Source organism: Manihot esculenta, chromosome 1, assembly GCF_001659605.2.
Source record: "Manihot esculenta cultivar AM560-2 chromosome 1, M.esculenta_v8, whole genome shotgun sequence".
NCBI lineage: Eukaryota > Viridiplantae > Streptophyta > Magnoliopsida > Malpighiales > Euphorbiaceae > Manihot > Manihot esculenta.
The window spans coordinates 29107808-29219056 of record NC_035161.2 but is presented as its reverse complement, the minus strand read 5'-3'; the positions used below and the strand labels follow the sequence as shown (position 1 = coordinate 29219056).

The window sequence follows — 111249 nt, the reverse complement described above, 5'->3', positions numbered from 1 at the left end:
ATTCATTATTTGCTTTGAAACATAAAGAGTCATTCTACTCACCTTAGGCTAGCTCTGACAAGACACTGAAGCAGCTGCCTCACTTCTGGGGTCCTCGATTCCTCGGGTCCGAACTTACACGGGTGGACTCAAATGAGGAACCAAACATACATGAACATGACTCTAAAATACTCCCCAAAAACTCCATAAAACACCTTAAAACAATCATAGAAAACATGCAAAGGAAGGCTGAACAGGGCACTTTCGGCGGCAGGTTCGGCGGCCCCTCCAGAGCCGAAACTCAGCCACTTTCGGCGGCACTGTAACGATCCGGAAACCGGACCGCTACCGGCGCTAGGATCCAGATCGACATAAGGTCGCCGGGACCTGTAGCAAGCCAAACATACATCCTAAATACCTGTCAAATCCCATACATGATCACACATATACATAAGCATGAGAACTTTTTCTTTTCTTTTACCAAGCTCAACTTGTGCATGCACATAAACATAAACATAAACCACACACTGGAGTCTCATCACATGCTCCAATGGGGTATCTCATCAAACATCAAGCTTGGTTGAACATAAACATCATAAAACATAGATCATGTATATACATGGGATTATTCAAACATACTATGGTCAAGCATAATTCTAATCCTCAATATCAATATTACATAACATGACTGATCATAACCTTACATCATTTTACAAATCATCATGTCCACATCTAACTATTACAAATCACAAGACTTTACTCTTCTTGACTCCCTGAACTAGCTTGCACCTGCAAACCTGGGGGATATAGGGAAAGGGGTGAGCTACTAGAGCCCAGTGAGCAGAATACTAAAACATTTAAAACATATGCCATCGTGTAATGCATCATATCACAGACAAATCACATCAAGGGTGAACCTGTCACCAAATAGTCCCAGCATCATATCCGTGCCAGGCCGTAGAATGGGGTCCTGGTCTTCCTGTCATATCATAGCATTACTTACCATTGCCCCAGGGCCTCATCTGGGCACCTGGTCTTCGCGTTCCATACCGTGCCAGGCCGTAGAATGGGGTCCTGGTCTTTCATATCGTGCCAGGCCGTAGAATGGGGTCCTGGTCTTTCCTCAGGGACTAATTGGATCATACAGCATTCACCCACATCCATAATAAAGAATGCAGTGCAACATATTCGTGGATTCTAATGCAACAACCTATTATATCACATGGCATTCGTGATACATGATTCATGCTAAAACTTGCATTAATTTAAAATATAAGGTTTATTCTACTCACCTCAGGCTAACTCTGACAATGAACTGAAGCAGCTGACTCACTGCTGGGGTCCTCGGTTCCTTGGGTCCGAACCTACACAGGTGGACTCAAATAAGGAACCAAACATACTAGAACATGACTCTAAAAATATCCCCCAAAAACACCTCAAAATAATCAAGGAATTCATGCAAAGGAGGGCTGAACAGGGCACTTTCGGCGGCAGGTTCGACGGCCGAAAGTCCCTCCAGAGCCGAAAGTCATGCACCTTCGGCGGCACTTTCGGCGGCCGAAGGTTCTCTCCAGAGGCGAAATTCATGCATGTTTGGCGGCACCTTCGGCGGCCGAAAGTCCCCTCCAGAGACGAAAGTCCACTTTCGGGGGCAGGCTTCGGCAGCCGAAAGCTTGCCTCCACAGGCAGGTTCGGCGGCCGAAAGTCCCTTCAGCTGCCGAACCTGAGTTTCTCCCAAAGTGGCAGAAACTCGGCTCTTAAGCACATTTGCCTCCCAAAAACCTTCAATCATGCATACAACTCAACCAAAACATGCATAAACACATACATAAGCTCCTAGGGGCTTCAAACTATCCTAAACCCCAACTACAACACATCAAAAGCAACTCAGCAACCTACATTATCCATAAACACAACACAAAACCTAACAAAGCTCAACTAACCTAAGCATGCATTTTTACCCCAAGAATCAACTTGAAACTTGTTTAAAACATATAATGAGCTCAAGATCGGCTCTTACCTCTTGAAGATCGAGAGGAAAAACAATCCTAGCTCGGAGATGGGAGAGATCGAGTTCCTTGAACCTCCAAGCTCCAAAACTTGCTATTTGCTTAAAAATCTTCAAAACAAAGGTGAAAACTCATAAAAATCATGGAAGATTTGAAGGAAGAACTCAAGATCGGCATGAGAGCGGCGGAGACTCACCTTGGCCAAAAATGGGGAGAAAAAGCTCACTCGTTCGGACATGGGGACCCCTTTATAGGTGGCTAGCCAGGCCACTTTCGGGGGCCTAACGTGCCTCCGCATGCATGCCATGTTCGGCAGCCGAACATAAGGTTCGGCGGCCGAACCTGGACTTCCCTCACTTATACCTTCGGGAGCCTAAAGCACTCCCGAAGCGCATGCATGTTCGGCGGCCGAACTTGAGGTTCGGCGGCCGAACCTGAGTTTTCCTCCAATGTTATTTTCATGCAAAAACTCATTTTCTTTCTTGCTTAAAAACATAAATTACATTAAAACATTTTATAAAAACATGATTTTACCCTTCTAGAAGTCTCCGACTCCCGAGCACTACAAAAATCTGTCAGAATAGTAACGGATATTAGTAACGGATTTAAATCCGTTACAAATTTGTAACGGATTAGTAACGGATTTTATATTCTGTTACTAATTTTTATTATTTAGTAACGGATTAACAATCCGTTACTAAATCTGTTACTTAATAAAATTATTTATAAATTTAATAACGGATTTTGAGATCCGTTATAAATCCGTTACTAAATTAGCTAAAAAATAGTAACGGATCTCAATCCGTTAATAAATTTGTTACTAAATCGGTTACCAAATAAATAAATTAAATAAATAAAATAGTAACGGATTTAATAACGGAATGCAATCTATTATATAATTAGTAACAGATTTAGTAACGGATTAAATCCGTTACTATTTTTTTAATAAAAAAAATAGATTTTTTATTTTTTAAAATTCCAAATTTTCTTTTTAAGTTAGTAACGGATTTAATCCGTTACTAAATCCGTTACTAATCTAAAAATTAGTAACGGATTAAGAAATCCGTTACTAAAATTTGGAGAATAATACCGCCCTTTTTTTTTAGTTCGCCCGTGTTTTTTTTTTTTTTAAATTTAGTAACGGATTTAATCCGTTACTAATCTAAAAATTAGTAACGGATTAAGAAATCCGTTACTAAAATTTAGAGAATAATACCGCCTTTTTATTTTAGTTCGCCCGCGTTTTTTTTTTAAATTTAGTAACGGATTTAATCCGTTACTAAATCCGTTACTAATTCGCGTATTTATACATTCACCAATTTTATCTCCCTTCACTTCATTCATTTTCTTTCTCCCCATTTTATTTCCCTTCATTTCATTCATTTTCTTTCTCCTCTTCTCTCCTCATTTCTTCATTTCTCCCTTATCTTATTTTTTTTCTTAATTATTAACTCCATTTTTTTCATTTTCTTTCATTTCCTTCAATTTTTTCTTCAATTTTCTTTCATTTCCTTCAATTTTCTCTTCAATTTTATTTCATTATTGATCTTTCTTTTATCACTTGATTTTTGTTTTATTTTCTCTCATATTTTTTTGTTTCATTTTCTTCTATTTTCTTTCATTTTCTCTTCCACTTTCTATCATTTTCCCTTCCTTTCCCTTTCATTATTCATTCATTCCCTTCCTTTTTCTTTCATTATTCATTCATTTACTTTCTTTTCTCTCATATATATACTCTAACCTTGTTTTTTACATTCTTTTGTATATCTTCATTTTCTCTTTATTTTTCTTATTTTTTCTTCATCTTTCTCTCATTTTCTTTCTTTTTTCTATTTTTTCTTCCTTTTTTCTCATTTCCTTTAATTTTCCCTTTTTTCTTATTTGCTCTTCATTTTTATCATTATTTTCTTTTATTTTCTTTCTTTTGTTATTTTCTCTTTTATATCTCATTTTTTTCTATTCTCTCACATTTTTTCTTTTTTTAAATTTTCTCATGTAATTTTATAATAATTTTATCATAAAATTAATAAAATTTAAAATATTAAAGTTAATATTTAATATAAAATACAATGAAAAAATTAATAGTTTACCATAACTAAATTATTATCTAATGTAAAATTTAATGAAATAAATTAATTACATTTCAAAAAAATGAAATAAATTAATAATTTAATATAATTTTTTAAATATTTTTTAAAATTAACAATAGATTTAATAACGGAATAAATTTAATATTTTTTTTCTTTTATCAAATTAGTAACGGATTAGTAACGGATTTCTATCCGTTACTAAATTTAGTAATGGATGCAATTTATTTATATATTTTTAATTTTTATTAAATTAGTAACGGATTTCAAATCCGTTACTAAATTTTATTACAAATCCGTTACTAAATCCGTTACTAAATCAGTAACGGATTGCTAATCGGTTACTATTGCATTAGCAACGAGGTTCATAGTAACGGATGTAAATCCGTTACTAATCCGTTACTAAACTGGTTAGTAACGGATTTTTCATTGATTAGTAACGGAAAAATCCGTTACTAATTCGGAAAAATCTTGTAGTGGAGATTCCACCGGACGGTAGGAATTCCGATACCGGAATCTAGCCGGGTATTACATTCTCCCCCCCTTAAGAACATTCATCCCCGAATGTTCCTCAACTAGCACATGCAAGGCATATAACACACCATACACATAAAACACATGAAACATACAAGAAACTAACCTTAGAAAAGATAAGGGTATTGCTAGAGCATGGACTCCCGTGTCTCCCAGGTGCATTCTTCCATATTGTGGTTGTTCCAAAGGACTTTCACCAACGGGATTTCCTTGTTTCTCAGTTTCCTGATCTGGGTATCAAGAATCCGCACTGGCTGTTCAACATAGGTGAGATCTTCTTGGATCTCCACATCAGGCTCACTAAGAACCTTGCTCGGATCTGACACGAACTTCCTCAACATGGAAACATGGAAAACCGGATGGATTCTTTCCATTGAAGCAGGTAAATCCAGCTTGTACGACACATTTCCAATCTTCTGCAAGATTTCAAAGGGTCCGATGTATCGTGGGGCTAGCTTACCTTTCTTCCCAAAACGAACCACTCCTTTCATAGGAGGCACTTTGAGCAATACCAGATCTCCCTCCTGAAACTCTACCTGCCTCCTGCGGATGTCTGCATAGCTTTTCTGTCTACTCACAGTAATTCTGATCCTTTCTCTGATAATGGGCACCACCCTGCTGGTGATCTCAACAAGCTCAGGGCCTGCCAAGGCCTTTTCCCCCACTTCTTCCCAGCAAACAGGTGACCTGCACTTCCTCCCATATAAAGCTTCATATGGAGCCATCCCTATGCTAGCATGATAGCTGTTATTGTAGGCAAACTCTACCAAGGGTAGATGCTGCCTCCAAGAACCGCCAAAATCTAGCACACACATTCTGAGCATATCTTCTATCGTCTGGATGGTCCTCTCTGACTGTCCGTCCGTCTGTGGATGGAAGGCAGTATTGAAATCTAACCTGGTACCCATAGCATTCTGCAGACTCCGCCAAAATCTAGAGGTGAACTTGGGCCCTCTATCAAGCACTATCGAAACAGGAATCCCATGCAGCCTTAACACTTCATTCACATACACCTGCGCTAACTTATCCACTGAGTAGTTGCTCCTGGCAGGGATGAAGTGAACAGATTTGGTCAGTCTGTCCACAATCACCCATATGGAGTCTAACCTGTTGGATGCTGCCGGTAACCCCACTACGAAGTCCATAGCTATATTCTCCCATTTCCACTCTGGAATAGGTAGTGGGTTAAGCATTCCTGCCGGCTTCTGATGTTCCGGCTTCACCCTCTGACATACTTCGCAGGCTGACACAAACTGTGCCACTTCTCTCTTCATAGCTGGCCACCAATACACTCTCTTCAGATCTTGATACATCTTGGTGGCTCCAGGGTGAACACTGTACTTGGTATTATGAGCTTCCCTCATAATGTCTCCCTTTAAACTGATGTCATCTGGTACACATAGTCTATTCCCATAGTGGAGGATTCCCTTGCTGTCGAATCTGAACTCTTCATTCTTGCCTGACTGAACCGTCCTGGCAATCTTTACTAACTCTGGGTCCTCATGTTGTTTTTGAGCCACCTGCTCCAGGAACACAGGTGAAACTTTCATCTGGGCTATCAAAGTACCTATACCAGACAACTCTAGCTGTAGACCTTCCTCAATGAGCTTGTAAAACTCTTTCACCACCGGTCTCCTCTCAGCCGTGATGTGGGATAAGCTGCCTAGTGATTTCCGGCTTAGGGCGTCTGCCACCACATTCGCCTTATCCGGATGGTACTGAATCTTGCAATCGTAATCACTCAGCAGCTCTACCAATCTTCTCTGTCTCAAGTTCAAATCTCTTTGACTCAGGATGTACTGCAGGCTTTTATGATTGGTGAAGATCTCACATTTTACCCCATAAAGGTAATGCCTCCACATCTTGAGTGCAAAGATTACGGCTGCCATTTCCAGGTCATGTGTAGGGTAATTCAACTCATGCTTCTTCAGCTGCCTGGAGAATAAAAGGAAACGAGAAGGAAAAACAAACCAAGGTTACAAAAATATATTCTGAGTCTAAACTCATCCTTGGATCTCAGACATCAAGCACCATGAATATCACACCAGCTGACAATTGTGGACTTAATGGTTAATTTAGGGATTGTAGCAGTAAAATCTAGATCAGGGTCATCATCAAGGCGAGGAGCGTGGCAAACCTGGACAGAAACGCGGTCGAAGGTCTGGCCGAAGGAAGATTGAATGAATAAAAAAGAAAAAGTAATTGACAATGTAACGACCCGAAAATCGGACCGCTACCGGCGCTAGGATCCGGGTCGACTTAAGGCCGCCGGGACCCGTAGCAAGCCTAACATACATCTTGTGAACCTGATTAATCCCATACATGATCAACAACATACATAAAAAAAAAAAATCTAAAACTTTTCCTTTTCAACATACACCAAACTCAACCTGTGCATGCACTATACGTAAACATAACTTGAACATTAATCCCTCAGTGGGATCTCATCAAAGCCCCCAATGGGTGGCATAACAAGAGTTGAGTTGGCTAAACATGGACATCAATAACATTAAGATCATGTTTCAAAAGGGATTACATTAAACTATGGTTAAGCACACTTCTAACCTCAATATCATTACATTACATATCTATACATCATTATACAATCTGTCATGTCCACTATCTAACTATTACATACATAAGACTTCATTACTCTTCTTGACTTCTCTGTCTAACCCGTACCTGCAAACCTGGGGAATTTGGGAGAGGGGTGAGCTACTAGAGCCCAGTGAGCAGAATAGTAAAGCATTTAAAACATATGATAACATGAAATGCATCACATCACAAATAATCATATCAAGGATGAACTTGTCACCATTTAGCCCTCTACATAATCCAATCATGCCAGGGGCGTAGTGCAGGCCACACCTGAACAAAGTTAAAACAAGTGAAAAACTTGAAGGATCTAGAGGAAAAGCATCAAAGATTGGTGAGGGGCGGCGAAAAGCTCACCTTGGCCTAAAATGGGGAAAAGCTCGCCCGTTTTCGGCTAAGGGACCCTTTTATAGTGGCTGGTCAGGCCACGTTCGGGGGCCGAATGTGCCTCCGCATGCATGCCATGTTCGGCGGCCGAACTTGAGGTTCGGCGGCCGAACCTGGACTTCCCTCACTTATGCCTTCGGGGGCCTAAGACTCACCCGAAACACATGCATGTTCGGCGGCCGAACTTGAGTTTCGGCGGCCGAACCTGAGCTTTCCTCCAAGACTATTTTTATTCAAAAACTCATTTCCTTTTTATCCAAAATCATCAAAAACATTAAAACATCTCATGAAAACATAGTTTTACCCTTCTAGAGGTCTCCGACATCCGAGATTCTATCGGACGGTAGGAATTTCGATACCGAAGTCTAGCCGGGTATTACAGACAACCTCTAATGTGACAAATGATTTTTTTTTTATTCACGTATATATTTTATAAAAAAATTTACTGGAAATTCACTTGAGTGACTATTTCAAGTAAGTATTTAAACGTTAATAATTTTTATAAAACAAATTAAAGTTCAGTAACTGTAATAAAATAATAATTTAAGTTCAGTGATGTGAGCGAAATTATCTTTCAAAAAATAAAAAATCCTACATCATTGCAGCTACTTGTTAGGAAAGAATATAAAATCATATATAATGTAGGATTTCTAATTCACTTCCACTAAAACAGTTTAAAGCTGAGATGGATTTTCTGAAGAATCCTACCCGTAAAAAATTTGGTCAAATATATGGCTATAAAATGGGCATCCCTAGTGTGACTCATTATTGACTTAAAGCAGCATCCATCAGGGAGGTTATTGAAAACCAACCACTCAATATTATTTGTCATCTTGCAGATTCAAAATCAACCACAACATTAGTAATTAATTTAGAACTAATAACATATCCATATTTTATAATCACATTCATTAATTATACGAGTCTCTTATTTTATTATGTTGAAAAAAACAATAGCACAAACTACTTTATATCCCAAATTTTTTATTTTATTATATTATTTTTTATATCCATTTTAAGTTTGTAAAAGATTTTTATTTTAGTTAAGTCTACCTCTCAATTACATATTCTTTAAAACGTAAACTTATATATAAGATAATTATTGGGTGGATTCTCACGGGTATTTCACTAGCCAGAATCTTAATAAAATAAATTTAAATAATTTTTAAATGGTTTTAAGCGAATTCAAATATATATTTTTATATCTATTACAGATTTGAATATTATTTAGATTTGATATTTGAATCCTGTTATCTGAACCCATTTAGGATGGTGTAACTTCAATGGTATTATGGCTTTCGCGGTAATACTCATAGTTTTTAATTTGTGATTTGTGAAGATAAGAAATATTTTTTTATTGTGTTGATTTATTAATTTTTTTTTCTTTGTGAAGATGAGATTTGTAATGTTGAATTGATGCATTAAACACATTCTGCTGCTTTTGGAGTGATGAATCACCGCATTGATTATAATGGATGAATTACCGTATTGATTGTAATGGACAGTGTTTTTGGTGTATGAATATATTGAGGAATGTATTTGTGGTTTAAAAACTTTGAATGTGTTAGTTGAAATTTTCAATTGTTTTTTAAGTGAACTTGTGGTTTGAATGTATGTGTAAATTTAGTGAGTAAAATTTTAATAAAAAAGAGTTACAGTTAATTAGTTCAGTTGGATTCGAATAATATTCGGATAATAATATATGAGTTTAAAATAAATATTGATAATTAACTTTAATTTTTAAATAAATTTAAAATGAATTTAAGTATTATATATATATAAATGAATTCAAGTTTAAATATTTAAAATTTTATGAATATCATAGCGAATACCTATCTATTTATATATTATTTTTAGACTGACAGATAGCATTTAAAGTTTATATCAAATAAATTATATTATATTGAGAAAAAGAAAATTTCAAATCTGAAATAATCAAAATTAAATATCATACTCTTGGCCATAAAATTACAAGACTGTTCACAAGTGATAATCTTATTAAATCTTACCGTACATCCAACATTTATTAGTCAGTCAAATTTTAATGTCATTTAAGTGTAGGGATGGTCCCACACAAAAATCACCAGGTACTTAAAATGCATTTTAAATTTAATTAAAATTTTAAAAAAATTACTATTTAATTAGTTTATTTTTTAATTTTAAAAATATATTAAAATATTTTTAAAATTTTAAAAAATTTATTAATTAACTTTTATATTAATTTTAACAGTTAAATATTATAAAAAAATTAAAATATCTTTGATATTAATTAATAATTTTTTAAAAATATAAAACATTAATTAATAATTTTTTTTAAAATTAAACATATTAAATAGTAAAATATTTAATAATAAAATTAATTGAAATATTAATTAGTAGATTTTTTAAAATATCATGCATATTTTAATGTATTTTTAAAAATTAAAAATTTAATTAATAAATTTTTTTATATCATAATTTTTTTTTTAAATTTATCAAACATTATTTAAATTTATGCGAAATTCGATTTAGTAGCATTTAAAAATATATGAACTCATTTAGTTTGATATATTTTAATTATTAATCTATAAAAATATTTTAATTGACAACTTTTTATTTTATAAATTAAATATTTTTATAAAATATTTAAATTCTAGTTTTGAAATGATAGTATATAAAAATATAAAAATATTATCATAAACATAAATTAGATATTTAATTATTTATTTATATAAATAAATTTGAATAATAACATCCACAATTTAGTCAATAGTTATGAATTATGATGACTTATTGTGTATGGCACTAAAACATCAAGTAATAAAAATAAGTTTGGTAGTTTTGACATTTATTTTGAGATTTAATTACCATGGCACGCGTGTCCTCTAAATTACTTATTTGTCCTTTTAATTTCGGAGGTAATTTTATATCTATCCTCCAATTTTCTTTTATTACCATAAAATTTTTTAATTCTGTTAGACAAGAAATTCTTTTAATTATGTGTCTAAATAAAAAATCATTATTTTCCTCTGACCCTAAACTAATTAAATGATTCGTATTTTAAATTGATAAAAATTCGATTCGATTCGATTTATTTTTAAAATAAGTAAAATTTAAATTTAATTTTTAAATTTATCGCTTTATTTTATTAAAACTTATTAAATCGATTTATTTTTAAATTTATAAGTAGGTTTGGGATCTGATCCATCAGGAAATTTAAATTTGTATTGATTTTTATGAGTCGAGTTTAAACCTTCTATATATAATTTCAATCCACTTAATTTGATCATATCGTTAGAACTTATAAAAGATTAACTTATTAAAATTGAGAGCTCATTTATCTAGAGGTTTATGAATTAACTTGTATATTTATTTATTTACAATGATTAAACTTGACTATTAATTGCAATAAAATCTTCATGAAATTCAATATATTTAATGGCTATAATAAAATTATTATACATGCAACCCTTGCATTATAAAATATATCTTCTAAGTTAGATGGATAAACCAAACTGAAACAAGAAACCTTTTAACATAGAATGAGTAGTGCCATTGCACCTCTCCATCATTCAAGTCATCCATCTGTAGAAAAGAAAACAAGCATTCATAAAAAAAACCTCAAATTCATATCAAGATGTCACAACTTAGAACTACGACTAGCCTTAAAAACCCTAAAGCTCATTAAGTCAATGAAACTAAATTTGAAGAGAGACAGCAATAGCTCAAAATATTGACATTAAAGAGGTGGTAGGATTCATCTGCCGACTCATTCTCGCTTCTTAGAACGGCAAAGACCTAGCAAGATACTACTATTAACAAATTTACACTGCAATCTCGATAGGAGAAAAAGATAGATGATTAGGTAAGAAGAAGGAGATGCCTTCTCTTATTAGGAGAAAGGACACCCTCTGGCTTCTAACGCAGAGTTTAATGAAATAATATTTTAAATTTTTAAATATTTCTAAAATGAAGTACAAAAAAATTTGTCATCCAACCATTAATTCAAATTTTCTAACGCAGAGTTTAATGAAATAATATTTTAAATTTTTAAATATTTCTAAAATAAAGTACAAAAAAAAATTGTCATCCAACCATTAATTCAAATTTTATTTTTCTATTTTTTTTATAAAAAAAATAGCGTAGTTAAATGAATCGGAAATGTACAAAGAAACGAGTAAATGCACATGGTAGTCTTAAATGCAAAGTGAGGTGGGCTACTGGGCTTAGAAGATCCACCACAATGGGGCACATGATTTTGTCTCTGTTTGAGGTTCTTTAATTTATGTCTAATTTACCCTTAATCAACCTTCAATTACTAGAATAAACAAGAAAAGTCGGCTTATATACTAATTTCTTTTTTAAAATGGAAATTGGTATTGGCAAAGTAAAATAAAGTAAAATATTATTCAGATATACTTATTATTAGACTAAATTTGCGAGTGCAATTTAAATGTACTAATTAATAAATAAATTAGGAGGGAATATAAAGAGAATACAAAGAGAATGGATGAATTTTATAACTTTATTAATTTTCTATTGAAAATATAATAAAATAAGGTGATGGAATTAAATAAAAAGTAAGAAAAAGGAGTGGACCTGAATTATAATAATTATGTTGAATCGAAGTAGATGTTCCATTGAAGTGCAATAAATAAGCATAGCAAGAGTCATTTCACTGCACGTAATTTGCAATGAAATGATGATGTGTGGTGATAAAAGGGATGGCTCTTAACTCTCTTGGCTGCCATTTTCCATATATCCAAACCCACTATTTTTTTTTTTTTTTTATGATCATATCCACATTCAGCACCCAAGTGTTTAATACATTCTCATGAGTAGGATATTGGGATATTGCTTTTTCCCTCTCCTTTTTCTTTTCGTTGCTATTTCATAATTATTCATGTGTGGCTTATGCTCCTTCCATTCCTTTACAGTTTGTCTTTTTTTTAATAAATTATATAATATCTAAAATTTATTAGTCGATTAATTTAAATTTATTTTGAATAAATTTAAAAAAATAAAACTTTTTTATCCAGTTTTAAAATGGTATGCATATTCAAATTCAAAACTCAAAATTATTAAGTGAGAAAATGAATATATAAAATTCAAAATTATTAGTTACGTGAGAACTAATATGAACTTTTTCACCCATATGGCCATTATTAAATTAGCGGTAGGCCAGGTGAGTAGTATTCGGTTCAAATCGAAAAATTAATCGAACCGAATCGAATTAAAAATTTGATTTGATTTTTTATATATTTCGATTCGGTTTGATTTTTAATTTTAGAAATTTTAATTATTTCGGTTCAATTCGATTTTGATCAGAAAAAAATCAAAACAATCAAACCGAACCGATTAGTGATAATAATATATTTTTTCAATAATATAGAGAAATTAAATTATATTAAAATTAAAATATTTTAATTAAATTTTAAAATACTCAAAATAAAGTGTAAAAAATAAAAAAAAATTATTAAAATTGAAACTGATCAAATCGAACCGAATTGAATCGAATCAGACCGATTCGGTTCGGTTTCTAATCAAAATCGGTTCGATTTGATTTTTATAAATACTAAAATTTTAATTTTTGATTTATTCGGTTCGATTTAATTTTAAACCGAACCAACCAAATGGTGAGCCGAGTAGCTACTTGTTCAATGGGAGAAAAAAAAGGTATTTTAGCAAATGCCTTCACATGGGCATTAAATACCAAGCCTGCAAGTTTGAAGGTAATAATTCTTCGCTCTGAAATTCTTTTATAAACTACTCCCTTCGTTTAATTTTTTTAATTATTCTAAAATTATTATTTATTTATTTTATTTTAATTATAATAATATATAAATAAACTATTATAATTTTATTTCTCTTAATATTTAATAAACTTAAGGTATTTAGGTTGAAAATAATCGAAAAATTAATAAAACCTTTAAAAGACATATAAAAATGGATGAAAAAAAATTATATTTTATGAAATTTTATTGTAAAAATTTATCATAAAAATAATACTTAATTTAATTTTATCAATGAATTTCGTACAATTTTATTTATGTATATAGAATACCTCTCAGTTTTTCATTAATTAAAGGATAGTTTCTTTTTTTTTTTTTTAAATTTTAGTTTTTTGTTAGGTAATTATGTCTCGTTAACTTGAATTGAAAAGCCTCTCTGCTGCAAATTATTGCAGCAGCATTGCGAGCTCTATTAGTTAGAGCAATTATGCAAGGGTTTATGGTGGTTGACTCTCTCCCTTTAATTTATTGGCAATTGCAAGTTGGCATGCACAACTTCACAATAAAGGAAATCGTCCTTTACTTCTTCATCACACCCATAAATAAAAAGCTAGTGCATGTCTTCTAATATTTTATTATCTAAGAGCTGCAAGTGTATCGACTTAAGGATTTAATTTTTTTATAATTCTAAACACAAGCGTAAATACAAAATTGAAATAAATAAATTTATTTTTAATAGAAAATACATGTGAATCAGTAACAGAATTGAAATAAACGAATTTATTCTTAATAGAAAAAACATATTGATGATAACATAATAAAATTAGATTTACATTCTCTGTGTTCTAGCACTGAAGGGGTGACAAATTCTCACTGGTAAGGCCACTGAAGTTGTATCACTTTAAAGTTGAACTAGAGCACAATAGAACTCACTGCCAAGAAGGTTTTTAAAATATACCCAAAAACAAATTTAGGACCCCCTTCAGAAAAAAAAAAAAAAAAAAAAAAAAAATTAGTGGCATAATTAGTGTAACCCAAAAGCTAATTAGCCCCAAAGGCAAGATTTCCTCTAGAAAATATTGTTTTCATCTACTGAGACTTCACTAAGATAGTCCTTCCCTTGAAGAGTTCCTTCATCCAAGAGCCATTTCTCAAGCAATGAGAGTGGAGGCAATATTTGGGCACTAGAATTAGGTTTGGTTTCAACTTGGAAAAGATTAGCCTCATCAGTATGAGAAAAATCTGAATTTGGATAATCAAAAGACTCAAAACCAAAGAGTAATTCAAATGCTTGTGCTAATTCAGTCCCATTTTTGTCAGCTTTACTTGGAATCCCTTCACTGCAAATAGAATCAGTAGTTCTGGCTATGCTGTTGAAAGAATTCTTAGTAGTTGCTGATGACTTTGTTTGAGCTTGCTTATTAGGTCCATTTCTCATCCACCCTTTAAGCAACTTAGCGATATTTTCAGTGCTTGATGCGTAAGTTGATGCTGGTTTTGCACAAGAATGGCCTCCATTAGAGCGTTTAAACTCAGGTAATAATAAGCTGCTTTTTTTCTCTGGGGAAAGTGCCTCATAAAGAGCTTGTCTTGCTGTGTGGATATCAGTTTGAAGCCTTCTCTCCCATTGACCTCTAGTTATTGGCTGTGAAACTGTTGATGATGATAATATATCATTTTTAGAGTCACCTTCATGGCCTGTAGTTTGAAGCTTTTTGAGCTTCTTCTTCAAATGGGTATTCCAATAGTTTTTAATATCATTATCTGTTCTCTCTGGAAGGTATGAAGCTATGGCTGCCCATCTGCAACATAATCAATTCAATGGTCACTGTAATAATCGTTTAATTACATATATTCTACTATTAGGATTTGGGTAATAAAGAAGTTAATACATATGATTAAATCTACAAAAATAGATAAAAAGGTGCATTGGTACTTTGAAATATACCTGTTGCCTAAAAGAGCTTGGAGGTGGATTATCATCTTCTCCTCATGGTCGGTAAAATTACCACGTTTGATCCCTGGCCTCAGGTAATTAGTCCATCTAAGTCTGCAACTCTTACTGCATCTAAGCAATCCTGAAAAGCCCCACCAGAGGAAGACACAGCTAATTAGAGATAATCAAACCCTAGCTAATAGCCCATTTCAACAGATACTAACAAAACAAAAAGGGTGTAATTAGGAATAAAGGGAAGATAAATTAGCCACAAAAAATGAACCTGTGTTATTGGGCACAGCTCTCCAATTCCCAGGACCATGTTCTTGAATGTATGAGACCAACATGATATCTTCTTCAGGAGTCCATGGACCTTTCTTCACTCCAAGCTTGTCACAGCAAGGTGGTCTACCCATAATCACTCTCTTTTTCTCTCTACTAATGAGCTAGATTTCCTTCAAGGCCCTTCAAATTAGAGGGTTTTTTTTTTTTTTTTCCTCTCTCTCTCTTTCTCTATCTTCCCCTAAACTGGTTTATCTTTTTCTAAAGATAGGACACTCTTCTTAGGCCAAGATAGCTACTCTTAGCGTGCATATATAGAAAAAAACACCCTAAATAGAGAGAGAGAGAGAGAGAGGAGGTGACATACAAGAAGCAATAAGGGTTAAGGGATACCGAAATGAGTCAAAAGATGACAGCAAATGCATTTATTCATGGGACAACCTAAACCGCGAGGAATTCAATGTGGGTTTGCACAGGAAATGAAAAAAAAAAACATTTATCAGGAAATGAAAAAAACCCAACAAAAAAAATCCAATAATTATCTGTATTTGACTTATTTTTCCAGATTTTTATGTGGAAAATGTAAAATATAAGATGGGTTATTGAGCTGAGCTGAGCTACTTTGTCAAAAAGCAAATAGAACCGCCCTAACTATGGAAGTAGTCTCTGTGTGATGAAAGAGATAGAAGTCATGGCTTGTCCTGACCAGAGTGACTCCTGCTGGACGCGTAAATGAATGCTAGATATGATTCTATGTGTTGTGGATTTTCTGTCCACGCATTAATGTCTGTATATGAATAGTTTTAGGCTAAGCATAAAGGAAAAATTATAGGTAAAACTTTACATTTATTACTACGATTATAATCAAAATTTTTAATTTCATATAATAAAATTTTAATTTTTAAATTTATTATATTAAAATATTTTATTATTTTTCATAAATTAAAATTAAAACGAATTTAAATTTAAAAAATAATAGACATCAGTATATAATAAGCCTATGATATTTTAATTTGTTTAAATAAATCATTAAATATAATATATATTTGTAATTTTAAATATTAAATTATATTCTTTTTCAAAAATGATTCACCTTTTTCATAATCAACTAATACAAGGAAAAGTATTAGGCTGAAAATATGCATATTTGTAGCCAATAAAATAAATAAATAAATAAATCAGCGTGTGGGTTAGATTATTGTCATATATAAATTAATTAATAAATATCATGAATATCATTATTGGCAGAAATTAAGGCTCTTCCCAGTGATAGTGTGATGTTTGGTGATGGTCATAGTCATGCTGGTCCAAGATCGATGTATTAATTAATAATGCTGCTGCTTCTGATTTAAGGTAATTACCCGAGTTAGCTCAATTGCCAACTTTTAATTTTTATTTTTCTTTATAAAATTGAAAAGAAAAATAATCAAAATAAACTAAAAGTTATTATTTCAATGTGTCACTTCAATGAGTTGTTTTTTTTTTTTTTTTCCATTTAAAAAAATTATCTTCGATTATTGTTGCTCGAATTGTTGCTCGAATTATATAAAAATAAAATAATATTGAGGCGTATATATAAAAGGCCTAATTATAAAAATAAATTAAATTAAATAGACTATTTTACTTCTATCTCTCTCTACCTGAGTTTGGTATACTATGCTTCTTCTATATGATTTCTTTAAGATACTAGTTGATTTTTTTTTTCTGTTAACCTTTTATTTTCAAGTTGCATTTTATTTTCAAAAATTAATGTATATCAAGTTGAATTTTCTTTTCAAAAATTAATGTATATCAAGTTGAATTTTCTTACAAAATTCGTGCAAATTAAAAAAAAAAAAAAAGGTAAATTTTTATATAAACATCTGTTTAAATTTTGATACATGAAAGTAACGGTTTTTTTTTTTCAAAAAAAAAAGTGCTTTTGTTTTCAAACAACGATTTTAGTTTTTTAATAAATTATTTTGAATAATAAAAAAATAATAAATTCATATAAGTTGAATTTAAGTAGATTAACGTTTATCTTAGTTATATAAAAATGATCAAAATTGTTCTAGAACTTCAGTTTTTTTTATTATTTTTTTTCTTAAAAATATTAATTTCAAAAAATCCAACAATCATAAAAATTAAGACTTAAAATAAAATAAAAATAATAAACCCAAAGAAATCTTAACGCAACAGCTCAAAAACTTAATCCGGTTATAAATTTAAAAAAATATAAATTATCGTAGCTTCTATTTTGAAATCGCGGATAGCCAAAAAAGAAGAAAGATTCAGCACGAAAATGGATAAAAACACCAATAAAAATATGCTAAGGCACCATTGGAGATTCAAAATGGAACCTTTGATCATCAGAAATTTCAAACGCCGGAAGAAATAAGAACAAGTATCATATCTAATCAACATTAGAGTTGTACTATATAAAAGAAACAAGCGTTCAATCTTAGAAACGAGAAGCGGCGGCACCTAAAGTCAAGGAAGGCAACATGCAACCGAAAGAATGATAGAGAAGAAATTAAATAATAAACTCTGAAACGAATTAGATTGAACTTTAATGAAAAAGAAGCTAACCAAAAGAAACTAAAAATTTATTTTTTAGATGGGGGTGACTACCTTACTCAAGAAAATGAGGTGTGACATACAACTCAAAATAAAAAAACAGAATTACCGCCTCTCCACTCACAGGATGGAAAAACTATTGTAGCGCCGTGGTTGAGCTGCCTCCAATCTGCAAAGGATAAAAAAAACTAAATAACAGAAGAAAAAAGAACAACAGAAAACTGACAGCCCAACAGAAGCCCTCCACCAATATTTTCACTGTCCAACAACACCAAAACAAGAGATTCTTTACATCCCAGTAAGAAGGAACAACTCATAGTGCTCCCCACTCGAAGAGACAACCAAAGCACAATCACCGATAAACCCGGAAAAAAAAAAAAAAACTAAAACCAAAAAAGAGAGAAAACTCTCTCAACCGGTTGATAGAGAGTACCACTTTTCTTCTTCATTAATTTTTATTTTTTTATAAAAATCAATGTGAATGTTTAGAAAAGAAACGTATCCTTTTCAAAGTTTTCTTTATAATTTTTTAATGACTATGTTAATTATTATATCATAGAATTTTCTTTAAAAAATTATAGCAAAAATAAAATTTAAGTACAAATATTACAAAAAATTTAAAATTATTTTAAATTAATATAAATTAAATTTTAATGAGTAATAAAATTTAATTTGCAATAAAATAATGTTAAAAAATTATGGATAGTCACCTTCACTATAAGAAAAATAACAGTGAAATGCAATAAAATATCATAATTTATTTATAGAATATTTCTTTATAAGTTAATCAATAAATTTTATTTTTATTTTTTATTTTTTTATATTATTCCATTAATATATATAGGTTAAAGATTAGCTAATTCCTTGGAGATGTGTTCATTCTGCGAAGTAGTTATTTAATTCTAAAGCAGAAGCTATGCAAATTATGTATCATATTGATCATGCAAGACAAAGAAACCTTTAGGGAGAAAACTAGTTATTATGTGTTTTCGAAATTGCAATGACAATATCAGTTTTGGATCCTTATTCGAGATTTATCTCGTAAAAACTCTCTTCCGTAACTTTGTTCGGGAGACTTTAATGATTTATGCTCGAAAAATGAGAAATAAAAAATATATTTGTCAAATTATGTTATGCAGATATTTAGACAGACACTTGAAAAGTATTTTTGCTAAATTATTTTATGCAAGGATTTGATTTTGAATGATTATAAATATTTGTTAAACTTTAAAACTGATATTTTTGTTAGATGGATTCGTCGTAATTTTAGCGGCTTATATTTTAATTAGAGAATTTATCAGACATAATTGTCTCTATTTGGATGATATTATAATTAATAGGTTAACTTAAAAAAAAAGCATTTGGTGAGTGCATTTAATAATAATAATATTATTATTATTATAATTATGAGAAGCTGGTGAGTGGCGTATTAATAAGTAGCAAATATATTAATGGTAAGAAGAAGGCACGTGCATGAAAAATGACTTGGATTATTGAAGGAGCATGACGCTAGAGAAAGAGAGGGGCCTTCTTTAATGGGCTTGGACCCAACCTTTTTAAAAGGATCCCACTTTCACAACACATTACATCCAAAATCACAAATTAATTACTCAATAAACGAATTTTCCAAGTTAAGCGAGCAAGGACGGGGTTAATTTTGCTCAAAAGCTGAGTCAATCTTGCCTGTTTTTTCTAGAAATGTACAAGAACAAACAAGGGCCAAGGTCACAATTGATGTGTTGGTGGGTCAGCCAGATCCCTCTTCTTCCACTATCAAACATAACCATGTACTGATCCATCAACGCAACATTTATATTAAACGGTTAAAAATAAAATTAAAAATAAATAAAAAAAGGAAAATAATAATTATAGCTTTGTTTATTGTGTGGAAAAAAAACATTTTTTAAAATATATTTAAAATAATCAGTTAATAGAAATATTTCATAGTTTAAAAAATATTTTTGTATACAAATTATTTGATGAAATACTTTCGTAAATAAAACTGAGGCTTAGCCTATAGAATTTGATATTTGTTGGTGTGATTATCAATTGTGTGGTTGTCAAATGTGGAGATAATGATATGAACAAAGAAAATATCGTAACATGATTTCTTGCGGTATAAGGTTTTCAAATCCAACGTCTCTATCAATAATCTAAATGATATTTTTCCAAACACATCAGTTTCATTAATAGAATGGAAACTTAGAAGTTTATGTAATTAATTTATTTATTTTATTCATTGCCATCTTTTAATTTTTAATAAAAAAACATATGCTCCAAAAATACTATTTGAGTTAAAAATCTTTTATAAAATAATGATAAAAGTTTGTGATATTGGGATTTCACTTTCACTAGAATGCTTAAAGAAAAATGAAATTTCAAAGGATCAAGTAAGCTAATATGTATTATTAAGCAAATTGTATGAGAAACAAACACATCTCTTGCAATTATTTGCCTTACAGCTTTGTCCTCATTTGTAATAATTGCGACTCGAGAATTTAGCTTTCCCCATTTTTATAAACCAAAACAAAAAGAAGTTTTGATTGAAAATGACATCGTCTTTCTTTTTTTTTTTGAAATAGGGGGTGGGGGAGTCGAACCTTTGATCTCACAAGACTACAAGATGCACTTTCCACCAGGCTAAGCCTCGGAGTGCTGACATCGTTTTTCTTGCTTTTTAATTTATAATATATGAACATTCTTAGTTTATATTTTATTTTTAAAAATATAAATAAAAATTAGTCCTTTCATAGATAACTTGGCATGCTGGCTTTTGTTTCTCCCTCCTCTTACAATTTTTTTTTTTTTTTTTACAAAAAAAATGGTTTAATTAACCTACGAGAGGCCGAAGAGGCGTCTTTGATGGGTTCACACTAATCGGCAAAGATCCCAGAAGTGCACCACTCAACTTTAGAGCAGCAATTGCACTCTCAGCCTCTCTGAACTCAACGAAAGCAATGCAAGTCTTAGCATGATCATAGCCTTGGAGGACTCTCAACCGTTCAACCTCTCCACAACAACATTCAAAGAACAATCTCACATTCTCCTGCTTCACCTGCTTGTCTATATTTGTACAATACACTGTCCTCGTACACATATCGTATTCTTCTTCAGACCTTGGCAACAATGTCGAGTTCACAGGCACTATTCCAGTTCTTGAAGGCTCTAATCTTAGAGGGTAAGATCCAAGACTTATCCCCGACAGCTTCAAAGCAGTATTTGCAGCTTCTTCATCGGAAAACTCCACGAAGGCAAAGTAGTGACCGGAGATATTAGGGTTGCTACATATGCGACAATCTACAACGTGTCCGACGTGAACAAAGAGATTTGCTAGCTGCACTTCAGTAACCTGATGATCAATCACTGGAATATACAAAGTCTTCCTGATTTTATCCACTCTTTGAGCCATACTTGTCCTTGTGTTTCTTCTTTGATTTCCATAGTAGCTGTTCTTCTTTTTCTTTCTTATAGTTTTAGCTGGCACGAACTCTTGAGCCATGGGATTCAACTTGGAAAAAATCTCTACCGTTGGATTCTGCTGCATATTAGAAGTGGCTGCTGCTTCAGTTGATTTCTCTTGGTGATCATCACACTTGCCATTGATGAAACTGTGGTCATTGGTTTGGGTTTCGATTGCCGGTTCCTTGTAACTTTCGATGGCTGCTGGTTTAGAATCTTGGCAGAAAATTGAATTTTCGTCTCCAACACTTTCAATCGCCATGATCAAAACGTGATTCTGTATTAAACATCAGGGAAAAAAAAAGGTTAAAGGGGAAGAATTTTTCTTGGGCATGGGCGAAGGATCTCAAGAAAATCAAATAATGCCGGCTTTAAAGCAGCAGAACGCAACCACAAAACAGGAAGAAAAACATATATAATGTCCAAAATAAGAAAAAAATCCTATCTTTCCTAAACAAGAAAATCTAGAATAAGAAACTTATTGGTAAGAGAAACCAACATTAATTATATAAATTTAAGTTTTGGTAATTTCATTAATTATAAATTTACATAACTTGCCATGGTGGCTTCAAATCTGCCGGAAAATTACTGCTTAGTATTAAGCCAAAGTGGTAATCTTCTCAATGAATTTTTGCTCTAGAAATTTGAAATTTCTATAGAATAAATATATACTTACCTCTATTACTTCATTGTTTTTCAGAATTATTCAAATATACAGATGAATATTTTATTTTGAGTGGTATTTTAAAAATAAAATAAAATAAAATTTTATCCACAACTTTTGCTTTATAATCTTTAAAATGTCAATTAATCTAGTATTTTTTAACAATTTAACTGCTTTAAAAATGTTATTTTGGCCATTGTTTTAATAATATTATGATGACTTATTCAATTAATGTTGTATGTTGAACTAAAACTAAAAAAAGAGTACTTCTTACATTGGCATTAATTTTCTTAAATAAATATTAATTTTATAAATAATTTCAAAACTACCTTACTTTTGTAAATTTTTTAATTTATACTATTCAAATAATAAACCAAGTGAGCACTTATAATAGTAAGGACATCTAAATAAATATGAGAGATTTCATGTTCTACTCCTCCAATTTCTAGTTAAAAAAAATAATAAACCCTATAAAACAGGAAAAAAAAATTGAAGATTCTGTGAGTAGAATCGAAAATCTCTCATAGATCTCTCATATTTATTTAAATATACTTACTACCAAACTAAGTATGTGAGTGTGATTTTTCTCTTTATTTTTTTAAAATTATTCTCTTTAAAATATTTATCCAATCTAAATCCATGTAATAAATATGAGATGTCATTCCAAACTTTATAATTATTATTATAAAATATTTGAACCTATTAAATTTTATAAACTTTAGTTAAATAATCCACATAAAATATATATTTTTAAATTTAATTTATTAAATTATAATAAATAAAACTATATATTAAAATAATTATTTATATAAAATGATTCGCGAACCATAGACCCAGGTAAAAATCCAAATTTGTATTTCAAATTCAAATCCATCTTATTCTCCTTTTCTTTATTTAAAATTATACTTTAATTTTTCAAAAATTATACCTAATCGTTCAAATTTTTATTAACCCATTAATAAAAATGCCACGTCATTATAACGTCACCATCTTACTATCATTGTATCATCACAATATAATATAAAATGAATATAAAAGATTTTTTTTTTCAATCACGAATATAAAAGATTTTATATTTTACTTACAATTTTACCAATATTTTAAAAATAATAAAATTAATTTTATACTTTCAAAATTTTCACCAATTGCATTGAACTATTTAAAAAAACTAATAATTTTTTATTATGTCATTAACAAAAATACAATGTAATCATGTCATATACTATAGAATCCACTAAAATATGAAATTTAACTTCAAATTATATAGCACGCTAAAATATTAAATTTTATTTTTTAATTTAAATATACTTTTAAATTACTATTTTTTTGAAATTGATTCTTAAATTATTTTTTTTTGAATCGAATTTTTTAAATTATTATTAAAAAATCAAATAAGACTATTATATATATTTTTTTATTTTTATCTATTTAGTTTTATTTAATTTTTTAATAATAATTTATAGATAAATTTAAATCAAAAAATAAAATTTGATATTTTTATAATAATTTCATAAATGTAAACACTATATATTTATAAATACCTTACATTATATTTTTATTTTTATCTATTTAGTTTTATTTAATTTTTTAATAATAATTTATAAATAAATTTAAATCAAAAAATAAAATTTAATATTTTTATAATAATTTCAAAAATGTAAACGCTATATATTTATAAATAGCATTATATTGTAATGATGTGACGATAATATGAATAACGTGACAATTATATAATATTTTTAAAACATGTAATTTGTATTAATGAGTTAATTATTATTTTATAATTTCAGTATAATTAATAAAAATTTTAAAAGTATAGAAATAATTTTTTATTTTTAAACTATATGATAGAATTGTAATAAAAATATAAATTTTTTTTGATAATTATATTGTTTTATATTACGAAGATGTGATAATAATGTGTTGATGATGTAATTTTTTTTAATAAAAATTTAATGATGAGTTAAATTTTAAAAAGTTAAAAATATAGATTTAAATTTATTTATTTTTAAAATATAAGGTATCATTATTGATGATTTGAGATCCAGAAAATGAGATTTTACAAGGGTTCTGTAAAACTGGAAAAAGTTTAGATCTAGAGGATAATATTTCTCCTTTTATATGTTTACTCTTGTCCGCTAGTGACGTGTAATAGAATGTGTGTCATTGGGCCACCTAATCCTGCTACGTTGATACGGACGTACGAGGGGATTAGATCTCTGTTCCATGCGTAACGGCTCTTGATTCTCCCGGACGCGCATGCGGGTGGTCCCACAAGGCGGATGGGCTGAATTCCTTCCTGATTCCGAGCTAAGCCGGAAGATAAGGTTAAAACTAGGCCCAGAAGAAGTCTGTTTATTGGGTCGGAAGAGTTGGGCCGGCCTATTTGAAGAAAAAGACTGGAACCTGGTTTTTGAGTCGGGCGGGCTGGACCTAGTTTTTGAAGAAGGCTTAGAAGTTTTCAGATTATGGGCTGCCCTAATGGATTTCGCCTTAGTCGAGGGCGAACAAACCCAGCGGTCATCAATTATAAAAATTATAAAATATAAATTTTTTTTAACAATGAACTCTTTTTAATACGAGGTAGTTTGTAATCTGCCAACGACTCCCATGCTTTATTTGTCGTATATCTCAATTTCAAACTTTAAGAAAGATTGATTAATTATCAAGTTTCAATTTGGCCTGGTAATTAATTCTGTATTTAATTGGATCTTGATACTAAAGGCCAGACTAACATTTTATTTTATTTAAAAAAAAAAAAGAGTTTAAAAAAAAAAAATAAAATCAAAATTCAAACGGATAACACAGCTACAGATAAAAATATAACGAAGCAACCTTTGAAATCTGTTAAAAGCATGAAAATAATGATACCTAGGCTTCAAAGGTTAATTAAACTGGCAAAAAAATGCAATGTGCCTCCGAATGTGCATGATGTTTGCATATACGTATATCTACACCTGATTGAACATTTGAGAAGTAACAATTTTTTATACTATGTCCAGTAAAATAGACTCTATCAAATTTCATTCTAAATTGAAAATAAAATAATTTAACTATATTTTTTTATGAAAAATTAAAGAATTTTATTTTATAAGATATAGAAATAATTTATTGAGTAATTTAAAAATAAAAATTAAATAGCTAATTTAATAAAATATAGAAAACTTAATAGTAATCCACTCGGCCATGAAAAAGAATTTTGTAAATTATTGTATTTTTAGTTTAGTTAAATTAAATTTAGTTTGATCAATTGATCAGACCTTTTTTATTTTGATTTAATTTTTTAAGTAAATTAAATTGGATGATATGAGTTTTTTAAATTTATTTAGCCGATGGATGTTTAAAAAAATATATATATATAAAAAATTTTAGAAAGCAAGTACGAAGGATGGTCCCACAATAAACGAGTCTCATGTATACATGCGTAACACGGCGATGTTCAATAAAAGAGAGTATGAAAAGGGCAAAAAAAAAAAAAAAATACAAAAGATTTTAAGGTCTTAAAATTCCATGGGGCATTCAAGTATTCTTTTGTTTCTTTTTGTGTGTGTACACTTCCCTTTCTTGTCTACACTTAGCCTGACTTATTTTAATAATTGAAATTCCGCCATCAGATAAATTCATATTCGAATTTTTAGGCTCAAATTTTTTCTTTAAAAAAAACTTATTTTTACCACAAATTGGCCGCAAGTTTCACACATTGATTCTGCCAAAGTTCCCTTCCCACCCACCCATTGTATCACACAAGCCAAGCCCTTCTTCATGCGTTTCTTCACTTCGCTCCCCGCCGTGTTGAAAAATTGCTCTTAAACCGACCTAAAATTTCAACCTCTTCAAGCAATATTTAAAAAAAAAAAAAAAAAAAAGAACCCAACAATTCTATTTTGAGACGTAAACTTTCAATTTAACCCAATTCTCCTCTCTCACACACACCTAGACCTGGCATACGCAGCGCAAGACAGAACAGACCCTTCAACTAAAGAAAATCTTTCTCTGAATCCGACTCATATAACGGTCTCGAGAATTCCATGGCTCTAAGCAAGCTCTAAAACCCTAGTTGCTGACATGTTCTTTTCTCTCCTTAACTCTTGCCTAACTATCCCCCCTGTTTAATCTCACATTTTAGGTCAGATTTCAACTTCCTCCTGAATTTATTTACATGCATATGCCCTGATTTTGACCTTTTTTCTTATTTTTCTACTGGTGATAAGTCCATTCTTCTTCCTAGATTTCAAACTTGATATTAGAGTTTCCATGACTGCTCTGTTTCTTTCTTCTGTTTTTGCTTCGAGATGAAAAAGCAGGTTAATGGGTTAAATTGATGGGTACCCATGAGGACTTTTTGCACAATTCCCGTTTTAGATTGTTAAGCATGGGCTACGTTTATGGGTTTCTCCATCAAAAATTGATCCTCTTTGCCCACTCTTTCTGGTTCTCTGTTTCTGCTCTGTTTGGTTCCTTCAACAGAGCCATTTTCAGGTATTAAACTATTTCCTCTATTTTCCCCTCTTCTAAAACTTCTTATACTAGTCTTTTCAAAATAAATTTCAATTGTTTTATTTTATTTACAGGATGAAAGGGAATGATAGCAAACAAACAAACAATTCGAATCGGTTAGAACTCAATTCAGAGCAACAAGCTGAAGCAAAGGGACCAGAATTTGAATCGAATTGTATGGAGCAGGCAGCTAAAGAGCCTGAAGTTGATCTTAATGAATTTAGAGGTACAAAAGAAAATGCTGATTCAGAGGAAGAAGAGACACCGAGGTTCTTATTCAAATTTCGATTTCAGAGTTACAGAGAGAATTATGAGCCTGTGGTCTCAGATTTTATATCCTCTTCAAGCACCAATAAGTATGAATTCTTGCCTGGGAAAGACTCTAGTCTCTACTTGGAGAAGCCAGACGTTTTCAGTGTTACAGTGAAAGAATTATATGCTGATTCTATTGATGGTTCTATTGGCGATGGTGAGAACTTTGAGGAACAGAAATCAGAAGCAGAATCTATTCACGAGAAGAGAAAGGAGAATTCTGCAGAAAGTGCACATAAAGAAGAGGTGATAGAGAAGCTTCAGGCAGAAAAACGCGTTGAAGGGTCTATTTCCGCGAAGGGACTAGCAGTTGATGCGGAGAAAGAGCATAATGTGTGGTGTGATCAACACGTTTCAGGAGATGATGGTCAGTTCCTATCAGAGAAGGACTTCATTGATCCAGATTCTCATTCTGATTCTGATTCGATTACTTCTAGCCACGAGATAATAAGTCGTTTTGTAGCTTCAACCAGCGAAGGCTTCTTGTCAGATAAAGATTTCGAAGATGCATTTGAGCTTGATATTTTTGGCGACATTGAAGGGGAGAATGCAGAATTAGCTGAAGAAGATTTGGAGAACATAAATTTGCAGAATTTAAGTGCTGGCTATGAAGCTGATGATTTTGAGGACGAAGACGGTGACATATTGGAAGGGCTTAAAAATCTACAGGAGTCAAATATGCAGAATTCAGACAGCCTAGAGCCAGAAAAGTTATCCGATAAAAAGGATGTCGAAGAACTTGCAGAGCTCGGTTGCAATGACAAGGAAAGTTCAGATAATTGTGAGGATTCAAATGGATTGGAAACTTTATGGGAACATCAAGAGTTGATAGAACAGCTAAAAATGGAGCTGAAAAAGGTTAAAGCTACGGGTCTGCCAACAATCTTAGAAGAAGACGAGTCACCTAAAATAATGGAAGATTTAAAGCCATGGAAGATTGATGAGAAGTTCCAGCGCCAAGATAGAATGGGGGAGCTTCACAAATTCTACAAAAGTTACAGAGAACGGATGCGGAAATTCGATATCTTGAATTACCAGAAGATGTACGCATTGGGTAAGTTTCAGCAGCTTTTCTGATCCAATATTAATTCCTGCATATGCTTGTTAATTCATTTTCTTTTTTTATTATTGTCGCTGATATTACAAAAAATTATTGGTTAGTCTCTATTATTTAGAAAAACTCACGGGTTAATTTTATAATTTTAAAAAAATTATTAATTGATCTCAAATTTTTTAAAAATTTACTAATAATTTTTTTGATATCAGAAATATTTTAAATATTTTTATAATATTTAATTTTTTTACTGTCCGTTAATAAAAAAGACTGATTGATAAACTTTTTAAAATATTAAAAATATTTTAATATATTTTTTTATATCAAAAAATTATCTAATAAATTTTTTCATACTCTAAAAATTAAATAGTAATTTTTTCTTTTCATAACAGTCACAACTTCATCAAATTCTTTGAATAAAAATGAACAGACAGAACTCCTAGTGATAAAATCCTTACAGTCAAAATACATCATAACTCAACCTACCTTTTGTAGTCTTTTAGAAGTTAGAGGTAAGGGCCCACTAAATCTAGTTAGGTTGGTTAAACAGAAGCACGAACCTGCAAAGGGTAATTATTACACAAAAGTTGTAGGTAGAAGGAAACTTTGTGTCCGTCTGCTATTCGCAGATGCAGAAGAAAACCTCTAACTTACCTTGATCGGGTCAACATTGACCATAGCGTAAAATGATAGTGAACCCATATGCATTTATAGTACAGATTCATGTAAACACAGTAGACAAGAATTGACTTCGGGCTAATGGCTTGATGGTCGAGTGCTTCCTTGCATTCTCCGATAGTTAAGTGATCATTTGTTTGATTGTAATTAAATTTCTGTATCAATTGTCTTATCCTTTGCGTTTAATGGCAATCTGTAGGCTTTCTTCAATCAAAGGATCCACTTAAATCAATATCAAGCCATAAAGCCTCACGACCAGCATTGGCATCTCTTGTTTCACAGAAATTCCTGCTAGGAAAGCAAAAGAAGTCGAATTCTGATCCAATAATGAGTTTCATTAGAGAATTACATAGTGATTTAGAAATGGTTTATGTTAGTCAAATGTGCCTTTCATGGGAAATCCTTCATTGGCAGTATGAGAAGGCACTGGAGATATGGGATTCGGACCCTTTTGGGACGCGCAGATACAATGAAGTTGCTGGTGAATTTCAACAGTTTCAAGTGCTTATGCAGAGATTTATAGAGAATGAACCTTTTGAAGGTCCAAGGGTGCAAAATTATGTCAAAAATCGATGCGTTTTGCGTAATCTGCTTCAGGTTCCAGTCATTAGAGGTAAGCGACACTAAAAGATTACGTACACGAATATTGACATACTATTTTTGGTGGTTGAAATCGATGTGCCTGCCTGTGTATCTTGCATACCAATAAACAAGTCCATGCTTGTTTCTTGATTTAGCAGCAAAAATAACAAATCATTGACTAACAGAAAAACTGATAATTGTTCTGCAGAGGACAGTATAAAGGATGTGAAGACAAGAAGAAAAGCCAAGGATGATGAAGCAATTACAAGTGATACACTAGTAGAGATCATGGAAGAATCAATAAGAATTTTCTGGCGATTTGTTCGAGCAGATAAAGATGCCAACAGTGTGATCCTAAAGAGTCGAAGGGGAACTCAAATCGAACCATTAGACCCCGCTGAACTAGAGCTCTTGACAGAAGTCAGAACAAGTCTGCAAAAGGTTGATTAGCCTCCATTCTCTTCTTAATTTTTCTTCTGTCTGTTGCTTTAAGACGATTAATTTTCTTCGTTTTGTCTTGAAATGCAGAAGGAGAAGAAGCTTAAGGACATATTGAGGAGTGGAAACTGCATACTGAGGAAGTTCAGAAAACATAAAGAAGACGGTTGTTCCGACCAAGTTCTTTACTTCTTCTCACAAGTAGATATGAAGTTAGTGTCAAGGGTGCTCAACATGTCGAAAATAACGACAGATCAACTAATATGGTGTCGGAATAAATTGAACAAGATCAATTTTGTTAGCAGGAAGATACATGTAGAGCCATCTTTTTTGCTTTTTCCTTGCTGATAGAGTTATGCAGCATCTCTCTGCCACGATGAAATTGTATTTTACTTCATGTTTATACATCCAAAAGAGGAGTTTTAGAATATTTTTAGCCTGTAAGAATCACCATATGCTTCAAACAGATCAGAAATATAATGGATAATACAAAAGAATTTTTTCATTTGCTAACCTTTCATATGCAAGTATTAAGAAACCTTGGACTGAGTTTCTGCTATTTTTCATTTTTGTAGAATTCTGATTCTAATCTTCTATGTTACCGTTTATTGACCTCGAATCTCTAATTTAAGCTGAAATGTTCGTATAAATTTAAGGAAATTGTGTCTCTGTCTTGGCATCCTAAATCCTCTTACGTCTTAACGGATTTATCTTAGGCCTGAGCTAGTAGGAGAGCATTCTATTAGCTCCATTTGATGGTGGACTTTCCAAATCTAGTATGTTTTTTGATATATAAATATAATATATATTTTTGTAAATAATAGAATAAAAATATTATTTTAATTAGTAATAATGATGTCACTATTTTTATTAATAAAATTTAAATAATTTAATTAAATCTATATTTATGTATCTTGGAAAATCATTTTCTATTAATTTAACATATATTTTTGAGAAATTAATTTAATATATTTTTCATAAATTATTTTTAAAAAAATATATCATTTTACTTAAATTTATATATAAAATAATAAAGTTTTGGTGAAATTATTTTAAATTATAAAAACTCACTCAAGCTGAACTTCTCACAAGCAAAAATCCACTTTAGAATTATAGAAAAATTTGGAGCCAATTAACAAATTCTTTTGAAAAAAAAAAACAAATTCTTAAACTCGATCTGAAGAAACGCGTTCCTGTAATCCTAACCGTAGATCAGTAACACCTCGCAACAACAGCCCTTAGATCTAGGGTTCCACAAACACAAAAACCCTATTTATATTCTTTCTCTACACAGATCCTTTGGTCTCGGCCTCCCTGTCTCTCGTGTGAGCATACGAAGACCAGAGTCTAAGAAGAGATCAGAGAAGGAAAAAAATGGTTCAGCGACTAACTTACCGGAAAAGGCACAGCTATGCCACCAAATCTAATCAGCACCGCATCGTCAAGACCCCTGGTATTCTTCTGCTCCGCTCAAATGCTGTTGAATTTGTTTCCTTTATAGTTGGCAAGTAATTGGGTTAATGGTTGTTTGAAATGCAGGCGGGAAGTTGGTGTATCAGACCACCAAGAAGAGAGCAAGTGGGCCTAAGTGTCCCGTCACTGGCAAGAGAATTCAAGGGGTATGTGTTTTCATCATCTGCTCTGAGCTTAGTTGCTTCATTTTTTTGGTTGTCTGCTGGAGGCCTCTTATGGGTTAATTGTTTTGCTTCTTTCGTTCTTTAGATTACCATCTAATGTGAAATTTGTCTTCGAGGATTTAAGCGGTGTGCTGCTGTTGCGTTGTCTTGGTTTGATCACATTCACGCCTCTTTTTGATTTGTCTTAGGCATTGATTGAGGAAGACTTGGGTTTAAATCAACTGTTGTCCGCTATATTTAATCCTTTTTCTGGCAGTCAAAATTCGCAAGTGCATCTTTGTTTTGTTCCAGTTGTTAAATGCTGGATCACTATTGCAGTCTTCTGCGAAGTGGAAATCTTTTGCAGTAGCACATATGTTGAAGATGGAATTCTGATAATAAATGCTTAGGCACATGCTAATTCTATCATTTCTGTGAAGGAATCATTTTGGATGGGTGTCAAAATTAAACAGTTTATACCCCTTTTGGAATAGTTTTACAATTATAAAACTCAAAATTTAATTGTTAAGATGGCACTTAAGGCTGTGATGCGGGGGTTTTAATTGTTAAAACATGAAAGGATGATATTTCAACTGTTACCTAAAATATTCCAGTTAATTTTAGCCCATGCATTATTTCTATTATACTTCTTCTAGTAATCTAAAGTGCATTGTTCTTTATGGGATAAATCGTTATCACCTCTACCCATTTTTTGATCTCTCATATGGTGTTTTGGTTTTATTTTGTTAGTCAATGTGCTTCTGTAGAGTTATCAATTTTGGACCCTTGGATTTTTCTGGAATTTGTGAGCTTTTCTTGCAGTCATTTCTGTTATTTTGTTCTTGTTTTATGCCCTTTCCACTTTTTGAGTAGACTATTATGTGCAGTCAATAAGTTACAAACACTATGAAATCTTTCCAGATTCCTCACCTGAGACCTGCTGAGTACAAGAGATCCAGATTGGCCAGGAACCGACGCACTGTCAATCGCGCCTATGGAGGTGTATTGTCCGGAGGTGCTGTTAGGGAAAGGTAGATGTCTGGATTCAATATTGCTGGTTTGCTTTCTAATTTCCAAGGTGATGACAAATGGTTTAAGCAGTTCTTTTTCTATATTTTTGTAGGATCATCCGAGCCTTCTTGGTGGAAGAGCAGAAGATTGTGAAGAAGGTTTTGAAGATTCAGAAGGCAAAGGAGAAGCAAGCCTCAAGGAGCTAAGATGGGAGGATGATAAAGCAAAGACTTGTGAGTTAGAAGATATGTTAGAGAGAAATTTTGGGCAAAGATGGAATTTGAATTTGGAGGTTGTCAATTTTAGCTTGTTTGGTGTCTGATTACTGCATACTTTTTTTGTTCACTTAGACAAGAGATCATTGCCAGCTAGTTGTTTAATGTGATTATTTGTTCTGTTGATCCTCTGGAATATCACCTCATGATAATTCTAGCATAAGTAGCTTCTTCTTGTTTATCTTTATTTGCTTTTATAACATGCTAGTATGCTTCAAAGTGGAGCCAGAATTGCTTTGTTCAGGGCTTTGAAGCTGTCTGCAATCCTCAAAATGTTTCCCTAAGGGTGGCGGCCAGGCCGGAACGGGCTTTTCTGATTCAAGGTTCAGGGAGACCAAAATTGAACTGCAATACTCCAATTCTGTTTTGATTTATCACGTTGAAACTTTTAATTTTTAAAATATTTTTTCTTAAAAAGGGAAAAGTTTTGATTTTGACAATGTAGTTAATGATCAATTTGAGTTCTGGATTGGATTAATTTAGTTCTCCTTCCTAAATGTATTCCAACTGCAAATGGCGTTGCACAATGCCTGGCGTTATGCTTCTATGTACAGGGGTTTCATTTTTAAAATATTCGGTTTTTTTTCTTTTAATGCAGGTCGGAGCAATTTGGAAGGTTACTATTGATATAACTTTTTTTATGTGTGGTTGAGTCTTTTGGCTCAGATTTTATTTGTTTTGACAAAGCTTCTGGTGTCATGATTTTAGAGAAGGAAGTTGTCTCGGGAATGCTAATGAAACCTCTCGATTTCGCCTTTGTTGTTGTTTATTGTAGATTGTTGCTATGGTCAACTGTTGGGCTTGGTCTTTTCACGAGTGCACTTCTTCTCGTTCTCTTCTTGATATTGTTAGTTGTTCTCGTTCTCTTCGTGACGTTGTTAGTTGTTCTCGTTCTCTTCGTGACGTTGTTAGTTGTTCTCGTTCTCTTCTTGACGTTGTTAGTTGTAGTCTCTTGCTCCTTAGCATGGTGATTCTTAGTTGAGTTCTTGTTTTTAGCTGGGGGATCGGAACTATGGTTGTTGTCTGTAGCTTCTCCTTGAAGTCGAACCTTTTTTTCTCAACCCCTTGAGACTGGACTTTTCTTCCACTGTCTCTAGAGGTTCCCTTTGAATTCGGGTCGGGTTGACTACCAGGTTATGTATAGATTGACTCTTGGTATGGGCTGGGCTTTTAGTGGGGCATATTGTAATCTTTTATATCTTTGTAGGTAGCAATTTGACTATTACCTTCTAAGAAAAAAAAAAAAGTTGTGCTCTTAATATGCCAAATTGACATGACGCAGGATCATTGCCATTCGACAAGGTTAACTATTTTTTTTATGCTTTTAATTATTTGTATTTACTAATTCTAACCCAGTTATTGATTAAATAATAGTCATTATTTTTTAAAAGATCAAAATAATAAATAATATTTTAATTTCAAGGTTACAATAAATTATTGCTTAATTTATTTATTAGGAGGCTTTAAAGATATAAAATTTAAAGAAGAAAAAAAAGCAAAGTATGTATAATTAAATTAAGTGGCATAATTTATGATAAATTTATTAAAAAAATAGTTTGAAATAGATTCGTTAAAAGGAGAAAATTTTAGATTTTTGTTTTTACCATTATCTCTTTTTATTTGAATTAAAAATATATTGAATTCTTCGACCAAAAAATATATAGAGAACATAACTAGCAATGTATATAAGATATTTACTTTTTTTTCCTCTATTAATTTTTTATTTGATGTGTATAAAACTAATAATTATTTATGATATCAATATAATAAGAATGAAAAAAAAATTACAAACTAATAATAATAATAAATAGTAAATTATATTTATTATGTTATTAATATTATTAAAAATAAAAATACTATTTAAAAATAAAATATAACATATTAAAGTTTTAAATGTATCACTGCGCATAAATTCTATTTTAACACAAGTATCTATGAATCTTATATATTTGCATTACAAATTCATATGAATTTCATTTAGATTACAAGTACATATGAAGCGTTTTTAGCAGGGACCAGAGATCATCATCACTACTTATGATTTGCATTGCCAAGGGAAACATATTGACTCTAAAGCCATTGTTGAAACATTCTTCCATAAAATGGTATTATGGGTAAAACGTTTTCCCTTGTGTCCAAAAGAGAAAGAGACAAGAAGGAAGGTGAAGAGAAGAATGAAGAATGAAGACGAAGAAAGTGAATAAATAAGAGAAATATTTAGCCCAATGTGTGTGATTGGAACATACAAAAACTGTACAATAACATAGCAAACAGGACATAATTTAGAGTCTTAGCCCCAACTATTCACCCAAAGCAGAATATAAAACAATATCCTATACCTAAATCCCATTTCTTCCTTAGTTAATGGGATTTAAGTATAGCATTTGTTTGTGGAATAAGTGGAGGACATCTCACTAGGACAGGGTGGTGAATCCCATGGCAGATTAGACTTCCATGCATCTGGCAGATTTGAGGTCAAACTGAAGGGGAATCCAATTGATCGCATAGTCTCCCACTGGCTATTTTCATGTACTCCACTAGGATTCTTCCTCAGACATGCTTCATCTTCGTCTGCAGCCATATGATCTTGTGTAACTTGGGGCAAACTGATTGAGAATCCATTGAACTGATGCTGTGACCCTTCATAGTCTATACTTTCAGAAGTTTTACTAACATTACCAATTAAAGCAGAGTTCAATAGCATAGAACTATCATCAACTGGACACTTTGTGGGAGCTGACATTTCAATTGATGAAAACAAGAAGCTGTTGGTCAGGTCTCCATTTGAACTAGGGAACAGAGATGGCTTGTCAACTGTAGTAGTAATAGATTTGTAAGATGATATATCTAAAGCACGAAAGTTCCCAGAAGAAGCTTGTTGTAAGTTATTAGAGCATATTTGGAAAACTGATTCTGTGGTGCAAGAAATGTTCTCTGAACTGAACTGAGTGCAGTGTGTTCCTTGGTTGACTACATCAGATGCTGTAGCTTCTGGTAATTGGGAAATCCATGAGTAGTTAAGAGCTCTTTGGGCCATAGAGTTGGTTTTCTTGAATATCCTGCAAATAGCCCATGCATCCTGTTGTCCAAACAAAAAATTTTGATGATTTCAGTATATCAAACAACAGGGTGAACAGTAATTGAAGACGCTGCAACTTAGAATGTAGAAACATTACATTTGGAGGAAGGCTTCTCTCTAGGAGCTTCTTTGGAGGTGATGGTTCTGCTAAAGAAGGCAGCCGAAACTCATGCATCATCCAATCAGTCTTGATCCCTTTGGCAGCTCTACCTCTGTAGAAGACCAGGGACTTCTTCAAGCCTATGCACTTGGAACCATCAGAGGAGTAAATGGGACGGTCTGTTCCGGTCGCCTTCCAAAACCCAGCTCTTGTGACTCGATTTGGCCTTGCACTGTTCCTGTATTTACGGTCTCTCGGACAGTAGAAATACCACTCTTTTTCCCCAGTAGTGGCCAGCTCTTCTTGCAAGAAAAGGAGACAATGAAAAATTGATAAAAAAAAAAAGAAGGGCGGAACTGTATGCTATGAGTAACAGAAACATTTTCAAAGGCAGTTTTCTTATGTTGCTGCAAGTGTGCTAATACAGAAAGAGGGAAAGAGAAGCTTTTTCATGCCTTCTGGGAACTAAAAGCAAACAGATGATAATCATACAGCAGATATAAAAACTCTCTTACTTGGAAGATCCCAGGGATCATATTTGTAGATATCCACTTGCTTAATCAACTCAATAGGCAGAGATCGCTGTTGTATCTTTCTCTTGAGGTAAAAACCAACAAGTTCCTCATCAGTTGGATGAAACCGAAATCCAGGCAACATCACATCATCAATCTTGTCAACATCATTCTTTTCTTCCATCATCCTCTTCAAATCTCTCTCTCCCAGAAAGAAATGGAATTGAGGAAAGGTGTTCTTATGTTCAGAAACTTGAAAGGCTGAAACTCCAACTACAGTTTCTTCTAAAAACTAGAAACTGCTGGGGAAACTAAACCATACCCATTAACGATAATCTCAAGACTATTGAATGTAAACAGTAGAGACCACCATCTGTGAAGCAGGTATTCAACAGGAAACTCAAAAAGAGAATTAATTTACAGTACAGTTTGAGTTAATGCAAAACCAAGAATCTGCTTCCTGAGAAGGAGTCTGCCCCCGAAGCTTGGGGCGCCGTTTCAGGGAAATAGTAATGGAGAGTGTGTTTATGCGCAAATCAAGATGACTTGGTGAGAAACTAAGGACACCATGGGAGTAGCAATTTAGCAATGAAAGCAAGAGTATATATAGAGAGAGAGGTATTGAAATCCATTTTAAGTATCTCAAGAGACCAAAAAATTAGCAGAATTTTGGGATATGTGAACCCAATTGTTTTCACACTTTCCCAGATTTAATTTTCATGGGAAAACTATTTCTTTCATCATCAAACAAATCAAATGCAAGATGACAAACCAAGCTTCCAACGTCAAACTAGTTTTTAATTTCTCTTACATAATTAGTCTTTTGCTTGAATTGTTTTTTGTAGACTACTATATGGGGAGGCTGTCTGGATCAACTTCCAACAAATACAAATAAGATTCTGTAATAAATTTTGGTTTCCTTTTATCTAAAAATGCTCTTTCTATTCCATTCTTTTTTGCTTCTATTCCATTCTCTTTGCCACAAATCAAACACGTGACCTGCCAGAAATGCTTCTTTTTTTTTTTTTTTCTCTGAGTTCATGGAGATTCCTCAGAAGCTTAATTACTTACTGTTCATATACGAAATTATTAATTTAACAAAGTGAAAATAAAATTAAATGGAATGATATTACAGTGAGCACCAGAAAGGTGACCGGTAACCGAACAGTAAGAAAGGAGCAGGTCAACTAGTTTGGTGTTGCTGGTTTGACTAGTGATGCCTATTATTACATCATCAGTATATGCTCTTAATCATAAATTTACAGGACCAGGACACTTGTTTATATGAGAAGATCATTTGCTGAACAAAGAAACAAAGACCTGTAATTTTTTTTTTTTTTTTTTTTTATGTATTAAGGAAATTTCTGTGGAAGTATCTGAAAAACCAACTATGAGAATAACAAAGAAAAAGAAACAAACTTCTTTCAAACTCCGTCTTATATAGTGTCATCATCACCACGCGGTTTGCTATATTATTATTACTTTTTTAATTTTCTATATCATTTTTTCCTTTTGAGTTTATGAACATTGGAGCATTGGATTTTTTCCATAATTAAAAATATCATATACCCAATTTCGAGAAAGCTACAGTAATGTATTTCTCATCTATTTCAATATTTTTTAAAGAAAGTATTGGAAAATAAAAGAAATTTTAAACTTTTAATCTCTCAAACTATAAAACATAAATAAATAATCAGAGAGTTCGTCACTATATTATTGCAATTAATATTGATTAGATTTAAGCTATTTGTCCCATGCCAACTTGCCAATTAATTTATAATCAAAACTTGGGGAAAATATATATATATAATTTTTAATATCATCTATCAAAATTTTATTTAATTATATTATAATAATTTTTATTTTATAAAATTATCTCTAATTTAAATTTTAGTCAGAATCAAATTAAAATTAAAAATAAAATACTGAAATTAAGGTTGTTTGGACAATAAGTTAACAATCAAAATACCAATTAGCATGATTCAGAAGAGACAGAAATTGAAGATCATGTTGTCAAGGGAGGTGTCAACAATAGCAACTCTCTTAATAAATTAATTACTTCTATAATTAATTTGCAATTAATTGACATATATCAAACAATTATATAATAAAATATTATCACACTCATTCAATATAATATAATTTAATATATATAATCCATATTTGCCTACATGATAATTTACTATTCAAAGCTTATGATTTTGTAAAAGCCATGGAAGGTGAGTAGAGGGTTCAAGGTAGCCATCTCAAGCATATAAATAATCTTATGACTCAATCATGGTTGGCAATTCATCTTAAATTCCAACATTATTTTTTTAATAAATAATTACGAAAACATATCTTTTTATATGTAAATGTATTTTTATTTTTTAAAATGAGGATCGAAAATTGAAGAATAAAATATAAGATCACTCAAATGCACTTACTATCAAACTAAATCTGTAAATGTAACGCTATCTCTTATAATTAATGGATTAGATTTAAACCTATAATATTACATAACTTTAATCTCAACGTCAAATCTTTTTTTTTTTTTTAAATGGAAATAAAATTTATTGTAGTGAAATGAGAAGCAACAGCAAAGAAAAGCAAAAGTCCAGACCAGACCATCAACGAAAAATCCTTGTTCATACTCATTCTTCCTTGCAAAATCTAAAAAACAGTACTTCTATAATCCCTTTTGCTTTTTTTTTTTTCAAAAAATTTCTGATATTGCCGCTGCTAAATGAAATAAATTAGAAATTATGTTCAGATTCATATATAAATTTAAATTTAAAGTTTATAAATTCCTATCTAATTTAATAATTAAATATAAATAGCCGTGTTAGTATATAATAATAAATATTATAATTAGGCATCTGCTGCAAAAGCTATATGGATGCTGGAGGTTTTGGGTTGTGGTTCTTATGGCTTTTGGATGTTTGACGTTGTGGTACAGACTGAATCATTTGCTTTGTTTCTTGGGGTTGGCTGGTATGGGTTGCATTTCTGGTCCTTGGTTTTGTTGTCAGTGATTGCACAGCGGTTGATCTGTAGCGAGATCTGCAGTAGTTTGGTTGTGCGCCTGCAGCTTTAGTTTTCTGCTGCAGGATTGTATGATTGCATGATTGCTGCAGATCTTGTGGGTTGTGGTATCTGTTGTGTCTTTGGCTGCCAACGAGTGCCCTCCAGGCCTTTGGTTGCTTGGCGTTGTGGTCTGCGCTGGAATGAGTCTATAGTTTTGGAGTTGTTGGTGGTAAGCTTGGTTCTTTTGGGGCTGGATTGTTCAAGTTGTGGGGTTGGTCTGTTGTTTGCACTTTGCAGTCATTATTCTGGAGCTGTATTGATTTGGGGCTGGAGTTGGCTGATGGTTTGAAGGCTTGGATTTCATTTATTGTCGCTTTGCTGTTTATTTTTTATTATTTTAAAATTATTATTTTTTTATATTATAATAATATATAAATTAATTATTATAATTTTATTTAATTTTTAAAATTTAATTATTATTATTTTATTTTATTTTTAATTTTTTTTTAAAATATAATTTATATATTATTATAGTTTAAAAAACGTGGATAACGATTTTGAAGAAAAAAAAGAAATAAAAATTATGAAAAGCAAAAATTATAAATTTACAATGAACATTATAGTTCAATCTCTTATTAGAGTCTAATAAATAGAAAATGTATATAAATAGAATTTAGAGAAAAATAAAATTAGAAAATTCCCAAAGAGAATGGTCGGGAAACAGGGAGAAAGAAAATGCAAGAGTCGTGGATGGCCCAATTGTAATTGAAAGCTCTTATCCTCTTGCCTTGCACTTCTACTTCAAAACCCTTATCCTGTAGCTAAAACCCACTTCATTAATTTCTCTGATTTTTTTCTCCTTTGCAATGCAAATGTTAGCATGCAATTCTTGGTCTCTGCAAAATACTATACCGCATGGAATCATCATTGTTCCAAAACGCTTCTTCATGGGTCGCCGACAGCTCTTGTCCTCTGTCTCTCTTTGCTCTGATGGTGTCCAACACGACATCGTTTCTACCCACTCCATCTTCATTTCCAGGTCATTGCATTCCCTTCTCTTTCTTCTTTCCAAAACATGTTTCGACTTCGCCAATTAGATTTTTAGCCGTTTATTCAAGTGTAGTATGTGTTTTTTTTTTTTCTTTAATTAAATGGGCCTCAGGGTCTGTGATTACAGACCCAGTAGCATGCATTCTGGGTTTTTGTCCAATGTTGATATGGATCCTTCAAACTTTATTTCCTTTGCTGATCTTACTGAAATTTGTTATCTTTTCTATGGTTTACGTTTGTGTAAGCTATCTTAATGTTTATGCTTCTTATTTAGCTTACGAGTGAATTGTTTATTTATTTATTTATTTTTTTCTTGTCAAAGAGCTTATGAGTGAATTTAGACAATGTAGTTAACTACCTTCTCAGTAACTATGGTTTCAAGCTTTAAGAGAGCAAAAGACGGTATACAGATGTTGGTTCTAATTATGCACCATACAAGGTTCCTTTATGATTATATGCTACAAGACAGACCAATGTTTGTCTTAAGTGGTCGACTTTTAACAAAATTGAGGCAATGAATCATTCCTAGGCAACGGAGTCAGTTTTTGCAGTTGACATTGTTTAATGTACCTCCCAGAATGCTTTCTAACCTTGTAGCCTTTGAGTCATTGGTACAAGCACAGCCCTAGATGCCCACTAATCACGACAGGATATCAAAACAAGAAGCACTCTGCTTCTTTTCATTACATGCTTTCGGGCAATACTCAATTCTTTCTCTTTCTGCGGATCATATTGAGATAAATCTAAGTTGTAACTCCCGTGCACTTTTGTTGTGGCCTAGAGCTTTTATTGTGCAGTGTTTTAGAAGATATTTGTTATTGGTGCTGTGATGCTATTCAATTAACTGTTGCAACTTTTGGCTTTTTTAGAGCTGTTAGAGATGGTACAAAGCATGTGTACGAAGAAATATGCAAAAATAGTCCAATCACAACACGACGAATGTTGCTGACAAGTTTGTTCATGTATCTGTTCTATTATCCTACAAGGTACTTACCAGGTCCGCTCAATTCAGCTTTATATTGCAGCTTAATATTTGCTTGAGGCTTTAAATTGTATATTATGATTGCAACGTTGTCTTATCAATTTCTTCTAGGTAGTTTGGCTTACTGAAATCACGATGCAATAAATCAGATTGGTTGTTCATTACTTGAAATTTATTCACATAACAACCTGCAATTTTCTTGCAATTGGAATTTATCAATGTTGTTTCACAAACAAATATAAAATAAGGAAGACTAATAAATCAATATGACTAACAAAGAAGTAATTAGCAGGTAGGAAATAAATTATAAGTGAACTTTGGTGGCAGGTTCAGCTGAAATGCATTAAGATTTATCTGGAACTGTTAAAGCATATATCCATGTACTCAGTTGCGATGTTCAGGATTGGGTTCACCATAGAATAGCTGTCAGCTGAGTTGTTTATCCTTTGCAACATGCTAAGAAGACAGGATAATTAATTGCGCTCTAATTGGTGAGGGCAGACATTTAATCTACTACAATCTATCTGCTGCTTGATAAGGGAGCTCTATATGATATGAGCTTATTAAAATGACTAGCTAGTTTGCTCCCCTGTTTGTTTCCAACTGAATTCAAGCTGAACGGCGTGAATTCCATTCATTGAATTAATAGTTTGTCATCTGATTTTTCCAACATCTTTATTGATCTTCCACTTAATCATATATTGGTCAATTTTTTCATGTACTTTGTATTGGTTTGTTATTGTATTGGTACTTATCTGTACCTTGCTGCTATGCATGTGATAAATTGTTGACAACTAGCCCAAGCATTAGGGGATCCATCTGTGACAATTGAAGAAGTGACTCCACCTGTTTTTCCTTCTGGAGCACTTTTCCCTACTGAGGTTCATTTGCAACTATATCAGCTAGTTCTTATTTTTTAAGGTTTCATGTAAGTTTTGTTATTGAGTTTCACATGCCTGCATGTTCATGCTACTATGTGCCTATTGGCAGGAAAGAATTGTTCAACTCTTTGAGAAGAATACATACTCTGTTGTCAATATTTTTGATGTTACATTGCGGCCACAACTAAATGTAACTGGTGTAGTTGAGGTACTTTCACACTCAAATGTTGTCTTTGTATTCTGTTGATTCTCATGAATGTAACCAAACTTGCATAGAAAGCTAGAAGTCTGACAAGGTCGTGATATTTTCTGCCAAATTGAATGGGGCAAGATTTGACTGTTTTGTGCCTGTAAATGATCTTTTAAATGCAAATTCATTCCTGGTGTACCCATTTGCAGATTCCTGAAGGAAATGGTTCTGGAGTAGTTTGGGATGCACAGGGACACATTGTGACTAATTATCATGGTAAGAGCGACATAAGGAGCTCAGCAAACCAAATACCGCCATATGAGTTATTTTGCTTTAAGTCCTGCTACAGTAGATAGGTGCCTTTTTGCTGTGATCTATTCTTTCAAATAAAAAAACATCACATAAGGTGTTTTACTTTTTCTTTTTGGATAACTGCTTGTCTATGGAATTCTTCATCTTTTGTCTTTCCAGTTTATTGTATCTTTTCTTTTTCCCTTTTCCTTTCTTCTTCTTTTTGTTCATGATACTTCACCTTTTGGGCATGAAAAATTATGCTTGTTTGGTATAAAGCATATGTACTAAATATTTTGATTTGATTAGATGCTGGTCACTGGTAACTCCTTTTAAGATCAATGGATGGACTAAATTTCAAAGCTAATATTCTTTCTTCCTAACATCTAGTGATAGGCAATGCCCTTTCAAGAAATCCAAGCCCTGGGCAAGTTGTTGCACGAGTTAATATTCTTGCATCTGAAGGGTGAGATTACTGATGCCTTTGAATTTGTGTGTAAATTGGATTGTGTAACTTAGTCAAAATGGTTTCACATGTGGGAGAACTATTTATGATTATTGCTGCTTTGCTCATATTCTACCTTTCTTCAAAAGGGTACAGAAGAACTTTGAGGGTAAATTGGTAGGTGCTGATCGTGCTAAGGATCTTGCTGTCTTGAAGGTATTTCTCTTCCCCTACATGGCTCCATCTATTTTCAGAATTATACTCTTAAGTGTGATAATTGCCTAGTTTTGTAATATACTTTGGATAATAAATGATTGTGCACCAGTTCCAGTCATTAGCATTGGAGCATGACATAACCAGATGATGTAAAACCAGGAAGACTAGAGGTCAAGAGAAACAAATTTTCAAGAAAATTGAGAAACTTTTCATTGATCAAATCAATAATAAAAATCATAACATGTTTATGTAAAATGAGCAAAGAACTATGCCCTAGTTATGGTGTTTTATGACCCTAACTAGTTAGGATTTTATGAACCATAATTCAATTCTAATTAGGACCACACCAATAAACTCTCCCTATATATTTTTCCTAAAATAATAAGTCCTAAAATCTCTAGGATTTCCCACATCTCCAGGCATCATGCAGATTTTATGGTGTTTCTACTCTGTTTTTTCATACCTGTCACAGCACATCCTATGACCAATTGTTGCTCTTTATGTGTGGTTTAATATACAACCTTAAGTTCATTCTAAAACATGCACAAATTTCACTGGAGGCTGCTGGAATGTGTATATATTTTCAGCATCAACACAACATACGCTCATGAATAGGCTAAGATCCATCAGATGTTTTTCCCCGCACAAAAGGATGGTTTATGTGAAGTTGCCATCAAGTTGCCTGAGCTTTTCTGCACATATTTTAGCCCTATATTTCAATATTGACTGACTGCCAAATTGCCAATGCAATAGGATATTGACAGAAAGGAAAAATGTTGCTAGTTCAAAAATTTTAATAAGGCAGTTTATAGGTATATAAGAACCCAAATATATGGCAGACTTAGTGATTCCAATTGCCTTTATTTCCCCTCATTAAATCTTCCCTACTGCATTCTTGTCTTGCATTAACCAAAAATTGCTATGTCATTGTGATGTGTCTGGAACATCAGTTTTAATTGTATATTTACTTTCTAGCAGAGCATTTTGTCTGGATTGTGGGTCTCAATAGTCTTTGATATGCTAGGTAGAAGCATCTAAAGATTTGTTGAGGCCAATTAAGGTGGGACAATCTTCTTCTCTGAGAGTTGGGCAGCAGTGTCTTGCGATTGGAAATCCATTTGGCTTTGATCATACTCTTACCGTAGGGGTAATCAGTGGATTAAATCGTGACATTTTTAGTCAAACTGGAGTCACAATTGGTGGTGGAATCCAGACAGATGCAGCCATCAATCCAGGGAATAGGTTAGTTTTTAGATTCTTTCTCATTAAAACTTTTGGAGCACAGTACTAAATGTCTAATTTATTTTTTGGTGAATTACAAAAAGGTACTTAGGAGGCATTATTCAAAGATCCCTGTATTTACAAAACTCATTTCCTAAATTTTGATCCATTAAAGAATTTCTTTTCACCATCTTTAGCTATTAATATATAAGGAAAAGATCAAAATGTTCTTGTAGAAGAGGGATGTTTTTCACTATTTTTCAAAAATAGATGGATGAAAGTGTTAGTAATTGTAAAACCTAGGAACTAAATAGCTATATGTTTGAAATTTGACTAATTGAATATGCTGAAATGAATTTCAAAATAAATAGAATAACTAAAGTGTCTAATTGAATCAAAACTTAGGTATATTTAAATAAGTTTCTCAAACTACAAGTGATTTACTTGTTAATAATGGCAATACTCATGAAATCTTTTATAAATAACCCTTTATGATCCTACACTTGCATATATCTTTTAATATTGGAAACATGGGCTTCTTTTTTGTGGAGGGGGCAAGTAGACTAGGGCTGGCAATGTGTCATGTTGTGTTGTGCCTCATTTTAACATGACATGATTACACTTTATCCAAACACGACATAATTATTTATCATGTCACAAATTCTCAACATGAACATGACCTATTTGTTAGAGGTAGCTTTATCGAGATCAGAAGCGAATTGCAGGTTACACAACACAATCTCATATAGCTTATTTAATAAATAAATTTTAACAAATCATATGAACGCATTGACCTGTTTAATAACCTATTCAACCATGCTCTGACTGAAAAGACATTGTTACTCAAGGGGCTTTCTCCTTTTATAGAGAAACTCGCTCCCTTTTCATTTCCATTATATCTGATGTGGCACAAATTGCACATCCTTAACCCTTCATTTTTCTTTTTTCCTTATTGAAATACAATTTTTGCTAAATAATAACTTCAAATGAAATCTCTGTTTTATATAAATGACCTATCATTATAAAGACTTTACATCAAACTATAATGTAGAATTAAAATTTCAACATATTTATTACTGTTATAGTCATAATTTTCAAGGTTTACATTTGGCTAACAATCATATTTTAAGATTTAAAAATTTTGTTATCATATATGTAATCAATCGTAGTTTTTAACATTAACACTTGTTGGTTCAATATTTGAAGGCAATAATTATATTTGACTAGGTCTCTTCTTTAATCCCTACGATCTCCTCTTTTTCCCCAAATTTTTAGGTTTGATTTAAAATTTGTCAAAAAAGGTTTAGTTTTAGTCAAAGTATGTTGTCTGGGTTCTTTTTTTATTTTTCTTTCTGGTTCATTATGTATATTTAATAAATTTAATTTATTTTAATTAAACGTCATGATATATATAACTCGTTATTTTATACAAAAAATCTAACTCTTATAATTTATTCACATATATGAATTATTAATCATAATGACTCACATAAGATCTTTACTAATACAATTAATTAAATTAGCCTAATGCATCAAGGGAAATAAACTTTTTATAATGTGTAATATTATAAAATGAGATTTCTAATGCTAGATTATTTCTTTTAATGTAAATTAACTAAACCATTTAGAGTTCTCTTAACTGGTCTGATGGGTTAAACATGACAAGTGTTATGTGTGACGTGTTAATCCATTTAATTAAACGGGTCATCACAGGTTAGAGAGGTCAACCCACTTGAGACACTTTTTACCGGGTCATAAACTGTCAACCTGTTTATTTTCCTAAACCCATTTATGCTCAACTCAAACATGCTTAACTCTCTGTCTAAAAGTGTTAAAAAAGTGCCAGCCTAGCACATTGCTGGGATCCAATCCCAGTACCTTCTTTTTCGTTGTCCTCTTCTCCTGAGTTTATTCACTAACATTGTTTGTAATATATACTATATGTGGGTACAAATGTATGGGACATCAGTGATATAAGTGTGCTGCTTGAATTTTGCAATGTCTTCTCTTAGCCGTTTCTTCTTGTCATCACAGTGGAGGTCCTCTGTTGGATTCTAAAGGAAATCTAATTGGGATTAACACCGCAATTTTTACTCAGACAGGTAAATTTTGTGATACCTTTTCATTTTACTATACGTATAAGATAATCTGAACAGAAAAATGTAGTAATATTTTATTTGTTGAGTTTTGCACTATGCTTATTCATTTGCTCAGTATTGGTCCAAACAACTCTTTCAGTTCTGTGCTTTTGTTGAAGGACATGAATGAATAAGTAGCTGACAATACATAATTTGAGAATAATATTCTTATAGCAACCGGGTGCTTTTGGCATGAGTTGTAGCTATTGGTTCTATTCTGCAGGGACATCAGCTGGTGTAGGGTTTGCCATTCCATCTTCAACAGTGCTCAAGATTGTACCTCAGTTGATTCAGTTTGGTAAAGTAAGTTAATTTGTTATTGCTTGTACAATCAAATTCTTGCCCTTCACATTTTTGTTCTTTTAAATTCTTTCAATTTGAGTACCCTAGTCTTGTTTGTTCTATCAAAATTGTCAGTCAAGGGTGAAGATAACATTGCAAGTACTTAAAGGTTCATCTTTGTTAGGTTGTTCGAGCTGGTCTAAATGTGGAAATTGCTCCTGATCTGGTTGCAAATCAACTAAACGTTCGGAATGGAGCTCTCATTCTGCAGGTATTTGCATTAATGGATATGTATACATCTAAATGTTGTTAATTTCTCTTTGTATTATGCTTCTTATAAGCTGGTGTAGACGTTTGCTTTCAAATCATTTGATGCTTTGTGTAAATTTACTTTATGATGTCATAGGTTCCAGGGAATAGTCTTGCAGCTAAGGCTGGGTTACTCCCTACTACAAGGGGCTTTGCCGGAAATATTGTACTTGGGGATATAATCATTGCAGTGGATGATAAACCTGTAATTTTCCACTTGCTGAAACTACTCTTCTGCCTGTTTGTCTATTAGACTCGTACTTTAGCTGCATGATCAATCATTTACTTGTGCAAGCTGCCTTTCAACCCATTTTAAACATTGCAAGCCCTGCATAGATTGTCTGGAATCTGCACTTTAAAACCTACAGAGGTGATTGATAGTAATACATAAAATCAAATAGCAGAATAAAGTGATATCTCCTTTTTTGGTGTTAGATAGGCGGGGAGAACGGATTTTAACCACTATATTTAAACTCTTGCTTTTGCTCCGGAGAACGGATTTTAACCACTAGATTTAAACTCTTGCTTTTGCTCCTAAAAAGCTTCACCTTTTAGCTAGGCCTATTCTCAAGTTCACTATAGTTTGTTCATTGAAAAGGCCTGATTAAACATGTTTGTTGATGTCTTCATGCTAATTTTTTTCATCAGGTCAAAAGCAAAGCAGAGCTATACAAAGTGTTAGATGACTACAACGTAGGGGATAAAGTATTGTTGAAGATTCAGAGAGGTGGTGAGAATTTAGAGCTGCCCATTATTCTAGAGGAGAAAAGTTCATGACAGGATCTACTAATAATATCATTTGTATATTTAAATAAAAAATAAAAATTATTTGTGTACTTTTAATTTATTTCGTGAATAACTACTACATTCTATGAGAAGTGACGAATTTAAAATGATGCCATGAAGATACTGCTCCAAGGCATGTGAGACCACTTTTAGCAGACTTCACATTCTTGGCAATGCTGACAAACAAACAAATAAACAAAACTTAGTCTACCTGTTTTAAACTGCATTATGACAGCATAGACTTTTCCATCTTTTATTGAGCTGATCAGGTCCAACAAAAATGCTGTATGATTGCACAGAAAAACTTATTAATATTCAACGTGGCGCAAAGAACAGTAGAGAACATCACATGACATTCCCTAGCTAATTCAACACAGTCCAGCAATTATACTTGAGGCTGGAAAATCTTAAATTTTAATTCAAACATCAAAATAGCATAGTTACCACTATTTTGAGGAATTCGCTATCACATAAGGCTGCAACTGATTATGCGTGCTTGTTCCAAATGTGCCGCGACAAGGGCAGGGCTAAAAGTTTCTATCACCATTTTTTACAAACTAAGAGACCATGAGGTTGCTGACCATCTAATGTCCTCTGCCTCATCTCGTATACTCGGTTGCATATTTTCACTTGGTAAGCTGTTTGAGGGAAGTTATGCCCTCAGAAACCCATGCATACATCATCTTTAGGACTTTGGATTGGGGACTACCAGAGAGACACAAGTGGACCAGTGGATGCACGTCAAACAACTGTAGTAGATCAGGCAGGATCAAAGCTTCTATTTGAGTGCACCATGAGACCAAATTAAAGATGCATCTGTAAAAGTTCAGTTCTTTAAAAATATAATGTCCAACCAGTATCTACAATCAACCACACTACAATTTCCTGGTTCCTACAAAAGCAAAAGAAAAATTAAATTGAAATCAAAGTACACATTCTCAGAAATTAGCAACAAGCAATCCATTTAAATTACAAAAGGCCCCAATACTTGGCATAATATAAAACTGAGTTCTTCAATTTTTCAAAGTAAATTAGATGGTTGACCTTTAAAATGCACCACATTTCAGTCATTCAATTACGCTTAGCACCTGATTTTAATTGATGCAAATTTTTAATCGTTTTTACACAAAGTATGTTATAAACTTAATAGGATTAAAAGGTTGTTTCGTGAGAAAAAGATTAGGGCCTAAAAGCTTATTCAACTTTCATTTAAAAACATTATCTCATTGTCATGACATGATTAGAGTGAAAGTTTGGAAGATGGTCTGAACTCTTCTTGCTTTTTCTTTCCTTTCGGTAGGAATCAAGTACATATTTGTCCAATAAGGCCATTTTTTCTAATAAATCCAGTCAGTAGTCATCCCACAAACTCAAAAATAGCCCATATATGATATATATACCCCAACATTCAATGCAACATCTAACACAAGCATTAAACTCACTACTACCTAACTCACCCACCTTTCTCCCTTGAGGTGTGATAGAAGCAACAGAAAGATTCATCAGACTGCTACCTTCTCTGAACACTCCTGTGGTGAGTCATTTTCTTTCCTTCTCCTGCAGGGACAAAAGAAATATGAGGGCATTCAGGGATTCAATCAAATAACACCTATCTAATATAGCCACAGGCTAGCATCCATAATTAGTTAAGCTGGCACTACATTCAAATCATCACCAATCTAATGTTCTGGCCTCCATTCTTTCCTCCGATACTTCAACACAGGCAGCCTACTTTCACCTATATCTCAACAGTAATGTTTAGACTTCAGATCCCATAAGCATGTATACATCCATATCTCTTGATAGATAATTTGCATTAGTACCTCTCTGTCATTTTATTAAAAACTAATTTTCTCTTAATAAGTTTTTTCCCCCACAGAATCGCTCTTTGCAACTCTTATAGCATGCTTCTAACAGAAAACAGTGAACTTTCTTGTTCTGGATATATGTCCGCTTATATCCAAAACAAATACTTAAAGTGACTGTCTCAGACAAACAGATGGTTGAAAATTCAACCAAAACAGAGAAAAATAGAGAAGAAAAGAAAAGGATGTCTTGGGAACTAAACAATCTGTGAAGTGTGAACAAGTTCATTTAATACCAACTTGCAAAGGAATAGTCAGCAATGCTATAAAAATTAATGAAATATCAAACAGAAAAATAATCAGAGGACAGGAGCAAAAAGGGAGCGCTCAAAACAAGAATCTATACTGCAATATTAATTGTTATGACCCATGAATAGCATGTTCTACGTAAAAGAAAGGTGGAGAAAAAGTACAAAGATAACAGCTAAAAATATCAGAATTGAACATGTAATAGAAACACTGTCAATTGAAACCAAATGCGAGAGTTCTCCCAGTGTGATACATGGCTAAGATTTGGTTAGTTCAGGAAGTAATGAACTTAACTAATGGAAACTTACTCTATATATCGTCTGATGAGTGAACTAGGCTTCTCACAACCACCTTTCTGTTGCTGAGGCCTTGGTTTCCCAGCCTGCCTTGATCCTGGTTTCCAGCGAGCTTGGATGAGCGATTGACCCAATAAATTAGCAATTTCCGATGCCATTGCCTCAGCTTTCTTAACATATGGAAAAGTTTCCCCTTTAAATTGATTAGACAACCACAGATACACTGAAAGAACTTGATGTCTACTTTCGAGATCTAGGAGTTCTGAGTCATTCTGAGCAGATCCCTTTGGCATGCCCATTGCTATACCAACAGGGACCTTCTGACTATAGGAAGAAGCAAACTTTAGAAGATGGTACATTGCTTTTGGGTCTCTAATGTTAACCGGAGCAAAACAAAAGTTGAAACGGTCTTCCAAAGACAGTCCCTGGACCTTCTCCAACATATATGCTACTTTCTTTATATGGTCATGCCGGCATAAGAAGTAGGAACCATCAAGACGGCAGTTTTCACCAAACTTTTCAAGCAGTTGCGGAAAAGTAACATCTGCAAGTTGTCCAGCAAATAATTCAACCTGCTCAAAGAAAGGAAAGAGACCCACTTTCTTTACTTCCTCAAAAGGTTGCTTTAGACATTCAATCAGATAACTGAGATCATCTGAATGCAGGGTGGTAGTGAGTCCATCTGGGTAGCGGCTTCCTCTCCTCCCAGCTCTTCCAGCAATCTGCTTCACCTGTGATGCTGGAACTGGAACTATCTTGTCACCATTGTACTTTGAAAGACTGTTAAAAACTACTCTTCTAATATTGAGATTCAAACCCATCCCCACAGCATCACTTGCAACTAGCACATCAAATTCATTATCTTGATCATTGAATAAGTTAGCTTGCTGTCTACGAGTCTCTGGTGGTAAGGCGCCATAAATAACAGAACAACGATGCTTGGTGTGTTTCTCAATTGCCAATTTGACCTCAAAAATCTCTCTTCTTGAGAATGCAACCACACAATCCCCAGATCGAACATTTCGAAGATCTCCCAACAGAGTTTTGGCTTCAACCACTAATGGTTTAAACCTGCCATAATGGTGTTCAATCAATTCATCACCAGTGTCTGAACATATCTTTCTGACAATATTCAGAACACTAGGATCTCCACACAAATGAATCTCATCAGCCTTCAAACCAAGCAATGCTCTTGTCCATGCATAACCTCTGAATGGGTCTGCCATCATCTGGATCTCGTCAATGACAGCCACATCATACAATTCATCACTTGACACCATTTCCACAGTACAAGCCACGTGATTTGAGAATGGGACATTTTTCTTCTCTTGTCCTGTATGAAGGCTACAGTAAACACCAAGGGCATTCACCTTGTCAAAAACTTCCATTGCCAAGAGCCTAAGTGGACTGCAATAAACACCCTTCTTAGCTTCCATAAATCGTTGCAGAGCATTGTAAGTTTTACCGCTGTTTGTTGGGCCACAATGATATATAATTCTTCGTTTCATTGCCCGTGCAAAAGGAAACCATGTATGTGGCTTTGTAAGGTCTGCTGACTCAATCATACTTCTAAAGCGCTTAATTTCATCAGGATACTCTTCTATGCAATATTCAACAAATATAGGAAAAAGGAACCTAACAGCAACATCGCATGGACCAAGTGAAACCAAGTACATAGAAAGCTGAGAAGAGCATTTCTTAAAGAAAAAATTCCGGAACTTACGAGCAGCAGTGGGGAAAAATGACATGCCAATATAAATCGCAAGAGCCTGATTGGCGGCCCAGCCAGAGTTGGCAAAGTAAGAGAATATTTCTTGTAGAATCTCCCACTCAGACCGTTTCAGCCTATCATTCTTTTCAGCCTTACGAAGCTCATTATATATTTCTACAGGATCACAAAATTGCACATTATTTTTCCCCACAATTTCGTTGCTACCCCTATCTTGACTTTCATGTTCCCCTACAGAAGTTATAGGATTAGAGAAGGGATCCTCATTAACATCATCAACTCCATCTTCAACAGTATTCTTATTAACACCTTCCACATTAGTAGTTTCTACAAAATACACATTATTGTTCTCTTCCAATTCTGCACTGCTGCCATTCTCATCATCCCTGCCTTGGAATGATGATGAAAATAACCTCCCATTTATAAAAAGGGCAAAGTTTGAATTATTCGCGGGCAACTGAGAATGGATTAAGACTGCCGAACTTGAAAACCGATGGTCCGGAACATCAAATGGAGGAACAAATTGATGGTTTGCTAATACCCAGTTGTTACAAGGTCTAAAAGAATGAAAATTTTGATTTGAGAGTAAAAACCTAGCCCTGGAAACCTTACTTTTTGACGCATAGACTCGAAAGAGAGACGCAATAGGACCTCTTGCCATTAGAAACTGACTTTTACAAGAACAAAATACAATTAAAACTCATCTATTTGCAAGGTTAAGTAAATTCATCAACACAACAGATATTGAATAAACCAAATTCAAGTTGCAAACGTTCCCCAGAGAGAGAGAGAGAGAGAGAGAGAGAGAGAAGGAAGTTCAGAGGAATTTACGGAGCATACCTGCCTGGATTATTTTGTGAAAGAGAAAGAGAAGGGAAAGTGATGGACAGGGTTAAGCTTACAAAACCCTAAACCCTTCTGGCTCTAGGCTTAGCAATCGTAAGAATTGCAAAGAGGATCCGAATAAAATCGGGTCATGGATTGGTTGGGGCTCCACTTGTTGTTTATCATTCGGTTCGGATATATACCCCACCCAGAGAAATTACTTTGAATTTCACCGACCTGTTTACAGGCTACCTTTAAAGAGTCCTTGACAAAAAAATGTAACCCTTTTTGATTAAAAAAAAAAAAAATGTAACCCTTTTTAGCATTAAAAATTTATTTTTAATATAATGTTATTAGAATTACTTTTATAGTAATTTAAAAAATTTAAATATTAATTATGCATTAATATTTTATTAATCTTAATTAAATTATTTTTCGAAATTCAATAAAGTTATAAAGTAAACAACATGAAAAATATTTAATTGGATGCCAAATTTTTAAAATTAGAAATAAAATAATTGTTTAAAAAACAAACAAAATAATTAAAAAATCTACCATCCTTCCTCCGCAACATTAAAATATCATAATAGGTTCAATAATTAATAATAATAATACTTTTATTAAATAATAATTGGAGGAAATTATTTTAAACTATCACTAATTTTACTATTATTATTGTTGTTGTTAGATAATGTTCAAAGTTTTATCATCTCTTAATTTAATTTTATCAATTTTGAATCTAATAAAATAAAAAAATTTAGTCCTTTAAAATATGAAAAATAATAATTTAAAATAAATTCCATAATTAAATTTGTTTAAATTCAAAATTCTGCAAAAAAAAAAAATAGTTATAGATGGTTCAATGAAGGAATTTGTAAATAATTAACAATAATCTAGATTGCAAGTAAAAGAAAAAAAGAATGGTATTAATTTTAAAACAACGGTGGAACATTAAATACTATAAAAATGAAATAAATATAAAAAATATAAAACTTTAAAAAGTAACAAATATTTAATAGGATATAAGTCTAATTAAATTTCTATACTTTTATTTAAACATCAAATAAAATCAATTCAAAATTTTAGTTAATTAAATTTTTATATTTTTATTAAAGAATAAGTTTTGATATAATAGACTTTTTTAATAATAAAATTTTTTTATATAATAAATTTTTATTTTTATTTTTAAAATTATTTACTATTTTTATGTATTTTATTAATTTTTATGTTAATTAAAATATTAAATTTTTAATATTTTAAATTAAAAAATAATATGTTATTATTAAAAAAATAATATTTTGTTATGTTAGGGTTTAATTGGTTCTCAATAAAAATATATAAATTTAATATTTGATTCTGATTAAAAGTATAAATGTTTAATTGAAGTTATTTCTAAATCTAAACAGTTAAATCAACTATTAAACCGAACAGATTTTAAATCGAAGTAAAAGAATATGTGGACGTGATTTTCCTAATTCGCCCCTTCTTCAAAATTATACTTATTAAGTTATTTAATGAAAATCATTTCTCATTAATTATATAATTTCAGTTCAATAAAGAAGAAAATTATTTTTTTTTAAATGAAAAATTGAAAGAATAGAACATTGATCTCTCATGTTAAGCATGTGAATGCAGCGAAGGATATTATTATATTGTCAATTTTGTATTATAAAAATAATAAAGATTTATATTTGTTAAATTATTTAATTTTTTAGATAATTTTATAAAATAATATTTTAATTGGTTAAACTAATTTTCTAACTCCATTTCAAACAAGTTTAATAGGATGAAATTAAATTTATATACTTGCAAACTAATAAATACTCGTAACATGAACTTTACTAGACCTGCAAGATCTAGTATTCTCCTATTCATCATTTAAGACTTCAAAGGAGACACACCTGTTAAAGATACTGTTCCTGGACGCATCGTATATTGAGAATCAAACAAATAAAAAAACAAACTAATAGCTAGGTCCAGTGACCGTGTTTCCCTTGAGAGCATGCAAGTAAAAAAGAAAATAAAAGGAACAATTCAAACATATTTCAACTGAGCGTTCCAACCATGATTTACAACTTTACAGTAGCTCTCTAGTATTACCAAAAATAGTACGTCTAAGTCTTGAGTATTAAAAATGAACTGAAGACAAATTCTACGGAACACCTGTGCAGATCTATACATCTTCATTTGTATTATATAGATTCCTCTAACTCGATTAGGTAGAAGAAATCAGTAAATTTGTGAAAAGCATTCACCAAAGGCAAGTATACGTACGAGTACAACGTCAGGCAACCCACTCTTATCGCAAAAAGTATATATGGTAGAGTTTTGTAATCAGTTTGTACAGATTTTCAGATAAGACGACGTCAATAAGCCGGCCTTTTCCTCAGCAGTCAGCAGATTACACAAGAGGACTTCACATTCATAAGCAAGCTTTATACTCTTCTATCTTCTCAGAGAATAGCTGCAAAGAATTTGTCAAGGTACTTGTCGAAGGAGATATCTTTTCTTGGACAAACTACAATGGAAGGAAAAAAAGAGACATCAGGTTTAGAAGTTATGGTCCGACATTCTGTAGTTCCCAAACTAAGTTCTTCAATATGCTTCTGGAGGAGGTGGTGTCTTAAAGAGCCTCACTTTTTCAATGTAATTAGGCTTAAAAGGTGCGAACTCATCAATGTGGGCTCCGTCCGTATTCTGACAGTGTTCGTGCCACGGGATCAATTCTATTTTCTGCACTTTGACATCACAGACCACGCACTTGTGTTCAAAATTACTGGCTATCTGTGTGATCTCTAGTTTACAGTCAGCACACCACAGCAAGTGCTGGCATGGAAAGTTTGCCCACAACACACGACGCTGGTTGCACCCAAAGCACCTTCCCTGCACGACGCTTGCCTTGTAGTTCTGCATACACCACCCAGACAAAACATTTTTTTCCGTTATGCAGTGTTAACATATTCATGATAATTATATTTTTGTACGAACTTAATTGAGCTACGATCAGTTTATTTGATCCTTACATCATAAAAATCAAATTCACGAAGGAAGAACACAGATGAATTATTCCTTTTACTAGCAAGCACCTCCAAAACCAAATGTCTTTCCTGAGGTATGTGCTTCCACCCTTTAAACTTGTCTCCCAATTCTCCTCTATCAACAGTATCTCCTGTGTCACCAAGAGGTTCAACAAAAAGCCACGGTCGAGCATGAAAAATTAGGTCTGGCTTTAAAAATTGAAGAAAAGTGGAGTGCACAGTAACTAAGGTGTCCTCTGTGTTCTCTTCAGGCGTCTGATGGGACCACAAAGAGCTGCTATCAGTCGAGGCATTATTCTCATTAGACACCAATGGAATATCTTGAAAGACCTTAGCTTTGCTAGAATCACCATTACTAGTAGACTCAATTGCATGAGAAGATGGACTACATATATTTAAAGGTTGAACTGGTTGACAATGAGATTTAGAAAGGCTTGGCAAAAGTATCATGTGATTGGCAGGTTTTTGTTTGCCAATAGGAACAAACTTAATGTGACAAAGGTCTGGGAAAGATCTCATGAATTCACTAAGCTTCGGGAACCCAAGAGAGGCGTGGTCCAATTCCAGGCCAAAAGCAGCCCTGAAATCAGCTTTCAAGGATGAGAGAGCATATTCTCCCTCTCTCTTCGCTACCTGCTGTAAGAATTGAGGGAGCCACTTCTTGAAAGTTCTGAGCCACGTGGGCATGCCATCTTTGTGCAATTGAGATTCATTCGAACGTGCCTTTGGTTGACCACATATTAGTGTATCAACCCAAGACATAAGCATTGATTTTTCCTCTTCCGTGGTCTTACAGTTAGGCATCTCTTCTTCAGTCCTCTGATTGGGTGACTGGCAACTGAGCAGGTCCAATTTTGCATTCTCACTGGGTGTCAGCCAATCAGCCATCTCCTTTGTATTATTCTCTTTAGTCGTGTTACTTCGTGGTAGATGATCATCACTCTGTTCTTGTTCATTTTGTAGAGGTGATTTCTGAAGCTCAACTGATAAAAGGCACTTCGGAAGAGCACTTTTGATCTCTATTTGCTTGCCCATAACAGAAACATGTTGTGCTTCAACAGCTGCTATAACAGATTTCTTGTGTTTAAAGGTGACAAAACCAAATCCTCGAGATTGTATCTTGTCTCCTGTTTGAACTCCCACAATACTGGCATCAGCCACCGAACCAAATTTCTCTTCAAAAAATTTGTGCAACAAATCTGCTTTGGAGAAGTGAAAGCTGAGAATTAATACACCAAATATGACAAAAAAAAATATTTTGGTTTCTTTAGTCATCACCCAATATGACTTAAATGTAGTGGATAAGAATTCTGATGTTTTCCTAACCAGAATCCAGAGAAGGAGGTAGGCCTCCTACAAAAATTTTCCGTTCAAGGTCCTGTGCTGTGGATGAATGAATTATTTCGGTTCCCTGCTTCATCTGTCTGAGCTCCTCTCCAGCATGCACATAAAAGCACTTACTGCCTCGAACACATCCAGTAGGAGATTCAAAGTATTTGCATATCTCTGTCTTCACACTTGTGCAAGTTCTACTTACCAGAATTGACAGAAAACTATTAAACATGTATAATTTATAATCATGGTTACTTCATTTAAATTTTTATGGGTTTAACCAAGGTGATCACCTGTAAGTGGTGGTGCCTTCATCTTTCCAATCAAAAAGCTCCTCACAAGTCTCTGCAATCACCTCATCTCCTTGTAACCAAGCAGTATACTTCTGTTGGATGGGGAAAGCACGATTTGCTGCATGATAGGATAAAACACTTCTTTCTTATTTATTTTTGATCCCAATAAAATCTCTGAATTTATGCAGGATTTCAACTTACTGAGGCTAATATTCATTGGGTTAAGCAAGAAACGCATGTCTTGCGACTCTGCCAAGTCTACAGGTCTTTGCTTTCTGGAATTATAAGAGTTGGTACAAAGACATAACCCCTAAAGGATGTCAGCATTTGGAGTTGAATTCAAGGACCAGCCTATTATCTCATCACCCCCATCCCCACTCAAAGAGAGATAGGGGAAGGCTTCTTTCACTTAGAATAAAGACAATAAAAATAATGGGCTAGATATAGAAAGCTAACAGTTTCTAACCGCAAATTAAAGACATCAGTACTTGCTCCCCAGTGCAGAAGAACCTCAGCACAGTCCTTACTGTCATTCTTCACGGCAAAAAATAATGGGGTTTCTTTTGTTTCTGTTTTTGAGTTGACGCAATCTGGGTCTTCCAATAAAAGGACCTAACAGCTCAGTCAGCGTAAACGTGAATGACAATAGATTCCAATCAGGAAATTTTTCAGTATATTACCAAGTACTGGAAAGCCAGTAAATATTGGAAAAGGAAAACCTGAGGAATATATACCTTTAGTGCTTGCAAATTACCATTTGCAGCAGCAAGATGGACGGCAGTTAGCCCCAGTTTATTTTTTTGGTTCACTCGGGCACCATGCTTCAGCAAGAGCCACATAATCCTGAAACAAATAAGGTGTTCGAAGTTCAAAAGAGGAGCCCTACAAAGTCCATGGATTGGTCTGGGGGAAAGAGAGAGAGAGAAACAGATACTTGATCTGCTGAGAACATGATCCCTTAGATGTCTTCAGGCACCAATGAAGTGCAGAGTTCCCTTCAGTATCCACATCATTTACATCTATGTTAGTCATTAGAAGCAGTTCAATAATGGCTTCATCTACAGCCTGTGGAATGATAAAGCACCGGGTTAAATACTGAAAACAAAAAATAAAACTGACAAAAAGAAGGGGAAAAAGACTTCCCAGTTTCTGATAACATGGTCTATTGTGCTTTTCTAAGTTGGATGTGAAAATTAAGCCAGGAATACGTAGGATATGAAAATTAGTGAGCCAGGAATACATGAATAATTCATCTTACAACTTCCCTGTAGGATTAACTTTGGCTATTGCTTACTTGGATGAAGAAAATTCAAGTTCAGAGGTACTAATCCCATAATATTGCTTAGCATAACGCTGAAAACAGACTTGCAGTTAAATCCTAGCCAAAACCATCCTCAAGGTTGGACCACCTTTAGATGTCAATTATGCAAATCTAATGTCCAATCCTGAGTGCGAGGGGATTGTTAGATTCTACAACCCCCAAGTATTTGGCAAAAATGCTTCCAGTATGATTTGGACTATTCTCTACTTGTAAGGTCAAAGGTTTCTTGTAAAATAGAGTTAGATCCAATCCATTTTGTCAGTATAATATCAGAGCTAACCCCAGTCTGGATGTTGAAACACTATACATGTTTACTGCTGCAAATTTCACAATCAATACCAAAGTAAGGAAGTATGACACTTAAGTCCCATATTGATTGGTATCAAATGAAAATACTTTATATATGATTTACACAATCCTCTATTACAAGGTTCCTTTTGGAGTTGAATTAGATCTTTCCTCTTTGTCAACAACATAAGCATTGGTGGAGACTATTACTTGTTTGACTGGCTATGCTTTTTTTATGGTGTTTATTAATGAAATAAAGGTTAATTCAATTTATGTTCAGTAACCTAGTAACCAAAATGTAAAATGAATGTCGATTTGCATTATGTTTATTTTAAATAGATCGTTATTATGTAATTTTTATAGAAGTTTAGCCATTTGAATTAATTTTATTTTAAAAGATCACTACTGCTGAATATTCATAGAAATTTATTCAAAATGTTTATGTGGTAGCCATACTATACCTCTATAGCTTGCAAAACTATGTTATAAAACTTTGACTTATTACTCAAACCAGGCCGGTTAATTGAATTAATTTAACCGGAAGCCTAAACCTGATCCAGTTGGTTTAACTATGTGTTGCATATTATAGGAAAAATTACTGGAATGAGATGTAGAAGAATCTGGAAATAATTAGAAGTTCTAGAAAGAACAAGTGGTGGAAAAAGGAGTTCTAGTTGAGGAAATATAACTGATTCTGTTAGTCATTGAGCTTAGTTGACTTGACTATGATATGTAGGGGTGAGCATTCGGTCAGTTCGGTTCAAAATCGAATCGAACCGAATAAATCGAAAACCGAAATTTTAGTGTTTATGAAAACCGAATCGAACCGATTTTGGTTAGAAACCGAACCGAACCGGTCTGATTCGGTTCGATTCAGTTCGGTTTGATCGGTTTCGATTTTTAATAATTTTTTTATTTTTTACACTTTATTTTTAATATTTTAAAATTTAATTAAAATATTTTAATTTTAATATGATTTAATTTCTCTATATTATTGAAAAATATATTATTATCACTAATCGGTTCGATTCGATTTTTTTGGTTTTTTTCTGATTAAAATCGAACCGAATTAAAATAACCAAAATTTCTGAAATTAAAAACCGAACCGAACCGAACCGAAATATATAAAAAACCAAACTAAATTTTTAAATCGATTCGATTCGATCAATTTTTCGATTTGAACCGAATACGGCTCAGTAGCTTTGATCTTGTAATCCCCTCCCAGATCTTGTAATCCCCTCCCAGACTGATCAAGAAATACAATATCATCTCTTTATTCTCTTCCTATTTCTTTCTCTAATCATCTTCTACAATTCTAGGTAATCTCTCTCTCCTAGGATTACTACTTTTGCACTTTTATTTACAAAAGTTCTCATCATTTGTTTTTTACAAAAATTATAGAAAAATGTGAATTTTATTAGAAATATTATTTATTTAAAATACTTTTTTAAAAAAATTTTTATGACATACAATTATTTCAGTAAAATATTTATTTTAAATGTTAAGAAGGTTCAATGTGATAATTAAATTACAACATTATAACGAATGAAATAATTTTACAGATTAGTTATATATTTTACAATGTATATTAATCTTAATAATAATTAACCTATCAAAAAAATAAAATATTAATATAATAAAGTTGAAAAATAAATTTTGATTAATAGATAATAAATTAATTACCGATATAAAATTGACTATAATTGTTATTTAATTGTGACACTTCAATGATAATTAATATTATGATTAATTAATTATTTTTTATTAATTAATTGCTTGTGTTACAATATTTAATAATATTAAATATAAATTAAATAATTAAAGAGAAATAAAATATTAAAATAATAAAATCAATGAAAATTTTATTTTTAATAATAAACTCTACGTGGAGGGTTTCTATTAAAATAATGGATTTTATTTAAATTAAATTATACAATTTTATTATAAGAGATAGAAATTATTCACATTGAATTATATAAATTAAAGTATCATGTGCTTAACTTGCTCTGAATAAGTATATATTAATTTTAATAAAAAAATAAGTTTATTAATCAACCTTACAATATACAATTAAAAAAATATATGTACAGTATAGAGTATAAATATTATTAAAATAAATACTCTTTTTTTTATCTTTGTTAACAATAATATAAAAATATTTATTAAAATTTTAATCACAAAAACTTTGAAATTTAATAATCAATTGTTTTTTTTTAAATAGTAAATTTGGCAAAAAAAATATCATAAATACTATCTTTAAAATAATGGTAATGTTATAAAACACTCTATTTAATTAAAATGTGTTAATATCAAAAGGTGTCACATGGAATATTCTAAGGAAAAGGTATCTTGCTATACATATATTTATAGATATATATGTATATATATTAGAGAAATACCGTATTACACAAAATACTAGTATATATTTTTTATTTAAATTTTATTCTGAAATTTATTTCACTTTTTAAATAATGATTAAATATTAGTATCAATATATTAATTTTTATCCAAACTTTTTATCAATTTAATTAATTGAATTAAATTAAAATACTTGTAATCCAATAAAATTATAAATTTAAGTTGTTTTAAATTTAATTTATTAATTTAATAATTTATCATAGAATTAATTAATAATAATTTTTATAATCACTTTTCATTTAAAAGATTTTCTTTCATTTTTCAAATTATTGAAAATATTTTTCTGAGATTTTTTGAAAATTATCTTTTATCCGCGAATACAAATATTTTCAGTGGTTATTGTTGTACAAAATTAAAAATTTATAAATATATGTATTGATATATTATTTTTAAATCCAATATAATCAAGCACTTGTTTTATGATATATAAACATAAAAATTAATACTTTATAATAAATATATTAAATATAATATTAAATTTATATTTATAGTGACAATTTATTAATAATTTTATAATATTTATTATGAATAAATAGTATTAATAATAATTTAAATTATGTATTTTTATTTCTAATTAAATGAAAATAATTATAAATAATTAAAACTAATCAAGTAATCATAAAAATAATAATAATAAATATAATTTAATTAAAATGAGCTTCACATATCGCTCACTAATTCTTCGAAAATATTTATGTCAATTTTTTAGAAAATAAAATTTCACATGTCTCTCCATTCTTAAAAAAATTGACATATATTAATTTAAAAAAAAATACATATGTCAATTTAAAAAAAAAAACGTCCTATATATATATATATATATATATGGATTTGATCGGATGCCTTGACCTCCGTTTTGCTCTCTTTTGTTTTGTTTTTTTGTTTTTTTTTTTTTTTCTTGTCGAAGGCTCTCTCTTGTTTATGCCTTCAAAGCTAGGGCAAGTATATTTTTAAAGCATGTCTATAAAAACCTATAATATAAATATATAAAATTTATATAGCGATCACTGTAATTTTATACTATAAGTCAACACAACCACCATATGAGTGGTTCTATAATAAATCTTAAAGGGGTCGGTCACTGTAGACTTATGGAATTACGGAAATGCCCCCAATTTGACCAATCGTGTGAGTAGAACACCTGACTTGACAGGACGTCTGCTCTTAACTTCAACAAGGCCACACAGCTGCAGTATCGCATAATTAATCATTCTTTTTAAAATAAAAAGATATATTTTTTTCATATAATTTTTTATTAAATATACAAAAAATTATTAAAATATTCATAAAAATATATTATTTTTGTACTTAAATTATGTTAAAATAAATACATATATCTTTTGATTTAAATATAGATTTTTTAATATTCATATATACTAATTTTAATATAATCAGGTACTAGAAAGTAATTTATACTATATATATATATATATATATATATATAATGGAGGCTTATATCTGTATATTCTCAAATCAAATCCATTCATACTTCATAACTAAAAGGAAGGACGGAAAAACAATTCTCACCTGCGACGCCAAGATTAAGGGTGACGTCACCTTCTTTTCCGCGCAACCGGTGTGGGCAACGGCGCCGAACAGCTGAAACAACTCAATTTCGCAGAGCAAAAGCTTCCTTTTCCCGGTGATCTCGCTCTTGGTTGGACTACACTTTCGTTTAGCGGCACTCAGCAATGTCGCAGAGCGACCGAGGCTTAATGCCTCTCTAATCACACGTTCGTAAATCGTGGTTTTCGTTTTGGAATTTAAATCTGCATCATGCAACTCCAAAATCGACTCATTTACTTTCTGTGCCGCTACTACTAACAGAGAAGCTAAATCCACAACCCGCCCTCCAATGGCGCTTGCATACGCCACCTCGCCGATTTCCTTTGTCTTTTCGCTAAGATGTTTTACAGCGGTCAAATCCTGTAGAAATTAAAAGGGCAGTTGATTGATCGATCAGATGTGGTTATTATTACGGGGAATGAAAAAAAAGAAAGAGGTAGTTACTCATACGAGAGCTATTAAATTAAACATTTATATCATATTTTTATATAATTAATTAAAGTATATATAACGAATTAATAAATTTACATAAAAATATACTATAATTTAATGGCGGTAAAATTTATTTTTCTTGCTTATTCTATATTCAAAGACAAGTAGTCTTGAAATAAGAACTTTACTATAGAAGTATTTGACCTAAGTTCGTCCTCTTCCAAATTAATAAAACAAAATATAACTAGGCATTAGCTAAAAAAGTTCTACATTTTGAAAATTGAAATACCTTCTCACTAAGCTGAACTACCAAATCTTCAACGGAGTGGTCATTCGGGTTCCAAATAACATCCATTCTGAAGTAGCAAGCAAGCAAAGGAAAAATTCCCGATCGAAGGTAACAAATAAGAGCACAAGCAAAAATTTCAGAATCAAGCCGTGAACAGAAAAAGCAACAATACCAAATAAAGCTAGTTCTCTAATACTATCGATTAAAAAGCAAAACTTTTTACCTTTTATGCCCACAAAATGAAAACAACGTCTGCTTTTGGACGTTACCTGGTTTTCGAAAGCGACAGCTCCAGAGGGAGCAGCCCCCGTCCGTCTCTAGTCTTCAGGTCCGTACGGGCGCGTTTCCTAAGCAGCATTTCCACGCAACGCGCAGCGTGAGCCTTGGCCGCAGTGTGCAGCGGCGACATCCCGGCAGCGTCCATCTCGTTCACCAAGGGCATGGCTCCTAGCTCTCCATTGACCAGAGACGTAGCGCAGTCGACGGAATCGAAAGCACAACAGAGATGAAGGAGCTTCGAGACAACTGTTCGGTCGATTGTGGAGCGCTTGATAGTGTCAAGGAAAAACCTCGAGAGAGACATGAGCTGAGCCTTGTCGTCTTGTACGATTGATTTAATGAGTCTGGTTTCTGAGTCAGTGGCGTTACTGACGTCGGTCGCCGTGGATTTCAAGCTTTCAGGATTATAATCTTTATCTGAAGTATATCTTGCAGTGCAAGGAGAATAGGCGCATTTCGGAAGCGAGTTGGAGAGATCCATGGTGGAACATATTACCTTTTCCTGCAAATTTTTTAGTAGAGTCTTCAGGACCTTTACCAGAAAATGACTAATTAATGGAACCTCTAATCATATCCCTTCAAGAATCTTAGAGAAATGGAGTAAGGACTCAAGCAAAATTTTCAGGCGAAAAGAAAAAAAAACGTAACGATGAAATCGCTTAGAAGTCTTTGCACATTTTTTCTCAAGAAAATTCCAAAAAAATTTTCCGTGAAAATGTTCAGAAAAAAGTTGGCGTAAAATAGCCGTTTTGATTGCTAATAAAAGCTAGAATTTAGACCAAAATGTGAAGCATTTAAAGTTAAAATCAAGGAAGAATCAAAGGAAAGAGTAGGTCTTCCGCACCAGATTAATCTCCATAACCCTAAATTGCGCTGGAAATTAACCTCAAAAGCTGCTCAAGCAAAAGTAATGCACGCACATATTCGCTGGAAATCGAGTATTTGAGCCAATGAGATCCATGGAAGGGCAAAGAAACAGAAGGATCAAACCCTAAGTATTAGTACCAAATCTCTACAGCCATCAGAGAAGCAACGAGAATTTCGCTGGTTTCTAATGGAACAGAAACTGATGCCGAGGGAAATTGGAGTGAAAATGGAGGGTGGCGAGGTTGGAGGTATTTATAGGAGCGGCTTTCAGTACACTTAATCAACTGGATTAAATAATGCTCCAGGCATCCATTTTCTCTACAGACTAAAACACCCCTCTACATCCGCGGGGTGAAGTTATATCGAGTGTTTCTTTTCTTGTATATAAGTTAATAATAAATAAATTTACTTTTTTAAGAAATATTGGATAAAAAAATAAAAATTTTATAATTTTATATTTTAATTAAAATTATTTGAGACTGATATTTAAAATTGAGATAAATATAAAAAAAATTTAGAAATAAATAATTTCCCTCCCAGACCTTTAATCTATTTTATATAGGAAGTTTTTTATTCTTATATGAGATTTTAAATGTACTTTTTAATTTTTGATAGAAAAATGAGTAAATTAATTATATTTTTTTTGTCCTTAAATTATACCAATATTGCAAGAATAAGGGGGGGTAATATTTTGGTTTCCCAAAATTAGTGGTTGCCATTTATTATTCTGAATTGGTCTTCTGTTGAATTTCTAGTTACAGGTTTTTTTTTTTTTTTCAAATGATTAGAAGTAGAAACAAAGACCTATTTATTGTGCATTTAGACAAAGTGAGCAGTTATGTTAAAATCCTGCAAGGGAATTGCTTGCCTGGGAATGGAATTGTTAGTCTTCCTGGAGTGGGCTTCATCAATTCATCTTCTTCTTTGCATTTTCCTCAGTCAAAAAGTTAAAGCAACTAAAACTTTGAAAGTTGAAATTATTAGTCTATATCTTGCTGGATTGGGGTAATTCAGGAACTTCACATTTTATTTGGCAAGAAATATAATAAGATTTTATAGAGTAATGTTTTGCATGATTTCTTAAAACCTTTATAGTTTTTTTACTATTTAAAAGCGAAAATTTTTTTAAGATTTCAGTGAATCAATCTTTTCTCAGATTTTGTATTTTCCCTCCTTGGTGCTTAAGTGAGTGTTTTTAAAGTCTTCTCGAACATTTATTGAAAGAACAACTTTGGCCATGGTTGTTAAGTCTTTTGAAAGCAAGGAGCAGGCAGCGGTGGTTTGGAGCTCTGCCGAGTATGGTGTTCATTTGGGTCTTTGGTATTGGGTCTTTAGGGCTTCAATGCTTTTTATGTTTTTTTTTTTGAAGTGAACTTTTTTTTTTTTATTTGGGTTTCTCCCGGCCCTTAGACTCTTTAATTGTAATCAAGCTTTAACCCTAATTTTAATCTGATGAACTTTTATTTTGGATAAAAAAAATTGGGGATAAATTATTCTCATCATAGTTCACGGAGGTTTTAGATTACGCCACCGTTTGGATAATAATTTTTAGGAATTAACATTTTAATTTTAATTTATTAAACACAGTTAGCATATTTTATTAAAATTAAACTCTAATTTTGTTGAAAAATATTAATAAAAGTTTTAGTCTTAAATTTTTTTTATTATTTAATCTTTTAATTTTAATTAAATATATTATTTAATTTCTCTAATTTTACTTATTTATATTATTTAATTATTCTCTTAACTAAATTAAATGTTTATCCATTATTTTCTTTAACATAAAATAAAAAAAATTATTTTATAAAATACAGTCTCAAAAGGCTCTAGACAATAGTTAAAGTCAGGTAAAAACAGAGAAAACAAGGTCCAAACCCCATGAAACATCAGCCCACATACAGGAGGTCCAGAACTAAACTCAACGAACCTATGCCGGGGGCGGCCGAAGGGATCAACTCCGCTGGCCATAGAAAACTAGCCTCCTGAAGCCCAACATTCCGGCAGTGGCTGTGAACCAAACTCAGAGTGGTTTAACCTCAAGGCAAAAACAGAGAAAACACACATAACCAAACCTATTCATAGGAGTCGATCTTTTGGAAAAAATAGTGCCGTAGCTGAGAGATGAGGGATTTTTCATAACAGAGTCATATCTAGCAAAAGACAAACTGAGGAGCAAGAAAAACCCACATGCATGTCTTCATCCAGGCCTCAACCAATCCGAAATGGGCCAACCACAATCAAGTAGGACCTCGAATCTTCGTCGTGCTGACAGAAGAGTGCCCAGGCAGCTTGGGAGTTAGATGTCCATGAAGGATCGGCTTAAGGACCCCAAAGATGCACTGAGTGGCTTAAAAAAGGAAAGCTCTTCCACAACAAAAAGAAACACAATAACCTTGTGGATTAGCACCTATGACGTAGAAGAATAGAGCTCACTAAAGCAGATCGCCTTCCGGAATCCTCACTGTGAAATATTTTCGAAATGCGGCAAACAACAACAAAAGAAATAAAACTATTTACACCTAGCATAAACGGGGGAGGGCAACCCACAATCCGAGCTGGAGAGAAGGAGCTTTCCCTACCCGGAGGGGCAGAGAAAGCTACAATGACGATAGCAGAGCCGAGGGGTTAACTCCAGAAGAATCCCTAATACAGAGAAAAATGTAGAGAGAAGAAAATTTTTCTTCTCCATCAGAATTAATAATACTCTGCAAACTAAACTCCGCCCAGAATTTCATAACAAAAATCTATATCTATATTTTATAAAAAATATATATATAACAAAGTTGATATATAAAATAGTTTCACGTAAGGGTGAAAAGCGGCATTCTTTGATTCTTTTTTCCTACTTATTTATTTCTTTATTTTTTTAAATATATTTTTAATTTTGTGTATTAATAAAATATAAAAAATCATTCAAAGTAAGTTGTTATATAAAATAGAACCATGTGATATTCGTTCAAAATAAGCAATGAATTGTCTCTGTAAAATAGAACCACGTCCATGTAGCAAAAATTGGATAAGTGAAAATGCAGGTCAATCCAAGAGAAGGAAGATCTGGACATTTTAATATTGGTCCATAATTCATGAGTGCTCATCTCTCGTTAGGACGACTATCGGTACGAAGTTACCGTTAACAGATAAATTCAATATATCCTTGTTATGCCTGTAATCGCGGGACTAACAGCCTATTGGCTGGCAATATCCCTTATTAAGGGATCGGCCATATCACCGCCGAATACTAAAAAAATATCTTATTTATCTCTCCTTTTTATGGTTTAAAAGGAAAAGAATCATAGAGGCAAAAGTAAGTCAGAGTGGCTGTTGTGGGCACCCACCACCACCTCACTTTCTCTTCCTTGCAGATTCTAGCCCATCGTAGTATAGCTCCATTCCGGCCAGATCATCAATCTAATTAATTTCCGCAACTTCATTTAGTTCTATTGTCAAGAAACTCTATTGAATTCTCCATTGAACACTTGGAGTAACACCGGGCTCTTGTTCCTTTTCCTTCTAAAAGATAAGCCTTCTCTCTCTATCTCTTCAAATGGTTAAAATTGTATATGTCGTTATGGGAGGACCCGATAAAAGTAAAGGAAAAAATAAGCGTGTAGCAAAAGATGTCTTATCTGTCGATCAAGAGCCATAGATCAAGCAAGAGATAAGGTTTAGTCCTGCCGACAAAACAATGGAATTCATTCAAAATAATTAGTTAGTCATTAAGATTCTCCTAAACTGTATGAGGTAAGATGGGTATTAGTGGATACAGATAGTTCTATTAACATTTTCATTTTAAAGTTTTTAACGAGTTAGACTTGGATAAAAATAGTCTTGTCAGATAGCAAGCATTAAAGGCTATTCAAGTCGTGCCACATAACCAAAAAGATAAATTGTTACCTTCAAATCTGAAAAATAAAAAACCAACAGATAACCTCTCATACTACATAATGATCATATAAAGTAAGTTATAAACTGTAATCGTCAGGTGGCAATATCTAATAAGTGAAAAATGTAGTCCAGTCCAAGAAAAGAAAAATCCGGACACCTAAACACTCGGTTCATCATCAATGACTCGCCTCTCCCTGATTAGGGTGAGTCTCGACACGAAGTTAACGTTAACAAATACAGTTTAGCGTATTCTCGTTACGCCCGTAATCACGAAATTACCAGCCTATTAGCTAAGGGTATCAACCAATTGTAACACAACTCCATTTCAACTACATTCTCGATTAATCTTCACAACATCATATATTATATTTTTATGCATATAAATTTAGTAATTTAATATATATATATATATATATATATATATATATATATATATATATATATATATTAAAATGTTGATTTACAAAATTTGTTAATTAGTCTATCATTAATTTTAACTTTTAAATATTATAAAAAATTAAAATACTCTCACCAAGAAATTAATTAATAAAACTTTTACAAAACTAAGAAATTAATTAATAGACCTTTTACAAAACTAAGAGATCAAATAATAAATTTTTTTAAATCACAAAAATTAAAATAATAAAGTAATTATTAAGAATGGTTCAATAATATATATTTTTAAATTAATATATTTTTTAAATTAATAAAAGTTCAACTAATAAATTTTTTTATAATATAAAAACTAATTAATAAATTTTTTATATTAATTAAAGTTAATGATTTATTTTTTTTAATTTTTGGTTTTTAAAAGTTTAATTTGAATTTGAAGAATTTGTTAATTTTAATTTAAATCAAAGACTAGTTTAATGAATGTATTTTTTTATGCGTAATGAATTTAATTTTAATAGATAATCATTTAATTTAGATTTTAAATTAAACTAATCAAATTCGAATCCAACTTTAATAATAAATCAATTCTTAACATAGTCCAACTACTTTTCAAGAAAAAAAAAAAAAAATCGAACTCAACCAAAATTCTCATTAGCCCAACACTTTATGGTCAAACAGTTTGAATTTCGAAATAGCTAACAAAATAAAAATGAATTTCTCACATAAATTAATCATATTTTATAAAAAAATTTATATTTTACGTTAAAAGTGAATTAATTTTTCATAATCAAATGATATTATTGAAAATATATAATATTAATGAAATTAAAGAATATATCATCACAATATCTTAAAAAATAAAAATAAAAATAAAAATCTATAATATTTGTAATATAGATTTTATAAATTTATAAGTAATGATATAAGGTAATTATTTTAAGAAAAAACTATTAAATTGATAAAAAAAATATTGACATTCTCAAAGATATAAGAAAATTTAATAGTTTAAAATATAAAAAATAATATCTTTTTATAAATAATATAATAAAATTATTTTTAATTTATATAAAAATACATTTATATATTTGAAACATCAATTTTCGTTAATTTAACATATTTTTATAAAATGATTATTATAAAAATAAACAATAGTTTATATAAATTTATAATAAAAATTATACAATTTTCATAAAGTTTAATATATTTTTATAATAAAGTAAATTTAGTTTATTTTAAACAAAACAATTATAGAAAATCCTATTTTAAAATGATATTATCATTTTAATGAATCGTGTGTTATCATTTTCAAATATTTTAATGTTTTGCTTGCGTGGGTCACGGGCCGCTAAATGATAAAGAAAGACTATTTTTATTAAGGTATGGGTTAGTTAATTATTCGGTTAGTTTGGTTTAAAATTAAATTAAATTAAATTAATTAAAAATTAAATTTTTATTATTTATAAAAATTGAATTGAATTAATTTTAATTAAAAATTAAATTGAACTGAATTAATCTAATTTAATTCGATTCTATTTAGTTTAATGGGTTTAAATTTTTAATAAATTTTTTATTTTTTTATACTTTATTTTTAATATTTTAAAATTTAATTAAAATATTTTAATTTTAATATAATTTAATCTCTATATTATTAAAAATAACATATTATTATTATAAATTGATTTATTTAATTTTTTTAATTAAAATTAAATTAAATTAAAATAATTAAAATTTTTAAAATTAAAATTTAAATCAAATTAAATTAAATAAAAAATTAAATTAAAATTTTAAATTAATTTAATTTAATCAATTTTTTTAATTTAAATCAAATACTCAATTCCTCTGATAAGTAGTTCGTACGGGATTAAAATAGTACGCTCTTCTCAGTGGAAAGAACATAAATCACGGACCCGTGCCGAACAAGCTATGATTTGCGTCTTCGTTGCCTTGAAAGTCGTAATCGTTTCAATTTGATAATATTAATATTATTTTTTTATAACAATGTTAATACTCCCATCCCATAATTTTCATTAATTTTATTTTTTCATATAAATTAAAAAATAATTATTTTAGTGAAATTATAAACTTTTATTAATTTTTTAATTATATTATTATTAATATAAAATAAAAATATTAATTTTATTAAATAATTAAATAATTATGAATAGCACATTGAGATATTTTAAATAATATATAGTCAATGAGTGATTATATTAAAAATGAAATTGATATAATTGAAATAAAATTGTATTATTATTTTATAAATAAAAAAATATAAAGTGATTAATGTGTATAAGAGTTATTTTAATATTTAAATTAATAAATTAAAGATAATGTTGAATATAAAAATTATTTAAAATTTAAAAATATTTATATTAAATACATACTGTAATTTTTATAATTATTAATTTTTATATTATAAAAAAATAAAATTAATTATTGTTGATGTGCAAAAAAGTCCAAAATGGTGGCTGATGGGATATTAGGAAAAAAAAAAGCACATTCCATAATTTCTGAAAGCTTTAAATGATTTTCTTTGCTTTGCAAATGGAAGGCGGGCCAAGTGTAGGGTCCTCAGCTAGTGTGGGTGACATTGCCATTGGAAAAATAATCGCAAAACGACAAAGTCAATTCGCCACTTAACAAAGTCAATTCTCCATATTAAAAATTCCATTAAAAATTAAACAGGTAACTAGATTAGTGGACAAAGGCCTAATCTGCAGAAGTCAATGGAATCCGAAAAACCCACAGTACTAAAAGACTTTGAAACCAAAACAAAGACTACCCACCAAGTCTGTCCACTATATATAGATAGGCATCAAGTTGAGATGATAGCAAGATGAGTAGTATGGCAAACATGAAGGCAACTCAGCCACTAGCTTCCTTGGTTATTGTGCTAGTGGTTGCAGGCGCGATGAGCATATGGGAGGTGAAAACAGCAAGCGCAGATCTGAGTGCTGCACAGTGCAAGGAAGAGAGGAGGCTTGGGCTGAATGCTTGCAAACCAGTAGTGTATGGGAGGCCTCCATCTCCTCAGTGTTGTGAGCGTATAAGAGTTACCCATATGGAGTGTGTGTGCCCAGATGTCACCCCTAAGGTGGCTGCTCTTATTGACGTTAACCGTGCCATTCGAATCATTGAAGGCTGCGGCAGAAGGGTTCCTCGCCATTCTAAGTGTGGCAGTAAGCTCTCTCTCTTTATCCCTCTCTACAACTCTCTGCCACTCTCATTTGTTTAAGCTGCTTGTTTCTTATCTTGTGTTCTTCTTCTTGCCCGATCTGTTTTTGCAGGTATCACCGTTCCATGAAAACTGGGTTTGCTGTGTGATTCATGTGGTTGATTTTCTGGTTGCTTGATGCCTTCTTCAGTCATTTGCTCAATGCTTTGTGGGCATAGTACTGTAACTTGAATAAGAATATGGGTTCTATAAATCCATGGCATATTTCTCTGTTGAGTATTGCTGCTAGTAGACATAATGTAATACATTTATCCCAAAAAAAAAAAAAAAGAAAGAAAGATATAGATGTAATAGAGATCAACTTGTTCTTGTTTCTATAATGGATGTGGAAGCATTAGTATTTATCTCTATTATAATTTTTTTTATTTTAATTTTTAAATTTTATGTCATCTCTTTTTAATGTATTGAAGAAGAACGAATGTTTGTTTAGAAAAAAAAAAAAAAAGATAAAAATACAATTGATGTTGAAAAAACAGCATTAATGAAATTCACTTGAAATCATAGAATGAATTTGCATGCTAGCAATTAAGTTTATTAAAATTTTTTGGGTAAATAAGTTTTATTAAAATTCAATCCACTTTTTCTACCTAAAAAAATTAATTTCCACTTAAAGAGAAGCTACAATGTTTTTAATTTATATGCCAAATAAAAAATTTTAATTTTTCTATTTTTTTTTTTTACTTCTATTTGTACTATCTGGTTGGAATAAATTCCAATTTTTTTTTATAGTAATTCAATTTAATTGAATTTTTTTATAATAATTTTCATATATCTCCAATTCAAATTTTTTATATTTTAAAAATTTAAAATTTTCAATGATTTTGTAAAAATAATGAAAAAAAACCTCCAATTACATAGACTAGTAATTATTACTAAGGTAATTAATTGACTATTTATTGAATTTTTTTTTAAATTCCTTTTATGTCTTCCTTATTCTCTACCTTTTCTCTTCACTTTTTTTCTCCTTTAGGTAGCCATAGATAGATTTTTCTCACTCATGGAAACCATTTTTCTTTTCTTTCCTTTTTTTCTTTTCTTTTTTTTTTTTTTTTGTAGAGGTTTATGTCAATGATGATGAAATTAGTCTAAGTTATTTTGAAAAAAGATTTGTATTTAATATCTTAATTTTTAAAGATTTTTGCTCTTTTTTAGTTAGGTTTACGGGTTATGCTATTTTATAATTTGATACAATTATTTATTATAGGAGTATGTTGTTTTTTTCTTGATTATTATTAAAAAAAATACTATTTATTTTTTTATAGTAAAATGAAATTCATTAATTGATTTTTTGATTTTGAAAAATATAATTGAATGCCGTTGATTTTTTAAAAAAATTATTAATTAATTAATTTATTAAATATTATAAAAATAATTTAAAATATTCTGATATGAAAAAATTAATTAGTAAATTTTAAAAATTTAATAAATTAATTAATAAATTATTTAAAATTTTATGAATAAAATAGTGAAATATTTAATAGTAAAATTATTAAATTTATTAATTAATAAATTTTTTAAAATTTTAAAAATATTTTAATATATTTTTTAAAATTAATATATTAATTAATCAGTTTTTTCATATTAAAAACTAAATAATAATTTTTTTTATTATTAAATTTAACGTGTAGGAAAATTACAAAGTCAATCTATGATTAAAAACTAAGATCGAACGAAGTAATTTTTTATTATTTGACTAATTCAAAAACTTTATCAACTTGATCTCTATTTTTAAATTAAGATAGTTGTTAATTGGTATACGTGAGTTATAAGCTTAATATTCTATTTCTTTTTTTTTTTAAATAGAAAATATATAAAAAAAATTTAAGTCTATATTATATTAATTTTTTATTTCAATAAGAAATTTTAATATTTATTCTCAAAATATAAATGATTTCAATTTATTTCTTTAAATTTTAAAATTTACTTTTTTTTTTAATAAATAATGACATATTATTAAATAGATAGATAATTCGTAGTCAAGATCTCCCAAATAAAACAGAGAGAGGACATAACTCACAATAGACTGCACCAGTCATGAATAAAGCCGCTCTAACTAGAGAATAAGCCACTTGATTCATTGATTTTCTACCAAAACAAATAGATAAAGAGCACATATGGCTCATTAAACTTTTAATATCTATAACCAAATACCCAAAATAAGACAAATCTTAATAAGAACTCTTTTAAGGCAGTGACCAAAATCTGGAAATCAGTTTCTACTACAATAGTAGCAGCATCAAACTTTTGCTTCACCCAGCTCAAAGCTTCTCTAACATCAATTGCTTCAGCTATCAAAGAATTGTGGGAAACACCTAATAACTTCATACCTCCCATGTAAAGGCCATGATGATCACGTAAAATCCAGCCAATCCCTGAAGAAGCAGAATTGAGATCAAAAGCTGCATCCACATTTAACTTAAAAACACCTACTGGTTGAAGCTACCATTGAACCACCTGCACCTCTCCTCTCCGATTAGCACCATCAACCAACAGTTGAGCTGAAAGCCATTCCTGTAATCCACGCCAAGCATGAGAAATAAGCCTAGCAGGCCGAGACTGTTTCAAACTCCAAACCACCTCATTACGATGAAACCACAGTTCCCATATGATATAAAAAGCCATTCTTCATTTATCTTTGTCAACACTACCTTTAAGCCAAGAAAGCCCATGGAATTAAAGTACTATACCAAACATAATCACTACAAAACCAAACATCTCTAGCAAAAGCACACTGATAAAATGCATGAAACACAATTTCTTCTTTAAAATGACAAATTGGACACTGACCTGAAATATTAACTCCTCGCTGTCGCAAATTCATTAACACTGGCAAATGATTAGAAGAAGCTCGCCAAATCAGATTAGAGATTTTTTTGGGAACCTCCATTTTCCACAAAAACTTCCACAAGGCTGCTTCCATCAAAACAGGCCTATGCAATGCTAAAAGCAACACCTTATGCCCACTCTTAACATTGTATAAATTTTTAGAATCATTAATCCAATACCAACCATCAGGTTTGTGAATACTAGTAATTGGAATCTTCAACACCTCCAAAACTTCATTAGGAGTTAATAAACTAGTGAGAGCTTCCTGATCCCAAGACAAACCATCCAAAGATCTCAAATCATCCACCTGAATATCCTCAATCCTAGAAGTATTTGATGAAGAAATTACATAATCAGGAAGACTAGGAACCCAAGGATCAGAAAAAACACAAGTATCTCTCCCCGAACCAATCATCCTAATACAACCTTGACGAAGGAGAGCTTGAAAGGCTCTAATGCTCATCCAAATGAAACTTAGATTAGACCAAGGCTTAGCATTAAGAAAATCTGTGTTCTTAAAATATATAGCCTTATAAACCTTAGTACACTGAAGTATCAAGGTACGTCATAATTCTCCACCCTTGTTTAGCAAGAAAGACAACATTAAAATCCCTCAATCTATGAAAACCTAGACCTCCTTCCTCTTTACTTCTAGCTAGACGGTGCCATGTTGCCCAATGAATCCCACTATCATTAGAAGATCTCCACCAAAACCGATTTAGGGCCTTCTCAATACTGTCCACAATATCAAGAGGAAGTAAAAACACTTGCATTAGGTAATTGGGGAATACTTGAGCTTCAGTTTTGATTAAAATCTCCTTGCTCGCATGACTAAGACCCTTGAATGCCCTTCAGGACCTTATCGACAATACAATTTAACTCGCCTTTTTATTTTTTCCAACAACTGTGGGGATTATCACAATAAAATTATTGAAATAATACCCTAATTGAATGTCGAAATCGATATCAAGATTTAAATCTCTCTCTTTAATTCTAAAAAGAAGTGATACTATTTAAAGATATAATGATATATATCATTCAATCCTCACTAATAATAAAATCTCTCTAAAATTTTAAAAAATCAACTAAATTTTAAATCGAAAGATGCATACACTCAACGAAATCTCATAAAATTTTATGTCAGCAACAAAAATCAATCACTAAACTCATGAAAATGCAAGAATGAATAATTCTCCTTGAAGCAACATAAATAAACATTTAAAAAATAAAAAAAATCAACTTAAAATTAGAGGAAAAAGTCTATAATTTTGATGTATTATTAATTAATAGAATAGATTCAATATACCATTGACGTATTATTACTTAATTAATAGAATAAGCTTAATAAGTTAAAATAGCATTGACGAGTTACACAATAGAGTATAACTCGTTCATTTTCTTGGCATAAAGTTAATAAAATCAATAAATGAAAAATTTTTTTATCAATCTCTAACTCGCAATAAAATAAATTCCATAGATTATTTTGTATCCTTAGTGGTATTCTTCTTGTTGGATTTTTGAGCAGTATGTTTCTGAGGCTGAGGTTGGGGCTGTTGCTGATTACGAGTAGTTAAAGCATTTCCATTGGCATTTTCAATGAAGTTATGGGATGGAGTATAGGTTGAAATATCTGGAACCCTCATCCATGCTAAATTTAGCTCACTTAAACCTTCTTCCATGAAATCATAGTACTTTCTATCTCTCTTTGCCATGTCTGCCTTTTGCTCTTCTTCAACAGCAACAACCCAAAACTTGCCTTTTGTTTTGCTATCTTCTCCCTTGTCATGCATGCCTTTTTATACAGCATATTGGGAGATTAACCACCTCAATAATTAAGAAGATTTCAATTTGTAAAACCCTAATTTTGAGATTGCATAATCATAAAATTAAGAAGTAATATCAAAATCTTTTCTCAAGTCAGTAATTAAGGAGCAAATCCTTAAGACATAAAAACTGTTGTAATTATATTGGTAATAATATATTATTTTTGTGTTGTATGATTCTGTAATATCTTTAAAAATTATGACTTCCGATTGAGTACATTACAACAAAAAATTTAAGTTAATAGGATTAAAATTTAATAAAATTATAATTTTCTAGTGAATTTTTTTATTTTTATGGGAGACGTGAGTATTTCTCTGAAACGATGTCGTTTTATATCGTCCCCGTCAATTTCACATAAGACAACAAATCTAATCAACTTGCCTCAGATTCCACAGATTACCATTGAGAATTGACTGAACTTTCTCTCTCTGCCTCGCTTTTCTTTTAATTTTTTATTTAAAATTTGCCACCATGGCTGCACTTCGTCCTCTCCGCCTTATCAGTCAACGCCAAACCAAACCAATATTCTCTTCTTTCCTCTCTCCTCCAATCTTCAATCTGAAGCTATCCTCATCTGGGTTTTGCTCTCCATCCCAGTATCTCAAATGGGTCGGAGATCAAACGACCCAGAAGCTTCCCGTTTCACCTCTCTTGCCCTCCTTTTGCTGGGTTTTATCTCCTGTGCCTTGGTCTATACGATCCTGTCCTTAGTGCTTAATCCCAATGTCAACTTTACAAATTCAGGCTCCAAGTCTTTGGCATTGATAGAGGAGAGTTCAGAGGATAATAATGGTGGATGCTGTAGTGGGATTGATAATTTGGAGCTGTGGGGGGCTGCTGTGAAGTGGGGTTCAGAATTTAAGTTCAATTCTTCTAGGGAGTGTTGTGAGGCTTGCAAGGCTATGTGTCATGGCAATGATGGGCCTTGCTTGTGTGATACTTGGGTGTTTTGTGGGAATAAAGAGACTTGTGGATCTAAATTCGGTGAGGTTAGATTACATTCTATTTCTTGCTTGGTTGAATTTTATTGACTTCAATTGAATTTCCTCTTTTTATTTTGATAATGTGAATTTCTACTTTTGGGTTGGAAATGATGATCTGATTTATTATTTATCACTGGGGCTTTTGTGATTATACGCTGTCAAAGGTTTTGGGCCTTGCTTGGTGATCATTATTTTAAGGAAATCATCATGATAAAATCATTCATTCAAGTATAGTTTTGATGTACCTGCATTTCCTTATTTTTATTGTAGCTTTATTTGGATGATTCTCTGTATAGTTTCAATTACTGCATTTATAAGCTCACTAAGTTAGTAGTTTGACCTCAACTGCATTTCTCCAGTGTTGGTTGAAGAAACAGAAGGACACAATGAACCCGGATCGGCAAGAAGCAGGTGATAAAGTCAGCTGGACCTCAGGGCTCATCTTTGGAAAAGGAGAGGTATCTAAGTTTGGTTGATATTTTTTCAGTCAGGTTTTTAATCAAGTAATCAATCACATAAAATAAATATAATATTCACTAGCAAATCCTAGCTCAATACAAGCAATGATGCTTAGCTTCTCAATGAAATCTGCCAAAACCACACAGACAAGTTATTCTCACGTGCAAGTATAAGTACTGCAATCTACATAAACCAACCAAGCTTGGATCTTTTTCCTTAATTACAGCAACTTGTGGCACACCAAAAAGGAGAGAAGCTCTCTATTCAGAGGCTTCTTTGGCTGGTCCACGAGGTCTAAATATAACATGGACATCTCTCCAAGTTGAATTCAGTTGTGGAATATAGTATTCAAACTTCCACCATTCATTCTTTAAATTTTTTTCTTAATTAGCTTCTCCTTTCTTTTTTACCCTTATGGACTTAAATTCATAACGCTGCCTCCTTAGAAATTCAAATATTGCTACAATTTTTTTGGTACATTATGCAAAACATCTTCTCGATTGTTGCCATTTAAAATTAGTAATTCACAGTATTGACGTTCTAGCTTTTATTTGCTCCCTTCAGGGCATTGTTGGCTTGGAAACAGAATATGGAACTCTTCATATAAAAGTAAGTACCATGCATTTGACTGGTATATGATCCTAATTTGACATAGCTGTAAATATATCAAACAAGCTGCCTTCTTTTAGGCATTGATTATTGTTGGGTGCATTTGGAAGTTCCTCCAATATTAATTATTCCAGAGACCATAGCCTCAGAGCACAGTTAGATGTCTGTCCCAAGTAGTGTGCTAACTGTTGGCTCTTTAATTAGTGTCAGAGTCAATGAACTAAATACTATAATGACCTTTTAAAAGGAATGTTGGTGACTGTAACTACAAGACCGAATTCAATTTGTACACACATGCATATTTGATTGTGGCATTCATGTTCCATTCATCCCCTTTGGATTTCTGGAATAATTTGGTTTTAAACCTGCTATGGACTTACGGATTGAGAAGAGTTAACGTTGGTTTATGGCATGCCATTTTCAGTGGTCATTGTGCAAAAGAATTCAATTACTGTGGCATCCCTATCACCATGAAGGAACATGCTGAATCCTTATCACTAAATGAGAGCTTTATTTTTTGAGATAAAATTGACTACACAAATAAACAAATAGTATCCCCATGAGTTGCATATGCTTTTCTATGCATGCAAACATGTTTGTTTTCCTCTGGTTTCAAGTCATTTAATATGTTCTTTATTTTATTAGGTTTCTTCTGTTTCTGAGGATTTAGGAATATCACATCTTAACAATTTTGGTTCCTTACAAAAATTTGGTTTGATGCAGCTCTTCCCTGATTGTGCTCCACATTCTGTTGCTTACATTCTTGAGTTGTTAGAATTGCACCATTGTGCTGGTTGCCAATTTTTTCGTGCAGAGAGCCGGGGCCAGTTTTGGGATTCAGAAGGAAACCACATAAAAGATGTAAGGGATTATCAACTTTCTTTTAAGTTCTCATTCCTTTTCCATAAGATATAGAACATGAGAATTTGTTCCGCATTACTTGAGGCATCAATTTTATATAAAGCAAACGTGTAATTTCTGTTGATTTATTTTACGTTCTTTACATTTCGTAACCAAAAGCTTCTTTTATCAAAATTTCAGGCTCCATATGGCCCTCCTTTTGCCTTGATCCAAGGAACATTGGAAGCTCAAGGCACAACATTCAAGAAAATCCCAAAAGAAGTTTGCCCAACTATAAGAAGAGGTTCAGTTGCTTGGGTTGGTTCCGGCCCAGAATTCTTGATTAGCCTAGCCAACCACCAAGAATGGAAAAAAGCATATACTGTATTTGGTTCTGTTCTTCCAGAAGATATGAAAATTGCAGAGAAAATTGCTCAACTCCCCACCAAATCAGATGTTTGGAACAACATTAACGTAACTGTCCTGGAAAAGTATGTTCCCTTGATGTTCCGAAGAATCAAGACAAGTCATGGAGAACTTGGAGCAAAAGAGCAATCAGATTGAAAAGATTTACAGTATAAAATTTTCTTTATCATTCAGAAGAACCAACATGAATTGTCAAGAACTTTATACAAGAGTGAAGTCAGAACTGAAAAGATATATGGTTGCTGAAAATATGCAGACAGAAGTTCCATCTTATTTGGTTTTGTTTGAGGTTTGCTTGTTTACGTGCTTGTCCAAAAGGTTTATGGTTGCTGAAGAATGCAGGCGTTCCCTCTTATGTGGCTTTCTTCGAGTTTTGCTTGTTTATGCTCTCTCAACTCAAGTCTCAACTGTACACTATGAACTCAATTTTGGTCCATCGTTTGTTTATGTACTTTACCAGTTGATTGGCCATCAGCGATCCTCTGCCTTTTTTTTTGAGACATTGTTTTTTTTATTATTTACATATATATTTGTTTAAAATAAGCATTCATACATTTAACTAGTGAAACTAAATAAAGGTATAATATTTAGTATTTGTCATTTCAAAAAGAGAGTCTATATATATAATTTTTACCAATTTCTTTTTACCTAATTCTTTATGATGCTATTGTAATGTGGAATTAAATTTTGACAATAAATTTTATTAACACAAAACTGATCCCAGAAAATTGTTTTTTTTCTAAGTCGGCTGTTTTCAGTGGATCCACTGTGAGCATTTCAAACCAAATATTGGTAACGGGCTAATGGCTTGGATCTTTCAGTCGTCATGGTTTAGTCTGGTGGAAACTATATTAAAATTAAATGAAATAAGAAATGTCTGAAGTTCAACTCTTCCCATTTTCCTATTTCTTTTGCATTTGAACATGGCCTAGTAGACTAAGGACTGGTAAAAAACAAAGACAAAATCCACAAAGGAAATCAAGCCCAAACCTAGATCCCATAAGGCAAACCCACCACAAAACATGCCTCAATCCAAGACCACCGAAGAACCGTAACATCAATCCAACACTGCCGCACCGACCTACTACTGGCATACCGTCCCACACGCACTGGTGAGAGCCACAGACAAACAGTACCTATAACCCCAAACATACTAACCAACTAACAGTAGCCTTGATCATCCACACACAGCGAAAAAACATTAGAAACTCGAACAGTACCACCAGCCGTGACCGTCGACTAAACCATTAAGAATGGAACACAGGCAGACAAAAATAGAGACCCTTATTCTATATAATTATGAATAAAAGATATTAATCAATATTTTATTTAAAAAATATCTAAATGGCTTGATTTTAGAGAATATGTTGAACATTTTAATTGAATGATAAAAAATAGGTTCCAAATACTTGACTTTTATAAGCTACACTGAGCTACTAGTGGTTTACCTCAAAACGCAGTCGTTTGGAAGTTGAACTCATCAAAGTTCAAACCAACCTCCATTATCTCCACTCCTCGATACTCGATCTTTTAACTCCACCACCATCCCCCCCTTCTTCCCGCCACCGCCATTCTCCGGTCATCACTATCCATTCCGACCAACATGGTCCAATTCCACGAGCACATAATCACAGACCTCCTAGAGGATCCCGCCGGTGGACTTGTAATCCTTTCGTCAGGTCTTTCGCTTCCCAAACTCCTTTCCTCTCTTCTCCTCCTCCACCATCCCTCCCAAGGCACTCTCCTCATCCTTTCCACTTCTCCTTCCCTCAAATCCCAAATCCTCTACCACCTCAAAACCCACCACCACTACTCCCCTGAAAACCACCAAATTACTGAAATCACCGCCGAGCTCCCCTCCCATTACCGCCTGTCCCTTTACTCCTCCGGTCAAATTTGTTTCATCACTCCAAGAATTCTCATCGTTGACCTTCTAACTAACAAAATCCCCGTTACTAGCCTATCGGGACTGATTCTTCTTAATGTCCACTCTCTCTCTGAAACCTCGACTGAAGCTTTCATAGCTCGAATCGTCAAAACCCTAACTCAGTCTATTTACATCCGTGCCTTCACCGACAAGCCGCAAGCTATGGTGGCGGGATTTTCGAAGACTGAAAGGATACTGAAGTCTCTTTATATAAAAAAACTGCACCTTTGGCCCAGGTTTCAGGTTTACGTATCCGAGGAGCTGGAGAGAGCCCCGCCGGAGGTGGTTGATGTGAGGGTTCCAATGACTAAGTACATGGTGGGGATACAGAAGGCCATTGTGGAAGTTATGGATGCGTGTTTGAAAGAGATCAGAAAGACCAACAAAGTTGACGTCGAGGATTTGACAGTGGAGAATGGGTTGTTTAAGTCGTTTGATGAGATAGTGAGGAGGCAGTTGGATCCCATTTGGCATATCTTGGGGAAGAAGACTAAGCAACTGGTTTCGGATTTGAAGACCTTGAGAAAGTTGCTGGATTATCTTGTTAGGTAAAGCTTGTACTTAACTATTGGGTGAAGAATGTTTTGCTTTTTGATTGATGGGTTAATAGTGGGTTTACTGAATTGATTTGTTTTGATTGGTAGTTCCCTAATGAACATACACTAATTATGAATTCTGTGAATTAATTTTGATATATGATTTGGGTAGGTATGATGCAGTGAGTTATTTGAAATATTTGGATACGCTTAGGGTGTCAGAGAGTTTCCGGTCTGTTTGGATTTTTGCAGAGTCCAGCTTTAAGATATTTGACTATGCAAAGAAGCGTGTCTATCGTTTGGCAAGGTCAAATGATGCAAAAGTAAATGAGCCAAGTAAGAGCACTTCCGGCAAGAAGAGGAAACTAAAGAGGGATGATGATAACGAGGAAAAAGGTGAGGGCATATTATTCTCTTTTCTGATTTTGACCATTTGGCAAGCTCTTCTGTGGCATTACCTTTAACTCTTGTTTGCATGCTTATTTACTATTTAGTAGTTGATGGTGCTTCATCCACTGGAAAAAATGGCGGGGTTATATTAGAGGAGGTTTTGGAGGCAGCACCAAAGTGGAAGGTGTTACGTGTGAGTGAGTGAGTGACATTTTCTTTGTTAGCTTATTGTTACATCTGTTTGCTACCATAATATATTTGCAAGCTATTGATCTATAGTGATCGAGACTGACCTTTTCACTTGTCATTTTGTTTTCTGGTTATCCAAGTGCATATCATTGTTTTAAATTAAAATTTCTGGTGAAAAATAAATGATATAATCTAGTATGGACCTTTTAGGTTTATTTTAGAGGTGATAATTTTATTACAGGAGATTCTTGAGGAGATAGAGGAAGAAAGACAAAAGCAGGCCTTACCGAGAGAAGACCTAGTTGAAAGTGAAGAGGTTGATAGTGGTATTGTTGTAGTGGCATGCAAAGATGAATGCTCATGCATGCAGCTTGAAGATTTCATCGCAAATGGCCCCCAGAAGGTTTTTAATTTCCACTTTTTCCTTAAAACTTTCTTTTCTAAATTTTTGTCCTTTATTTGGAGCAAGTCTAAACCTTCATGAAGCATGCAAAAACAAAATTTTTCACTCGGGTTAGATAGTTTGCTTTATTTTCGAACAGCCATAAGCTAGAGCATGGATTAGTGCTTAGTTAACACCATTCTTTATGGCTTAGCCAATCTGTGGCAGCTCATGCCATTGCATGTTACTTTCCATTTCAGAAGCGAGTTCCAACACTTTGGTATTTTACTGAGATATAGGTAGTTTTGATTACAGTCTGATGCTAGGTTGCAAAATTGATGGCAATCTTTTCCTTGTCATTTGCAAAGTTGGGCGTCACAGGAAGCCAAGAGACATATTAAAACATATGCATAGGCATCAACTCAGTTAGAGTCCCATCTAAACTAAAAGTAGTTATTTCAACAACAATGGACCTATATAATAAAAAATTATATGTAACCAATTCATGCATGTTTTCTTTTGAAGGTATTGCGAGAAGAATGGCAGAAGTACTTGTTGAGCAAAGTAGAATTGCGTGGTTTGCCAATGCCTCAGAAAAAGAAACCTAAACCGAGGGAATCAAAGGGATTTGGCATTCTTGATGGAGTTGTTCCTGTTACAGCCACACACAATGCAGAACCTACGAGTGTAAACAAGCTGGAGCATGATGCCCTGTTCGCAGCAGCATCAGAAATAAGAAATCAATGCAGGAGGGATTATATTGTTGAAGATGAGCCACAGGTTCTTGTTGACAGCAAACGTCAAAAAGGAAGGGGAAAAGGTCAGAATAAAAGAGGTCAAAGAAAAAATGCTCAGAATTCTGGAAATAAAGTTGATGATGCCAATAACAAAGTGGCAGCAAGTGATAAGCCTGAAATATCTAGTTCAGAGCATAAAGGCCAAACAGCTGATAATGATTCAGCTGTTACAGATGGTTATCCTGAAAACAAATTGAAGGGGGCACGGGAGATTCTTCGGAGGCATACTCAACAGCCTGGTTTTTCATACAGCAATGTGAAGCAAATACCTCCTGTGTACTTTTATGCTCAAGAAAGTGATCAGCCTATACTTGACATTTTAAAGCCTTCTGTAATTATTGTTTACCATCCAGACATGACATTTGTTCGAGAAATCGAAGTCTATAAGGCTGAAAATCCCTCAAAGAATTTGAAAGTTTATTTTCTTTTCTATGAAGATTCTACTGAGGTCCAAAAGTTTGAGGCAAGCATTAGCAGGGAAAATGGAGCATTTGAATCATTGATTAGACAGAAATCTTTGATGATGATCCCAGTTGATCAGGTATGTTATTCATGACTTTTCTAATGCATTCTAGGTAAATTCATATTGTTCATCCTACAAAAATGTAAAAAATATTAGAGTTGTGATTTACTGGGTTTCGTCAACATAATTAGACGACTTTTCACAAGCCTATTGAAGGAGAAAAAGATGCATTTTTTTTTTTGAGATCATAGCGTTTGAGATTCAGCTGTTTGTAATATTATGGGAAGATTTTTTTTTCTTTCTTCAATGAGGGATTAAAAGAGGAATACTTAGTGTAGTGTTCTGTTTTTTAATTTTTACACCTATGCTATCTACTAATCTCTATTTTATTGGTGGTTTTCACTTGATATTGGAGAAGAATGCGAATAGCCTGGGATTGAATTCTTCTATGGAGTCGCAGCCTTCTAGTTCCCAAAATTCAATAACCAGAAGGGCTGGTGGAAGAAAGGAAGTTGAGAAGGAAATGCAGGTGCCATCACATTATGGACCTTCCCTAAGATTTTCTCTCTTCATTTCTTCTACAAATTATTATTTAGAGATTTCTGCCCTTTCAGGTCATAGTGGACATGAGGGAATTCATGAGCAGCCTTCCAAATGTTCTCCACCAGAAAGGGATGCGTATCATACCAGTGACCTTGGAAGTAGGGGATTATATCCTCTCTCCATTAATATGTGTGGAGAGAAAGAGTATTCAAGATCTTTTTATGAGCTTCACATCAGGCCGCCTTTACCACCAAGTGGAAACAATGGTCTGCTATTATAGAATACCTGTTCTTCTGATTGAGTTTTCACAAGACAAATGCTTTTCGTTTCAGGTAAACTTAGTTACATCTAAGATAAGGTCTCTATGGTTGGTTTTGTAGCTTTATTAATTGGATATTAAATTTGCAGTCAGCAAGTGATATTGGTGAGGATGTCACGCCAACTAGTATCATATCCAAGCTCTCTTTGCTTGTTATGCACTTTCCACGCTTGCGAATCATCTGGTCTCGTAGTTTGCATGCTACTGCTGAAATATTTGCTTCACTTAAGGCAAATCAGGACGAACCTGATGAGGCAAAGTCAATCAGAATTGGTGTCCCATCAGAAGAGGGGATTGTGGAAAATGATGTGAGGTAAGATGATACTGCTATTTTTCTTTCTTGCATTAAAATTTTGCATTGTGATGCTTTGAGGGAAGATGGAGAGATAATTGCTACTTTTGTTTAGCTTGATGTATCCTTGTGCTTTTTGGCTGGATGTACCTGGTCGGATAAAAGCCACAATGGCCATTAGTTAATTTTGCATTTGACAATGGACCTAGTGGTTGAATTCTCTGAAAAAACATGGAATTGCACCTGGCCTCTGGGTGCAAAGTTCAGTAGTTCCGTTACTGTTTTTACTATGTTATTTTGTGTGCTAATATTTAATCAATCGCAGAGCTGAGAACTACAATACATCTGCAGTGGAGTTTTTAAGACGTCTCCCAGGAGTGACAGATTCCAACTACAGGGCTATAATGGATGGGTGTAAAAGCTTATCTGAACTTGCTCTTCTTCCTGTGGAGAGACTAACAGAACTAATGGGTGGTCAGAAGGCTGCTCGAACTCTCAGAGACTTCCTTGACGCCAAGTATCCAACCTTGTTATAATTCCAGTGGTACAGAAATTGTGCCTAATTTATTGATTGGTGTGTTAGTCAGACACCCGTGAGCTTCATTGTTGCTGTAGAATTGTTTTTCTTAATTGAGCTGATTATTTCGATATATTCTCATCTTGTTTCTTTGCATGGAAATCTGAGCTTTCCCTTCTATATATTTTCCATTTTTTGGGTCAATCCATAGTCAGTGTAACAACCAACATTAATAAAACGAGGGGAAACCTCAAAAATATTCTTCTCCTTTTAAAAAAAAAAAATTAATTTTTTTAACTGTAACAACTGACTAACCAATACAGTTGACAACTGACAAACGGATGTGGCGTCGCGTCAGGCTGCTGCCCGTCAGCGAAAGGGCTTTTATTTCCGTGCAAAATTAACAAGCGACCTTATACCTTCAGCGCATATTGAACGAGTTATTAACATTAGAGGATAAATTTTTGCAGGGTGATCATTGTGTCAGAGACTAGTCATTTTAATTTTTACAGATAAATTTTGCAAATTGAGCTTGCAAATGAATTTTTAAAACGAAGCTGATATGAATGGAGCATTTCTTTTGATCCTGGAATTTATTCATATTTGTATAAACTTATATTGGAAATAAGTTTATTAAGTTTTTGGATTTTTCTTAAGAGCCAAATGAGTTTAATTTAAATTTTTTTATTAAATATATCCTAAATTTTATATTTAGGGTTAATATAATATTATTTTTTAATAATAAAGCATCATTTTTAATTAATTTAAAAATTTTGAAAAAATATGAAATAGTAAATAATTTTTTAAATTATAAAATATAATTTTATTATTAATAAATTGTTAAGTTAGAATTTATTCGATTCTAAATTTAAAATTAAGGATTTATTTAATAAAAAATTAAATTAAATTTATTTATCTGAAAAAAAAAATATAGGTTTAATTTGATTTGTTTTTAAATTATACTTGGTGTTTTTTGCGACACATCAATGATGGTGTATTCACAATACGATGTCGCTTGATCCGGATTTCTCCATCAAAACAAATATATATAAAAGAAATGTGCCATCATTCCTTCATTCATCCTAACGTTTCTGACTGAGATATGGCTCTCTCTGCTGCCGCCAACCTCTCCACCGCCAAGACCCCGATCTCTCATTCAGCTTCCGCCACCTCCTTCTCCCCTCTCAACCCTCAAATCTTCCCCCTCCATGTCACCACCACCCCTGCCACCATAAAAAAACCCAGACCTGCTATCGTGGCCTCAGTCTCCACCTCTTTATCACCATCGTCGTCATCCAACGTAATTTCTCCCAACTGGTCGTTGGACAGCTGGAAAACAAAACCCGCCCATCAACTCCCGGAATACCCTGATCAGGGAGAATTGGAATCGGCGCTCCACACACTAAGCACCTTCCCGCCAATAGTTTTCGCAGGGGAGGCGAGGAAGCTCGAGGAAAGAATAGCCGATGCAGCCGTAGGAAATGCGTTTTTGCTTCAAGGTGGAGATTGTGCGGAGAGTTTCAAAGAGTTCAGTGCCAACAACATTCGTGATACCTTCCGGGTTTTGTTACAGATGGGTGTTGTTCTCAGTTTCGGTGCCCAAATGCCCATCATCAAGGTCCCAACTTCCTGCATACTATATAAATGTTTGTTTGATATTGCGGCTGAATGTGGTTGTAAATGGATTTTTGGAAGATTGGATTCTCTTTTGGGTCTGTTTGGTTGCGATTGGTTTAAATTCAATTTCGCGCAAAAGCAGAATATTAACGATTTTTCAAATATATCCTTCAATTTTTTTTAATTGGAATTTTATTCGAATTCTACACACTCAAAACACTCTTGGCCCAATTGGGATTGTTTTTATCCGTTTGGTTTCTGATTCATTTCTCTGTATGCGATTAATTTTAAGGATGGCATTCGTGATGGATGCTTGATGCATTGGATTTCTGTAGAAACCATGCGAATTTGGTTTGATGCCTATTTCTTTTTTTATTTCCATATGATGCTATTGATCGAAGTGCCAACCAAAACCGTCTTTTTAATGGTTTAGAAGATAAAGGTATAGAAGTAAAGATTGGGGGCTGGAAAGATAACAGTATGGACTAATGAAGAAAATGAGTATCAGTTAGAATGTTGCTTGACTAGTGAGTACTCCACTACGTTTTTATATAGAAAATATTGGAGCTTTGCAAATGTAGTTATGAACTGCAATTCTTTTCTTTATATCCATTTTAAATTCTCTTATTCATTCGAGATTTTTTCCAAATAAGGTGCTTAAATGTGAAAAGTGTTGGAACTTCTTAAATGTTTCACTATGAGCTTAAAATATTTGCAGTTTACACATTTCAGTTGTCTTGTTGATTGCTTAACATATCCTCTTATTCATATTAGGGTCGCGTTCCTTACTGTCTCCTACAGTGCATCTCCTAACTGCTCTGGAAATTAGCGATTAGGTTTCTTACTAACAGGGAAGAATTTGTGTTACACTTATTTCACAAATTACTATAATTTATATTTGCAATGATCTAGTTGTATAAATTCTGTGTATGGGATCTAAGTCACTTAGTTGCTTTTATGATTTATCATGCTACTAGTTTCTGTGTTGGAGACGTTAGTTTCTAACATGTCGTGGATCCTGATTGATGTTTATTTCAGTTTATTGGTATGGAGAACTTACAGTAATCACATAATTTCACTTTGAGCATTCTATTCTAATTTGATTTGGTTTCTTATAAAGAAACTGATTGTGAGGCTTGTCTTCATTTTGATTGACCACATAACAGGTAGGAAGGATGGCAGGCCAATTTGCAAAACCTAGGTCTGAGCCATTTGAGATAAAAGATGGTGTGAAACTCCCAAGTTATCGAGGAGACAATATTAATGCTGATGCTTTTGATGAGAAATCTAGAATCCCTGATCCTCAAAGGTTGATTAGAGCATACCTGCAATCTGTTGGCACCTTGAATCTCCTTAGGGCTTTTGCTACTGGTGGATATGCTGCTATGCAAAGAGTTTCACAATGGAATCTTGACTTTGTTCTGCATAGTGAGCAAGGAGACAGGTGTGTCCTGGATTTGTACATTTTTATATATCATTTAGATTCTTCATCCACTTTCAACTTAAACTGAACTTCCAGCTTGGCCTCATATGTCTGACAAGCTCTCAAATTGTAGGTCCTGCATAGTTTACAACTGAAGTGTGATATACTGCTGCATAAATTGGTCCACGTGATAAAGTACTCTTATCAAGAATAGAATATTTTTTTTTATGACAGTTTGATGGCCCTTGTTTTCTGCTATTTGATTTGTAAATTGGTGGTTATTTTATTGGCATAATATAGTCAATGAAATCTATAAGAATGAAGATATTTTTAGATGCATTGGTAATTGGATTTACAAACAGTTGGTATCTTTTTGTAATTTTTATTATTGAATATCTTTTGCTCAAATGCAGGTACATGGAACTTGCACGGAGAGTAGATGAGGCTCTGGGGTTCATGGCTGCCGCTGGTCTCACTGTTGATCATCCTGTAATGAACACAACTGAATTTTGGACATCTCATGAGTGCCTTCATTTGCCATATGAGCAGGCTTTAACCAGAGAGGACTCAACAACTGGCCTCTTTTACGACTGTTCTGCTCACATGCTCTGGGTAGGGGAGAGGACTCGGCAGTTGGATGGAGCTCATGTTGAATTCCTCCGAGGTGTTTCCAACCCTCTTGGCATCAAGGTAAGTAGAAATTACAACCTGTAGAGTCTGAAAGGCTAGAACCATACATGACATAAAACCTTGCCAAAAAATTGGTAAATGACAATTGTATGCTGAATTTCATTGCTAGGAAAAGAGGAAACAAAAAAAATTCCGTGTCAAATTTTGATACAAATGTGTGTAATAATGTTAATGTTATTTCATGTTTGCCTTGAAATAAATGAGGATGCTTCCTTATGTGTTTTATCACAAGTACCTTGAAGGATTTTGGTGGAGAAATTTTTTCAACAAGCTTTGAGTTTTTTTATGGATTGATAGGTTCACTAAATCAAGGAGGCGTAATTGCTTCCATGCAGTTTGCCAAAAGATATGACAGACAATTTACTGTCAATTCTTCTTGTGTTCGTTTACTTTTTTTAATTTGTTTATACTCTTGGCTTGTTGTACAGGTAAGTGATAAGATGGATCCCCAGGAGCTTGTGAAGTTGTGTGAAATTCTTAACCCTCACAACAGACCTGGAAGGTTAACGATAATTGCCAGAATGGGAGCGGACAACCTGCGGATAAAACTCCCCCATCTCATTAGAGCTATACGGCAGGCTGGGCTTATAGTCACCTGGGTCAGTGACCCCATGCATGGCAATACTATTAAGGCTCCATGTGGTCTCAAGACTCGGCCATTTGATTCCATTAGGGTAAGAGAAGCCATGAAATACCTTTTTCAGAACTTCTAATTCATCATTGCTCACGAGTCCTCTTCAGAGGGGATATTAATAGCAATTAACTTGGCTTGCCTCAGGCTGAGCTTAGGGCATTCTTTGATGTGCATGATCAAGAAGGCAGCTACCCTGGAGGGGTCCATCTTGAAATGACGGGGCAGAATGTAACAGAGTGTGTTGGAGGGTCAAAGGCTGTGACTTTTGATGACTTAAATTCCCGCTACCACACACACTGTGACCCTAGGCTGAATGCATCACAGTCGCTAGAACTGGCATTTGCTATAGCAGAGAGGTTGAGGAGGAAAAGGTTAAGGTCTGGTAATGGCATCCTTAAAGGGCACAACGTCGGTGGATCTGTAGCGTAAGATGCTTGGCTTAGGATTTTGTTTAGGTTGTTGCATTTAGCTTGGTCGTTTAAGCTTTTGTAAACTGAAAATAAACTGCCGATACTGGCATGCAACTTTATTCTTTTTATTACTAAAGGGTGGAAGGCCTCTTAACTATGTTCTCTTTCCTCTCTTTCATATTCACACGCGCGCGCACACAAACAAACGGCAATACATAAGTTATTGTCTATTTTATTTGACATAAGAACGTTCATCATCGTTATTATTATTATGACTCAACAGCTTTATGCTGCTTTTGTGACATTATTAGCTGCAATTAGCTTGGTTATGGTCTCCAGATCAGTTTTGAAGGCCTTAGCAAGAATATCTGCACTAATCCCACTTGCAAACAAAGTAGTAGGCAATGGCACGGTTCCTGCATTTGCACTTCCGAACATCCCAAGAGCATATGCGGGAGAATCACTTCTTGTGTTAACCTGGAAATGAACCAGCCCCTTGGGGAAGATAAACATGTCAGGAACTTGAAGTGTTTGAACGAAGAGTTTGTTTGTGGAGTCTACAAAACCAACTTCAAGAACTCCTTCTAGTAGTATCAGGAGCTCTGCTGATCTTGGATGAACATGAGGAGGATTGATGCCTGAGGGAGGATATATAAGTGCAGCAACAGAAACACTTTGGCCTTCCAGAGCGGGGAATTCTTTCATAGAAGCTTTTGTTACAATGGCTGCAGTTTTTCCTGTTATATTCACATTTACTAATTCTCTGAACCCAGTGTAGGTGAAGAAATCGCTGGTTATGTTGGTGGGATCAAGGCCTAAAGGTACTAAGAAATCCTTGAGGATATCTGGGTCTCCTGCATTACCCAAAAATGAATTCGCTAATGCCATGATGATGGCCAAGGCTATGAAGCTGCAGATCTTTCCCATTTCTGGATTGAGAATTGATTAGCATTTGAAGACAGCTTGAATTTTCAAGATTGTGTTGGTAGACTATATATAGGCAGTGGATGAAGATGGGTAAAGTTCAAAGCATTTTCAATCGCTATCTCATTTCTGAGTCTGCCCGAAAAGTGAAAACTTACAAAGAGTGCAATGCCAGATACTAGTTGGCAGTCGATGCTTCATAGGTAATCGATATGCTCTATATTTTGTGTTCTACATATAGCCAGCTTGGCATTAGATTCTGTAAACTGTTAAGCCATGTTTTTTTTCCCCTCCATCCAAAGGTATATTTTCATTGATGGAAACTAAAGATACAGCTTAGTCCCAAGTTTAAAAAAGGTCTAACAAGGATATAAAACATGAAACCCGAAATAAATATGGAGTTAACAAACGAAAAGCCCAGCATACAAACAACATATCCAAACCCTATACAACTAGGTCGAAGAGAATCTGACCTCACAAAATAGACAAAGCCAGAGAGTGCAATAGGTAGGGGTGATCACAACCAGAGATCTTTCCCAAGCCAAATCGAGAAGGAGAACTTCCCATGTAAAGATTAACATATCACAACTTTCGATTTATATTTCTAGAAATTTTTCCAGAAGGCTGAGTGAAAGTCAATAAAGAAACTCAAAGGACTAGCTGAAACTGTGGAGTGTTTAGAACAAATTGTGGTTTGATCGAAGTTGAGAGTTAAAAAATAAAGACTTAGAGAACGGTTGGCTTGCATATGGTGATAGGACAACTTCCACCACAACAACAAGATGCAGATTAAAGAAACCTATTATTAAGAAGCGGAAATCTGCCTAAAAAAAATAAAAGAAACTAAAGAAATAGAATCCATTCCACTGTTGGAAAGTGAAAAATGAGGTTCACTAGACCGAAAGGGGTAGGGAAAGCAGATGTAGAGCTGTGACAACCAACCTAGTCCCAGAGAGAAAAGGAAGAGAGGTGTTAAGCCATGTCAAGGAGTAAATTTGGAGTATGATAATTATTCCATGTGGATGATTTTACACAAAATGATAATTCAATAAAATATAAATGAGTCTGTATAAATATATTATGCAAATAGGAAAAGTAAAAATAAACTACCAAATAATTTTTTAACAAATAATCTTTTTTTGTCTATATATCAAATTATTAATCAATTGCTATTTGATTAATCAAATTATTAATCAATTCCATTTCAAGGGCTTTACCTATATATATTGAATAATTATAAATTTATTTTATTTTTATTTAAAATTTAAATTTTTATTGGTTTAATTATATTAATATCCTATTTAAATTGAAATTAGTTGAAGAATTATTTTAATATTTAAATTCTATATAATTAAAATTTATTCTTAGTCTTAAATAAAATCTTACAAAAGATGACTCATAAAAATGAAGAAAAATAAATGGAGGAAGAAAAAAAAAAATCATACAACCAGCATTTGAATTCTTTAAAATTGTTATTTTTTTAAATATTACAAGTATTAAATGAATTATTAATAAATACATTCAACGGAAATAATTATTAAATATATATTATTTTATAATATCTCGTATACTCTATTTTTAATATATTCAAAATTTTTAATTAAATGATTAAAATAACACATTTAAATATTAAATAATTTTTAAAAATATAAAAAAACAATAATTAATTTTTTAAAAATAAAAATAAAATTATTTTCCCTCTCTTTTACAAACACTTACATGAGCTTTAAGCGGCTGCAACCTTTTCTGTTTAAGAAAAAACTAAATTTAATATAACTATGTAAAGCTAAATTAATGTAGCTACTGCCTTACTTGATCGAGACCTATGAAATGAGATTCGACAAAATTCTCGTAACCTCAACAAGAAATATTAATTTCATCAATTACTTCCAAATGGATAACAAACAACAGTACACAAGTTATTGTCTATGTCATTTGACATCAGAATCTTGTTTTTTGGCTTGATCATGTTCATCATCATGTTATTTATTATTTTTACTTTTATTATCGATAAGACTCAACAGCTTTATGCTGCTTCTGTGACATTGTTAGCCGCAATTAGCTTGGATATGGTATCCACATCAGTTTTGAAGGCTTCAGCAAGAATTTCTGCACTAATCCCACTTGCAAACAAAGTGCTAGGCAACGGCACAGTTCCTGCATTTGCACTTCCGAACATCCCAAGAGCATATGCGGGAGAATCACTCCTTGTGTTAACCTGGAAATGAACCAGCCCCTTGGGGAAGATAAACATGTCAGGAACTTGAAGAGTTTGAACGAAGAGTTTGTTTGTGGAGTCCACAAATCCAACTTCAAGAACTCCTTCTAATAGTATCAGGAGCTCTGCTGATCTTGGATGAACATGAGGAGGGTTGATGCCTGAGGGAGGATATATAAGGGCAGCAACAGAAACACTTTGGCCTTCCAGGGCAGGGAACTCTTTCATGGATGCTTTTGTTACAATGGCTGCAGTTTTTCCTGTTATATTTACGTTTACTAATTCTCTGAACCCAGTGTAGGTGAAGAAATCGCTGGTTATGTTGGTGGGGAAGCCTAAAGGTACTAAGAAATCCTTGAGGATATCTGGGTCTCCTGCATTACCCAAAAATGAATTGGCTAATGCCAGGATCATGGCCATGGCTGTGAAGCTGCTGACCTTTCCCATTTCTGGATTGAGGATTGATTAATATTTGAAGATAAGTTGAATTTTCAAGATTGTGTTGGTAGACTATATATAGGCAGTGGTTGAAGATGGGGAAAGCTCCAAGCATTTTCAGTCGCTTATCTCATTTCTGTGTCTGCATGAGAACTTGCAAAGGGTGGAATGCCGCATGCTAGTTGGCAATCGATGCTTCATAGGCAATTGACATGACCTATATTTTGTTTTCTCCGTATACCCAACTGCAGTAATTTTAGAGCAAGGTTGTTATATGTGGCAATCTAATAATATGATAAAACATGGAATAAGAAAGAAATTAATAAGAGAGAGAAAAAGAATCAACTCACTTTTTATTTTTTATTTTTTATTTTTTTCAACACATTTGATATATTTCAAACAAATAAATAAAAAATACTGCGAGTGATTTCTATGTAACATTTTGAAAAAATGATTATATTCGGTGTATATATTTTTTTATTCATAAAAATGATTGTATTTATTTCTCATTTAGCATGAAATGATTTTAAAAAAAAAGAATTCAAATGAATTATTGTAAAATTATTTATGATTTCATTTTTATATATAATAAAAAAAATTTAAATTCTTTTATCCAATTTTATTTGAAAAAAATAATTAAACTAAATTGAAATTTTAAATAAATTAATATTAGATGAATGAATATGCACACACACAATATAAATTTACCAAATGTAATTTGGCTCCGCCTATCTATATTTGCTTAATTGGAAACATTATTGAGTAAATTATTGAAAATTAAGGAGTTGCACATTACGTGCAGACTTGACGAGCTTTTGAGCATCTTTGAGAACATGCAAGATCCTGAACGACTCCAGCTGCTGTGAAAAGAGCCTGAAAGGTGATAAAGGCAATGCTGAAGGCCTCATTAATCGTAACGTCTTGACAGGATATTATTTTTTGCTAACAACAAAGTTCAAATAAGAAAAAGGATATCCTTCTACTTGCTAATTTTTTTAGATTAAAAGTTTTTCTCTTAATTGGGGTAAGTATTTTCAGGAAATAGAATTCTGCAAACAAGTACTGCTGAAATAATTCTTGCATTTTACTAACTTATCTAGATAATTTTTAATAAGTTTCACTTCCTTAATTAAGTTTAATAGAACTTACTAATTAATCTTTTAATTTATTACGCTTTAAATTATTAAAAAAATTAATTTTATGCTGAGCACATTTTTATTATATATCTTAAAAAGTATATTTTATGGATGTATATTTTTTAAGAAATGGATAAATTTAAATTAAATAAGGCCTAAAAAAGCACTAGAACTTACAAGTTGCTGTTGGTTTATATTGAACTTAGAACTTGCAAGTAACACATTTTCTGGCTGCAATGCTTGATTAATTATATATCTTGTTTATCATGTTATTTTCATAATTAGTTTTAAATAGGACTCGAATTCAATTTTTTTTTTTATTGAGTTAAATCTAATTGATAATTATCATTTCTTGATTTTTATAATGAGACTTAAAAACTTGCATGATTTCAATACTACTAGGACCATTCCTCGATCTATGGGTTATTAGTGCATATGATGTCCATTAGAAAATCCATAAGATTAATTAAGCATCAAGTTGATAAATTAATTTCAAAATATAAAGCTTAATTTTTCATTATAATAGGCTAGGCTATATTCAAAAGAATCTTAGTCTTTTAAATATTTATTAATTGTTGAATTAAAGAAATTAAAATCAGGAAAAGTAATATTTATGAATGTCATTATTTTCAAATTCTGAAGCTTGGATGAAACAACGACATAAAACATTCTTGCTTATTAATCGGAACCGAATGTTGATATTGGCTTGAAAATTAATTAATCTACAATTTCAACAGCATTCAAATGCTTTATGCTGCTAATTTATTCTTGCTGAAGCTGCAAAGAAATTAAAGAAGCCATGACATTGCCATTGGAATGCTCTACTTATTTGCCTCAATTAGCTTGTTGATGGTCTGCTCATCAGTTTTGAAGGCCTTGGCAAGTATGTCTGCGCTTATTCCACTTCCAAATAGAGTGCTTGGCAATAACACAGTCCCAGCATTTGCACTTCCAAGTATCCCAAGAGCAATACAAGGAGAATCAGTTTTAGTGTTCACTTGAAAATGAACCAGTCCTTTTGGGAAGACGAACATGTCAGGAGCCTGGAGAGTTTGTGTATAGAGCTTATTCGTCGTGTCTACGAATCCAACTTCTAAACTCCCCAGGAGAACTATTAGGAGCTCAGATGCTCTGGGATGAACATGTGGAGGATTCATTCCTGAAGGTGGGTACATTATTGCAGCAACGGAGACTCCTTGGCCTTCCAGGGCTGAGAATTCTTTCAGTGTTGCTTTGGTCACCAGAGCTGTTGTTCTCCCAGTTAAATTTGCTTCCCTGAGGGCTCTGAAGCCTGTGAAGGTGAAGTATTGGCTTGTTATGGTGGTGGGATCAAGGCCTAGAGGTACCACGAAGTCTTTGAGGAGATCCGGATCTCCAGCAGTGACAAGAACTGCATTCCCTATTGCAAGGATTAGGAAAACAGCTGCATGGCTGCAAAGCTTGTCCATGTTAACTTTGATGGATAAAAGGCTTCACTGAAACTTTGGAAGTGGGTTCAACTTCCAAGTTGTGGTCCTTCCTTTATATAGGTGATTACATCAGGACAGAGACAGGTCACAGCATTTTCTTGCCTTGGATATTTCTGAATTGTTTGCTCACATGAAAGCATGCAAAGAATATATAGGCAAGGCAAGCGATACTTTAGATGGGACCTGGTTTTTGGCTGTTTTCTGCTTGCAAATTGCTACACATGTGCAGCTGCAGGATTCTCGATAAAACTTTAAATGTTTTGGAATAGTTGGTATATTCCTCCCTAAATAATTTCGCAGATCAAACAATGTTTCTATTTAAGATTTTGAGCTCATTCCGAAATTTTTAATTATAAGAAACAAGCTATTGTATTTTCCATACACCGATAGAAAAAAAAAAAAAAACTATTTAATTCATATTATGTCACGAAATTAATTAATTAACTCCTATTTAAAATACATTAAATAATTTGAAAGGTTCCTTTAGAAGACTATTTAAATATGCTTCTCTGCATATTTTCTCCAAATTTTGGGTTTTACGTTTAGAATTTGCAGTAGCTGATCTCAAATTCAAGCTCCACTGAATTCAGATGTCCAGAAAAGGGGAATCTACCTTGTCTTATTACTCACCCATAAATGGGAAAAAAAATGTCAACCAAAAACTGATAATGGTTTTAAGATTCAGCACAACCAAAATCAATGCCAGATAGCCATGGGTTACAAATGTGGGTTCCACTCATGAATACAGGCCATGCAGGCTTTCCTGTTTCTCTCATATCCTTTAAAATTGATTACTACCTAATGCCCCAAATCAAAATTAAACAAATTTAAAGCTTTGAGCTCTATGTACTCTCAATTTCAGGATTTCATACTTTCTACACATGCATTATCATTACCTCTTCATGAATGGTTCTTTTAGCCAGCAATTTCAGCAGGAATGATATATGTCAATTCCATGGTTGAGCTGCAGAAATATATCTTAACAAGGGATCCACCAGAAAGGCACATAACTTTATCTGCACTGGAGTGTTCTTCAATAGTTAACGTCGACTGCTGCAATAACTGGAAGGTACAGCAGACAGCTCCTGTCTTCCTTTCCACTCTTCACCAGGTTTCAAGGTTATGGGATTTTCCACACAAGAAGCATCTACACACAACATATTCTTGTATTCGCCATGGCTAAAATCAGGCAATGTCTTTGCTTTCTTATCCCATGGATTCCAAACCACTGCACAGGAAAATGGAACCATGCTAATAACCACCGAGTAATGATTCTCTCTAGAAATAGAAACATTTGTTATTCTGTATGGGCTTCAGTTATGGTTAACTGCTAGAATCCAAAGGTTTTTTTATTGGTGTTGCCAACAATTGAAAAATTATATATAAGAACAAACCAAAAGCCTACTAAATAAGGGGAAAAAAACGTGTTCGTAAAAAATGGTTGTAGGTTTTATTGAGTGTACAGTAAGGCTCCATTTGTTTCGTGAAAAACATTTTCCAAGAAAATAATTTTTGTAATTTTTTGTGTTTGGAACATTTAGGAAGGTTAGTCATAAAAATTGAATAGAGAAAATTAAGTCATTTTGAAGGAAAAAGTGATCCATCCGAAAAAGAAGTCATTTTTCTACTTCAAGAATCTTATTAACACAATTGGACTTTCTATATATGAATCTTATTAACACCCTTTGTTTTTTTAATTTTGCAATCAAATAATGGAAATTAAGTTAGTTCTTGGAAAATAATTTCCTTAAAAAAATATTTTCCAAATATAAGCTATTTTTTACAAAAGAAACAGAGCCTAAAACTGCTAAAGTTGTAACGAATTTATATATCATGCCTCTGGTTTCACCTCTTACCAATTCTAGTTACCACCAAACCTTACCTAAGCATGTAAAAAGGGGTCTAAATTAATATCCCATTCTACAGCTTTCTAATAGGGTGTTTCACATTGAGTTTGGAATGTCAAAAGTGCTTTTTTGAAAAATCACCATTTTAGATGCTGTTGAAAAAAAAACAGTTTGGGAAAAAATGTTTTGTTATTTTGATGTCCTTATGACTAAATTATGTAAAAAATAGTTTAAATTATTTTTTAATATTTTCTAAATAGTAGTTTAAAGAAATGCCAAACAGATCCTAAGAGTGCAGAAACTTGAGCATCAAAAATTTTATTCAGAGAAACCAAATCTTTTTTTCATATAGATGATATTTGCAAGGTCAGGTAAGGAGATGCTCAAAGGAAAAGGAAAGCTACCACCAGGCAAGCAGCAATTTTTACATACAGCACATGTCTACAGTTTGGGCAAGTAAGCATAAGATATGTGATGCCTAGATCACTTGGAATTAATATACTGAAGTTTTGCAGCTATTTTTACACCTCCTTTGTTCAAACTTCGAAGGCAATTGAAAACAGGGAAAGGAATAAAAAAAGAAGCAATATTTGGTTAAATATACACCAACAAAACAATTTTTAAAGAAAAAAGCAGAAAAGGAAAGGAAATGAATTGCATTTAAGAAGAACAAATTTTCTTTCTTGAGACGCCATGCTAGTCTATCTTGAGTATTTAACAGTAACCACATGAGCATTATTGCAAATTTAACAGAGGAGAAAAAGAGAGAGGAAAATTGGAAAAGATATTAACTTTCCTTTCCCCTTTTCTTTTTCTAAAATTTACTCAAACATTGTAACATTTGGAGAAAGAAAACTGAACGTGAAAGTTCAAGCAGATGATGCTTAACATTGTAAAATGTATTAGCCATAGCTATTTCTGACTTGTGAGAAAATTATCAGGTCTTGAAAACTCATTTACCATATTATCGCAAGAGCAATTTTTCATGTATGTAACTTCAGCTTCAACTAAGCAACTCTAACAATAAAATTCATTATGTCTACTAACCATATTGTAGCTTCCTAACATGATAACATGATTGAAGGGAAAACATGTGGGTATTATTACACTTACCCGCATCAGGAAGTCCATCCTTTCGCAATACAAACGTTCTCTTCTTTTCATGGTCCAGAATAGCAATTTTGGTGGGCGTACTAACATATACCTTATCCACCTTTACAATTAAAAATATAGTAATAGTTAATGAATTTTAAAAGCAAAAAAAAAAGAGCAAGAAAACCATGAACATTATTTTCAAACAGATACTAACTTCTGATTCAAATGTTATTGCATCCCCTTGTTCAGTGAATCGCTCTCTGTTATTCAGATTGTCTAGATAATCCAAAGTCTCCAGTCCCTCCACACGCACTTCACTGAACAACAAAAAGGATAAGTTGACAACAAGTAGAAATCAATATAGAGAGAAAAAGAAAATCAATAATCTGTTGTTCTAAAAAGACCTGCCAAAAGCATGATTCTGTTGACTGCTCATACAACTGATTGAGATAAATTTAGGGGCACAGATAATTGGTGCAAAATGCACCACATGGAACGTATTCTAAATGATGCATTAAATGTTGGAATGTATAGCTCAATAGGATACTATTCTCATCTGTCCTATTAAGAGTATACAAATTAATTATGAACTAAACTGACCTGACTATATATAGCCCATATGAAAGAGAACAACATTTGCAAGCAAGATTTTGATGTCAAACATTGGATCCTGCCCTGATTTTCATTTATTGATACTTAAAAAGATGTCCTAAGTAGAGCCATGTTCCAACCAACCTAGAACATAATTCATAAAGGTAAAAGATTTTCCCAATATGTTATCATGCTTTGAATCTCAGCTATAGAAAACTTGGTGAATATATCTTCTGATAAATATTCTGATAATTGCTAAGCTGTTCAGACATCAAAACAAAACAAAGGTCCCTGCAAATATTAACTAACCAATGGTAATGGAAAGAGGAAATCTATATAACATTTCCACCTCAAAATTGAAATCTGACCTAAAAATTTCAAGGGCCTATAGTGACGAGGACGACAAACAGACAAATGACTTCATACAAACTTGTACATAGCCAAGTGTGTTCGAATTATCGTTGTTAAGCAACTGAAAGTATCAAGAATGGACAACTAGGAAGTTAAAGAAAAAGAAAAGAGAGAGAGAGAGAGAGAGAAAGAAAAGGTTAAGTGTTGGAGATGCACAAGCTGTGTCTACCATGATGGTCAGGCACCCAGAATACTGATAGCAATAAAGATTCAAAAGACTCATATAACAAATAAATCTTGTCATAAAACCTGATATCAGAAACGGCAAAATAGGTCTGATAGGAAAATGTGAATGTAAATGGCTTTCCATCAGTGTTTGTATTCCGAATTCGAGATGTCAACATCAGATCTCCTCCAGGTCCCAGAGTTACCCTTAGACGAAACTCATATCTGCAAATAGTTTTGAAGTATTATCTAGTTTATGTTTACAAGCTTGAGACTGGAAACCATAAAAGTATGAACTCAATTGTTTACTACGGTCAGCCAAACTTGCACGATTCCTTCAACTGCATTAGAAATGTACATACCTGTGAGGCCAGATTTTAATGCCTTCTTCGGAATGTTTAAGAATCAAATCAATGAAGGCCTTGTTGGTACTACATGTTGGAAAAGGCGGGGGATCAGGATCCATGCACCATACCCTGTTCCTTGAAAATCCACGATGCTCAAGAGAACAGTGACTTCCAAACTGCATATGTCAAACAATTTATTTTAAAAAAAGGAAATTGAAAAAATTGAAAAAAAAAATATCAATACCAGTTTAAGGACATACTTGAGGAAAACAAATTTGGATACCTCCATTAATTACTTTCGGGGGCTGAAAAGTAGCCTGCATAAAGCATAACAGTAAGCAGTAAGTGTAAAAGCGAGAAGTCATGCCGCCTTCACAAATTAAGGGCATAGAATACAACTAATTTAGTAGTCCAGCACTCTGTAGTACTCAGAGAATATTAGTCATAACCCGTTTGGAAGGTTTATAATTTACATTATGGGGTTTAAATACCAAACTTTTTGGAAGAAGAAATTTTCAAATTATTGCTAGAATCAGTGTAGCCCATTCATTGGGCTTCTTCCCGAAGTACAACAAAACCCTTTACACTGATATGAGTGCTTTTTACAATCAAGAGAGAAGGCAAGTATCGAAAGAGCCATAAAAAAAAACACATCCATCTCAGATAGAAAAAGACTTCTCATTGAACACAAGAGTGGACCAGTCATGGTGTAGTTTCATAGCTTTTGCACTGTAGTTAAGTAATTCAATCCAAGTTATTCCTCCAGCAGAAAACTGATAAAGAGATATACGCATAAACTAAGATGTTAATAAACAGAATCGTTCAACTGAAGATATATATCCAAACAAAAAAAATTGAAAGCTTAGAATTCCTCTATACCAGAATAGTTTCTGATACAAATTTCTAAACGAACTTGACTAAATACTTCAACTGACATCCATGGGAAAAAAGTTATTGCAATTTTTTTTTCTTTTTTAAATACAAAATAACTATAGAATCTCTACAGAATTATTCAATTTGATTATGGGGTGGTCCCTGCCACCAAGTCCAAAGAAGATGATAATTCACCAAGGCTCTTCAGCAAAACAGCTTCTTACAATGACCAACATGTTACCTTGCTACTAAGAAAAAGCATTTCTTCACCATGCTCATTCTTCCAAGATGTCACTTGGCCTCCATACAGGTACACCTGTTTAAGAGGTAAGTGCTATTAGCATGTAAGCTCCAACCAGTATTTACTACTAAAATTTAACTTGGCCACCCCAGCTGCTAGAAAAAGAAAAAAAAGGGGAAAAAAAAAAGAAAAAAGGAAAGAAATTAATGCACTCAAACGACTAATGGCACAGCACCCATGACTTCATCAACAATGAAAAGAGAAATAGAAAGAAGAGCTTTCATTTATAACTTATAAGGATTTCTTTCAGAAAAAAAAGGTAAATACAAGACGAATAGTCTAAAAACTATCACATTCGTCACCGGAATTGATATCCAACAAAATAAGCAATAACTGTTCACCTCAAAAAGAAAAATGCTTTTAAGTTTAGACTCTACAGAATACTTGAATAAAATAATTTAAAAAAAGAGGGAGTATCCGATAGATGGGGGAAATTTATAATATATAAACAACAGAAGAAAGCAAGACACATGGAAAAGACGACAGAGCATCATTTTCCAACGCTAGAAAGTCGTTCTCGTATTAAAAATTATACAGTTCTAAAGCACCAGAATTCCAAATCGGAAATCCAGTGATTCACATTTCTCAAATATAAGAGAAACTGAGAGAAGCAGACCGAATATCAGCCTCCACGGACGTCCAGAGCAGACCCAATTCTCCAAATCAGGATAATAAAGCAGAAACAAAGTGAATCCCTGTTTTGCTCTAAGCAATCAGACGATTAGAAAAGAGCAACAAAAACATTAAAAAAGAAAAAGTGACTGTATGAGCGGGATGCATCTTAAAATTTCAGATCCTTAACAGCATTCAAACAACAATGTACCTGTGCATAGTAAATTAGACAATCTCCAAAAAAAAAATCACCATTTAATCATTCATGAGCATTTGATTTATAATATTAAAGACATGAATATTCAAAGAGAGGAATTTTCTTTTTTTTAGATTTTGAAGGAATAATAATACCTCGGCAGAGAAACCACGAACCTCTCGGAGAATGACCTTGTCAAGGCCATTAACGCCCTTGCACCTCTCTACATAATGACACGTTTTCTCCTCTGCCATCCCTTCACATTCTTTCACTTTCTGATTCTCTCAAATTCTGTTAAAAAGGTGATTTTCATTTCATTCAAATTACAATTGCTAGACTCAAAGCATTGACACCCACAGTGTTAGTCTATGCACCTTACACCACTCTATAAATTCCTCATGCACCCCCCTAATTTAAACCATAACTAAATTTAACCCATGCTTCTGTTCTTCTGCTCATCTTTTTTTTTTCTTAAAAAAATAAAAACTAGAAAAGAAAAAGGAAGGCTCAAGTCCTCTGATTGTTCATCTTTGACAGATTCATTTAAATTGAAAGCAGCGATTTACAGATTTGCTTGATGGCCCAAGCCCAATTACGAGATTCATCATTAGAAAAATAGAAAGCAAAAGAGAAAATTCACATTTTGAGAACCCATGGATTAGAATTTAAACAAAGCTGCCACCTTTTAGATTGGATGACTTCTTTCAATCGCTTCAATTCCTTGATTTTCGTCGAACAAGCTTTGATTTTTTTTTTTTTTGTTTGGTCTTTTTGCGAAACAGCTTTGAATAATATTTGAAATTAATTTGATGTATATTTTTATTAGAATATGTATCAGAACTAGTAAGGTGATCGGCTCGACGGTGCATATGTATCCTAATCCCAAGAAACGTCCTTATCATAGAGGTCTTAAATTCATGAAACTTCCCATATTTTTGTGTAATTTATTATTTTTAATTTCGAAATTCAATTAAAATTCTTTTTTTTTTCTCATTTTTATAAGTTAGTAAAAATAATTTTTTGTTATTATATTTCATTTTTGTATAATTATAAATAGGTTAAAAATATTTAACTTTTTATATCGTTCCATATTTATCTATTTAAATATTTAAATTAAAATTATAACATATTGATTATTAAAAATATAAATTTATAATAATTATAATAATTAAAAATAAAAATAATTCTATTTATTAATATTGATTCTTTTCATTTTATAATTTTTATTTATTTTTTAATAATATTAAAATTTTTATTCATTTTATATTTTACATTATAATAACATATAAATTAATTATTATAATTTTATTTTAAATCAATTTCTCTAAATATTTATTAATATTTAATAAAATTTAATTTTTTTAAATAAATATAATTAAAAAAATTATCTTTTTAATATATATATAAATATATTTGAAAAACAAATAAGATTCTCTTTTCTAAGTTTCCCTTCTTAAACCTAACTTCTTCTTTTCTCTTCTGCCATGTAATACAATTTGTATCAATTGACTATTGAAGCGGCTCATCCCATCAAATGTTAGTGATGACCTCTGAGTTCACCTCATCCCAATCTAAGACCAGGCCCATGAAAATAACCCATTACTTAGAGATCCTCAAGCCATTCACGCCAACTAGGTCCGGTCTGTCAAGCCTCACGACCAGGCTATATCCGGCTCTCTCCACCAGGCCGGCCTCATCTTCTCTATGCTTTGGGCCGATTCCATTTAGACCCTGCTTTGTTCCTATTCTACGGTCTAGCCCGGAATCCGAAGGAGGATTCAGCCATCTGCCTTGCAGACCCGCCTACCCCTACCCCGAGAGAATCAAAGGCCGTTACGCATGGGGCAGAGATTTGATTCCCTAGTACGTCCGTATCAACGTAGCAGGGACAGGTGGTCTAATGATACTCGTTCTATTGGCACGTCACTAGCAGACAAAAGGAAACTTATAAAAGGGGAAATACTCTCTTCTAGGTTTAAGTTTTTCTTAAGTTTTATAGAGCCCACTGTAAAAACCCTACTTTCTGGATCTCAGATCATCAGTTAGGATAGCGGAAAACAATGATCGTCCCGTGTTGGAACTGCCGAGAACTCGGCAATCCTTGGACAATTAATGCATTGAAGGATTTGGTTACTAATTACAAGCCGGACATTTTATTTTTGATGGAAACAAAAACTTTTAGTTCTCGTATAGAATTTTTTCGTAATTTTTTACATTTTGATAGTTGCTTCTCAGTCAATAGATAAGGATTGAGATGAGACCTTTCGTTAATGTGGAAGAGTCATGCGTCTGTTTCTATGATTGGCTTTTCTTTAAATTTTATTGATTCGGTTGTTTCGCAAGGTAATGTCCAATGGAGGTTTACTGGTTATTATGGGTTTCTGGAATCGCAATGACGACGTCAGTCTTGGAATCTTATTCGAGTTTTATCTCGTACAAGCTCTCTTTCATGGCTTTGTTCGGGAGACTTTAATGATTTATGCTCGAGAGATGAGAAAGAAGGAGAAACAACTTTGCCAAATTATCTTATGCAAGGGTTTAGACAGGCACTTGAGGACAGTAATTTTATTCAAACATGGGAGAAGGGCAGGGAGTCGAATAATCTGGTTAGAGAGAAGCTTGATAGAGCCCTTGCTACTGAGGACTGGGCTCGTAAATTCACTAATGTTGTCTGCTTGGTTGTTCATGTTCCTAGATCGAATCACAAACCGTTAGTGATTAATACAGCTCTTAAGGATAATAGGGGAGATAGAAGGAGATTTTGATTTGATAATGCATGGTTATGTGATGAGGGTTTGGCTGAGGTTGTTAAAGGAGCTTGGGTTAATTCTATACCATGCAACCTTTTGATGAAACATGATGATTTAGTTTCTGCTCTTTCATTGTGGGATAAGAGTAGAAATAGAGAGTTTTGGCAAAAGAAGAAGACTATAGAGAAATTATTGGATAATAGGCTTAGTACTGTTTCTCACGCCTCTTTAAAGGAAGATTGAAATCGTCTGCTTGAGCAGGAAGAAGCTAGACTTAAACAGCAGGCAAAGTGCTTTTGGCTTAAAAATGGGGACTGAAATACAAAATTTTTTCATGCACAAATTAATGGTAGACGAAGAATGAACCGTATTACTAAATTAAAGGAGTCATCGGGTACCTGGATTGAGGATGAGCAGGAAATTAAAACTCATGTTCTGCATTATTTTCAGTATATTTTTTATGGCGGTTCTGTGGATTGTGAATGGGTTTTTGAGTTGGTGTCGCCCTTGATTAGTGATGCCAATAATACTGATCTTTGTGCTCCCTTTTCTAATAAGGAATTTAGAGCTACTCTTTTTCAGATGCATCCAGACAAGGCACCTGGGCCGGATGGGTTAAATCCTGCATTTTACCAGAGATTTTGGTACTTGATTGGCAATGATGTTTCCGATGGTTGTCGCATATGGCTTCAACAAGGTACTTTTCCTTCTTCTCTTACTGAAACATTGATTGTTTTGATCCCTAAAGTGGATAGCCCTGAAACTGTTAAAGATTTACGTCCAATTGCGTTATCTAATGTGCTATATAAGATTGTGGCTAAAACTTTGGCGAACAGATTTAAAAGGGTCCTTCCTATGATTATCTCTGAGAATCAATCTGCCTTTATTCCTCATCGGTTGATTACCGATAATGTTATGATTGCGTTTGAAATGATATACAATATGAAAATTAATAAGGGCAGAAATGATGGTAATTGTGCACTTAAAATTGATATTCTAAGGCTTATGATATGGTAGAGTGGGAGTTTCTAAAAGGCATGCTAGAACGATTTGGTTTTTCTACTCAATGGATTAGGTGGTTGACTATGTACTTTTTGGAAGTTTCTTACAATATCAATTTTAATGGTGATTGGATTGGTCTTATTGTGCTTGGTAGAGGTCTTCGACAGGGGGATCCTATTTCTTCGTATCTCTATTTGGTATGTGTGGAAGGCTTATCGTTACTACTTAAAGATGCTGAATCTAGGGGCTGGTTGCAAGGCTGTAGGGCAGGTGCTAGATGCTCAAAGATCTCACATTTATTTTTTGCAGATGATTCTCTGTTATTCTTTAATGCTAGACTAGAGGAAACATATAATATTAAATCTATTCTCAATACCTATACGACTGCTTCTGGTCAAGTGGTAAACTTCAACACATCTGGCATTTTCTTCAGTCCCAATGTGATCTCCTCTGTAAGGTCTAATATCAGTAATATTCTGGATGTCCATTCACCATTGAGTCATAGTGCCTATGTAACGACCCGAAAACCGGACCGCTACCGGCGCTAGGATCCAGATCGACTTAAGACCGCCGGAACCCGTAGCAAGCCTGCTATGCACTCTGTGTACCTGATAACTCTCATACATGATCAACATCACAACTCTTCAACACAAGGAGAAAACTCATGAAAACCTTAAAGGATTTGAAGAAAAACCATGAAAACAACCCAAGGAGAGCATGAACTCACCTATGCCCGAAGAGAGAGAGAAAACTCCCCCTTTTTTCGGACAAGGGGCCTTTTATAGGTGGCCTGGTCAACCATTTTCGGCGGTCAAACCTGCATGCAAACTTCCACCACGTTCGGCGGCCGAACATGGGCTTCGGAGGCAGCAAAACCATATAACGTTCGGCGGCCGAACTTCACTTTCGGTGGCCGAACTTCACTTTCGGTGGCCGAACTTCACTTTCGGTGGCCGAACTTCACTTTCGGCGGCCGAACCTGGCAAATGCCTCCTTGGTCTTTTCTCTTCACAACTCAAATCCTTTGCATTCAAAACCATAAAACACTAAAAACCTTTTAGAAAACCTTTCTCTTTTACCCTTCTAGGAACCTCCGACATCCTCGAATTCCAGATTCCAACGGAAATCCCGCCGGAAAGTAAGAATTCCGATGCCAGCGTCTAGCCGGGTATTACAGCCTATCTGGGGTTACCTTCTCTTATTGAGAGGAACAAAAAAACAATTTTTAGTTTTTTGAAAGAAAGAATGTGGAAGAGGATTAATTAATAGAGTAGTAGATTCCTATCTAGAGCAGGCAGAGAGGTTCTCATAAAATCTGTGTTACAGGCTATACTTGCATATTGCATGAATATTTTTTTGATTCCCATTACTATTTTGAATGAATTGCATAGAATGGTCAATGGCTTTTGGTGGGGGGGTAAAAGAGAAGGGCGGAGGGGTATTAATTGGCTAGCGTGAGAGAAGATGTGTAGTAAAAAGAAGGAGGAGGGTATGGGATTTTGGGACTTTAGGAGTTTTAATTTGTCTTTACTTGGCAAACAACTGTGGAGGTTCTTAATAAATTCTAATACTCTTTGTTATAGAGTGTTTAAAGAAAAGTACTTCCCAAATAGTGATTTATTTTTTGCCAATGTAAGTAATGATGCTAGCTTTGTTTGGAAAAGTGTGATGGCATCAAGGGAGTTGATTCGAAGGGGTATAAGGTGGAGGGTGGATAATGGAGAGAAGATTTTAGTGGCTTTAGCTCCCTGGATTCCTAAAGAGGATACCTTTTTTGCGGATGATGGCCCCGATTTTATTGAACCACATTTGCGTGTTTGTGATCTTTTGAAGGTAATGGGAGGGTTTGGAACATTGCTCTTTTAATGGAGTTTTTTTCTTCAAGAGATATCAGGGCTATTATTAGTTTTCCTATTAGTATTACTAAAAAGGAAGATTCCTTCTTGTGGCACTTTGATAAAACAAGTGTGTATATGGTGAAGTCCGCATACTTTGTATGTATGGACTTGCTAGTAAGATCATCTTTTAATGTGGGGGGTGAGTTTTGGACTAGTTTGTGGAATGTTTCGGTCCCTCCAAAAGTGAAGGATTTATGTTGGAGAGCTTGTAAAAATATATTGCCTATAAAGGATAACTTAAGGCAAAAGGGTGTGGATGTGGATACTAGATGTCCTTGGTGCCATAAAGATGAAAGTGTTAATCATATTTTGTTGCATTGTCCTGTATCCAAGGAAGTTTGAAGGTTAGGGGGAGTGGGAGATTTGAAGCCTAATGATAATTTTTTTAATTTTTTACTATAGATTTTGAAGTCCCAAGACAAGGTTCGAAAAACTTTTGTAATGGTTTGTGCATGGAGATTATGGTCAATAAGAAACTCATTATTATGGAATCAGGTGCAAAATTTAGCAACTCACCTTGTGAAAGACGTCATACATCATATCTTGGATTGGAAAGCTACTCAACGTGTTGATGCTTTGTATGGAAATACCACTACTATTTTATATTAGGGCAGAAACTTGTTTTATTCCTCCAACCCTGCTCGTGATCCTGAAGCTATTCCTCTCCAAATTCGTGCGTCATCTTCAAGTTTGGACAATTTCAGTTGACTTTGTCAAGTTGATGGGGTTTTGTTTCAAGTTCAAGATTTTATTGGCTACGGTTTTGTTGTGGAAAACTCTGAGAGTATATTTCAACATGGTGTTTCTGATTTCTCGGAACGTAATGGTATGCCGGTAACTGTTGAAACTTTAGCTCTCCGTCACTGTTTGCTCTTTGCAACAGAATTTTTGCCTTTTAATGGTTGCATTCTTATGGGCTGTTTACAGGTAGTTCAAACTCTTCAGTCTACATATTTAGACATTTCTGAATTGGATTTGATTTTGAAAGATTGTAAACTTTTGTTAAACAATAGAACTAATATTTCTGTTAGATGGGTTCGTCGTCATGCCACTCTAACTGCTCATACTTTGGCTAGAGAATCTATTAGGAATGATCAGTCTCTCTGTTTGGGATGATATCCTTTTTGTTT

General features: G+C 32.9%; 16 protein-coding genes across 21 annotated transcripts; 7 read left to right on the top strand and 9 right to left on the bottom strand.

The window, feature by feature from the left end:
• Positions 1–14063: 14063 nt before the first annotated feature.
• On the bottom strand, positions 14064–15913 carry LOC110626760 (myb-related protein 306). The gene is made up of 3 exons (XM_021772836.2): positions 15522–15913; positions 15251–15380; positions 14064–15104 (listed from the first exon to the last, which is right to left on the bottom strand). The coding sequence occupies exons 1-3, from the start codon at positions 15652–15654 to the stop codon at positions 14372–14374; spliced, it is 996 nt and encodes a 331-aa protein (XP_021628528.1). The 5' UTR covers positions 15655–15913; the 3' UTR covers positions 14064–14371.
• Positions 15914–20871: 4958 nt separating this feature from the next.
• LOC110609613 (polyadenylate-binding protein-interacting protein 11) lies at positions 20872–22018 on the bottom strand. The gene has a single exon (XM_021749324.2). The coding sequence runs from the start codon at positions 21795–21797 to the stop codon at positions 20907–20909; it is 891 nt and encodes a 296-aa protein (XP_021605016.1). The 5' UTR covers positions 21798–22018; the 3' UTR covers positions 20872–20906.
• Positions 22019–25995: 3977 nt separating this feature from the next.
• On the top strand, positions 25996–30188 carry LOC110616840. Its single transcript, XM_043956706.1, has 5 exons — positions 25996–26678; positions 26771–28062; positions 28940–29353; positions 29531–29763; positions 29851–30188. The coding sequence occupies exons 1-5, from the start codon at positions 26521–26523 to the stop codon at positions 30106–30108; spliced, it is 2355 nt and encodes a 784-aa protein (XP_043812641.1). The 5' UTR covers positions 25996–26520; the 3' UTR covers positions 30109–30188.
• Positions 30189–31049: 861 nt separating this feature from the next.
• On the top strand, positions 31050–32843 carry LOC110614581 (60S ribosomal protein L34). Its single transcript, XM_021756149.2, has 4 exons — positions 31050–31213; positions 31300–31379; positions 32298–32407; positions 32500–32843. The coding sequence occupies exons 1-4, from the start codon at positions 31135–31137 to the stop codon at positions 32591–32593; spliced, it is 363 nt and encodes a 120-aa protein (XP_021611841.1). The 5' UTR covers positions 31050–31134; the 3' UTR covers positions 32594–32843.
• Positions 32844–34840: 1997 nt separating this feature from the next.
• On the bottom strand, positions 34841–37331 carry LOC110623477 (protein FEZ). The gene is made up of 3 exons (XM_021768442.2): positions 36357–37331; positions 35839–36140; positions 34841–35741 (listed from the first exon to the last, which is right to left on the bottom strand). The coding sequence occupies exons 1-3, from the start codon at positions 36538–36540 to the stop codon at positions 35034–35036; spliced, it is 1194 nt and encodes a 397-aa protein (XP_021624134.1). The 5' UTR covers positions 36541–37331; the 3' UTR covers positions 34841–35033.
• Positions 37332–40041: 2710 nt separating this feature from the next.
• Positions 40042–48269, top strand: LOC110629870 (protease Do-like 8, chloroplastic). The gene is made up of 13 exons (XM_021777052.2): positions 40042–40398; positions 41279–41406; positions 42190–42272; positions 42382–42480; positions 42672–42738; positions 43144–43219; positions 43348–43414; positions 44439–44656; positions 46670–46737; positions 46997–47076; positions 47240–47326; positions 47462–47569; positions 48013–48269. Exons 1-13 carry the CDS (start codon positions 40226–40228, stop codon positions 48139–48141), a joined length of 1383 nt encoding a protein of 460 aa, XP_021632744.1. The 5' UTR covers positions 40042–40225; the 3' UTR covers positions 48142–48269.
• LOC110629862 (DExH-box ATP-dependent RNA helicase DExH18, mitochondrial) lies at positions 48149–53222 on the bottom strand. 2 transcript variants are annotated; one of them, XR_002490309.2, is made up of 4 exons: positions 50573–53222; positions 49612–49707; positions 48595–49042; positions 48149–48433 (listed from the first exon to the last, which is right to left on the bottom strand). XR_002490309.2 is itself a non-coding variant. In XM_021777034.2 (3 exons), the coding sequence occupies exons 1-2, from the start codon at positions 52948–52950 to the stop codon at positions 49653–49655; spliced, it is 2433 nt and encodes an 810-aa protein (XP_021632726.1). In that variant the 5' UTR covers positions 52951–53222; the 3' UTR covers positions 48149–49042; positions 49612–49652. The 2 variants fall into 2 exon arrangements, 1 of the variants encoding a protein (XP_021632726.1); XM_021777034.2 differs by having other exon boundaries at positions 48149–49042.
• Positions 53223–55283: 2061 nt separating this feature from the next.
• On the bottom strand, positions 55284–65553 carry LOC110623673. Its single transcript, XM_021768685.2, has 13 exons — positions 65215–65553; positions 64361–64872; positions 64092–64158; positions 63332–63730; positions 58712–58842; positions 58512–58620; positions 58244–58389; positions 57979–58052; positions 57778–57895; positions 57479–57681; positions 56138–57351; positions 55752–56021; positions 55284–55632 (listed from the first exon to the last, which is right to left on the bottom strand). Exons 1-13 carry the CDS (start codon positions 65227–65229, stop codon positions 55537–55539), a joined length of 3354 nt encoding a protein of 1117 aa, XP_021624377.1. The 5' UTR covers positions 65230–65553; the 3' UTR covers positions 55284–55536.
• Positions 65554–72334: 6781 nt separating this feature from the next.
• LOC110626184 lies at positions 72335–72966 on the top strand. The gene is made up of 2 exons (XM_021771970.2): positions 72335–72694; positions 72803–72966. The coding sequence occupies exons 1-2, from the start codon at positions 72352–72354 to the stop codon at positions 72817–72819; spliced, it is 360 nt and encodes a 119-aa protein (XP_021627662.1). The 5' UTR covers positions 72335–72351; the 3' UTR covers positions 72820–72966.
• Positions 72967–77845: 4879 nt separating this feature from the next.
• Positions 77846–81191, top strand: LOC110629845. Its single transcript, XM_021777011.2, has 5 exons — positions 77846–78389; positions 78743–78841; positions 79407–79451; positions 80175–80312; positions 80493–81191. Exons 1-5 carry the CDS (start codon positions 78006–78008, stop codon positions 80853–80855), a joined length of 1029 nt encoding a protein of 342 aa, XP_021632703.1. The 5' UTR covers positions 77846–78005; the 3' UTR covers positions 80856–81191.
• Positions 81192–82213: 1022 nt separating this feature from the next.
• On the top strand, positions 82214–87205 carry LOC110629813 (DNA repair endonuclease UVH1). 2 transcript variants are annotated; one of them, XM_021776967.2, is made up of 9 exons: positions 82214–83192; positions 83353–83576; positions 83678–83763; positions 84001–84162; positions 84667–85479; positions 85820–85930; positions 86016–86276; positions 86353–86576; positions 86881–87205. In XM_021776967.2, exons 1-9 carry the CDS (start codon positions 82321–82323, stop codon positions 87089–87091), a joined length of 2964 nt encoding a protein of 987 aa, XP_021632659.1. In that variant the 5' UTR covers positions 82214–82320; the 3' UTR covers positions 87092–87205. The 2 variants fall into 2 exon arrangements, with proteins under 2 accessions (XP_021632659.1, XP_021632651.1); XM_021776959.2 differs by having other exon boundaries at positions 82215–83192; positions 83675–83763.
• A 925-nt stretch (positions 87206–88130) lies between these two features.
• LOC110629799 (phospho-2-dehydro-3-deoxyheptonate aldolase 2, chloroplastic) lies at positions 88131–92003 on the top strand. The gene is made up of 5 exons (XM_021776940.2): positions 88131–88690; positions 89856–90133; positions 90526–90802; positions 91231–91476; positions 91581–92003. Exons 1-5 carry the CDS (start codon positions 88175–88177, stop codon positions 91863–91865), a joined length of 1602 nt encoding a protein of 533 aa, XP_021632632.1. The 5' UTR covers positions 88131–88174; the 3' UTR covers positions 91866–92003.
• Positions 92004–92058: 55 nt separating this feature from the next.
• LOC110629806 (putative germin-like protein 9-2) lies at positions 92059–92823 on the bottom strand. The gene has a single exon (XM_021776952.2). The coding sequence runs from the start codon at positions 92771–92773 to the stop codon at positions 92132–92134; it is 642 nt and encodes a 213-aa protein (XP_021632644.1). The 5' UTR covers positions 92774–92823; the 3' UTR covers positions 92059–92131.
• A 1799-nt stretch (positions 92824–94622) lies between these two features.
• Positions 94623–95487, bottom strand: LOC110609606 (putative germin-like protein 9-2). The gene has a single exon (XM_021749313.2). It carries the CDS (start codon positions 95433–95435, stop codon positions 94797–94799), a length of 639 nt encoding a protein of 212 aa, XP_021605005.1. The 5' UTR covers positions 95436–95487; the 3' UTR covers positions 94623–94796.
• A 1685-nt stretch (positions 95488–97172) lies between these two features.
• Positions 97173–98141, bottom strand: LOC110620980 (germin-like protein 9-3). The gene has a single exon (XM_021764943.2). The coding sequence runs from the start codon at positions 98008–98010 to the stop codon at positions 97384–97386; it is 627 nt and encodes a 208-aa protein (XP_021620635.1). The 5' UTR covers positions 98011–98141; the 3' UTR covers positions 97173–97383.
• Positions 98142–98625: 484 nt separating this feature from the next.
• On the bottom strand, positions 98626–105279 carry LOC110621801 (putative glucose-6-phosphate 1-epimerase). 4 transcript variants are annotated; one of them, XM_021766117.2, is made up of 9 exons: positions 105152–105279; positions 104646–104760; positions 103602–103676; positions 102748–102804; positions 102503–102663; positions 102225–102365; positions 101188–101290; positions 100992–101091; positions 98626–99259 (listed from the first exon to the last, which is right to left on the bottom strand). In XM_021766117.2, the coding sequence occupies exons 2-9, from the start codon at positions 104721–104723 to the stop codon at positions 99072–99074; spliced, it is 903 nt and encodes a 300-aa protein (XP_021621809.1). In that variant the 5' UTR covers positions 104724–104760; positions 105152–105279; the 3' UTR covers positions 98626–99071. The 4 variants fall into 4 exon arrangements, with proteins under 4 accessions (XP_021621809.1, XP_021621802.1, XP_043812585.1 ...); XM_021766110.2 differs by having other exon boundaries at positions 104625–104760; positions 105152–105278; XM_043956650.1 differs by lacking the exon at positions 105152–105279 and having other exon boundaries at positions 104646–105108.
• Positions 105280–111249: the final 5970 nt, after the last annotated feature.

Coding starts and splice junctions, on each gene's coding strand:
- LOC110626760 (XM_021772836.2), bottom strand. CDS start 15,654: ATGGGTAGACCACCTTGCTGTGACAAGCTTGGAGTGAAGAAAGGTCCA. Junction 15,381..15,521: donor AGCTGTGCCCAATAACACAG/GTTCATTTTTTG, acceptor GGGGCTTTTCAG/GATTGCTTAGATGCAGTAAG. Junction 15,105..15,250: donor CAAGCTCTTTTAGGCAACAG/GTATATTTCAAA, acceptor ATTATGTTGCAG/ATGGGCAGCCATAGCTTCAT.
- LOC110609613 (XM_021749324.2), bottom strand. CDS start 21,797: ATGGCGATTGAAAGTGTTGGAGACGAAAATTCAATTTTCTGCCAAGAT.
- LOC110616840 (XM_043956706.1), top strand. CDS start 26,521: ATGGGTACCCATGAGGACTTTTTGCACAATTCCCGTTTTAGATTGTTA. Junction 26,679..26,770: donor TTCAACAGAGCCATTTTCAG/GTATTAAACTAT, acceptor TTTTATTTACAG/GATGAAAGGGAATGATAGCA. Junction 29,354..29,530: donor TCAGGTTCCAGTCATTAGAG/GTAAGCGACACT, acceptor ATTGTTCTGCAG/AGGACAGTATAAAGGATGTG.
- LOC110614581 (XM_021756149.2), top strand. CDS start 31,135: ATGGTTCAGCGACTAACTTACCGGAAAAGGCACAGCTATGCCACCAAA. Junction 31,380..32,297: donor CTGGCAAGAGAATTCAAGGG/GTATGTGTTTTC, acceptor AAATCTTTCCAG/ATTCCTCACCTGAGACCTGC. Junction 32,408..32,499: donor GGAGGTGCTGTTAGGGAAAG/GTAGATGTCTGG, acceptor ATATTTTTGTAG/GATCATCCGAGCCTTCTTGG.
- LOC110623477 (XM_021768442.2), bottom strand. CDS start 36,540: ATGATGGAAGAAAAGAATGATGTTGACAAGATTGATGATGTGATGTTG. Junction 36,141..36,356: donor TGATCCCTGGGATCTTCCAA/GTAAGAGAGTTT, acceptor TCTTGCAAGAAG/AGCTGGCCACTACTGGGGAA. Junction 35,742..35,838: donor AGAGAAGCCTTCCTCCAAAT/GTAATGTTTCTA, acceptor TTTGGACAACAG/GATGCATGGGCTATTTGCAG.
- LOC110629870 (XM_021777052.2), top strand. CDS start 40,226: ATGCAAATGTTAGCATGCAATTCTTGGTCTCTGCAAAATACTATACCG. Junction 41,407..42,189: donor TCCTACAAGGTACTTACCAG/GTCCGCTCAATT, acceptor GTTGACAACTAG/CCCAAGCATTAGGGGATCCA. Junction 43,415..44,438: donor AGGATCTTGCTGTCTTGAAG/GTATTTCTCTTC, acceptor TTGATATGCTAG/GTAGAAGCATCTAAAGATTT.
- LOC110629862 (XM_021777034.2), bottom strand. CDS start 52,950: ATGGCAAGAGGTCCTATTGCGTCTCTCTTTCGAGTCTATGCGTCAAAA. Junction 49,708..50,572: donor CTCATCAGACGATATATAGA/GTAAGTTTCCAT, acceptor TTGTCCCTGCAG/GAGAAGGAAAGAAAATGACT.
- LOC110623673 (XM_021768685.2), bottom strand. Junction 63,731..64,091: donor TAGTTCAGCTTAGTGAGAAG/GTATTTCAATTT, acceptor TAATTTCTACAG/GATTTGACCGCTGTAAAACA. Junction 56,022..56,137: donor GTGAATTTGATTTTTATGAT/GTAAGGATCAAA, acceptor TGGTGTATGCAG/AACTACAAGGCAAGCGTCGT.
- LOC110626184 (XM_021771970.2), top strand. CDS start 72,352: ATGAGTAGTATGGCAAACATGAAGGCAACTCAGCCACTAGCTTCCTTG.
- LOC110629845 (XM_021777011.2), top strand. CDS start 78,006: ATGGGTCGGAGATCAAACGACCCAGAAGCTTCCCGTTTCACCTCTCTT. Junction 78,842..79,406: donor TCATCTTTGGAAAAGGAGAG/GTATCTAAGTTT, acceptor TGCTCCCTTCAG/GGCATTGTTGGCTTGGAAAC. Junction 79,452..80,174: donor ATGGAACTCTTCATATAAAA/GTAAGTACCATG, acceptor GGTTTGATGCAG/CTCTTCCCTGATTGTGCTCC.
- LOC110629813 (XM_021776959.2), top strand. CDS start 82,321: ATGGTCCAATTCCACGAGCACATAATCACAGACCTCCTAGAGGATCCC. Junction 85,480..85,819: donor TGATGATCCCAGTTGATCAG/GTATGTTATTCA, acceptor ATATTGGAGAAG/AATGCGAATAGCCTGGGATT. Junction 86,277..86,352: donor ACAAATGCTTTTCGTTTCAG/GTAAACTTAGTT, acceptor TTAAATTTGCAG/TCAGCAAGTGATATTGGTGA.
- LOC110629799 (XM_021776940.2), top strand. CDS start 88,175: ATGGCTCTCTCTGCTGCCGCCAACCTCTCCACCGCCAAGACCCCGATC. Junction 90,134..90,525: donor CATAGTGAGCAAGGAGACAG/GTGTGTCCTGGA, acceptor GCTCAAATGCAG/GTACATGGAACTTGCACGGA. Junction 91,477..91,580: donor GGCCATTTGATTCCATTAGG/GTAAGAGAAGCC, acceptor GGCTTGCCTCAG/GCTGAGCTTAGGGCATTCTT.
- LOC110629806 (XM_021776952.2), bottom strand. CDS start 92,773: ATGGGAAAGATCTGCAGCTTCATAGCCTTGGCCATCATCATGGCATTA.
- LOC110609606 (XM_021749313.2), bottom strand. CDS start 95,435: ATGGGAAAGGTCAGCAGCTTCACAGCCATGGCCATGATCCTGGCATTA.
- LOC110620980 (XM_021764943.2), bottom strand. CDS start 98,010: ATGGACAAGCTTTGCAGCCATGCAGCTGTTTTCCTAATCCTTGCAATA.
- LOC110621801 (XM_021766110.2), bottom strand. CDS start 104,723: ATGGCAGAGGAGAAAACGTGTCATTATGTAGAGAGGTGCAAGGGCGTT. Junction 102,805..103,601: donor TGCTTTTTCTTAGTAGCAAG/GTAACATGTTGG, acceptor TGCTTTATGCAG/GCTACTTTTCAGCCCCCGAA. Junction 102,366..102,502: donor ATTAAAATCTGGCCTCACAG/GTATGTACATTT, acceptor AACTATTTGCAG/ATATGAGTTTCGTCTAAGGG.